Raw genomic sequence first — 143666 nt, 5'->3', positions numbered from 1 at the left:
GCTGACTGCCAGCAAAGAGAAGGGTGGGAGAGGGACTTTTGGGGAGGTTGCTAGTGGGGTCAGCCCCAGTTTGATGTTTCCCCTTCTCTTTTTCTACCCTTTTGAGACTTTTGTTCGCTTTAAAAATTTTTTTATTTATTATGGTTTTTAATTTATTTTCTTTAACTTTTAAGTTCAGGGATACATGTATAGCATTGTGCAGATTTGTTACATAGGTAAACGTGTGCCATGCTGGTTTGCTGGACAGATCATTCCATCACCTAGGTATTAAGCCCAGTATCCATTAACTATTCTTCCTGATGCTCTTTCTCCTCCATTTCCTCCTTCCTACAGGCCCCAGTGTATGTTGTTACCCTCCATGTGTCCATGTGTTCTCATTATTCAGCTCCCACTTATAAGTGAGAACATGCAGAGTTTGGTTTTCTGTTCCTGCATTAGTTTGCTGAGGATAATGGCTTCCAACTCTATCCATGTCCCTCCAAAGGACATGATCTGGTTCCTTTTTATGGCTGCATAGTATTCCATGGTGTATATGTACCACATTTTCTTTATCCAGTGTATCACTGATGGGCATTTAGGTTGATTCCATGTATTTGCTATTGTGAGTATGCTACAGTGAACATACGTGTGCATGTGTCTTTTTGATAGAACAATTTCTGTTCCTTTGGATATACACTCAGTAATGGAATTGTTGGGTCAAATAGTATTTCTGCCTCTAGGTCTTTGAGGAATCACCACACTGTCTTCCACAATGATTGGAGTAATTTACACTCCCAACAACAGTGTATAGGTGTTCCTTTTTCTCTGCAATCTTGCCAACCTCTGTTTTTTGACTTTTTAATAATCGCCATTCTGACTGGTGTGAGATGATACTTCATTGTGATTTTGATTTGCATTTCTCTAATCAGTGATGTTGAGCTTTTTTTCATGTTCTTGGCTGAATGTGTGTCTTTTGAGAAGTGTTAGTTTATGTCCTTTGCTCACTTTTTAATGGGGTTTTTTTTTCTTATAAATTTGCCTATTCATAGACTCTGGATATTAGACCTTCATCAGATGGATAGATTGCAAACCTTTTCTCCCATTCTGTAGGCTGTCTGTTCACTCTGATGATAGTTTCTTTTACTGTGCAAAAGTTCTTTAGTTTGATGAGATCCTATTTGTCAATTTTTGCTTTTGTTGCAATGGCTTTAGGCTTTTTGTTGTCATGAAATATTTGCCTGAGCCTATGTCCTGAATGCTATTGCTTGGATTTTCTTCTAGAGTTTTTATAGTTTTGGGTTTTACATTTAAGTCTTTAATCCATCTTGAATTAATTTTTGTGTATGGTGTATGGAAGGGGGTCTAGTTTCAATTTTCTGCATATAGCTAGCCAGCTCTTCCAGCATCATTTATTAAATAGGTAGCCCTTTCCCCATTGCTTCTTTTTGTCAGGTTTGTCAAAGATCAGATGATTGTAGGTGTGCAAGTCTTATTTCTGAGTTCTCTGTTCTGTTCTATTGGCCTATGTGTCTGTTCTTGTACCAGTACCATGCTGTTTTAGTTACTGTAGCCTTGTAATATAGTTTGAAGTCAGGTAGCGTGATGCCTCCAGCTTTGTTCTTTTTGTTCTTTGTTCTTTTTGTATTGGCTATTTGGGCTCTTCTTTTGTTCCATATAAATTTTAAAATAGTTTTTCTAATTCTGTGAAGAATGTCAATGGAAGTTTCATGGGAATAGCATTGAATCTATACTTTATTTGGGGCAGTATGTCCATTTTCACGATATGATTCTTCCTATCCACAAGCATGGAGTGTTTCTCCATTTTTTTGTGTCATCTCTGATTTCTGGAGCAGTGGTTTGTAGTTATCCTTGAGAAGGTCCCTCTCACTCTCTTTGTTAGCTGTACTCCTAGGTATTTTATTCTTTTTGTAGCAGTTGTGAATGTGATTTCAGGATTTAGCTCTCTGCTTGCCTGTTGTTGGTATACAGGAATGCTAGCAAATTTTGCACATTGATTTTGTATCCTGAGACTTCGCTGAGGTTACTTATCAGCTTAAGAAGTTTTTGGGCCAAGACAATGGGGTGTTCTAGATATAGGATCATGTCATCTGCAAACAGGGATAATTTGAGTTCCTCTGTTCCTATTTGAATACTCTTTATTTCTTTCTCTTGCCTGACTTCCCAGGTGAGAACTTCCAACACTGCATAGAATAGGAGTGATGAGGGAGGGATCCTTGTCTTGTGCCTGTTTTCAAAGGGAATGCTTCAAGCTTTTGCCCATTCAGTATGATATTGACTGTTGGTTTATCATATATGGCTCTGATTATTTTGAGGTATGTTCCTTCAATATCTAGTTTATTGAAAGTTTTTAATGTGAAAAGATGTTGAATTTTATTGAAAGCCTTTTCTGCATTTATTGGGATAGTCATTTTTTTTTTTTGTCTTAAGTTCTGTTTATGTGATGAATCACATTTATTGATTTGCGTATGTTTAACCAAACTTTCATTCTGGGGATGAAGCCAACTTGATTCTGGTAGATAAGCTTTTTGATGTGCTGCTGGATTCAGTTTGCCAGTATTTTGTGGGGGATTTTTGTATCGATGTTCATGGAGGATATTGGCCTGAAGTTTTCTGTTTTTGCTGTATCTCTGCCACGTTTTGGTATTGGGAGGATACTGGCCTTATACATTTAGTCAGGGAGGAGTCTCTACTTTTCAGTTGTTTGGAATAATTTCAGTCGAAATGGTTCCCACTCTTCTTTATACCTCTGGTAGAATTCAGCTGTGAATTCTTCTGGTCCTGGGAGTTTTTTGGTTGGTAAGCTATTTATTACTGCTTCAATTTCAGAACTCATTATTGGTCTGTTCAGGGATTCAGTTTCTTCCCGGTTCAGTCTTGGGAGGGTGTATGTGTCCAATAACTCATCCATTTCTTCTAGATTTTCTAGTTCATGTGCATAGAGGTGTTTATAGTATTCTCTGCTGATTGTATTTCTCTGGGGTCAGTGGTGATATCCCCCTTATAATTTCTGACTGTGTTTATTCTCTCTTTTCTTTATTAGTCTAGCTAATGGTGTATCCTTTTTATTAATTTTTTTTAAAAAAACTACCTCCTGAATTTGTTCTTTTTAGGGTTTTTCATGTCTCTGTCTCCTTCAGTTCAGCTCTGATCTTGGTTATTTCCTGTCTTCTGCTAGCTTTAGGGTTTGTTTGCTCTTGGTTCTCTAGTTCTTTCAGTTGAGATGTTAGTTCTTTTAGTTGAGATCTTTGTAGCTTTTTGATATGGGCATTTAGTGATATAAATTTTCCTTTTAACACTGCTTTAGCTACATTTCGGAGATTCTGATACATTGTCTCTTTGTTCTCATTAGTTTCAAATGAGCTTACATGGAGATGAAAATAGCGAGCACATTGAAGCTCTCGAAGAAATTGTTGGCAGCTCATTCCCGGTTTCTTTGTGAGTTTAAAGGCGCCTCAGTGAGGAGCACAGGATGCTCCTCTGAGAAAGTCTGCAGCTGGTCCTTAGAATAGACATATTGCCAGATGTGTTCCATGTTGTTCCAGTCCTCAACAATGCCATGCTCCATGAGATAGCAGATCGAGAGCAGCCCTTGGTGCTCCTTGGCTTTGGAGCCAATGAAGATGTCACCTTCAAGGGCTCCTGCCATGACACGAATGTGCATGGGTCGGCCCACATAGTTTGGAAAGCAGTATTTGGGGATCTGATCACCAGCAAAACCAGCTTTAATCACACCAGATCCATTGTGGATCATGACAGGCCAGTTGATGATCACATCGTAGGACTCCATGGCAGAGGAATCTCTCCTTCTGGGGAAGGAACTACCAGTCAGGTTTGCTGCTAGTGTCATTTGTGAATTTCTTAATCTTGAGTTATAATTTGATTGCATTTTGGTCTGTTTGTTATAATTTAAGTTCTTTTTCATTTGCTGAGGAATATTTTATTTCCGATTATGTGGTCAATTTTAGAGTAAGTGCCATGTGGTGACGAGTAGAATGCATATTTTGTTGTTTTTGGGTGGAGAGTTCTGTAGATATCTATCAGGTCCACATGATCCAGAGCTGAGTTCAGGTCCTGAATATCTTTCTCAATTTTCTGTGTTGATGACTTGCCTAATGTTGTCAGTGGGGTGTTAAAGTCTCCCACTACTATTGTATGGGAGTCCAAGTCACTTTGAAAATCTTAAGAACTTGATGTATGAATCTGGGTTGCTGAGACCAGCTCAGTCACGGAGACCCTAACCTAGCAGCGCTAGCAGAATTAAAGACACGCACACAGAAATAGTGTGGAGTGGGAAATCAGGGGTCTCACAGTCTTCAGAGCTGAGAGCCTCGAACAGAGATTTACCCACGTATTTATTGACAGCAAGCCAGTGATAAACATTGTTTCTATAGGTTATAGGTTTACTAAAAGTATTCCTTACAGGAAATAAAGGGATGGGCCGAAATAAAGGGGTGGGTCTGGCTAGTTATCTGCAGCAGGAACATGTCCGTAAGGCACAGATTGCTCATGCTATTGTTTGTGGTTCAGGACTGCCTTTAAGCAGTTTTCCGCCCTGGGTGGGCCAGGTCTTCCTTGCCCTCATTCCAGTAAACCCACAGCCTTCACTGTGGGCGTCATGGCCATCACGAACATGTCACAGTGCTGCAGAGATTCTGTTTATGGCCAGTTTTGGGGCCAGTTTATGGCCAGATTTGGGGGTCTCTTCCCAACATGGGTGATCTTTTATTGGGTGCATATATATTTAGGATAGTTAGCTCTTCTTGTTGAATTGAACACTTTACCATTGTGTAATACCCTTCTTTGTCTTTTTTTTAATCTTTGTTTGTTTAAAGTCTGTTTTGTCAGAAGCTAGAATTGCAGCTCCTGCTTTTTTCTGTTTTCCATTTGCTTGGTAAATTTTCCTCCATCCCTTTATTTTGAACCTATGTGTGTCTTTGCACATGAGATGGGTCTCTTGAAGACAGCATACCAGTGGATCTTGGCTCTTTATCCAGCTTGCCATTCTGTGTCTTTTTAATTGGGGAATTTAACCCACTTACATTTAAGGTTAGTATTGTTTTGTGTGAATTTGATCCTATCATCATTATGTTAGCTGGTTATTTTGCAGATTTGTTTATGTGGTTGCTTCATAGTATCACTGGTTTGTGTACTTCAGTGTGTTTTTATAGTGGGTGGTATCAATTTCTCCTTTCCATATTTAGCCTTTCCTTCAGGAGCTCTTGCAAGGCAGGCCTGGTGGTGACAAATTCCCTACGCACATTTGCTTGGTCTGAAAAGGATCTTATTTCTCCTTCGTGTATGAAGCCTAGTTTGGCCGGATATGAAATTCTGGGTTGGAAATTTCTTTTCTTTAAGAATGATGAATATTGGTCCCTGATCTCTGCTGGCTTGTAGGGTTTGGGTTTCCGCTGAGAGGTGTGCTGTTAGTCTGATGAGCTTCCCTTTGTAGGTGACCTGGCCTTTCTCTCTGACTGCCTTTAAATTTTTTTTTTTTTCATTTTGACCTTGGAGAATCTGATGATTATGTGTGTTGGGGTTGATCTTCTCATGGAGTGCCTTACTGGGGTTCACTGGATTTCCTGAATTTGAGTGTTGGTTTGTCTTGCTAGGTTGGGAGAGTTATGTTTTTCAACTTGGTTCCATTCTTCCTGTCATTTTTAGATACCCCAATCAGTCATAGGTTTGGTCTCTATACATAATCCCATTCATCCTTTTTTCCCTATTCTTGTCTGCCTGTCTTAATTCAGAAAGATAATCTTCAAGTTCTGAGATTCTTTCCTCTGCCTTGTCTATTCTGCTGTTGATACTTGTGATTGCATTATAAAGTTCTTGTGTTTTTCATCTCCATCAGGTCAGTTATGTTCCTCTCTTAATTGGCTGTTCTGGCTATCAGCTCCTGTATTGTTTTATCATGATTCTTAGCTTCTTTGCAGTGGGTTTCAACATGCTCCTTTAGCTCAATGGAGTTTTTTGTTATCCACTTTCTGAAGCCTCCTTCTGTAAGTTCAGCCATCGCAGCCTCAACACACTTCTGTGCCCTTGCTGGAGTGGGGTTGTGGTCATTTGGAGCAGAAGAGGCACTCTGGCTTTTTGAGTTTTCAGCATTTTGTGTTGATTCTTTCTCATCTTTATGGGCTTATTTGCCTTTGATCTTTGAGGTTGCTGACCTTTAAATAGGATTTTTGTTCAGTTTTTATTGTTGATGTTGTTGTTTTCTGTTTGTTTGTTTTTCCTTTAACAGTCAGGACACTCTACTGTAGCACTGCTGTGGTTTGCTGTAATCCAGACCCTAATTGCCTCGGTTTTTCCCATACCTGGAAGTATCACCAGTGAAGGCTGCAAAACAGCAAATCTGGCAGCCAGCTCCTTCCTCTGGAAGCTCTGTCCCAGGAGAGTACTGACTTGTTGCCAGCCCAAATACACTTTGTAGGAGGTGGCTGGAATCCCCTTTTGGGAGGTCTCACCTAGTCAGGTGGAATGGGATTACAGACCCACTTAAAGAAGCAGTCTGGCTGCTTTTTGGTAGAGCACATGTGATGCGTTAGGGGGGACTTTTTCTTGTCCAGACCATTTGTATTCTCCAAAGCCAGCAGGCTAGAATGGCTAAGTCTACTGAACCACAGAGATGGCAGCCACCCCTGCCCCCGGTAACTCGGAACTGCCTCAGACAGATTCCAGACTGCTTTGGTTGGCTGGCTGGAATTCCAAGCCAGTGGGTCTTAACTTGTGAGTTGCCATGGAAGTGGGGGCCATGGAAGTGGGGCCCATGGAACAATGCTGCTTGGCTCCCTAGATTCAGCTCCCTTTCTGGGGATATATACAGATGGATATCCTCCCTTGCTGGGGATCCTGGGGCCAGAATATGTAAAATTCCTGGGTCACTGTGTGTGCGTGAGCAGCGGCTCTGTCAAGATACCACACAGTTCTGTGTATTGGACCCAAGGCCCTGGTGGCATGAACTCAGGAGATCTCCTGATCTGTGGGTTGCAGAGATCCGTGGGAGAAGCATGGTTTTCTGGGCAGCGTTGCACAGTCACTCACTGCTTCCCTTGGTTGGGGATGGGGGTTCCTTTGGCACCATGCCACTCCCAGGTTGGCTGTTGTTCCCCTTCTTCCCTGGCTTTTCTGCATTCTCATGGGTCAAGTTGTTTGCCCTGTCAGTCCCAATGTGTGAACCTGGATATTTCAGTTGAAGGTGCTGAATTCACTTGCCTCTCTTCATTCCTCTCAGTGAGTGCCACAGACCACAGCTGCTTCTAATCGGCCATCTTGGATCAACGTTGTTATTCCCTTTTTCATGCTTATTTCATTTCACTCACATCTATAAGCAAAAAAAAAAAAAAAAAAAAAAAGACTCTAATGGCATGAAAAGATGACTTTTGTAGGTTATTGTTTGGTAAAGCATTTGATTTTAAAAAAAATATCATGAGCTATAGCTCATAGCTCATATTTGGTCATTTTTTGTACTTTTCATTTGGGTATCTAAGACTTAATGCTGAATTGAAGCATCTGTAGGATAAATAAAACTCTGGACCTGTCTGGACAAGCCAAGCTCAAAGCAGGCATGTGCTGTAGTGGCCTCACATAGGCCAACTGTGGAATCCTAAACTGCCTTCATATTGTTGCTGTACCATTGAGCAGCTATGTGGACTTGGACACTTTTTAGAACTTCACTTTCTTTAAGTGGAGTGAGGGTTGTTATGAGGCTTAAATGAGGTAATGCTTGTAAACTGCTTAACATGGTTGGCACACAATAAACTTTAGTTTTGTCTCTGAGGCTTATGGAGGGTCCTAGGTTTATGGAGTTGTAGAGTTGGAGAAGCATTTTAAAGTCCAACATTCGTCCTTATTTTAGAGAGAGGAAACTGATGCCCAGAGACACTGAAGGTTTCTGAAGCTTGGTTATCATGTCTATGTGTGTTACAGTTGGCTATGAGGATCATCTGAGTTAATAGGTGGAAAAGCGTTTATATGTCAGTTTTTTAGCATTGTTCATACAGTGGCTAATTGCCTTGCCTGCTCAATGACTGAATGATTTTATAAAGTAGCTTTCTGGTTCTGACAATAGAAAAATAAATATATTTTCTTTTTTTTTTAAATTTAGATGTATCCAGTTAAAGCAGGCAATAGATGAAAATAAAAATGCTCTTCAAAAATTAAGCAAAGTAAGTATTGAGGTTAATCATATTATTAAAACATCTCTTCTTATACAAGTATTTTTATTCAGTGGGAGTTAATTCAAGCCGGTAAGTTCCTGGGTTTACATTAGCAATGTAGTCTAACTGCAGCCAGTGCTGGCTTGCCAAACAGGGTTGCTAAGTCTGTGCTTGGGAGCAAAGCAAAATTCAAGGCTCCAACTACCAAAAAATATTCAGCTTTGATGAACTCACCTGCTATTAAGGATTCAGACAATCCTGGAAGGAGCTATTTTTATTTTTGCATTTTGTGAGTTCTTTGTTTTACAGTTTAGAATTGTTTTTATTTTAATTTCTTCATGGGGAAATAATGCATAGTCTGGCCCTGAGGGTAAGTGGTAAAGAAGCTTCTTGTATCAAATGGCAACTCTGATATCAATGTCTCTGCAAAAATAGGAGGAACAGGAATTTAACCTTGACAATCCCTTCAGGAATTTTTTTTTTTTTTTTTTTTTGCATGAGCCTTGGCTACCCCTAGATGTCCAGGTCCAGAGACTAGTGGAGCCTTTAAAGTGGAAGGCACCTGAAAGTCAGCTCTCCAGCTGTATATTACTCCCCTTTATTGCATCTGAGATATGTGGTCACTGAAGAGCTCATCCAAATTTCTCTAGTGGCACAAAACTTTTCAACTTAGGCTGTTTGAAAACCTAATTATTCCTGTTTTACAGGTGAGGAAATTGAAGCTCTCAGTGGTGAAGCAGCCATGCCTCTTCTGTCAATAAGTGGCAGAACTTGGGATTGGTGCCGTCTTATTGACCCTAAAGCCAATCTTCTGTCAGAACATATCTCTGACTGACTATGGAAGGTCTATAGTACTTAGCAAGAAAATAAAACAAAAACCTAAAACAAGTGGTATAATTTTATTTTTTCATTTGGTTTGCATTCCAACACAATCGCCTGTTTCTTTTAAATCTAATTTATTTCTCTTAAGATAGGTGTAATGTCACACTGATATTTACTTGTTTTTATAGCACTTATTGGAATTTTTTGTTGTTCTTTTGAAATTAGTAAATTGCAGTTAATTTTTCAGTGAAACTGACCTATATTCTCTCATAGGCTGATGAATCTGCACCTGTTGCAAACTATAACCAGAGAAAAGAAGAGGAGCATACTCTTTTGGACAAGCTTACCCAACAACTGCAGGGCCTTGCTGTGACAATAAGTAGAAAAAATATAACTGAGTATGCTTCCTTTCTATCTTTCTTTTTTCTTTTTTAAAGATATGTCACCAATAGCTTTAATGTTTAACTCAAAGACATATAACAGTAGAGATGTAAACATATGACACTAACAATAGAATCAGTCAGCATTTATTTATTGTCTGTAATAGAAGGTGTTAGATCCCATGAGAGACAGAAAGAAGTGTAAGTCATAGTCTCTGCCCTCAGGCAATTTATAATTTAGTTGAGGAAACAAAACAGAGATCTGAAAAACTAAATGAACAAATGTTAGAAAATAAAGATGATATATTTAATGTCAATGTTGATGTGTAAAAGGGAAATGATTTGGAAAGTCTACTTGCATCGTTCTCCCTTTCATAAACATTCTTTAAAAATTTGAAGCAAAGACTGAGTGTGGTGGCTCATACCTGTAATCCCAGCATTTTGGAAGGCTGAGGCAGGAGGATCACTTGAGGCCAGGACTTCAAGACCAGCCTGGACAATATAGTGGACCCCATCTCTACAAAAAAACCCAAATTAGTCATGCTTGGTGGCACGTACCTATAGTCCCAGCTACTTGGAAGGCTGAGGCAAGGAGGAGTGCTTGAGCCCAGAAGTTCCAGGCTACAGTGAGCTATGATCACTTCAGTGCACTCCAGCCTGGGCAATGGAGTAAGACACTGTCTCTATTTAAAAAAAAAAAAAAAAAAATTGAAGCAGGGACATGCATTGTTTTTCTGCCAGAGTGTATGTTAATAATAGCTTCTAAAAGTTGTAAAGAAGACTTACATATACAAGTTGAGTATTCCTTATCTGAAATGCTTGGTATCAGAAGTATCTTTAATTTTGGATTGTTTTGGATTTTGGAATACTTGCATGGTACTTATTGGTTGAGCATCCCTAATCTGGAAATCTACATTTTGAAAGGCTCCAATCAGCATTTCCTTTGAGTGTTATTTTGACGCTCCAAAAGTTTCAGATTTGGGAGTCTTTTGGATTTTCAGATTAGGGATACCAACCTGTATGAACAAATTCAATTTGTGGGAAGCAAAAGAAAAAAACCAGTTAATCAGACTCTTTCAGTGTTGTTCTCCAACCTTTATACTGTACCTGGGGAAAAAATGCTAAAGGTGGTAGATGCGAGGATCTAGAATTTCCAACGATTCTTAGTACTGAGAATGGCAGAGTAGTTGGTATTGGACTTACCTTCCCACCATAAATGACTATAAAGTCTGGACAAAATATACAAAGTATTCGTTTGAAGCCATTGAGCATCTACCAAGCAGGGTTGATATTCTTGATATACGGAGACACATGAAGCGAATCCTACATTCACCTAGACTTTTTCCCTGGGAATAATTTATGGGCTGTGGTGGAGGAAGGTAGATTCCAAGCAGGGAATAGTAGTCTTACTCGACTGAGGAGACAGAGATCACACTTTGGAGCTGCCCAGTTCACTGGGAGTTGTGGAGCAAGGTGCCATAGAGAGGAGGGAACTGCAGAGAAACAACTCCAGCAATCTGAAAGGTCTCCTGGGCTGTCTAGGGGCATGATGCCTGCGAGGCCTGGCAGAAAGTACCTGCTGGGAGACTGAGAGTTTAATGGATTCTGAAAATCATATGGTCCTGGAAAAACACTGGAGTTTGTACATAGCTCTAGTAAAGAGACTTGGGAAATGCTTCAGGCATTTGATAGAGATCACAGAAGACCCAGGCCTTAGGAGTAAAGAAAACACCCTGAGAGTAACAACCATGATCTAGGAATAAAGACAAAGCTGAAGTAGGTCTTCTGTAAAGGAGCCTAAAAGCAGACCTTATCAGAAACAAGATAATTTAACTGTGTAACATTAAATGAATTTAAAATTTCTTAGGGGAATCTAACATAATCCAAAGTCTGTAAGTGTGTCTTGTAATGTGTCCATCACAGTAACCAGTAATAAAAAAAATTAGAAATGCAAAAAGGCAGGGGAAAATACATGATCAATAAGTGACAAGTGATAAGATGGTCAATAAAAACAGACCCAGATATGATCCAGATACAGAGTTAGTTGACAAGGACTTCTAAATAATATGATTAATGCGGTAAAGAAAATAGAAGAAAAGATGAATGATATGGGAAATGGGTGTATTTTAAGAGAATTCAAGTATAGAAAAATCAAATGAACATTCTATAACTAAAAAATACAATTGATAAACTAATGGCTGAGAACTTCCAAAATCTGACTCAATGTATAGACTCAAAAATCTGAGAAATGTATTAAAATCAAGAGAATAAATAATCAGTAGCTCAGAGATGTGAGAATTAGCAAATAAGAACCACAAAACAACAATTTTTAATATGTTAAATAATTTATAGGAAAAGATAGATAAGATGAATAGAGTGGAATCTTAAGCAGATGAACGGAAACTAATCAAGACCAAAATGAAAATTCTGGAGCTAAAAAAATGCAATATATGAAATAAATTTGCTGGGTGGTTTAACAGAAGATTGGATACAACAGAAGAAGGAAGGGATCAGTGAACCCGAAGACAGCTTAAAACTTTTTCAAACTGATACGTAAAAATAAAAAAATGCAAAGGACAAAACAGAATGTAAGAGAGAGGTGGGACACTGTTAAAAGTTATAACAGATTTGTAATTGAAGTCTCAGAAGAAGAGAGAGAATGAAGCACAAGAAATATTTAAAGAGATAGTGACTGAAAACATTTTAAAATTATGATCTAAGAGAGATATCAATCCACTGATCCAAGAATCTCAGGGAACCCCAAACAGAATCAATATAAAGAAACCCACGCACAGGTACCTCATAGCCAGACTACTGAAAAACCAAAGATAAATAGAATATCTTAAAACCTGCCAAGGGAAAAAAGGAAACATTTAGAGACAAATGACAGAATCAGAGCTGACATCTTATGAGAAAAAATACAGGTCAGAAAACAATGCAGTAACATCTTGAAAACATTGAAAGAAGAAACTATCAACTCAGAATTCTGTATCCAGCAAAAGTATAAAAAATTAAAGTGAAATAAAGATATTTTCAGGCAAACAAAACCTGAGAAAATTTGTCAACTGATCTGAAGTATAAGAAATGTTAAAGGAAGTTCTTCCAGCTAGCAAACAATGATCCCATATGGAAATTTGGATCTTCAAAAAGGATTGAAGAAGATGGGTATATAGGTACATATAAAAGCCTGTTTTTTTCGTTTCTACATGCCTTTAAAAGACACTCGATTGTGTAAAGCAAAAGATATATTTGGGGATTTAAGATATCCAGTCGATTCTCATTATTTGCAATAGCTATGTTGTGTAAAGTTGCCATGAACACTTGATTAGTAAATACTAAACCATTACTCCTGGGGAAATACAGACTTAAGACTCCTGTGAGCCTCTGGTCACAATGTTTTTGTCAACTGAGTAACATACAACCTTGTGTTACTATTTAAAGACATCTTATTTCGTATATTTTATTGATTCATTAACATTGAATTCACACCAACGGCACTGCACTCATGCATGAACAAGTCTTACCTAACACACTTATTTTCTCCAGAAGGTACATTATAGCCTTCTTGTGCTTAGGAATACCACACGGCTCTTCAGCACTATGTGTCGGAGCCATTTTAAACAACAAAATCACACACAATAAATAAACAAACAAAACCACCACAAAAGTGCAAAACGTGTGGCACTACATAGACTGTAAAAAAGGCCACTTTCCTGTATGAGAGCTGAAAAAAAAAAAGGCAGGTGTCACCATGTTCGACTTCAGTTGGGAATGTGTATGCCAGACAACTCAGTTTTTTTGCTGCTTTGTGTATGTCCACAAATGACCACAAAAGCACTGTGAGTGTTAATTGGGAGTTTACAAATAAAGTTTAGTGAGCCAATGAATTCACAAATACAGAATCTGCATGTTGCAAGGACTGACTATATGTAGAAGGAAAATGTGACAGTAGCACAGCATAGCACAAAGGCTGGCAGGTCAGTGGAATTATATTATTTATCTTAAAGTTGTTTTATCTTTGGTGAAATGTGATATTTCAATTAGACTGATAAGTTAGGGATGCATATTGTAATACCTAAAATAATCAGTAACAAAATAATACAAAGAAGAGTGTAGTTAGTAAAACAACACAATAAAATGGAATACTAAAAGTGATTTGATTAACCCAAAAAAGGCAAGAAAGGAGAAATAAAAAAAACAGATGAGACAAATAGAAACCAAATACTAACGTGGTTTCAATGCAGCCATTTGGATAGTTACATTAAATATAAATGGAGTAACACTCCAGTTACAACAAAGATTGTCAGACTGAATTTTTTTTTTAACCTATATAACATACTAGTTAGAAGAGATACACTTTAGTATACCATTATAGAGAGATTGAAAGTAAAGAACTGGAAAGAGATATTCCATGTTCTATAACAAAGATATTCTTTGTTCTATAACCAAAACAAAGGTGATATGGTTACAGTAATACAGATATTTAAGGCTAAAAGGAATTTGCTGTTTAAGAAAGGACATTTCATGATGACAAAAGAAAGGGTCGATTCAGTAGGAAAAAAAATCTTCCTAAATGTGTGTGCGTTTAGTAACATGGGTTCAAATGTATAAAGCAAAAGTTGCCAGAACTAAACAGAGCTAGATAATTCACAATCCTTAACCACCTTGATCTTACATGTATAGTGAAGCCTTTCTTAATGATAGGGATATGTTCTGAGAAATGAGTCATTAAGTGATTTCATCATTGTACAGACACCATAGAATGTACTTGCACAAACCTAGAAGGTATAGGTTACCATTCACTTGGGTTATATAGTATAACCTGTTGCTCCTAGGCTGCAAACCTGTACAGCATGTTACTGTGCTGAATACTGGAGGCAATTAAATTGTAACACAATGCTGTAAGTATCTGTGTATCTAAACATATCCAAAAATAGGAAATGTATGGTAAAAATATGGTATTAGATTTATGGGACCATCATTGTATATGTGGCCCATTGTTGACTGAAACATTGTTGTGCAGCGCATGACTATATATATGTAGAACACAGCACCCAGGTAGGTATTATGTAAATACATACTCTTTTCAGTGCATCTGTAACATTAACCAAAATGAACCATATTGGACCATAAAGTAATTGTCAGCAAATTTCAAAAGTTTGAAATTATGTAATGTGTATATATATGTATATTTTGGTTTTTTTTTCCTTTGATGACTTGGAATGACATTAAAACCCAATGACAGAAAAATAATTCGAAATGACTGCATGTGGCCGGGCGCAGTGGCTTATGCCTGTAATCCCAGCACTTCGGGAGGCCAAGGCAGGCGGATCGTGAGGTCAACAGATTGAGACCATCTGGCCAACATGGTGAAACCCCGTCTCTTCTAAAAGTACAAAAATGAGCTGGGCGTGGTGGCGCACACCTGTAGTCCCAGCTATTCGGGAGGCTGAGGCAGCCTCGGGAGGCAGAGATTGCAGTGAGCCGAGATTGCAGCACTGCACTCCAGCCTGACGACAGAACAAGACGCTATCTCAAAAAAAAAAGAAAAATTACTACATGTTTGCAGATTGTCACATACTTCCATATAAACCGTGATTCAAAGAAAATATAAGAGTGGCAATTAGAAAATATTTGGAATGATAATAAAATCACTGTGGGTTGCAAGCAGCGTAGTGCTTAGAGGGAAAATTTCTATCTTTTGTTTGTTTGTTTTGGAGACAGGGTCTCTGTTACCCAGACTGGAGTATAGTGGTGCAATCTCGGCTCACTGCAACATCCACCTCCCAGGCTCTAGTGATCCTCTCCACCTCCGCCTCCCTGAGTAGCTGAGACTACAGGTGTGTGCCACCATGCTTGGCTAATTTTTTAAATTTTTTGTAGAGGCAAGGTCTCACTATATTGCTTAGGCTGGTCTTGAACTCATGGGCTTGTGCAATACTCCCACCTCATCCTCCCAAAGTTCTGGGATTACAGGTGTGAGCCACCGCACCTGGCCAGAAATTTATATCTTTAAATGTATAGTTTGAAAAAAAAGTTGAAAATCAATTACTAAAACATCCAACTTTAGAAGCCAGAAAAAGGACAACAAACCCAAGGAAAGCAGAAGGATGGAAATAATAAAAATAAAAGCAGAAAACAGTGAACAATAAACAGACCTACAGTAGGCAATATCAACAAAGCCAAACTGGTTCTTGGAAGATTAATTAAATAGATAAACTGCTGGCATTACTGATCAAGAAAAGAGAAAGAGAAAAAAACAGAAATTAATACAGATTCTACAAGCATTAAAAAGGTACTATGAAGGTACTATGAACAACTTATGTGAATAAGTTTTAAATTTAGATAAAATCAGTTTCTTTAAAAAGAAAATGTAATAAAATTGACACAAGATGAATAGACAATCTTAACAGTTCTACTAAAATATCTACTAAAGAAGTTGAATCTATGATTAAAAGCCTTTCCACAGATTAAACTCTCAGGTAGCTTTACTGGTGAATTTATCATAAACATTTAAGAAAGAAATAGTACCAATATTACAAAATCGTTCTAGAGAACAGACAAAGAAGAAACACTTTCAAATCATTTTATAAGCTTTCAATAGCACAGATATCAAAACCTGACAAGAACACTAGAAGAAAATTACAAGGCCCTCATGAACAGATGCACAAACTCAGTATAAAATGTTAGCAAGTAAAATCTAGAGGCATTTCAAAAGGGTAATACATCATGACCAAGTGGAACTTGTTCTAGAATGTAAGGTTGACTTAACTTTAAAAAATCAATCATTGAAATGCACTACATTAATGAAGGAGAAAAAGCGTATCAAGTTCACATTATTTTTAGCAACATTTTAGAATAATTGACCCATATAAAATATGTACAAAATAACTCCTAAAGAAGGAAAGACACACATTGAAAATCAATATGACATTTTATGGATTTTTTTATTCTTGTGGTATAAAAATGGTTGTTACATCCCTGTTTATGTTTCAGATCACTGTGGTATAAGAGTGTCCTACCATTATTTTAAACAAAGTTAAGCTAATACTCCTTTTTATTCCAGAGCAAATCTTATGTTTGACTAGTTTTATAGTTAATGATGTTCATTTGCATTAGTCTAAGTATTGTTTTCCCATTTTAAAGACAAGCTTCTCTGATGTAAGCTTCAGGAGGGCAAAGATCTTGGATTTGTTCATTGTTATAGCCCAAGCTCATAGTGTCTGTCACACAGTAGGTGCCCCCCAAAATTTAAACTTTGCTGAACGTTGAGTGAATAAATAAAAGAAAGATTTAGTGACATGCCCAAGCTAATGTTATTTTGGCATTTCTCTCTTCCTCACCCTCCTATTCACCTCCTTTCTCTTCATCCCTATGTTGTTTTCTTAGTTCATAGTGTTGTCACTTCTCACTTTCAACAACCACCCTCACCTTTAGCCCTTCTTCTAATCTGTTCCCCACATTGTAGCTTTGTCTCCTTTCTAAAGTGGGAATCATATCATGTCCTTCCCCTACTCATTTTTAGGGACGACTTTAAAGGTAAAGCTCACCTGGGCTACATTCTGCATACTTCTTTTCAGCCTCAACTCACTCATTTTCCTCAAGCCTTGCCCTGCCATTCATGAGCTACTTGACTTTTCCTAATCTCAAATCTCCTTTCTGCTCTCCCTGCCCTTCCTTTCTACTCCCATTTTACCTGATTAATTCCATATCATTTCCCAAGACCTAATTAAAGCCTTTTATGATTCCCATTCATGCAGCCTGGGTTAGGTGTCCCTCTTGTGTGACTGATTTCTTAGTATCCTGTGTATACCTCTACTCTAGTACCTATTGCACTATTTTATAATTCTCCATTTTCTAGATTGTCTCATTGCAAGCTCCTTGAGGATGGAGAATCATGTCTGGTTTACCTTTGTGTCCACTGTGTGTCTCTCTGACACGGAAATTGACCTACAGCATCAGTGTCATTGTCATAACTGACTTTTATGGAAAGCTTGCTATGGGCAAGCACTGTTCTAAACACTTTGCAAGTAGTAACTCATCTTAATCCTCATGACAACCTTAGGAGGCAGGTTCTATTATTATCTCCACTTTACCAATGAGAAATGAAGAGCTTAAAAGAAGCCTACTCAAGGTCATCCAGCAAAGAGGGAATAGAGCCAGAATTTAAATTTAGCAGAGCCTGTGCTCTAAGTACTTCATAATAATGCTTGAACAGCATTTGCTTAATGGACGAATCCAAGACTTGAATTCGAGTCTCCTGGCCTCAAGTCCAGTAATGCCCTGCCATCTCACATACCTGACTCAGCTCCCTCTCTGCCTCAGTCTCTCCAGGCACACCTTCTTAGCTAGCTGGTAGAAACTGTTCATTGTATTTTCCCTTATTTCTTTTATTTGCCAGCTTCAAATATGGGATATTCATGTACATTTAGAATTAATGCTCATAGCTGGTCTGTTCTTATATATTATTTCAAGAAGTCCTACTCAGAAACACTTTTTGTAGAGTTGGGGCACCTACTGAACAAGAGGAAGAAAGTGAAAGTGAAGAAAGTGAAGACAGTGGTGAGGAGGAAGAAGATACAGAGGAGGAAGAGGAAGAGAAAGAGGAAAATGAATATCACAAACCATCAACCGGTGAAGAATACATCGCTGTTGGAGATTTCACTGCTCAGCAAGCTGGAGATCTTACATTTAAGGTAGGTAGAATAAGACTGAAACCTAACCTAAGGATCAATGTCCATACCGAACAGAATAAGAAAACTCTGCCTGTACACCTGTATTACAGATTCTTAAAGTGAAGTTTTTTAATGTTCTATTTAAATAAGTTATAATTATGATTTACAAGCAGTAGTAATATGAGATTGTGTTACTAAAGTTACCTCCTCTAAATAGGTTTTTGAAAATGGCTTTAATGTTGAGAATTCCTAACTTAGGCGTAAAATTTTATAATTTGTTGTTGAATGTCACATGTATAAATTCATTCAAGTGAGTTAGGCAATGTCCATAGGTGGAGGTAGAAGGGAGCACTTCCTGCCGTTTTGTAGCAGTCTTTCCTGTTAGCTTAGATGTGAGAGGGGCTTGCGTCCATACTTTCTTGGCCTGGGCATAAACAAGTGGCAGGTGGGACAGAACAATAAAGTTGTGATTTTTGAAGTTGTGATTTTGAGCCTGTGTTTTTTGCTAGAGAAATGAGTCAAAGAAATTTAAGTGAATATATGAATTTTGGTTCTTATATTAAACTTCAAAGTTTAGTAACTGATTAATAATAAAATACGTAAGAATATTATGCAAATAATTATATGGTTTAATTTATTGATTTTTTTTTCAAATTCTTCTGGAAAATGGCATCAATGTTAGACAATAATGTGTATTTTAAGAAAGTGTTTGCTTTTGTAGTGTCCTCAGGGGTGGAAATGCTTTTGTCTTCAAAGATACTTTATTTTTATAAATGAGCGAGTGTTATTCAAAACATATCTGGTGAATTAAGTGGGTAATTGCATTCAGTAAAGACTATCTTTGCTCAAGTATAGGGTTTAACTTTAATGGAATTGAGTTTCTTTGGGAATGTATGTGCTGCTTCTGAAAGACACTTTTCCAGAGATATTACAACATTAAAACATATTTTACACAGTAATTGAACTTTTGGAGTAAGTTTGGGACCTTAAAAATGATTGTGAAAAATGGTTCCCATTTGCATAAATGGTTCAAGTGTATGATAGGTAACCAAAAGGAATGATCCATTAAATGATGTCACATTTATGGTTTTAGGTGAGTTAGGCAGAATACATAGGGGTTGGGTGATAGGGAAGCTTTTGATAAATATTGGATTAAAAAAAGTTGCCTTTTTTCAGCACTTATTTTGAATCATTGGTAATGATATAGACTCATGATTATTGAATTTTATTTAAAATGTTTTGTTTTGCTTTAAGAAAGGGGAAATTCTCCTTGTAATTGAAAAAAAACCTGATGGTTGGTGGATAGCTAAGGATGCCAAAGGAAATGAAGGTCTCGTTCCCAGAACCTACCTAGAGGTTAGTCTTGGTTTATGCTTTCCTTTTCTAAGACTTTTTTTTTTCACTTTTAATAAAACATTTAGCTGTGTTCTTTTGTCAGTTGACTAGTGAATGACTTGAGATATAGAATTTGCTTTAATTTTGGAGGGACAGGACCTGGGGAAAACATCGTGTGTTAATGGTCCTGGGGACCTGTGAAGTGCTCTTAGGCATTTGAGCCCTGGAGCGTGATCTCACAGTGAGGGGATGCTTTGTGGATTAATGCTGATCATAACAAATACTAGGTCTCTATTGTTTATTGTGAAACATAACCACAGTTAACTTTGTGTTAACTTCCACAAATACATGATCCCCTTACTAAAATGTGAACATACTATACATGTGTGTTCCTAGCTTATATTTTCTTGTTTCATAAAATAACATGGTCATTTTCTGTGCCAAGATATGTAGATTTCTGTCTGGATCAGCACCGTCCAATAAACCTATGATGCAAACCACACATGTAATTTAAATTTTTCAGTAGCCATATTGAGATATCTTTTTGCTGACACCACTTCTTAAACCAAGTATGTGGTTTTTCTCTGACACCATATGTGTTACTACATCAGTTCTTCTACACCAACCAGTGTCAGCAATTCAATTCCATTCTGATGCTAATGCCTGGAGCTAGCACAGACCCCCACAGGTTAAAGGCTCAGTCTCACAAGACTGCTGCCCACTTCCGTTGCCAGTCACAAGTCCCAGGAACCACCCATAGTTCTGACTGACTGGCTATACATTCACCAGTTCCAACACCCTCACCTGAGGGGTTCAGTAATTTACTAGAATAATTCACAGAACTCAGGAAAACGCTTTCCTTGCATTTACCAGTTTATTATAAAAGGATACAACTCAGGAACAGCCATAGAGTGAGGTATTGGTGGGGGGTGGCCGGCATGCCCTCTCTGGGCCTTCCACCTTCCCAGCACCTTGCTGTGTTCACCATCCTGGAAGCTCCTGGAACCCCATCATTTAGGGGTTTTTCTGGAGGTTTCATTAGTCGTATTAGCTAAATAATTAGCAATTGGTGATTAACTCAGTCTCCAGCTCCTCTCCCCTCTTCGAAGGTTGGAGGGTGGGGCTGAAAGTTCTAACCTTTAATACCTGGGTTGGTTTTACTGGTAACCTGTCCCCTTCCTGAAGCTGTTTAGGTGCCCACCTAGAGTTAACCTCATTAGCATAAACTCAGGAGTGACTGAAAGGGACTCCTGATGAATAAGAAAACATACTTCTATCATTCAGGAAATTCCAAAGATTTTGGGAGCTCTGTGCTGGGAACCAGTGACAAAGAACAAACATATATTTTTCATTACACACATTTTTAAAAAGTAAAAAGAAACAGGTAGAATTATTTTTAATAATATATTTTATATTATCCAGTATATCAAAAATACTATTTTGACATATAATCAATATTTTAAAATATGGAGTCATTTTGTTCTTTCAACATTAAGTTCAAAATCCAGTGTGTGTTTTACATTTACAGCACTTCTCAGTTTGGACTAATTTCAAGAGCTCACTAGCTACACGTGGCCAAAGGGCTATTGTATTACATAGGGCAGGTCTAGATCATCTTTTTCAACGGCAGCAAGTCTTCTAATCTCATTTAGATGGTCATTTAAGTTGTTTCCAACTTATAATCACTATCGATTACGTTGCAAAGAACATGGGATTAGCATCCGCTGCCAGTTACAGAAAGATCCCCCAAAAAAGTAGCTTAAATAAGGTAGAAGTGTATTTTTCTCAAGCGTAAAAGTGTGGAGAAAGGCAATCAAGAATTGGTTAAGATCCTATCCAGTATTTTATCCTGTTTCTGATGTGAGGCTGCTTTTCCTAGAGTTATCTCTTTAGTTTTAAGTCAGCTGCTGGATCTTTTAAGGATTCCAAGGAGCAAAAGAGGAAATAAGTCAAAAGACATAAGCTGCTGCCTTTTTAAAAAGGTTTCTTGGAAGTTACACAGAAAACTTTCAATTGTTGCTCATTGTCCAGCATTTAGTTCTCTGGCAATACTTAGCTGCAAGGAAGTCTTGGAAAATGTAGTCTTTTAACTGGATCATTGTTAAATCAGGGATTTTGTTTGAAAGAGGAGGTGGGGAATAGGTGGTAGCCAACCGGCAACTTGTGTTGTCATCAAGTCTGCGTGCATCTTTGCACACTTGCCCGATTATCCCACCTCTAACAATCAGAGAGTGCTGTTTCCTCACACATTTGCCAGTGATGGCTGTTATCAGTCTTTAAAATTTTTGCCAATATGACCAACAAAAAAAGTGTCATTAGTGGTTTTATGTGCATTTACTGTACTCCTAATGAGGTTAAGCATCATCTCATATGCTTTATGACCATTTGTATATCTTCTTTGCGAATGGCCCTTTCGGTTTTCTTTATTGATGCATAGTATTTTTGTATTTGTGTGAGTACTTTTTACTTCTATGGACTGGGTAATGATCAAGTCAGGGTATTTGAGATTTCCATCAACTTGAGTGCTTATCATTTTTATGTGTTGGTACCTTTTCAGTTCTTTTGGATATTTTTTTCTAAGGGATTTAAAAAACTCTTTCATTGATTTCTAAGAGCTTTTATAATATTTTAATAATAAGGATATTAATCCTTAGATATTTGTGTGAGCTATTTTCTTTTTTTCCCCTCAGGATATGCTTAAGTTATGTGTTACATATTTTCTTTGTTGACTTTAGCTCATGTTTATTTCTTACATAGCTAAATCTGTCAGTGTTTCCACTTACGATTCTTGATTTTGGTATCACTATTGGAAAGGGCTTCCCCATCTCTAGATTGTTTTCTTCTAATGCTTTTATATTTCTTTTATTTTTATCTTTACTTCTTTTATTTTTTATTTGAGTAAATTCCATCTGGAATTTATTTTGATTAAACTCGCTGTCTATCTCAGCTGTTATTTTTTGAAATAGCGAAGTTATTAACCGTGTGTTGAAAATTTATTTCCCACTGAGTTTTATCATATATACTAAATTCCCGTCTATGCTCGAGGTTTTCTAAAAGTACTAACGCTTTTGGTTTTTCTTTTTAAACAGAAAAGCTTGTTTTCGTTTTTACTGGAGGTTTAGGTGGCAGTACTGGTATTTTTATTGGTTGTTTTTTGCATTAGTTAAAAAGCACTTCACATTTCAATGTCTTTTTAGCCTTATAGTGAAGAAGAAGAAGAAGGCCAAGAATCAATTGAAGAGGGCAGTGAAGAAGATGTAGAGGTGGTGGATGAAACAGCAGATGGAGCAGAAGTTAAGCAAAGGTACAAAAGTGGGAAAGGATATCAAAGTAGGTTTAGGAAACATTTTATTTGTTAATTTTTACTGTTATAAATAATTCAATACTTTCTTGAAATGGAGACAACTTGTACCTGGAGAACTTTCCATACTATTGTCTGCTTAAAGATCATTACTATTTTAATTTTGTAATTATTTTTAATACATTTAGTTCTACCTTTTTTTCATCTGGAAACTGTTAGGTTTTCAAAACATACTGATGGTTATAAACTGTGATTAAAGAAGTTCCCCAATTGAGTGAATAGGCATAACCTGACCTGACTCACTTTGCTATTTTGTCTCCCCAGAACTGATTCCCACTGGAGTGCTGTTCAAAAAGCAATCTCAGAGGTGGGTATCTTCTGTCTTATTAATGATGTCTTGTTTTGTTACCTAATAGCTCTGATGCGAAACAGGATGGAGACTGTGGAAGATAGCAATGGATCTGAAACGGGGTTCAGGACATGGAATGTACAGAGCAGAGGATGTATATTTCTTTCTGGTTTCTAAGCTTGTGCTCCAAATAACATTTCTTATTAGATTTTTTTGTATAAAAAGAATAGATAATCTTACTCATAGTGTCACTTGAGGGCTTGGAAACATTCTCATTGGTCCTGCTTCCCTATCATTTGAGTGGAAACAGATGTTAAATTTTAATTACGATTTGAAAAATCCTGAAAGGCTTTAAGAAAAAGTAAGAAATTGGCCAGGCATGGTGACTCACACTGGTAATCCCAACATTTTGGGAAGCTGAAGCCGGAGGATCACTTGAGGCCAGGAATTCAAGACCAGCTTGAGCAACATAATGAGACCCTATCCTACAAAAAAATAAGAAAAATTAGCCGGGTGTGGTGGCTTGTGCCTGTAGTCTTAGCTACTCGGGAGGCTGAGGCGGGAGGATTGCATGAGCTTGGGAAGTCAAGGCTATAGTGAGCTGTGATTGTGCCACTGCACTCCAGAGCATGAGTGACAGAGCAAGACCCTGTCTAAAAAAAAAAAAAAGTAATTAATTAAATTTTTTTAAAGGAAGAAATGATCTATAATTCTGTCATTAAAAAAAAAATTACAGGCCGGGCACAGAGGCTCATGCCTGTAATCCCAGCACTTTGGGAGGCCAAGGCAGGTGGATCACCTGGGGTCAAGAGTTCAATACCAACCTGGTCAACATGGGAAACCTTGCCTCGACTAAAAATACAAAAATTAGCTGGGCGTGGTAGCGCATGCCTGTAGTCCCAGCTCCTGGAGAGGCTGAGGCAGAATTGCTTGAACCTGGGAGACAGAGGTTGCAGTGAGCCGAGAATACGCCACTATACTCCAGCCTGGGCAACAGAGTGAGACTCCATCTCAAAAAAAAAAAAAAAAAAAAATTATATAGCCAAATGAAAATTCTCCTCCTCAAACTCATAAGTAGTCACCATTAACAATTTAGTAAGTATCCTTCCTGACCTTTTTCTTTACTTGTTACGTATAAGTACATGCTTGTATGTGTGAGGGTGTGTGTCTATGAGTTGTGTGTTTTGTATATATGAAAAGAATCCATTAATTCTTCAGCTCGTATGATTTGCCAATAGACATTAACTTACCTGTGAAATGGAAGCGCAGGGTGGAGCAGGACAGGAGCAGGGACGTTTTGATAAGGGTGTACTTGAAGCAGCCGCTCCGGAACACAGAGCTCTGCATGCTGGGCACCGTATGGGGCTTAGGTCCTTAGGAGAGGCCAGGGTGCTGTGATGGCATCCTCTCAGGAATTTGGAGCCAAGTTGTATTATTCTTCCACTAAAGTCCGTATGTTTATATTTTTCTTTTTTGGGTTATAGTTACTCTAGTGATAAAGAGAAAGTATTATAGAGATGCGGAAACATGACTGAAAACAAATCCATTTTGATGTTACTATCTTCAGCAGATAAACACTGTTGATGTGTTAACCACGATGGGAGCTATTCCTGCAGGGTTCAGGCCTTCCACACTCTCGCAGCTTCTGGAGGAAGGTAACGCGTGCCTATCAGCCACTGCACTCTTTCAGCAATGCAGTCAAGATCCACGTCTAATTTTTCTATCACAGGCAAAACACATTGTTGAAGAAGATGTTGAGTCTCACAGCTCTTTGATGCTCATCTTTTCCTCATCCTTCCCATGACAGTGAGGAAAGATCCCTGATCCTATCAGAGGCCAGCGTGTTTACCAGTGCTCTGGGTTCCAGCTGCTTTCTTTTTTTTAAAAAATGTGACTCCTTTAATTTTCAGTCCTTTCCTTTGTCTTTAGCTGACCCACCTTCCCCTCACTGGTTCATTCCCTTATCTGTGATATCAGCACACCTAATTCCTCCCACCTTTAAGGATCAGCCCCTTGAATCCTATCGAATTCTAGCCAAAACCTCCTTTTCTCTGATCTTCCAAGCAAGACTTTTCCAAAGAATTATCTCCATTTGGAATTTTCATTTTGCTTACTCATTCTTGGCTTTCCCTGTACTTGGCAACTTCTGTCTATAAGCTCATTTTAAAGAGGAATCATGCTGGGGGACAAGGAGTGTCCTGTATACCCTGTGTTGTTGAGCTGTCATGGAAGGGCTGCTTTGAAGTTGCGTCTGCTGGGAAGATTCTTCGCAGCACTCCCTAAATTCCCATCTTCTCATCCTTCAGGTCTCAGGGTAAATTCTGCCTTCCCAGAGATGCCTTCCTTGAGTAATGTGGGTTTCCCCTACTCCCATTCATGTGAACACCTTTATAGCTCTAAGTCCTCTAATAATTATTTTATTTATTTGCCTGTCTACTTATTTTCTAAAAAAAAAATGTTCTCCCATTCAACTGTAAACTATGGAGGGCAGGGGACATATCTCTGGTTTATCTTTGTATATCTAGAACCTGGTGTAGTATCTGGCAAGAGTAGAAACTCAAAAATTATTTCTTGAATGGATAAATGATGTTATTATAAGTATTATTCATGACTAAAGCATGGAAGAAGAGCATAAAATGCTTTTGTGTTAAGAAGTAAAACTAATGACTATGTATTTTTTCTAAAGTCTCCAAAAAGTGCTTATAGATTTCTGCATTTTACAGAAATATTTGAATAAATCATTGTCATCATGGGGCATATTATTGGCCTAAAAGTCTTTCTTAAAGGTACTTTTAAATGATCTTTTATGTGTTTGTATCTGTAAGTTTCATGCTGTTGTTTTTATGCATAAGTCTATATTGGTGCTCCTATTTTGGAAAGCAAGTTCTTAGTAAGCAGAGTGGCATTTTGGAAGTGCCTGTACTCTAGTTCATAGCATAACATTATGGATTTTTGATTTTGAGTTTTTCTTTGTAAGAAAATTAAGAAAAAATGATTTTTTCAGGGAATCAATTTCGAGCAAGTTACTTCCTACAACCAGAGCTCATGCCTTCACAACTGGCCTTCAGAGATCTGATGTGGGATGCTACAGAAGGCACTGTAAGTATAGTTACTATCAGTAAACTGTAACTCTTCCAGATTTTGTCATAGTTGCAAGTAGACAACATGTTAATTGACTAATGCATTATGAAAAACAAAAAAAAAATTGATTCTCTGATAATTTTGAAATAGTGATATTTTTATAACTAAGGCAGAATTTGGACTTGCTACCTTGACTTTATCTTGTTTCTCTTCTCCATTGCATTCTTCTCTCATTGTTAGAAAGGAAATAATACTAGATTTCTATCTTAATCACTCTTTGCCTCAATTTCTTCATCTGTAAAAATGGAGTAATAGTAATGCTTCCAACATAGAGTTATTTTGAAAATTATGTGTGTGAAGGGTTTTGAATAATGCCTGGCATATGAAAAGAACTCAGTAGATGTTAGCCAGTATTATCATTTATAGTAGTAGCAGTAGTAGTAGTATTTTTGAGACCGGTCTCCCTCTGTCACCCAGGCTGGAGTGCAGTGGTGTGATCATGGCTCACTGTAACCTCAAACTCCTGGGCTCAAGCGACCCTCCCACTTCAGCCTCCTGAGTAGCTGGGGCCACCAGCCTACACACCATGCCCAGGTAATTTTTGTATTTTTGGTAAAGATGGGTTTTGCCTCGTTGCCAGGCTGGTCTCAAACTCCTGAGCTCAAGCAATCTGCCCTCTTCTCCCTCCCAAAGTGCTAGGATTACAGGTGTGAGCCACTAGTCCCAATCTAAGTTATGTAAATGAAAAGGCTTATGACTATAAAGCAGAATGTAAAGTTTAATTGAAGCTGTTCTTAAAAAATAAAAAATCAGAATACCAATTTATTTACTCATAATCTGAATTATACCTATGAAGTAGATCTGAATAAATATATCAAATAGTGCATTCTCTCTGTTAAAACACCTATTAAGAAACTAAGGAACAATGTAGATAATTGCTTGGAATAAAAAATAGTGGGATAATCTTAATACCAGGTGGCATTGGTTTTATGCTGTGTTAGCCTTCTGCACTTACCCACATTCTGTGGGAGTGAACCTGGGGACTGGAATACAGTGATTCTATAGTCAGATCATATACATTTTACCTGCTAATATTTATTGTTCCTTTCATCACAGTTTTTAAGTATTTAAGAAAAATGCAAATATTTCAAATGTAACTCTATGAAAAATTTACCTAAAATGACTGATTTTAGTTTTCAATGAACTTTTATTTAATTTTATTGAAACTTTTATTGTATATGTGTAAATTTTTTTCTTTTTTAAAAATTCTGTATACATTTTCGTAAGCTGAATTTACAAAAGACAGATTTGTGTTAGAAATCATAAAAATAAACTCTTTTATAACTAATTTTTCTTTTAGATTAGGTCAAGACCAAGTCGTATTTCATTGATTCTGACATTATGGAGCTGTAAAATGATTCCTCTTCCAGGAATGAGCATACAGGTTCTCAGCAGACATGTACGCCTCTGTCTATTTGATGGTAATAAGGTAAGCTTACTGAGAAGTAAATCAATTCATACTAGGATTATGGAGAAACATTTCCTTAGATTCTTTTCCATTCAACTCCTCCCCAGTTCCTAAGAGAGTATTTTTTACCTAGTACCAAAGAAAAGTTTGAATGACTCTTTAAAAAATTCATTTTTTAAATGAGATACAGGTTAAACAGTACTTAGATGGAAATTTATAGTTTTAATTGCATATATTAGAAAAAAAGATAAAAGATTTAAAGTCAGTGATCTAAACTAGCAAATCAAGAGGCTAGAAAAAGAAGAGTGAGTTAAACCTGAAGAAAGTAGAAAGTAGGAAGTAATACAGATGAGAGTAGAAATTAATGAAATAGAAAACAGATGAACCAAAGAGAAAATTTAAAAAAAGACAAAAGTTGATTCTTTGAAAACATTAATAAAACTGAAAGCTGCATAGTGAGACTATCAAGACATTTTTTAAAAAGTAAAAGAAAACAAACTATTAACATCTGATACGGAAATAGAGACATTATCACAGATCCTTCAGACGTTAAGAGGCCAGTAAGGAGATACTATAAACAGCTTTATACCAGTAAATTTGATAACATTGATGAAATAAATCAATTCCTGGAGAACCATAATTTACTGAAACTGGCATAAGAAGAAATAGAAAATGTGAAGAACCTCAGTTAAAGAAATTAAACCTATAATTTAAAAAAAATCTTCCCACAAAGAAAACTTCAGGCCTAGGTGGCTTCACTTGTGAATCTCTTCAAACATTTAAAGGAGAAATAATACCAATCTGATACAAATTCTTCCAAGGAACAGATGAAGGAGAAATGCTTCCCAACTTATTTCATAAGGCCAGAAAAAACATGACCCCAAAATATGACAAGACATTACAAGAAAGGAAAATTACCAGATAGTATCCTTCATAAATATAGAAAGTAAAATTCTAAACAAAATATTATTAAATTGAGTCTAGCAATATATAAAAAGAACATTATATCATGACCAATTGGGGTTTATTTCAGAAATTCAAATGTACTTGCCTGAGTAGTCACATTTAACATTTGAAAATCAATCATTATAATTTGCCATAAGAAAAATCATATGATCATCTTAAGAGATAAGGAAAAAGCATTTGACACATTTCAACACCCATTTATGATTTTTGAAAAATTTTCTACAAACTAGGAATAGAAGGGAGATTTCTCAAATTGATAAAATGCAACAAGAAAAAACCTAAAACTAGCATTATCATACTTAACAGTGAAATACTGAACACTTGTTTCCTAAGACCAGAAACAAGTCAAAGATATCCAAAAAATAAAAAGATAACTCAGTTTTCTAAAGGGACAAAAGACTTGAATAGCCTCTTCAAAAAAGAAGTCTCAAAAACCACTAGAAGTAAAAAAAGATACTCAACATGTAAGAAGCCATCAGGGCAATGCAAATGAAAACCACAGTGAGAGAGACTGACCTATATGTTACATATAAGAAGCCCACCTTAAATATTATGCTATAGGTGGCTTAAAAGAAAAGGATGGGAAAAGATATACCATTCAAAAGATATTAATATCAGACAAAGTAGACTCCAGGCACTACATGGCGATAAAAGAGATGGTTCACCAAGAAGACATAGTAATCCTAAGTTGGTACATACCTAACATCCGTCATTTAACGTACATGAAATAAAAATGGTTAGAACTGAAAAGAGAAATCGGCAAAGTCACAATTATAGTTGGGGCCTCCATTATAGTTGGAGAATTTAACACTTCTCTCTCGGTAATATAGGACAAGCAGACAGAAAATTAGTAAGGATGTAAGAGAACTGTATAACATATCAACAAACTGGATTAGATTGATATTCACATGACACTTTACCTCAAAATAGTAAAATACACATTATCTTAAGTACATATGGAATAATCACCAAGATAGACAGTCCTGGGTCAGAAAACAAACCTAGACAAATTTAAAATAATTAGAATCATATAATATACGGTCCTTGATCACATGGAATTAAATTTGAAATCAGTAACAGAAAAATAAATGGGAAAATACTTAAATACTTGGAAATTTAAATTCTTCTAAATAATCAAAGGGTTAAAAGCAAATTTCATGGGAAATTAGAAAACATTTTGAAATGAACAAAAAATGAAGATGCAACATATCATAATTTGTGGGATGTTAGCTAAAGCATTGCTTGGAGGGACATTTATAGCACTAGATGCTTACATTAGAAAAGAATTCTCAAATCTACAGTCAAAGCGCCTTCCTGAGAAGACAGTGCTGCTTGAGCTGATAACGGTCAATGTGAGATTGAATGAGTTAATGTAAGGGAAGTTATCAGAATGATGTAATACATAGAAAGAACATAGTAGGTGCTTTCAAAGAGTGTCTGGATAAGAGGTGGTGATGTTAACTTAGAGAGGTAGAGGTGGAGATGAGAGATGTGGATAAAGATATTTGGGTGTAAAAATCAACAAAACTTGGTGATGGATTGGATATGCAGGAAAGAGGGGGAATGAGATACAGGCATGATACCTAGTCTCTGACTTCCACATCTGGATGGGTGGTGGCAACATTCAATGAGATGGGGAACACTGGAAGAGGACCAGGTTTGGAGGAGTTGACATGAGCTTGGTTTTGCTCAGGCTGAGTATACTGCAAACCCCCAGCATGAAGAAAGTGCCTTTATTTCATCTGAACTTGGGGTAAATAAATGAACTTCTATTATGATGGTGATCTTCCCTCACTTCTATAATACTTTCTGCACAAAATCACTGCCACAAAGGAGCCAGTAGGTGTCCTCAGTGACCAAGAGCTGAAATGCTTTCTGTTTCATACATCTGGTTTGATACTTTTTCCTGTACCTCTCCATGTTCTCTTATATAAGAACATAAAAAGGAATGGAATTTTATTTTGAATAATATATCAAAATAATGAAATTTACTTCATGAAAGAAATTTATGTGAGATTTCCAAATCGAGAGTTATGGAACATATTTAATAGCTGCACAGATACTCATGCTGCTTATGTAGGAGTGCTTCTAAATCTAAACCTAGTTATAAATGAAAAGCATTGGGCTGGGCGTGGTGGCTCACGCCTATAATCCCAGCACTTTGGGAGGCTGAGGCGGGTGGAGCACAAGGTCAAGAGATTGAGACCATCCTGGCCAACATTATGGAACCCCGTCGCTACTGAAAATACAAAAATTAGCTGGACGTGGTGGTGTGTACCTGTAGTCCCGGCTACTTGGGAGGCTGAGGCAGGAGAATCACTTGCACCCAGGAGGCAGAGGTTACAGTGAGCCAAGATTGCACCACTGCACTCCAGCCTGGCGACAGTGAGACTCTGTGTCAAAAAAAAAAAAACCCAAAAACCAAAACATGCACACACACACACACACACACACACGCACACAACCAAAGGCATTATTGCTAAAACTAACTAATGAGACACAACTTCCAGTAATGTTTGAGTCAGCTTCTCTTGGACCACCCCACCCAGAGATAGCAACTGTAAACTCTGGGCAAAATAAAAAGCAACTACCTGAAGGCACTGCAGAGCATTCAGAAGCAGGCAGACACTGGAGAGGAGCCTCAAGCCTTTAGTCTACTGATTTATTTTTTTCTCTTTGTTTTCTGTCTTTTTTGTTTGTCTCTTTTCTTTTTCCTATCTTTCTGTATTAGTTTGTTCTCACACTGCTGATAAAGACGTACCCAAGACAGGGCAATTTACAAAAGAAAGGTTTATTGGACTTACAGTTCCACATGGCTGAGGAGGTCTCACAATCATGGCAGAAGGTGAAAGGCACATCTCACATGGCGGCAGACAAGAGAAGAGAGCTTGTGCAGGGAAAGCTCCCATTTTTAAAACCATCAGATCTCATGAGAGTCATTCATCATCATGAGAACAGTGCAAGAAAGACCTGCCCCCATGGTGGCATGTGCCTATAATCCCAGCTACTCAGGAGGCTGAGGCAGGAGAATTGCTTGAACTGGGACCCAGGAGGTGGAGGTTGCAGTGAGCCAAGATCACGTCACTACACTCCAGCCTGGACTACAGGGCTACAGACCAAGACTCTGTCTAAAAAAAAAAAAAAAAAAAAAAAAAGAAAAGAAAGAAAGACCTGCCCCCATAATTCAGTCACCTCCTACTGATTTCCTCCCATGACATGTGAGAATTGAGGGAGTTACAAGTCAAGATGAGATTTGAGTGGGGACACAGCCAAAGCATATCATTGCTCCCCTGGTCCCTCCCAAATCTCATGTCCTCACATTTCAAAACCTATCATGCCTTCTCAACAGTCCCCCAAAGTCTTAACTCATTTCAGTATTAACTCAAAGTTCACAGTCCCAACATCTCATCCAAGACAAGGCAAGTCCGTTCTGCTTATGAGCCTGTAAAATCAAAAGCAAGCTAGTTACTTCCCAGATACAATGGAGGTACAGGCATTGGGTAAATGCAGCCATTCCAAATGGGATAAACTGGCCAAAACAAAGGGGCAGCAGGCCCCATGCAAGTCCGAAATCCAGCCAGTCAAATCTTAAAGCTCCAAAATGATCTCCTTTGACTCTATGTCTCACATCCAGGTCACACTCATGTAAGAGGTGGGTTCACATGGTCTTAGGCAGCTCAGCCCCTGTTGTTTTGCAGGGTATAGCCCCACTCCTGGCTGCTTTCATGGACTGGCGCTGAGTGTCTATGGCTTTTGTAGCAGCACGGTGCAAGCTGTCAGTGGCGCTACTGTTCTGGGGTCTGGAGGACAGTGGCCCTCTTCTCACAGCTCCACTAGGTGGTGCCCCAGTAGGGACTCTGTGTGAGGGGGCTCCAACACTACCTTTTCCTTTTTCACTGCCCTAGCAGAGGTTCTCCATGAGAGCCCCACCCCTGAAGCAAACTTATGCCTTGACATTCAGACATATCATATATCCTCTTGAAATCAAGGCAGAGGTTCCCAAACCTCAATTCTTAACTTCTGGGCACCTGAAGGCTCAACACCATGTGGAAGCTGCCAAGGGTTGGGGCTTGCACCCTCTGAAGCCACAGCCTGAGCTGTATCTTGGCTGCTTTTAGTCACAGCTGGAGTGGCTGGGACATAGGGCACCAAGTCCCTAGACTACACACAGCATGGGGACTCTGGGCCTGGCCCATGAAACCCTTTTTGCCTCCTAGGCCTCCTGACCTGTGATGGGAGGGGCTGCCGTGAAGACCTCTGACATCCTCTGGAGACATTATTCACATTGTGTTGGGGAGTAACATTTGGCTCCTCATTACCTATGCAAATTTCTGCCAGCCGGCTTGAATTTCTCCTCAGAAAATGTGATTTTCTTTTCTATCGCATTGTCAGGCTGCAAACTTTCCAAACCTTTGTACGCTCCACCTGCCTGGTGAAACTGAATGCCTTTAACAGCACCCAAGTCATCTCTTGAGTGCTTTGCTGCTTAGAAATTTCTTCCAACAGATACCCTAAATCATCTCTCTCAAGTTCGAAGTTCTACAGATCTCTAGGGCAGGGGCAAAATGCCACCGGTCTCTTCACTAAAACATAACAAGAGTCACCTTTTCTCCAGTGCTCAACAAGTTCCTCATCTCCGTTGGAGACTACCTCAGCCTGGACCTTATTGTTCATATCACTATTAGCATTTTTGTCAAAAAGCCATTCAACAAGTCTCTAGGAGATTCCAAACTTTCCCACATTTTCCTGTCTTCTTCTGAGCCCTCCAAACTGTTCTAGCCTCTGCCTGTTACCCAGTTCCAAAGTTGCTTCCACATTTTTGAATATCTTTTCATCAACACCCTACTCCTGGTACCAATTTACTGTATTAGTTCATTCTCATACTGCTGATAAAGACATACCTGAGACTGGGCAATTTACAAAAGAAAGAGGTTTATTGGACTTACAGTTCCACGTGTCTGAGGAGGCCTCACAATCATGGTGGAAGGTGAATGGCACATCTCATATGGTGGCAGACAAGAGAAGAGAGCTTGTGCAGGGAAAACTCCCAGTTTTAAAATCATCAGATCTCGTGAGAGTCATTCACTATCACAAGAACAGTGCAGGAAAGACCCATCCCCATAATTCAGTCACCCCCCACTGAGTTCTCCCATGACATGTGAAAATTGTGGGAGTTACAATTCAAGATGAGATTTGGGTGGGGATACAGCCAAACCTATCACTTGCTGAGTGTTACTTGAGCATTTTTTTTTTTTTTGAGACGGAGTTTTGCTTTTGTCACCCAGGCTGGAGTGCAATGGCGCAATCTCAGTTCACAGCAACCTCTGCCTCCTGGGTTTAAGCACTTCTCCTGCCTCACCCTCTCTAGTCATTGAGATTACAGGCACTTGCTACCATACGCAGCTAATTTTTTGTATTGTTAGTAGAGATGGGGTTTCACCGTGTTGGCCAGGCTAGTCTTGAACTACTGACGTAAGGTAATCCACCTGCCTCGGCCTCCCAAAGTGCTGAGATTACAATTGTGAGCCACCACACCTGCCCGACTTGAACATTTTTTCGAACTCCATTCTGAATTATCTGTAGTGTTGATGAGTGTATCTTTTTGGCTAGATTCCTTAGTGGTTGCTCTAGGTATTAGTTTTATACATGCGTAACTTACTGCAGTCTACTAGTGTTAACATTCCAGTTGGAGTGATGTATAAACCTTACCTTCCTTTAGTTCTTTATCTTCCCTAGCTTTTAATATAGTTGTCTTAAATATTTCCTCTACATACATTGAGAATCTTATCACATAACACCAAACATAATTTGGAAAACCTGAAAGAAGATCTATAATATTTACCTATATTTTTACTATTTCCATTGTTTATTCTTTCTTCCTGATGTTCTAAGAGTCTTCTTTTTATCATGTCCTATTTAGAGAATCTCTTTTAACCATTCTTTTAGGGTAGGTCTGCTGGTGACAGATTTTGACTTTATCTGAGGTTGTCCCTGTTTCCTCTTCATTCCAAAAGGATATTTTAATTAGATAGAGAATTCAGAGTTGACAGTTATTTTTGTTTGACACTTGAAAACTATTGTGTCATTTCTTTCTGTTCTCCATGGCTTCTAATGAGAAATTCATTATCATTCAAATTGTTTTTTTCCTGTTGGCTAACCTAAATGTTGTTTCTTACTGTTTTCAAGGTATTTTCATTATGTTCAGTTTTCAGAAGTTTATGGTGTATCTGGCGTGAATTTCTTTGGTTTACCCTGCTTGGGGTTTGCTCAGCTTCTTCATTCTATAGGTTTATGTCTTTTAACACATTTGGGGATTTTTTTTCAGCCATTATTTTCTCAAATACCTTTGCAACTCCAATTATTTCTTCCAGTACCTTTTCCCTCTATCTAGTAGTGTTGTGGTTTTTATTAACAGTACCTCACTCTCCTCTCCCAACCCCAGTTCAGAACCAGATCTTGAAGTAGAGTTTAGAGTTCTTAATCTAAGATGATGTCAGATATGTCACTGATCCATTAAAAGGCCCACTTGTTGACATGGTTCTGATCCTGGTGTCATGGCTATGTCTTTGTCCTCCTGCTTGCTTAGGCTCACTACTTTTTATGAGAAGGAGGGGCAACTTTTTTTTTTTTTTTAAACCCTACTGGCTTCCAGCAGCAGTAAAGCAGTATCTATTTCTCTATTATGGAGTGAGTACCTTCAGCCTATATAACATACAAATCCAGCCCCTTGCTACCACCTGCTTCTTCTGGACTCAGAGCCCAGGAAACCTCTGGTTTTAGTCTCACCTTACTCTTCTATCTTCTATTTGTGGTCCATTGACATATTCATCTTACTTTTGAGTATTACTCTGTCTTTTTAACTATCACTGCTTCATTGCTTCATATATGGAGCAGAATGGCTATGTTGAAGCATAAACTGGTTGAGAAATTCTTGTACCTTCTTTAAAAAAAAAAATAGAGACAAGATTTCACTATGCTGGCCAAGCTGGTCCCAAACTCCTGAGCTCAAGCAATCTCCCTGCCGTAGCCTCCCAAGTAGTTAGACTACAGGCACGAGCCACTGCACCTAGCCCCTCTTGTGTTTTTAATGCAGTTTCCTGAACAAAATATCTCTAAATTATTTTGACTCTTCGTTTCTTCATTATTTGGGTCTGGTTTTGTACAGAAAGCAGTGTGATTCTAAGCCAGTCATTCACCCTCTGTGGCTGCAGTTTTCTGAAATGCATAATGAGATGGTTGGACTAAGTCCTTTTTAGTTCTTAGAGTCAATATGTCAAGAAAGATATAAAATTATCAAACAGAAGAAGTTACTTTTGATTCTGAACTTCAAAATTAGGATTCTCCCAACTGAGAAGATAAAAGCAGAGATAGTATAGGATTTCAATTTTGATTATAGCAAAGGACTTCTTGGCCATTAGAAGTAGAAAACATTTCTTGAAAAACAAAGAAGAACCTTAGAATAAATAATATTCTGTCTTACAGTAATCACAAGGTAGTAATTACAAGGAGTTTGTATTCCAAGAGTCTGGGTGGTAAATATACATAATTTCAGGAAAAGTTTAAACAAATATATATTAGTAATTGAAGGAAGTGGGATTTTATTAATGTGGAAGACAATCCAGCTACCCATAAAATACTCCCATATTCCTACTACTGGGGATGTGGAATACAGTGAGTTGAATTTGACCTAATTTAACACATTTGGGATTATTTTAAATTATTATTTTAAAGCTTTGTTTTGGAAGTGTTATACTAGAATATTTTCATCTAAAATAAAAATTACCTATTATCCATTCCTTTGGAAGATGTCAATTTTGGCCATAGCATTTTAGCATTTGAATTCTTCATTCCATAAAGTTTTTGCTCCCATTGTGTTTCATTGTTTTATGTAAATTTTATGGTGAACTTCTTGCATAGAGCATTTTATAAGAGATTGAATTTCAAGAAAAATATAATTTATGGGCCTAGAGATCTTGAGGAAAAAAATATAACTGTATCTGAACTCTTAGGATTGTCTGTCTTAGTGACAGAGTAAATGAACTGCCTATGAAATGCTTGTATGGGTCACATCTTTTTTTTTTTTTCTTGAGACTGAATCTCGCTGTTGCCCAGGTGGAGTGCAGTGGTGTGGTACCAGCTCACTGCAACCTCTGTCTCCCAGGTTCCAGTGATTCTCATGCCTCAGCCTCCTGAGTAGCTGGAATTACAGGCGCACACCACCACGCCCAGCTGATTTTTGTATTTTTAGTAGAGTCAGGGTTTCAGCATGTTGGCCAAGCTGGTCTCAAACTCCCAAATTCATGTAATCCACCTGCCTCAACCTCCCAAAGTGCTGGGATTACAGTTGTGAGCTACTGTGCTCAACCAGGTCACATCTTTTCTTTTAAAAGACCATTTTTTTTTGCTGGGTGTGATGGCTAATGCCTATAATCCCAGCACTTTGGGAGGCCGAGGCAGGCAAATCACCGCAGGTCAGGAGTTCGAGACCATCCTGGCCAACATGGTGAAACCCCGTCTCTACTAAAGCTACAAAAATTAGCCAGGCGTGGTGGCAGGGACCTGTAGTCTCAGCTACTTGGGAGGCTGAGGCAGGAGAATGGCTTGTACCTGGGAGGCGGAGGTTGCAGTGAGCCAAGATCATGCCACTGCATTCTAGCCTGGGTGACAGAGCGAGACTCCCTCTCTAAACAAGTAAATAAATAAGATAAAGAAAAGGCCATTTTTACCTAAAATTTCAATTACTTTTCTGGTAAACCTATCTTAGATATTAAGGAATTCACTTAATATAATTTATTACTAGCATAGGAGTCCAACTCTGAATTCATTTGTCATACTTGATATAAAAAGAAAAACATTACAGAATTGCATGAAGTAAAAAGTGAAAGTTCTCCCCTCGCCATCTTCCTCACTCAGTGTAGCCACTGTTAACTCTTTGGGACATGGAAGTGGTGATGTTTCAAAGAGCTTTTTGCATGATTTCAAATGGGAAAATCTCATTTCAGGTTCTGAGCAACATTCATACAGTCAGAGCCACATGGCAATCTAAAAAGCCCAAAACATGGACCTTTTCTCCCCAGGTAAGTAATCTGCTGAATGAGTGGAGTGAGTGCATTTCAAAGTAGAACATATTCATATTTCTATAAATAGCACAGAATATGTGGGGACAGATAAAAATCTTTATATTCTTTGGTGTTCTTTGAGGACATTGATAAAAATTACTCATGTTTCTGACTCACCGATGTTATAATTCCTATGAATCATCCCATTCAATCAGTTTCAGGGTTCATTTTTAGAAAATTCTCATTTGATGAAAAATGAAAACATAAAGATAACATTTAGGAAGTGGGGTGTTTTTCAAAGATGAAATCTTCCAACTGTGCTAATAAAAGCTGTGCTTTCTTCAGATAAAGTCAGGGATGACGCCTAAGGGACTGCTACATTACACCCACATACTGTCAAGACTGGAATGGCGTTAGGTGGGTTTAAACCACTAAGTCAGCATTGCATAGATGTAGGGAGGACAAGGATGTCTTCATGTTGTTTTTATAATATCAATTGTCTATATTTTATTTTACATACTTTCATCTACCTCCAAGGTCTCATTAATTCAGTATTTACTTCCTTCCCACAGCTAACTCCCTTGTATAACTGCATCCTAAAAACCCTTAGTTACCTTTCCTCTTATTGCATCAAAAGATCTTAAGGCAAGATGGAGGTCCAGTGAGAGGACTCAGGGTGTGGATGAGGCCAGCCACCTCAGTTGTGTGCTGTGCCTGTCTACACTTGTTGAGAGCACACCTCCTAAAATTCCATCTTGATCTTCTTAGCACCCTTCCTCCGGTGAGAAGCACAGCTTCTCTTTTGGCACAGTACTTCACAATTCTGTTATTGCATCTCTGTATATGTGAAGTATTTAGGGTAGAATTTTAAAATATTTTTCCTGGGGTAGAAAGAAGAACTGTTGGGAGTATGTGTTATTGTGTTGAATGAAATTAAATATCTATTATGTGCAAGCATTTTTTCCTAGGCATGTGGAAACGTTTTCATGCCAGTGGAGTTCTTATTCCAGCAAAATTAGTAGGGGAAAATACATACATGAAGAAAAACAATACCGTCTATTTTTGGAACCCTAACTGTGTGCTAGGCCCTGTGCCAGGCTCTTATATACTTACCTTATTTAATCAGAGTAGCCGTGTGGGGTGAGTACTGTTGGTAACTACCACTCAGGCAGATTGTAATGGTTTTGGAGCTCCAGGTGCTTTGGAAGCACACAGGAGGGTAAAGTTAATTCTAGTCCTTTGGCTCAGGGAAAGTTTTCTAGAAGAGAAACTAGATCTTGAAGGATGGATAGATTTTACAGCAAAGAAGGGAGGGATACGATTGTCTGGGGAAAGGGAATTGAATGAGCAAAAGAGAAGAGAAATGAAAATTCAGAAGGCACACATCAGGAAAGTTGAGCAAATGTGTGTATTAAGTCTTGAATTTTTGTTCTGTTTACAAAGAACAGTGGTTGATATAAATATCTTATAATGTCTATAAACTATTATTTGTAACACCTCTGGAGACCTAGGCACAGTACTATTAGCCTCTACTCTAAGCAAAGGATAAGTGAAGGTAAAGGTATTTTCCCTTTAAAAGAGAAGTTAAATTTTTAAAATTTATAATAATTGGCGCAGATGAATTCAGTCCATCTGCTTTTTGTTTTCTTAAAAGACTTTTATTATAATGCAAAGGCATAAATTATTTACTAACAAATAGGGCTGAAACCCTGTGTTAAGCCGTTCTTGCATTGCTATAAAGAAATGCCTCAGGCTGGTTAATTTACAAAGAAAAGAGGTTTAATTGGCTCATGGTTCTGCAGACTACAGGAAGCATGGCGCAGGCATCTGCTCAGCTTCTAGGGAGGCCTCAGGAAGCTTCCAATCATGGCAGAAGGTGAAGGGGGAGCAGGCATCTCGCATGACAGTGCAGGAGCAAGAAGGAGGAAGGAGGTGCCACACACTTAAAAAAAACTGATCTCCTGAGAACAAACTCACTATGGTGAGGACAGTACCAGACCATGAGGGATCTGCCCCCGTGACCCAAACACCTCCCACCAGACCTCACCTTCAACATTATGATTACAATTCAACATGAAATTTGGTGGGGACATTTATTCAAACCATGTCAAACCCCCTTCCTCCCATTTTTTATTTTTAATCAATAACTGTAATTTCTTTATCATTTCAGGTTAGTCGCATCTTGCCATGTTTGCTTGATGGTGATTGCTTTATCAGGTCCAATTCTGCATCTCCAGATGTTGGAATATTATTTGAACTTGGAATTTCTTATATTCGCAATGTATGTCTGTTGAAAGATAAAGCTTTCTAATGTATCAGTTAAAAGGGAAGGTTAAAAAATGTGCCTATTAAAAAAAAAATGTGCCTATTGACAAGGAAATCCTTGGGGTCTTTATGTATAATAGAATTTTAATCCCTTGAGGAATGAGAATGCTAGTGATTCTAATTTTATGTGTGCTGATTTGTTTTCGTAGCATTTAAAATAAAAGAGTATTTATTCACATTTATAGCTTGAGTGAACTCCAGTGCTTTTAAAGAATAAAAATTCGAAAAGGATGGGACTTTGCAGAAAGTGATAAAAGATGCTCACTGGCATCCCAGCCCCATGGTTCACCTCTGTCCTCCAGGAGCAGAGTATACTTAGCCTTGTAACTAATGTTTCTAATTAAGGGACTTGGCAGAGTAGTGACTTTTATAAAGCGAACACCAGGAATTTGGGTTAACTTATGTCATATAAACTACTGAACCAGTGGGTGCAGCTCTGTGCTAGCAATGAAATGTTTCCACATACTAATAATAGCTTGATAGGTATAGTATAGGTACTTGACCTCATGGTAACCCAGAGAGCATTATAGAGATGTTACATTAATGGTATTACACTGTCCATTCATTTGTTTAAGGCAAATTCATCCATATGTATTGTGGAGGGGGTAGGCCTGGGGAAAGGAGCAGGCCCCCCAAAGGAAGCCTTGGGGGCCTCTAGCAACTGACGGTGGGGGTAAAATTCCAAGCAGAAAAGCCCTTGAATGATTAATATCTGCATTCTGTCAGTGAAACAAAGGTTCATAATCCCATGTAGTACTGATGTGATTTGAGATCACTCCACAAAATGCTTATATCAGTCAAGAGACAGTGGCAACAGTTGCCACATCATTGGTTTAAGGGATTTTTGCGAGCAATTTTGACAAAATATGATTGTCACTTGATATACTGCCTTTAATATCTGACCCGCAGGCAAAATGGGACTCTACTGTGTTTCATTTTGTTTTCTTGTGAAGAACTTTTTAGTTCTAAAGGTGAATACTTATTTTGTTCCTTTAAAAGGACTTGGTATGTGCTTATAAATTTGATGAGTTCAGACCTTAAATTTCATATACTTGTCTTATTTTCTAGTCAACTGGAGAAAGAGGAGAGTTAAGTTGTGGCTGGGTGTTTCTTAAACTTTTTGATGCCAGTGGAGTTCCTATTCCAGCAAAGTAAGTTGGCTATATATTCCTAACGAATGAATACTTCTGTAACAATTCACTTTTTAGACTCTAGATGCCTCAGGTTTGTTCTGTGAGCATGCCAATAACTTTTGGGGAGAGGGCCTTTAATGTTGACTTGAGTGTTGTTTAGGTGGTGTATGGAAACAGCACACACAGTCTCATCCTAAGGAAGAGGAAATGACTCCTAGAGAAGAAGTATTTTAAAAGATGGTTGCACTAGCTGTCTGCTGAGAATATTCTTTCAGTAATTTCCTATGGTATTAACACATTTCACCATGCCGAAAACAGAGCCTAGTTGTCTTCAAAAAGTGGGGAAGTTAAGTCCAGAGTCCAGAGGTCCTCTGTGAGTCTCCACCCTTCCTCTGTAGGTGGGACATTGAAATCATAGTGGCAACCACGGTAAATGATTTAAACTTTAACATCAAAAGGCAGACTGGAAGCAAATACTGCAATGTGTACAGAAGAGTTAGAAGACCATTATCCCTAATATAAAAGGAACTCTCAAAAATGAATGAGAAAAAGATAATCCATATTTTAAAATGGAGGAAAAGAAAGATCTAAATCTAGGATATAAACAAGAAATTCAAGAAGGGACACAAATGGGCAGGCAGTAGGATGGTGATTAAGATCCCAAATTTGGATTATAAAATTTTGGGCTCCAGTCCCAGCTCTACCCGTGTAACTGTAGGTGGATTTCTTAACATTTCCAAGTCTGAATTTCACCCATCTTTAATCTGGAAGACTGTAATAATTCCTACTCCAAAGGCTTGTTGTGAGGATTAATTTAGATAATGCACCTTATGTGGCCTCCTTGCCATTGGGCAGAAGTAGTAGTCTTGACTCTACAAGTCCTTTGACATCATCCTGGAGGGTGCATTACCCGGGGTGCCAGGTTTCTTGTGATTGTTATTTGCTTTTTTGTTTTTGTCTTTTAATATGCTCAGGGTTTTTAGTTGTGCTTAGTGGAAGAAATAAGGAATTGTATATCTATTCCATCTTTCTGAAAGTGAAGTCACAGCTATTTTTTTAAATGAGGTAGAGCTCTGTGTATTAATATAGACACATTTTCAGTGTATCAGTATATGGAAAAAGTTGCAGAATATTTTGAATACTGCGACTCCACTTTTGGTCATTAAAAACTATTTGTGGGCCAGGTGAGGTGACTCACAATGATTACAGTCTCAGCACTTTGGGAGGCCTTGGCGGGAGGATCACCTGAGCCTAGGAGTTAGAGACCAGCCTGGGCAACATGGTGAGACCCTGTCTCTACAAAAATAAAAAAATTAGCCAAGCGTGGTGGCACACGCCTGTAATCCCAGCTACTCAGGAGGCTGAGCTGGGAGGATTACTTGAGTCGAAGAGGTCGAGACTGCAGTGAGCAGTTTTCATGCCACTGCGCTCTAGCCTGGGTGACAGAGCGAGATTCTGCCTCAAAAAAAGCAAAAACAAAACAAAGCAAAACTGTTCCCAGAATTTACTTCTGAGGAGCAGAATTGAGAAGGTGGTGCAGTACAATTAAAGGGCTCTTTTACCTTCTTCTTTCTACACTTAGTATGTGACTTCAAAAGAAAAGCATGTAGTATGTTAGTTTTGAAGCATGTGTTAGTTTTGAAGTTCACCGTGTTTATACATTTGTTTGCATTTTCATAGAAAAAGATAGGGCAGGAGATTAACCAAACTAGAGAAGAAGGCATGGGGCGGGATTTTTTCACTTTTTACTTATCATTCCTCTGCCATTCAAACTTTTTATAACAATCTACATATTACTTTTATATTTTAAAAATAATATAAGTTCATAATGGCCTCATTTCAAATAATGATTCAACACATTTGAAAAATACATTAAAAAACAATCACTTGTCATTAACATAAGTCATTAAGGTCTGAACACTTTAATGACTTGAATTAATTTTTCTCATTTTCAAGGAAAAATGTATTTTCTACAGTGCATAGTTAGGAAAGATAATTTTCTGCGCTTATAATTAGGAAGAAAGACTGTTTATTAGCCCAGATAGTACCTCATGGAGGGATCAACAATTATTCTTTTCATTTACCAGTGAGGCATAAATGAAATGTCTGTGAGTATATTAGTGCTAAAAAATGTTTAACTACTGACTCCAGTGTTTTCTAAATGTCCACAGCTTCTATCTGTCATTGTATGTTATTCTTTTATAGAACTTATGAGCTTTTCTTGAATGGTGGTACTCCTTATGAAAAAGGTGTTGACGTGGACCCTTCAGTATCCAGAAGAGGTATGGCTCTCATGTGTTGTCTTCCTTTCCTTAAAGATTGAACGAATAGAAGCATCCAAGAGGTAGCTACATTCTAATAAGCATAGCAGTTTTTACTTGGATTCACTCTTTTAAAAATATGTCATTTCATAGAAAAATTTTAATCATTTTTAAGTACTTATTGTCTTGGTAACACATATGAGACTCTAAGAAATGAAGAATGAAATCATGAAGAATGAGAATTAGTACATTAGTTCCTTTTCACTGACCACTGAACTGATACTTGTGACTAATACAGAGATTGCCTGTTGCTAGGTCAAAGGATGCAGACATTTGAAACACTAATATACATGCCAAATTGCCCTCTAGAAATATTGAGCATCTTTTACTATGTTCATTAACCAGGCACTGTGCTAGATAATGGGAGAATGAAGAGCAAGACTGATATGGTCATTGCCTCATGGGGCTCAGAGCCTGGCAGATTTGGAATTCCATTTCCACTCCTCAGCCACCCCTCTACTTGTTTGGTGATTCAGGACACGCCACCTCCGCTGCCCCCACAATGCTATTCCTGCCTTCTTGGAACAGAAAGGAGTTTGGGGTCTGGGATGCAGTTGGTTCTACCTGGAGTCAGATATGCTGTTTTCCTTTGTAATCTGGCAGCAGTAATGCTGTAACTCATCTGATTTAGCAAACAATCCTGTGCCCTTAGGGAGGTCTCTCAGCTCATTTAGGGTATATGGGTGACTCTTGCCTTTCATTCAATTCAGCACTACTGGATGGTATATTTTCATGAAATACTTGTTTTATTATACTCACTGTCTCAAGTACTTAAAGTTTCATGAGTTATTTTTGATTTTTCTTAAAAGCACATGGCAGTGTTTTCTACCAGATGATGGCAATGAGAAGGCAGCCTCAACTTCTAGTGAAACTGAGATCCTTGAACAGAAGATCGAGAAATGTACTAAGGTTAGTACCTGCTTTTACCTGTGCAGTGAATTTGGGATCATTCAGCACTTGGAGACCATCTCTGCTTTTGGCTTCTCCTCCTGTTTAGCCGTCTATTGTTATAATAGTTTTGTCTTCTTCAATTCTCCAAAGGTCAGAAGGGAAATGGGTTACAAAGCTGAAATTAGCTTACTCTTCTATTTACTAGTTAGCTCTTCTAACCAAATCTGTCATTTCAGCTCACTAGTAAATAGAAGACTTGACTAAATGGGGCTTACCAATGCATGATTCTACCCTCAGGGAACTTTTTTTAATGTCAGGTTTATTGAGATATAATTTACATGCAGCAAAATTTACTCTTTTTAGTTTATAGTTCTTTGTGTTTTGACAAATGTATACTGTCTTGTGATTACCACTATAGTCAAGATAGAGAACTTTCCCTCACTCTGAAAAGTTATCTCATGCCCCTTTGTAGTCAGCTCTGTAGCCCCAGCCTCAGGCAGTCACACCTGTTTTCTTTCCCAGCAGTTTTGCTTTGTCCAGAATGTCATGCAAATGGAATCATAACACTCGGGAGCCTTTTGAGTCTGGCTTCTTTCACTTAGCCTAGTGCATTTGAGACTTACCCATGCCATTGCATGTGCCAGTAGTTTGTTCCTTTTTGTTCTAAATAGTACAGACTGTCCCTGACTTACTCAAGATTTTTCAAATTTACCATGGTGCAAAAGCAAAACCCATTCAGTAGACACTATATTTCAGTACAGATTCAATGAATTACATGAGATATTTATACTTTATTACAAAATAGGCTTTGTATTAGATGATTTTGCCCAACTGTAGGTTAATGTGTTATGAGCATGTTTAAGGTAGGCCTATCTAAGCTCTGATGTTCAATAGGCTAGTTGTAGGCTGGGCATGGTGGCTCACACCTATAATTGCAGCATTTTGGAAGGCCGAGATGGTAGAATTGCTTGAGGCCAAGAGTTCAAGACTAGCCTGGGCAACATGGCAAGACACCATCTGTACCAACAACAACAAAAAAATTAGCTGGGTATGGTGATGCACACCTGTAGTCCCAGCTACTTGGGAAGTTTAGGTGGGAGGATTGCTTGAGCCCAAGAGGTTGAGGCTGCAGTGAGCTGTGATGGTGCCACTGCACCCCAGCCTGGGCAACAGTGTGAGACCCTGACTCAAAAAAAAAAAAAAATAGAAAAGGCTAGGTGTATTAAATGCATTTTCAACTTACGATATTATTTTCAACTTATGATATTTTCAATTTATGATGGGTATCTGGGGACATAACCCAGCATAAGTTGAGAAGCATCTGAATTCCCTTCGATAGATACACTACAATGTGTTTATTCATTCACAAGTTGATGGGCAGTTGGGTTGTTTCTAGGTTTGGGCAATTATAAATAAAGCTGCTTTAAACATTTGTATACAAATTTTCTGCATGTGGATATATGTCTTCATCTGTCATGGGTATAAATGCCTAGGAGTGAGATTACTGGGACGTATGGAGTTTAACTTTATAAGAAACTACCGAACTGTTTTCAAAATGACTGTACCACTTTGCACTCTCATTAGCAATGTATGAGAGTTCCAATTACTCCATGTTCTTGACAGCACTTGATATGATCAGTTTTTCTGTTTTGGCCATTCTAATGAATGAGAGTAGTGGTTTCTCATGGTGTTTTAAATTTACATGTTTCCTCAGGGAGTTTGTAAACTAATAAAATCTCAGATCTATCAGTTTCTCACTCAGTACCCTCCTAGACTAGTCATTTAACATCTCTGTTAGGGTCTTAATGTCTATATCTTTAAAATGGACATCATAATATCAACCCCATAAAGCTGTAGTGAGGTTTAATGGAAAGAAAACATATAAAACACTTAGCCAGTATTTACAGTGTGTGGCACATAGTAACTAACACAATAGTGTTAGCTATAATTATTTACTACTATAATTGTCTTATATATAGATACATGTAAATATAAAGCCAGGTAGATGGTGCTATATCATAAAATTTGTTCAAATGAAGATGTGTAGCTGGTAAAATCAGGACATTTGAAATCACCTTTGAAGGACTGGGAAGATGCAGAGGAAAGGAGCTCCACAGAGGAGGCACGAGGACAAGAGGGGGAAGGAAGAGCATGGCATGGGACAGAGACTGTTGCAGTTGAACTGTCCCACCATGACCTGCTCATCGCTCACAGATTATTAAGAAGTAGGGAAGTCAGTGAAGACTTGGCATGCTCCTCTGAATGGTTTTTCTCATTCCAGATCATAGTCTTAGCTTAAATATCCCTTGTTCTTACCACTACTACTGAAATTTATTTTATAATTATAGTGTTAACAGTTCAATCTTTCAATAGCCATTAATAATGTGTTTGTGGGTAGTATTTACTCTCTTAGCTTTTTTCCCCCTTGGATGTTCATAGAGCCTGTAAATCTTCTTTTTTGGCCAGTCTTTCCTTGGAAAATTGTTATTTTTCAAGATTAGAAAGAAAGCAGCACAGTAGTAGTCTTTGTGAAAGAAAAGCCAAATCTTGTTTGGCCCCATTCTTCCTGCATCTTTGGCCTCCCCACTACTCATCTTGTTAATAAGCTTCCAAGAGTCCGGAAGCACTCCCATGCATGTCTTTCAAGTATAGCTCTTAATAGCGTTTCTTTGGCCCCAAATACTGGTTTTCAGATACTTTGTATGACCTCAAGATCAAGTTGGACTGTGTTGTGCAGAAGTTAGCAAGGCAGCTCCTTCTTCTTAAGCAGTGAATGCTCTTCTGTATGCTGGGTTCTTAAAGGTCCTGTGTCCTTGTCCTCCATACCTCAGGACTGCGTCATTTGTTTCATTACAGTACAGAATAGGCACCCGAAAAATGTTTGTGAAATAATTTCAATGCAGAGCTCTCCCTGCTAGTGTAAAAGTATACTCTTCAGGACCTCTGCACAGCCTCCACCTGTCCCTGGCCTCCCTCTGCCTCATCTTGGTGTGTGCTCTTCCACAGAGAGACTTGAGTGCTAGCTTGAAATTGCCTCTCCACTTTGCATGACCCCAAAATATATACTCCTGGGAATTTCAAACGTGAGTTGGGACACACTGCTGGTGCAACTCCAGGCTGGCTTGCACAGAAACCAGCTCATGGACAGTGAAACCAGAGGCCCTGGGCCTTGGTTTCATAGTCAGGGGGTGGGGTGGAGCTGTGCTGTGGGTTCAGGGTAAGAGGCTAGGCACCAGCCTGCGCCCTTTTGGACATCACTGAGCCTGAGCACCCTGGAGGTGGAGACTGAGGCAGGACTGATTCATTTCAGCATCCTCTCTTCCCCTGACCTGAAACCTTCAGTGGATGGGAGAACAAGACAGGCAATGACACCAGTAGTCCTTCTCCTCCTCTCCTTCAAAGGCACGCCCCACCTCCATCTTCACCCTCCCTTCTTTACAAACTTCACCTTTGTTTATGCAAATTTCACTGCTCAAAGGAGAAAGGACAAGGGCTCTTTCCATGATGTCAAAGGACATAAGACAATGGAGACAAGGCCAAGGGCAAAAAGCCTAGTTAGAGTTTGCATTAGTGCCCATTTTTACCCAGTGCCCTTACTGTTTGCCTTTACACTGCCCTCTTTGACTCAGCCAACAGTCCTACACATGTGTATCTTTTGGAAGTGAAAAGATGAAAATTCACATGTGAAAATGTGAATTATTCAGTGTAGACCAATGGCACCAGAGTCCTGCTCACAGGTCTTGGCAGTCTTGTTTTGTGGAGTCAGTTGTGGTCATGGTGACCTTGTCAACATAAGAAAAAGAGAGCAAATAGATGCTTCAGTTTCACCAAGATTTGTCTTTTGGAGCTGTTTTTCGAAAGGGTTGAACTCGATGTGATTTGAACAAAGGCATGTGTATAAACCCCTGAGGAGGGAAAGCCCAGAATTTGACTTCAGATTTCCAGTACATGAGTTCTAAATATCAAGAAACCCTGATGTGTAGAAGTAGGTTGCGTGTGTGTGTGTGTAAATTTGCTATAAATTCATTATCTTTCTTTTTTGATGAATTCCATCTTTTTTTCTCTTTTACTTTCCTTATATTGTTGCTAAAAATAAATAAGGTAATAATGTTAGTTGCTTGAATACTTGAGGCCCATTCATTGTGTTCATTGAAATTTGCCACCAGAATTTGCTGGTCTACATGTGAATTCAGGAGGAAGGATATTTTTACTTACTTAATTCAGCTAACCTTTAGCAGCCCAGAACTTTCTAGTCATCTTAAGTTTGGGAAAATCGGATGCTTTTCCTAAAGAAAATTTAATAAAGGGCAAGCAGCGTTGCTTCATGTTGTGAGAAGGTGCCAGAAGGAAAGGAGTGCCCACACTGGGTGGACCAGTGCCTGCCAGGCAAAGCAGGCAGGTCTACCAGAAAAGGAGAGGGCCAAGCAGAAGGAAGGAAGTTCCCACCCCTTTCCCTGGCAAAACCATGGCTGTTCTTCATCATGAGCCCTGAGCTGGGCATGCAGCTGAAACACTGTGTAGTGGGACCGTGGACCAACGGGCAGAGCATGAACATGTTGTTCATGAACTAAGGTTGTTCTGCTCCCTGCTCATGAACATGTCCATGGTCCTAGAACAACCCAGAATCACAGCCTGATCCCTGAGAAAGCATGTGGTGACACTGAGGCAGCTGAAATGGTCCCCTGCCTCCAGTCTTTAAAATGTAGGTCAAATGTGTACAGGATCAGAATTTAGCCGGGTTGGAAAAAGACAGTTTCTGACTTTATGTATCAAATGCTGTATATCAATATAACTGTGCTAAGAGAACCTGTATTACATTTTCAGATGCTTCTAGAAATTCAGGATTTAAAGAGTGGTCAAGGATACCTCTTTAATTCCATGAAACTTAATTACTTGTGGAATCCACTGCTCTTACTTCAGAACAGTGGTCACATTCATTCTGTTCTCTTCCAGCAGGCTGGAAGACTGATTATTAGCTCTGTGATGATTTTCTCTTCTAAAAATATAATCTTAGGAATTAAGATAAAGGATTAATTTACAAAAAGATCTCTTTTTGAATCTTTGGTGGTTTTTCTCAGCCCAAAGACATCTTCCTTTTTGATAGAAGATGCATTTCATTAATAAATTTGACTTAGTCATGGTGTACAAGCTTTTTAATGTGCTGTTGAATTCACTTCGCTACTATTTTGTTGAAGGTTTTGCATCAATATTCGGGAATATTGGCCTGTAGTTTTTTGTTTTGTTTTTTCTTGTAGTATTGTTGGCTTTTTTACCAGTGTAATTCTGACCTCATAATGAGTTTGATAGTGTTTATTCCTCTTCAGTTGTTTGGAAAAGTTTGTGGAAAATTGATGTTAATTCTTCTTTAAAGGTTTGGTAGAATTTTCCAGTGAAGCCATCTGATGCTGGGCTTTTCTTTATCAGGAGATTTTTTTTAAATTACTGATTCAGTCTCCTTACTTATTATTGAGATTTTCTCTTTCTTTGTGATTCAGCCTTATTAGGTTGTGTGTTTCTAGAAATTTGCCTATTTCATTTAGGTTATCCAGCTTGTTGGCATGCAACTATTTATAGTACTCTCTTACACATTTTTTATTTCTATAAACTCAATAGTAATATCCCCTCTTTCATTTCTGATTTTAGTTGAGTCTTTCTTCCTTAGTCATTCTCACTAAAGGTTTGTCAGTTTTGTTCATCTTTTCAAAGAACAGACTCTTGCGTTCATTGATTTTCTCTATTGTTTTTCTATTCTTTATTTTGTCTATCTCTGACCTAATCTTTATTATTTCTTTCCTTCTGCTAGTTTTATTCTTCTGGTTCCTTAGGGCATAAAGTTAGGTTGGTGACTTGAGCTCTTCCTTCTTTTTTAATGTAAGTATTTATATCTATAAATTTCCCTCTTAGGACTGTTTTCACTGTATCTTATGTTTTGATATGTTGTGTTTTCATTTCATTTCTCAAGAAATTTTCTAGTTTCTCTTGAGATTTCTTCTTTGAGCCGTTGGTTGTTTGAGTGTGTTTAATTTCCACATATTTATGTGTTTTCCAGTTTTCCTTCTGCTTTTGATTTCTAGTTTCATTTCATTATGATTGAAAAAAGATACTTTGTATGATTTCAATCTTTTTAAATTTATTAAGACTTACTTTGTGACTCAACATATGGTCTTTCCTGGAGAATTATCTCATGTACACTTGAGGAAAATGTGTATTCTGCTCTTGCTGGGTAGAGGGTTTTGTAAATGTCGGCTAGATCCAATTAGTCTACAGTGTAATTGATTTTCTGTTTCATTGTTCTATACCTTATCAAAAGTAGGATATTGAAATCTTCTCTATTATTATAGATCTGTGTATTGCTCCCTTCAATTCTGTCAGTGTTTGCTTCATATATTTAGGAGCACTGATGTTTGGTGCATATATGTTTATAATTGTTGTATATTCTGAATTGACTCTTTTATGATTGTACAATATCTTTCTTTGTCTCTTGTAACTTTTTTGGGGGCTTGGAGTCTATTTTGTCTGATAGTAGTATGGCTAAACATGTTCTCTTTTGGTTGCTATTTACATGAAATATTTTTTTTCTGTTCTTTCACTTTCTAGCCATGAGTGTCCTAAGTCTAAAGTGAGTCTCTTATAGATAGCATATAATTAAATCTTGCTTTTTTAGTGCATCCTGCCAATCTATATCTTTTGATTGAGGAGTCTAATTTATTTACATTTAAAGTGATTACTAATAGAAAAGGACTTACTTTTGCCGTTTTATTACTCATTTCCTTCTTATCTTATAGCTTTTTTTGTTCTTAATTTCCTCCCTTACTGATTTCCTTTGTGTTTGATTTTTCATAGTGACAAATTTTGATTCCCTTTTACTTTCCATTGGAAAATATTCTAGTTATTTTCTTTGTGGTTACCATGGTATTACATATAACATCGTAAAGTTATAACAATCTATTTTAAACTAATACCAACTTAACTTGGTATTACATACAACATCCTAAGGTTATAGCAATCTATTTCAAACCGATACCAATTTAACTTCAATATTGAATTATTTTCTATTTTTTAGCCCTTATTATATACCAGACACTACATTAAGCACTCTGTACTTACTTCATTTGTTGTTGTTGTTGTTGTTTTGTTTTGAGACAGAGTCTTGCTGTGTCACCCAGGCTGGAGTGCAGTGGCACGATCTCGACTCACAGCAACTTCCACCTCCCAGGTTCAAGGGATTCTTCTGCCTTAGCCTCTGAGTAGCTGGGATTACAGGTGCCCACCACCACACTTGGCTAATTTTTGTATTTTCAGCAGAGATGTGGTTTCACCATGTTGGCCAGGCTGGTCTCGAACTCCTGACCTCAAGTGATTCACCCGTCTCGGCCTCCCAAAGTGTTAGGATTACAGGTGTGAGCCACCATGCCCAGCCCACACTTACTTCATTTTAATCCCTTTAGTAACCTTCTGAAATGCAAGTATTACTATTGGTATCCAATAAATGAGGAAACCAAAGCACAAGGGGATTAATTAATTAATTTAAAGTCACATAGCTAAGAAGTGACAAAGTCAGGACTTATTCCAGGTCTGTCACACCCTCCCATGTTCCACCCAGTACTGTGAACAGCCTGAATTTGTATTTCCTCTGCATTCGCCAAATCAGGCATGGCAGCCACATGCCCTTGTTTAAGCTTGTGACTGACTAGTCCCCTTCTTTCCAAAACATATAATTAGTGGCTTCCCTTTTTTATTTGACATTTAACATCGGTATATATGCTAACATGGAAGCACAAAAATGGCAACACAGAGTTAAGACTTGAAAGTGTAAACAAATAAAAAAAGTTATCTGAAATATAATGTGGCCTACTTGTAGTAGAAATTTTTCTTTAAATAGTTAAAAATGTGTTCCAGTAATGAAGCAAAATTTGGGACTGTTTATTAAAGTAATATACATCAAAACATTATAGGTTGGATTGTAGGGGATTATCTGATGAATACATTTTTTTCTTCTTTAATAGTCTACTGCCGGAAACATTAATTGGAAGTATGTGTTCTGTTCACTTGTTGATATTTTATCGACAAATTCTTGGAGATGTGCTCCTGAAAGACAGGATGAGCTTGCAAAGTACTGGTGAGTGGGCTTTGCCGTTTCCTTTTGTGCAGTGATGCTTCATGCTCTGAGTAAACGTAACCTATACCATCTTGTATCTTCTGTTTCTGATTGTGACTTTTGGAATAAAATATTTAGAACAGCATTGATGTTAATACGTTACTTATGGGACATCCTCGGATCCAAAGCATTGAGCTTTGTGAATTCAACACATATTCAGTTCTTTCAAACATATGCATTTTCACATTTCAGATTCTAGAGTTTTGAGATCCCGAGTCAGATATAGGCATATTTTCCTTTAATGTCTCTGAGTAATCTGTTTTTTCCCTTGTGTTTGGTGTGCACATCATCATTTTGAAGAGAAACCAAACTCAACCAAAATAGCTGGTCCTTAGTGCTTGAAGTGTAAGTATCAAATGGATTAGTTTAAATTGGTGAATCCAGATACGGAGTATTTGGGTGTCCTATGTACTGTCTTTATTCTTGAAACTTTTTTGTACGTTTGAAATTTTTACCAAGTAAAATGTTAAAAAATAATTTTAAAAATCAATGAGTTGCCATACATGATTGAACCTACAAAGAGAAATGCATGTGTTATAATAATTGCCTCCAAAAAGAAAAACGGTTTAATTTTATTGGCTCTTCTTTCAATTAAGTAAATCAGTAACCAGATATGTACTGAGTACCTGGTATGTGCCAGATATTATGCTAGGCCCAGTGGTGAATGAGACAGGCATAGGCGTCCCAGACCTCAAACACATAATTACATGAATAATCCATGCCACCTTTTTGAAGTAAGTGCTGTGAAGGAAAATATGCAACGAGAGCATGCACTGGGAAGACTTGATTAATGTGTAGGGCAAGGAAAGGCTTCTTTGAGTGAGTAATATTTAACAAAAGATGTGAGAGAGGAATTAGACCTATGAGGGAAGTGTGTGGGGAAGGATTCTTTCTGGGTAGAGTGGCCAGCATTTCCTTGGGTCTGAAGACCCAAGGAAAGAAGACATGCATGTGTTGGAGGGCTTGAAATTGAGGCAGGCCAGTATGGATGCAGCAGAGTGAGTGAGAGGCTTAGCACTTGTGGACAAATAACATTCATAGGTAGAAGTCCTCTCCCAGGGACTTATCACCTGGATATATAGGCAGAAGTGGAACTCAAAGGCAGAGAAGCACAGAAAGTTCCCAAGGAATCATTATAACTCTAAGGGGGAGGACAGGTAAGCCTTTTAATCACCATTGCCTTTGAATTCATTTTGATGACTCTTGAGAAACTTCATGAATGATATGACTTCTTAAAGAGGATAAGGCTTGTTAGTTTTCCCAATAGGTAAGAAGTTTACTCAGAATTGTTGACTTCGTTTGAATTTAATCATTAGAATAAAATATCCTAATAATATCTAAAGAATGAATTTTTCTCTACTGAGGACACCAGATTATAGAATACCTTGCCCTTGCCATTTCAAAAGTGTCTGCTCTGGTTTCAATGTGTCTCATCTAAGATTCATATGTTACCCATGTAATGGTATTGAAAAGTGGGGCCTTTGAGTGGTGATAGGCCATGAGGGCTGTTGCCTTATGAATGGGATTAGAGACTCTTACAGAAGAGCTTGACAAGGGAATTTGTCTCGCTTACTGTTTTGCCTTCAGCCACATGATGACACAGTGTTCCTCCCCTCTGGAGGATGTTGTAAGATGCCCCTTACCGGACACTAAATGCCATTACCTTGATCTTGGATTTCCCAGCCTCCAGAACTCTGAGAAATAATTTTCCTTTGTTTATGTTACCCAGTCTCAAGTATTCCACTACAGCAGTGCAAACAGACTAAGACATGTCTTTCCTGGTGTGCTTTTTTTCTCAGAATTTTCATGTGCCATTATCTACTGTGAAATGTCAATATTCTCCCCTGCTGTGTTTGGTCATATGGCCAGAATCCTCAATTCTTAATTCTTCCAATTTCACCTACCACTGTTTGCTGGCTCCAGACACAAGTTTGTGTCCTTCCCTGAGCTCTGTTGGACTGGAATCAGACCTGAGCAGCAGTCCCTCTGTCTCCTTTCCCGCAATACTTCCTGGTTTCTGCTCAGTCTCCCAAGAGCAGGGCTACCTCTAAGAGGAAGATTCCTTTTACCATGCCACAGCCATAAGGAAGAAAGAGAAGTTGAAGAAAAACACAGAACAAAATTTTCTAGTCTTATTCTGTTCAGAGCCTCCTTGCCGTCACTCTAAAAGCTCCATTAATTTGGTACAGGAACTCACCAGGATATGGGTATAGGGGCAAATGATGGTTGAAGGGACAGCTTTGAGCTCTCATAGAAGTCAAAGTGTGTAGGATGTGTTATCAAGAAATCATTTGGCACAATAATTTTCATCTGAATATTTTTGTGTCTATTGCAATAAAATCCATTGAGTGAAGTTTGCATAAAATTCTTTCTGTTATTTTGCATTTCAGATTTAATTAGCCATCCCATGCTGGCCACCTTCCCCATGCTCTTGGAGCAGCCTGACGTGATGGATGCCCTCAGGGTGGGTAGCATGCATTGCAATGGAAACCTGCTAGCTTATGGAAGCAGTTACACACTCTGTGTTAATGAGTTCTGTCATCTGGTCTAGGCCCTTTTTTTTGTTACTAGGATGATGTCTCCCAATCCCTGTCCATTGTCTAGTTAACTCAGTCCTCATCTTTCCCATCTTAGCATGAATTCCCAAGGGCTGCCTTCCCTGACCCAGGTAGCAGATGGAGTGCCTGCTGTGTACACTATTGTAATCTTATGCCCATTTTTTCCTTGACTGATTGTGTCCTAAGAGCAAAAATCCAAAATGGTCTGTAAGATAAATCAATTGAATTTCCGGGGGAGAATCAGGGCATGCACATCATCTTTAATTTAATTCCATGTGTGCTGTTGCTGTCTGAAATAACTGTTGGGTGTTAAATCACATGAAATCTCCAATTTTCAGCCATTTTTGGCCTCTCTAAGTGGCAGTTTCATATGGTTTAGCCTAATACATCAGGGTCAACAAGTAGAAGAGCTGTATGCATGCAAGGCAGATACACAGGTAACATCACAAGTGCCATGGGGGAGGTATAACCCAGGACCTTGAAGATTTAAAGAAGGCAGCAAAGAAGGATCCAAATTACGTTTCATTAGAGAGGTCCTGAATGAGAGAACCTAATAAAGGCCAGGGCCAAGAGGATTTTGACCTGCTGAGATGGGGGTGAAGACATTGCAGGTGGAAGGGTTAGCATGAGCAGATATTTGAGGCAGGAAGGAATAGAGCTGACAGTCCAGCTTGGTATGTCAGATGCAAGTAAGGGAGTGGTTGGTAGATGGGCAAGGTAAGCCTGAGTGTCGGTGTGGGGCTGCGGGCGGTGGTAGGTGGTGGGTAACCCTGGAAGGTTTCTTCTTTAGGCAAACTCTGCCAAGTGCAAAGAGGCAGAACATATGCAGGAGAGAAGTGAGCATATTAGGGGGTGACTCCTGCTGCTAAAAAAGAGGCCATATGGGCCTGACAGCAGAAATGGAAGGAGGGCTCAGTCATCTCCAAAGATTCTTATTAGACTTTGAAACCAATTCATATGCTAGCTTGGCTGGGTTGGGGGTTGTCAATAGTAATAATGACAATTTTCAACAGAGATGTTTAAGAAAATGTTCATGGTGCATATGATCTCCTGTAATTTTAGATAGGTTCATCTAGCACTATAGCTAGATAATGCAGAATTTCTCTTTCTTCTGTAAAGTCACTAGTTTCATAATAATTATTCATTATACAGAACATATATATACACTGATTCATTCAACAAAGATTTCACAAGAGCCCACTATGTATTAATATAAGGCACTGTGCTGGCCACAGGAATATTTCCCTAGGTATGTAACAGTCAGGAATCTGCACCTTGTTCTTAGGAAGAACCTTAGGAACCCCAATCTAGTCTAAAATCTACATTTCCCTGATGAGCAGACAGCTCAGAGACGTGCAGTGACCTGGCCAGCCATGGAGCTCAGCAGTGAACCGGTCAGTGCTGTCCCTGCAGGTCAGCTCTGGGTGCACCCGGAACGTGCCACAGGCTGCTTGAAGGCACGTGGGTAAAGTTGTGCACATGTTATTTAGTGAAAAGACCCCATTTGAGCCATAGTAAGTATAAATATATATATATTTATATACCTGCCTGTGAAAAGATTTGAAAGAATATATTCCAGAGAGGTATCAGTGAATACCTCTGGATCTTGGATTATTTTATCTACATTTTCTTAATTTTTTCACATTGAGTTATTTGTATAATGATAATTTTGAAAAAGAAAGTGGTGGTTTCTACACTCATGAGCCGCCTTCTCTCCATGGCATAGTGTGTTACTTAGGAGAAGCTCGGCTGTGCTGTGGTGGTTAGCACAGTTTTATTTCCCACCCATGGTATGTATCCAGCATGGATCAGTGGAAGACGCTGCTCCACAGTCACCCAAGGGTACAAGCTGGTGGAGCCTCCGCTGTCTCACAGCACCATCTGGAACAAGTAGCTACCTCTGTTGCCAGTTTTCCTTCAGAAGAGGAAGAATGGAGAGTTGTTCTTGGGCTTTTACTGCCTTTGCTCCAAAGGGGCCTGGGCCACTTCTGCTCAGATTGCGTTGGCCAAAACCAGTCATACAGTCCATTTAACTTCAAAGGAGGTATAGTCTTCTTTTTCCAGAAGAAAGGAAGTGGATCTTGGTGAGGTAATAGTGTCCCGTAACATGTTTACTATTCCCAGATGAGTAACTCTAAGTGAAACATCCTACTGTTTGCTGGTGGCTTCATGAAAAATAAGGTAGGACATTGACATGTAACTAACAAAAACAGACAAATTTTACCAAACACTAAGTCCAAATTTGCTAAGTGATATTCACGTTAAGCCATATTATTAGGTTGGTGCAAAAGAACTGCGGTTTTTGTCATAAAAGTAGTAGCAAAAACCACAATTACTTTTGCACCAACCTAATAAAATTTAAAATGTACAGCATGTGAGCCTCCTAGTGTTTACTTACCTAGCACAGTTCAGTTTGTGGATGACATTTTAATAATAATAAGAATGACACTTGGCCTGTTTAGTAAAACACTCCGGTTCTGTAAGGGTCCTCTTCAAACTCTTAAGGACCCATAGGCACAGCGGTTAATAGGGTGGAGGACCATAGTCCCCTCACGTGGTAATAGGTATGAACATTCCAAAATGTTCTCATGAGTGGCATAGTCTGTTATCTCCTGCCGAGAAGCGCCCTGTCAATGCATCATTTATTTTATGGAGAATCTCCTTATTGGTGCCATATGTTATATTCATCCCAGGGCCCCCCTGCCGAGAAAGGTCTGATGCTTTCAGGTTACCTATGATATCAGGTGCCAACAGGAGGATATCTACCGACATGCACAGAACCCAGACCCTGGAACAGGCAGTCGTGAGACTGGTCATGTTCCACCCACGCGTTCAGTTTGCCAGGAACTGGCACAGTGAAAGTCTTAAATTCATACTTTTGTGGGACTAATTTAACTCTGGGGTTTTTATTTATTTAAGGAAGTTTCTGTGAAGCCTTGTGGACAGATTAGAAATATTTACTTACAAAATTGTACTTCAATCTGTCTCATTCTGACCATTGTCATCATCATGACAGAGATAATTTTAGAAAAGTTTGGTATTTGGCAATGTTTTCTATTTTCATTACTGTCTTACTTGGAAAGCTTAATACTATTTTATTATTCAGGTGCTGTGTTTGTACAGTTTGCGTGAATGTGTTAGTGTTTCACTTATTCTATTCTCAAGTTAGTTTTGATTTATAATTATGGGTTTCTACATCATCTTTCACAGATACATCTTCCTAGTCATTCTGGTGCTGGGTCGTTTGCAATAGATGCCTGATTACAGATTCACTTCTTGCTTGTTTAGAATCTGTACAGCATTTTTAACCCTGTCCATAAGTTTATTTACAGAGTAAAGTTGCAGAAGTGTTGTGAGGACTTATTACTACTTGGACTAATATAATATCTCTGTTCGCTCTTTAGAGTTCATGGGCTGAAAAAGAAAGTATGTTAAAAAGATCAGAGAAGGTAATACGATTTTCCACACTGAACTTCATATTTGCAGCACCTGGTGTTTGCTTGCCCATTCGAATAATGTCTCTTTTTTAGCAAAAGTAGCCATAGTCACAGTCCCTCTTAACCAGGGAAACTGTTTCATTATGGCTGCAAAAACACATTCCAAAAGGGTTATGCATGGTCGTTAACTAATGTGAGAAGGAGCACTTGTTCAGGACAGCCATTTCGGATTACTGAGTTTTATTTAAATAAAGGGGAAGTTTCTAAGCCAAAGTCTCTCAATTGTATATGAAATTTCTTTTATTTTAAAAAACTTCTCTACCTCTCAAAGCCTGTATCAGGTAGAGAGAAGGAAAAAAAAATGGCCTGAGCTGTACCATATATTGAAAACAATGCATTGCTCCTGCTTACATTGCTATAAAATCATGGTAATTACCAATCTGAACTTGCTTTAATCCGTGAGTAGTGGTTTGACTGCTCTCATCCAGGATTTGGCAAATGGGAAGGGCCAGATGGAAAATCTTTTTGGCCTTTCAGGTCTTATAGTCTTGGTCACTCTACTCAGCTCTGGTGTTGTAACGCAAAAGCAGCCACAGACAATATGTAAATGACCAAATGTGAGTGTTTTCCTATAAAACTTTATTTATGAAAAGAGGTGGCAGGCCACATTTGGCCCATAGTCTATACTTTACCAATCCTAATCTAAAGGATTCATTATCTACAAGGAAAATGAAATAACAAATGAGCTGGAAACCCTAAAAATTGGGAAACAGTTTATACATTGTATCCTTATTTCAGCCTCCATTTGATCAGTACCATCTACATACATGTGACTTTGCCAAAACTGTCAGGCTTAGTGCTATTCTAGTACAGCAGCCTTGGGCCTGTAGACATTGCCCTCATGTGGACATGTGTGGTGGAATGGATGATATCTTTGTGTAGACTCTGCTGCCTGTGGACAGCTCTGCCCTCAGCTTGCTGTGCTCTCTGAGATTCCCACCATGGCCTGTGGGCATCAGGGGTTGACATGGGTACAGCTATTGTACCATTCTTCTCGGGGAAGGGTCTGACATCCTCATCACCAAAGGACCCCTCAACCTTCATCCCAGGCATTGCTGGTAATAAGCCAACAACTCTGGATCCCATGCAGAACGCCTGCTACAATTCTCTTAGATAACATGACAGTTATCTCTGATATGCTGTCAGTAAGTAGGTACAGCTGACTTGGCATTGTTTTAGTTATATTTACCTGTCACCACACTGGCATCACCAAAATTAGACTGCAACACCTTGACAGAATGTTGAGACACCCTCCATGGAGCTTAGGAGACACGCTGGTCTCGTGGAGCCACGTAGAGGCTCTCAGGGAGAACTGCTCCGCTGGACTCTGTGTAACTCTTGCTCGCTTCCACTTCTGAAGCACCACGTCCTGCCTGAGCAGCTGGCTCAGAGCCGATACCTGCCAGGCGCTAATGGCACCCTCCATCCTACGTCTTAGGTGGCTTTTAGTTAATAGAGTTCATAGACTTTAACACTTTAAAAATAACGATGTTATTTGTGGGGGTGGTGTTTTCCCAGAGAGACAAAGAGTTCCTGAAGTCCACGTTTCTCCTGGTTTACCATGACTGCGTGCTCCCACTTCTCCACTCCACACGCCTGCCCCCATTCAGGTGGGCAGAAGAGGAGTCTGAGACTGCACGATGGAAAGTTATCACTGACTTCCTTAAGCAAAACCAAGAAAACCAGGGTGCCCTCCAAGCTCTGCTGTCGCCAGACGGAATTCATGAACCTTTTGACCTTTCAGAGCAGACCTATGACTTCTTGGGTGAAATGAGAAAGAATGCAGTGTGATGGTGACAGCCTCTAGCCCTCAGCTTCCCACGGAATCAGATGGATCCTCCACGATTACGTGAATAAAATGATGGAACCAAAAATTACTGTCACTTTACAACTTAGGTTTTACTCTTTTCTTTCTACGGACCGTATTTTTAAAGAAATGCTTATGCAATAATTTAAATATTTTTTAAAACCATAAAATAAATTTTTATAAGGAATACTGTTATATCTAAATTTAAACAATATCTTTTTCAAAAACAGCTACTCAAGTTAATGGTATAGATTTCTATAAAAGCAAGATTTTGTCAAAAACTAAATTTATGATTATTCAAGAAAGTGAAAAAAACAACCCACAGAATGGGAAAAGATATTTGCAAATCATCTAACTGATAAGGGTCTAGTATCCAAAATATTTAAATTTATGAGTGTTAATAAAATGTATCTTGTTCAATGAAGAGGAAGTTAAAGTGATCCATTTGAGAAAGTTGTATCACTTAATTCAGTCTGATACTTGAATGTGATTTACCCTAATTAAGTACAAAAGCAGAATCGCTTTTGCCTTTTCAAGTCAAGAAAATAAGTGCTCTGTCAAAAGAACAAAAACAGACTTTCGGGCACTGGAGACTGGAGTTGATTCACCCTTTCAGAGAAGAAGGATGAGGTACTCAGGTTTTGTTGCATTTCAGATAAACTTGTGACTGCTGGTAAAATGTCCCAAGCCTTTCCTTTTAGTGATAAATAGTAACAGCCTGCGTTAATTGAGCACCTACTGTGTGCCTGAGCATTTCTCGTTAACCCGGTTAATCCTCACACCTGCTATAGGAGATGGGTACTGTTTTTTATTATTATTATTATTATTATTACTAGTCAAGGCCAAATAGGTGAAGTAACTTGCCTAAGGTCACAGCTAATAAGTGGCATAGCTAATATTCCAAGTAAAGATACCGTGTATAATTTTAAACAGCCTAAGATGTTCTGCCTCATCAGTGCAAACCTTTTAGAATTCCATATGAAAATAAAATAGGAGAAAGAGTTTAACCTAAATAATTAGAATCCCATTAGAGGTACTTTCTTTTGATGGCATGCTGCCTTAAAAGAGCCATTTATTTTTAGAGATCTGTCGTATTATGAAACTTCTGGGCTATCCTAGCTAACTTATCCTAAACCCTTAACCTAAATTTACCTTGAGCCCCAGTCTCAGAAATTAACATGGTATGAAAGTGTTTCCAGACCAGGCGCAGTGGCTCATGCCTGTAATCCCAGCACTTTGGGGGGCCGAGGTGGGTGGATCACCTGAGGTCAGGAGTTCGAGACCAGCCTGGCCAACACCATCTCTACTAAAAACACAAAATTAGCTGGGTGTGGTAGTGCGTGCCTGTAATCCCAGCTACTTGGGAGGCTGAGGCAGAAGAATTGTTTGAACCTGGGAGGCGAAGGTTGCAGTGAGCCAAGATTGCGCCATTGCACTCCAGCCTAGGCAACAAGAACGAAACTCCGTCTCAAAAAAAAAGAAAGGGTTCCCAGCCACAAATGTGACAAGTGAGGACTGAGCCTTGGAAAAGAGATTTCATTCTCCAGGAACTCATTTCAGGAGATCTCTCCCTGTGCGTGCCCTTCTGCCCTCAACCACATGATACAAGGCTGAGTGTGGCCAACACCTTCCTTTTGCCCATCAGTTGCTTGGGCACACTTACAAAGTGGTGCTCCCACTTCTCTAGCACCGTGGCCCTCCCCAGCTCCTGCTCCCAGGGAGACAGTTTTGCCTTTCAAATGGAGGTGGTAAGTGTGGACAGAGACTTTTCCCTACTCCTATTGAGTTGACTCCTCTTACTCTTAGTCCCCTGCAGTCCTGTTTTTGAAAGAACATGAGCCCATGTCACTCCTCACTGTGAAAGTCATTTCTCTGTAGAAATGACTTTTAATTTCTAAGCTCCACCTTTTTATTTTTTATTTTTATTTATTTATTTTTTGAGGAAGGTCTCACTCTGTCACCTAGGCTGTAGTGCAGTGGTGCAATCACAGTTCACTGTAGCCTTGACTTCCCCGGGCTCAGGTGATCTCCCACCTCAGCCTCCTGAGTAGCTGAGAGCACACACACATGCCACCATGCTTGGCTGATTTTTGTGTTTTTTATTGTAGAAACAGGGTCTCACTATGTTGCCCAGGCTGGTCTCGAACTCCTGGACTCAAGCAATTCTCCTGCCTCAGTCTCCCAAAGTGCTGGAATTTCAGAGCCACCATGCTTGGCCATCTTTTTATTTTTTTTAACCATTTGGCTTATTCTTAGTGTTAAGCCAGGGGTGGGGCATTTTGAGTGAAAGAATATGCTAGTGCATTTCTTTCAGTGCATGTACAACATGAAGAGAAGGCTTTTTTTAGAATGCATTTTCCAAGACTGTCTTCCATGTTCATTTGAGAATGTGTCATGAGCTGACAAATGTGGACAACTTCATAGCTTCTGACACATTAGGAAAGTATAGGGACACCAGAGAAAAAGCTTAAGTGAAGCTTAGGCCAGAAAGTGAGGTACATACGGAAGGGGGAGACCCAGGGGCGTGGGCATTTCTGCCGTTAAGAGACTCCACCTTCTCTTCAGTCAGTGGAATCTTTTTCTTTTTTTTAAACAACAAAATCTCTGTGACTTTAAATGCCACTTACTGGCTTCCAAAACAGGAAAAGGTTGTCAGGGAGCCAAAAACATCCTGGAAATGAGTCTTCATGGGTCTGTGTCAAGGAGAATGACTTCGGCAACTCACAGAATTAATAGTAAGTTGTGGGGGGCGGGCAGCAGCAGGGTCACCAGCAGACCTTTGCCGAGTGACCACACATGTGGTGCCCACCTGTGAGGCCAGGGGGACTCACCGCACCCGAACCATGGGAGGGCAGGCAGGGCGGGGTGTCTGAACTGTAAACTATGTGGCCCACTCCTCCCCACCCTCCCCACCTCTTAATTGGTTGAGTGTCATATCCGTCAGGTCTGCAGAGGTGAAAAATGTTGCAACTCGCTTGCCTGGGTGCTTGGAATGAAAGTCTAGGGTCAAAGGCAGATATTAAAGAGCAGGTAGAGTCTGTCTTCAATGTTTTTAGGATCTCATATGCAAGGCCAGAGCAACTCACATAAAACCAGTTGAAATACATAACCCTGTGTACAAATGGAGCAAGTTTGACTTGCCAACCCAGTAGCAGTTGGGAAACTATCAGTTTAACAGAGGAAGCCAGCAGTGTCCTCTGCCAGTTGAGGGCTTTTTCAATTTGCAGCATTATAGGATATCCTTTGCTGTGAACTGCCTCAGCTTCCTCTTGTGTGAAGCATTCTAAATTGGAAGCTTTCTTGGGGTGTGGAGGTGATCAAAGACAGCTGTCACCTAGCTGCTGTGATCTGTTTCCTCAAAACAAAGAGGCAGAGAAAGAACCTTACTTAGGGCACTTTGCATCTAAGTGTTACGATTGTCCATTCCTCATTTACTTAATAAGTGTTGAGCACCTGCCATGCTCCAGGCACAGCATTGGGCTTTGAAGATAGAGTGACAACAATCCTGGCAAGATCTCTGTCCTTACATGAGGTGGACAGTAATCACCCAAACACAAAAAATAATTCCAACAGTACTATGGCCAGGGCTGTTAGTGGCCCTGTGGCAGGCACGAAGTCAATGGTAAGTGTACGGGTGTTCCTTCCTATCCTCACTCTCCCTCTCCCAACGCCACTTTCTGTTGTTGGGGACCAGTTAGATTTAAATACATTTTCAGATGAATCCCTCACTATTTGAACTGCCACATTTACTACCTGAAACTCAAGGACACATGGATTTCGTAACACTGTATCCCTCAACACTCAAACTTGCTCTCTGAATTCTGATATTTGAATGCAGTAACCAAGTCAATTTGGATAAAGAGGGATGGGTATAAAGATAAGTGAATGGGCCAGGCACAGTTGCTCACACCTTTGGGAGGCCAAGGCAGGCAGGGTGCTTGAGCCCTGGCATGCAAGACTAGCCTAGGCAACATGATGAGACCCCATCTCTACAAAAATCCAAAAATTAGCCGGATATGGTGGCGCAGGTCTGTAGTTCCAGCTACTCGGGAGACAGAGTTGGAGGATTACTTGAGCTGAGGAGGTTGAGCCTGCAGTGAGCTGTGATCATCCCACTGCACTCCAGCCTGGGCGACAGGGAAACCCTGTCTCAAAAAAATAGTAAGTGAATGGCAAGTGAACGGCTATGGGCTATATTGTCTCATAGGCAGGAAAATGGAGGTTGAGGATGTTCTGCTCAGTGATGGCTGATACTGAATGAGGCGTGCAGGTCTGTGTGCAGCAATATAAAAAATCATTCATGGAGTACGGCTCACACTTGGGACTTTGATAGTGTGTCTGTCATTTAGCCCTTTTCTGATACTCTGTAAGACAGACTGGACCTTAACCTGCTCATTTGCATCTGACTTTGCCAGAAAAGATTAACTTTGCAGAACTTTGTCCTTTCGAAGAGACCATTTTGGGGAATAAAAAGGTCTCCATGCTTTCTGAGCTCTTCTCCAGGTAGGAATCTCTGGATGACCCAGACATTATCCCATTGAGTCCTTCCTTTTTCCTGGCAGCTGTTCGGTACTTGCCCAACTCCAGGGACACAAGAAACCAGACACAGTTCTGCCTCATGGCTATGAACATTAATCACAGGGTCTTCCTGAGTCTACCCCATTTGAGAGTTAAAGAGACCTTGATCTGTAGAAATAATAGTTGCAATCTAGTTGTGTCTAGCAGGCCAGAACCAGTGGACATGTGTGTTCTTGCAGCAGAAAAGGGGAGAGCTCTGCTCCTACAGGGGGAGGCTACTGTAGTGGACATCTGGTGTTTCTGCTACCCAGCCTCCATATACTTGTCTCTTGGTAACATCACCTCCACCTTGAGTGTCATTGTTCAAGTCACTGGATGAAGTCTCACCGGAAACCATTATTACCTCTCAACCTCTCATTTCCTAAGGTAATAAGTTCCTTTCATCACTAAAGCCAGTTGGAATGGGTTTTTTTTAACATTTGTTATTGAAAGAATCCCAATGGATACAACTGTCTATTCTTTCCCCCAAGTATCTCTGAATTTCTTCTGGCCTGTCTCTTCCTTTTCATGGAACTAGTAAATTGTTTCTGAAAAATGATAAAGCAATTTCTTAGTGGGAAAAGAGTTTAATAAAGAGGAGTCAAAAAAAGAGATAAGCAGTTGTCTTCAAAGTCTTTATGACTGTTTTCATGACTGTTTCAATCATTCAAAAACATTTATTCAAAACCATTTATTGAGTACCTTTTGTGTACCAGACGGTATTCAAGATGGTGGATATGGTTGTGGTTCACCACATGAGCAAAGTTTTGGCTCTCCTTAAGCCCACATCCTGGAGAGGGGCAGGGGCAGGGAGACAAACAATAGGCAAATTAGTAAATCAGGGAAATCTTGGGTAGTGAAAAGTGCTTGAAGAGTTAAGCAGGATGTTGCAAGTTGGGCTCTGGTCAAGTAGAGAAGGATACTCCTCTTCCTTTCACTAAATGCAATTAACAGCCCTGGACAGAATGCATGGAGAAGCTAACTGAGGATTCTAGAAAAAAAAAGCAGGAATATTTTGGAAGGAAACCAGAATTCAAAACACTACTAAGCTGTTGGTGAGTTTCCCATTTTCTTTCCTCTGGTACCTCTCAGCCGGGGTCAGAGACCACCTGAAACCCAGAACTGTACGCAGGATGCGGACAAAGACGTCTCCAAAAGAATCCCTGTTTCTGGTCTGAGGAATGGGAAAGGGGGCCCCAAAGAGTCAGAGGGAGTGTAGAAAATCTCTGTGTTTTGTTTGTTTGTTTATTCTTTCCTTCCTCAGCCCCTGGGCAATCAAGTGACAGTGATGGTGGCAATGGAAGTAGCAGCCAGGCAGGTACCTGGAACTCTGAGAAAGGGGAACCTTTGTCTCTCACCAGAGGAACCATGATCCTAAAAGCATGGGGGGAATAATTGTTACCTTTGTCTCTCTCTCTGTCTCTCTCTCTCTCTGTCTCTCTCTTTCTCTCTCCCCAACCCCCCGCCCCAAACCCTGACACACACATTGCTTTGGTCCCGAAGATAGACACAGTCACAAGAAGTGCACAGCAGAGGAGGAAAATGAAAACCTTGGTCTTTAGCCAGAGGACCAAGGCATATCTTCATTTCTTAATATGCTAACTGCTTCAGAAGGTGGAGGTGGCTCAGGGCCTCTCAATGTGAGACTAAGGGGTTATGGGTTGTATTATTATCTCCATTTCATAGATATGAGCCTAAGAAGGTTGTTTTTCTTCTTACTTAAGCTTTTCCTACTATGCCATGTTGTCCATGGGCAAGTCAAAGGTATCCTACAGCCTGTAAGAGTGGCACAGTGCTTATTTGCAACCTTTAAGAGAGGTGGCAAGATGTGGGATTCACGGAGAAATCCCTGCTTTGCTTGGATTAATCCTGTAAACAAGGTGGCGTAGGTGAGACTGGGGTTGGCAGGTGGGATTAGGGTCTCCCTTACTTCCTAGTTTCCATAGCCTGGAGAAAAGGGATGCTCAGTCTGGTTTGAGATCCACTGGGGGGTTCATTGCCTTTCTTTGCAATGCCTTTGCTCTTAGCTTCATTTGTCCAAACTCCTCTCTCCCTGGGCTCTCCCCAGACCAGGCAAAGGCTGAGCTGGCTGATCTCCCCACCTGTGGCCCTGAGGGCAGGACCTGGAATTCCCCATTTCTGCTAATGAGATCAGGACATGGGCTCTTCTAATTAATCCAGCCCTCACACAATCTTCCCCACATGCTCTCCATACCAGGGAGCAGCTGGGGGCAGGAAGAAGGGACCCCAATCCCCAGCATCCTGAGCACACTCTTTCAGGGCAGGTTGGGAAAATGAAGGTTCGCCAATTCAAAGGCGGAGGGGAAATGGTTCAGCCTTTGGGACTTGTATTTGGTGTGAAAGGAGTTGCTTGCTTCTGGGTCACAGCCCTGCAGTCAGCTCCCCTACTTGCCTGGGAGTCAGGAAGAAACTTCTTGGCCCCAAGCCCATTTAGGGGCAAGGCACTGGCTGGAAGGAAGGTCAGGGAAGGAAGGAGGTTGTCCGCCAGAGGCAGCAGCCAGCCAGCCCAGCCCTTCTCTAGTGCCTGCTGCTGTGGTCCTCTCCCAGAGAGTGGGGGGCCTTCCTCCATCTGCCCCATGAGGAAAAGAGCAGTGGAGGACCATGGAAAGGGATCCAGAGAAAGAAGGAAACACCAAGTCCCAGGGGCATGAGCTGGAAGGGAGGGCTGCTCCTCCCAGGGGAGGCTGGCGACCGAGAGCTGCCACCAAGAGTGGAAAAGGAGGGAGCTGGGCAAGATCCAGCATTGTTAGTAACCAGCTCTGTGGCCTTGAGTTGACCTCACTGATTCTCAGTCTCCTCACTTGGAAAAGGGCAAAACAGCCACGTGCAGGCCGTGGTGGGCACCCGGGCTGTCTGCAGATAGCATGGCTCATTGCTGGTCCTCGGTACACAGCCCTCATAGCCAAGCAGCCTGAGCCTACACTCTGGGCCCAGGGGAGTGACTGTCGCTGGCATCCCCTAGAGTAACAGGCCCTAGGAGTCAAAGATTCCTTAGTTGGAAAGGTCTAGAAAGAGACTCCCGCTCTGCTCCCTCCTGCACCAGCGCTGTGTCCCCCGCCGGCCAGGCAGGGCCGTTCGATGCCGCTGGCCCGCTCACTGAGGATCTGTTGGCTTCAGCGAGTGGAAGGACCTGCTCGGCTGGAACTTTTTTTTCCCCTCCCAGACGACGTCCGATGGGTGTGTCGCGCAGGAGGTGATATTTGACGGGCTGCGCTCGGGCGAGCTGCCGGGAGTGCCCAGCAGGGGCTGACAGCATGGCCTCGCCCGACCCGCCGGTCACCAGCTACGCCCCGTCCGATGTGCCCTCGGGGATCGCGCTGCTCCTCACCATCCCTTTCGCCTTCTTCCTGCCGGAGCTGGTGAGTGCGGCCCCCCGGCCACCTGCAGAGAGAGAGGAAGGGGGAAACCGGCCTCGGCCCCAGACCAGACCGCGCCGAGACAAGGGGGACCGAGCGCAGGGGCTGCGGTGGCCGCGAGTCTCCCACCGGGCGCACAGCGGGGTGCAGCTGTACTCAAGAGACAGATCCCACTCTGCGCCCCGTCTGATGCCGCCAGGGGGGTTCCGCCCTCCAAAACAAAACCCACTTGGGTGTGGAGGCCTGGGGGGACGTTGCTAAAATACTCAGGATTCCCAGGAAAATGTTGGAAATGAATTATAATTACATGGCTTCTTTTGTCCAACTATTTGTGCCTTTCTGATTTGAAGTGGGGAGACTGTGTTTCCCTCTGGGAGCAGGTTTTCTTAATTGTCATGTCTGCTGACTTTGAACTTTGACTTTTGTGGGGTCCCCCACACAAGGTAACTATGACAGCATCTGCCATAAAACAGTCGTGTGAGGCACCCTGGTTGCAAATGAGAACCTGTCACTGTATTACTCTCTGGGGCGCCCTACGGCTGAGTCGTGGCCCTGATCCCTGGGAAGCCTGCCTGCTCCCATCTGCAGAGCTGTGCATATGCAGTGTTCCACACTGCACAAGTCCCCTCTGAACTGGCTGGTACCACATCCTCTTCATGGAGGAGCACACTGAAGTCTGGGGTCCAATCAGGGCAAAAGAGTGTGTTTTGTTTTTCCAGCACCTTCTGAAATATCTAGCTTGTGGGTGGTATTTTCTTACCTGCCCTGAATTTGGCAGTGCTGTCTCTGAGCAGGGAGGAAAAGATAGAAAGTGGATCTACTTTTAAATCGGACGTGACCGGCCCTTCTCACTCTCGTCATCTGCCTGCAAAGTTGGGCCTGATCGAGCCACTTTTAGGCAAACTGGCTAATGGGTGACCATTGATGGCAACCAGAAAGAGAACCAGGTAGGGTGGGCCTAGCATCTGAGTGGCTCCAGTTGAAACTCCACCTAAGAGGCAGGTTTCTGCCAAGGCTACCATCCCCAGCACAGCGTGGGCATCCTGCCAGACTGATGACATAACCTTGCTCTGATGAGTCCTATGTGCCAGGCCCTGGGTGTGCCCCTCACCTTGGAGCAGCCACATGGGCGGCCGGGGTACTGGTTGACTCTGCCTCTTTTTATTGAGCCTGTGGTTTATGTCAGTCCTGCAAGCCCCTGGTGACAGGGCACTGCCTCCTGGTGATTTCCTGTCTGCTGGGGAGAGACTGTGAGCATCTCCCCCCCCACAGTTGGATGGTAGCCTCAGCAAGGAGGGACCTTCTGAACTCTCCAGGCCAGGGAGGGGTCCAGGCCTGCCACCAAGAGTTGGACCTCAAAGAACAGGCATTCATAGGCTGGGGGGAAAGAGAGGGAAAGGCCTAGAGGCCAGGGGAGAAGTCCTGGAAGCAGGCTAGATGCACGGTGTTTCCGGAATCAGGACAGCTCCCAGGGTGAGAACTGTGAGAGGTCGTGGTGGCTCCACCTGCCCTGCTCCTGCCAGTGAAACTCCTGGGAGAGCAAAGTGCATGCTCATGTTGGGCTCTGAGGCCTTACGTGTTGTGGGGGGTGAGGGGCTCAATGACAATCAAAATTGACATTGGCCCAATTGTCTTCATTTACTTGTATTGTTAAGTAATGTGAGATTTACAGTAAAGCTGCAATAATAGTACAGAAAGTTCTGTGTACTCTTCCCTCAGCTGCCCCTAATGCCTGCATCTTCCATGGTACAACTCTTGAAATCAGGAAACAGTGATACTGTGCTATCAAGTACTCTATAAACCTTACTTCAGTTTTGCTAATTTCCTCACTGATGTCCTTTTTCTGATCCAGGATCCTGGCCAGGATCCCACATGGCACTTAGTTGTCATATCTCCTTCATCTCCTTTAATCTGGGACAACCTGGGTCCTTACCTTGCCACTTCTGAAGAGTACTGATTAGTTGTTGTTGTTGTTGTTGTTGTTGTTTTTGCTTTTGAAAAATTTATTTTTCCATAAGTTATTGGGGTACAGGTGGTATTTAGTTACATGAGTAAGTTCTTTAGTGGTGATTTGTAAGATTTTGGTGCACTCATCATCCTTGTGTACACTGCACCGTATTTGTAACCATATATATATATCTCTCTCTCACAGTTTCTTTATCCACCCATTGATTGATGGGCATTTGGGTTGGTTCCACAATTTTGGAATTGTGAATTGTGCTGCTATAAACATGTGTGTGCAAGTATCTTTCTTGAATAATGACTTCTTTTCCTCTGGGTAGATACCCAGTAGTGGGGTTGCTAGATCAAATGGTATTCTACTTTTAGTTCTTTAAGGAAACTCCACACTGTTTTCCATAGTGGATGTACTAGTTTACATTCCCACCAGAAGGGTAGAAGTATTCCCTGTTCACCACATCCACACCAACATCTGTTGTTTTTTGATTTTTTTGATTATGGCCATTCTTGCAGGAGTGAGGTGGTATCACATTGTGGTTTTGATTTGCATTTCCCTGATCATTAGTGATGTTGAGCATTTTTTCATGTCTGTTCCCCATTTGTGTATCTTCTTTTGAGAATTGTCTATTCATGTCCTTGGCCCACTTTTTGATGGCATTTTTTGTTTTTTTCTTACTGATTTGTTTGACTTCATTGTAGATTCTGAATATTAGTCCTTTGTCAGATGTATAGATTGTGAAGATTTTCTCCCACTCTGTGGGTTATCTGTTTACTCTGCTGTCTGTTCCTTTTGCTGTGCAAAAGCTCTGTAGTTTAATTAGGTCCCAGCTATCTATCTTTGTTTGTATTGCATTTGCTCTTGGGTTCTTGGTCATGAAATCCTTGCCTAAGCCAGTATCTAGAAGGGTTTTTCCAGTGTTATCTTCTAGAATTTTTGTAGTTTCAGGTCTTAAGTTTAAGTCCTTAATCCATCTTGAGTTGATTTTTGTATAAGGTGAGAGATGAGGATCCAGTTTCAATCTCCTACATGTGAGTAGCCAATTATCCCAGCACCATTTGTTGAAAAGGATGTCCTTTCCCCATATTATGTTTTTGTTTGCTTTGTCCAAGATCAGTTGGCTGTTAAGTATTTGGGTTTATTTCTGGGTTCTCTATTCTGTTCCATTGATCTATGTGCCTGTTTTTATACCAGTACCATGCTGTTTTGGTAACTATGGCCTTAGAGTATAGTTTGAAATCAGGTAGTGTCATGCCTCCAGATTTTTTTTTTTTTTTTTTTTGCTTAGTCTTGCTTTGGCTATGCTGGCTCTTTTTTGGTTCTATGAATTTTAGAATTGTTTTTTCTGATTCTGTGAAGAATGATGGTGGTATTCTGATGGGGATTGCATTTAATTTGTAGATTGCTTTTGGCAGTATGGTTATTTTCACAATATTGATTCTACCCATCCATGAGCATGGGATTTGTTTCCATTTGTTTGTGTCGTCTGATTTCTTTCAGCAGTGTTTTGTAGTTTTCCTTGTAGAGGTCTTTCAACTCCTTTGTTAGTTATATTCCTAAGTATATTATTATTATTATTATTATTTGCAGCTATCATGAAAGGGGTTGAGCTCTTGATTTGATTCTCTGCTTGGTTGCTGTTGGTATATAGAAAAGCTAGTGATTTGTGTACATTAATCTTGTATCCAGAAACTTTTGCTGAATTCTTTATCAGTTCTAGGAGCTTTCTGGAAGAGTCTTTAGGGTTTTCAAGTTAAACGATCTTATCGTCAGCAAACAGTGACAGTTTGACTTCCTCTTTACTGATTTGCATGCCCTGTATTTCTTTCTCTTGTCTGATTTCTCTGGCTAGGACTTCCAGTATTATGTTGAAGAGGAGTGGTGAGAGTGGGCGTCCTTATCTTGTTCCAGTTCTCAGAGGGAATGCTTTCAACTTTTCCCCATTCGGTATTATGTTGGCTGTGGGTGTGTCATAGATGGCTTTTATTACATTAAGGTATGTCCCTTGTATGCCAATTTTGCTGAGAGTTTTGACCATAAAGCGATGCTGGATTTTGTCGAATGCTTTTTCTGCATCTATTGAAATGATCATGTGATTTTTGTTTTAAATTCTGTTTATGTGGTGTATCACATTTATTGACTTGCGTATGTTAAACCATCCTTGCATCTCTGGTATGAAACCCACTTGATCATGGTGGATTATCTTTTTGGTATGTTGTTGGATTCAGTTAGCTAGTATTTTGTTAAGGATTTTAGCATCTATGTTCATCAAAGATATCAGTCTGTAGTTTTCTTTTTTGGTTATGTCCTTTCGTGGTTTTGATATTAGGGTGATGCTGGCTTCATAGAATGAATTAGGGAGGGTTCCTTTGTTCTCTATCATGTGGAATAATGTCAAAAGGATTGATATCAATTCTTCCTTGAATGTCTGGTAGAATTCTGCTGTGAATCCATCTGTTCTTGGACTTTTTTTTGTCAGTAATTTTTAAATTACTGTTTCAATCTTGCAGCTTGTTATTGATCTGTTTAGTGTACTAATTCTTCCTGATTTAAGCTAGGAGGGTTCTATTTTTCTAGGCATTTATCCATCTCGTCTAAGTTTTCTAGTTTTTTGTGCATAAAGGTATTCCTAATAGCCTTGAATGATCTTTTGTATTTCAGTGGTGTCAGTTGTAATATCTCCTGTTTTGTTTCTTAGTGAGGTTATTTGGATTTTCTCTCTTCTTTCTTTGGTTAATCTTGCTAATGGTCTATTAATTTTATTTATCTTTTCAAATAACCAGCTTTTTATTTCATTTATCTTTTATGGGTTTTTTTTTTTGTTTGTTTGTTTCAATTTCATTTAGCTCTGCTCTGATCTTGGTTATTTCCTTTCTTCTGCTGGGTTTGGGTTTGGCTTGTTCTTGTTTCTCTAGTTCCTTGAGGTATGACCTTAGATTGTCTATCTGTGCTCTTTCAGACTTTTTGATGTAGGTGTTTAGGGCTATGAACTTTCCTCTTAACACTGCCTTTGCTATATACCAGAGGTTTTGATAAGTTGTGTCATTATTGTCATTCAGTTTGAAGAATTTTTTAATTTCCATCTTGATTTTATTTTTGACTCAATGCTTTCAGAAGCAGGTTATTTAATTTCCATGTATTTGAATGGTTTTGAAAGTTCCTTTTGGAGTTGATTTCCAGTTTTATTCTACTGTGGTCTGAGAGAGTGCTTGATATAATTTCAGTTTTCTTAAATTTATCAAGTCTCGTTTTATGACCTATCATATGGTCTATCTTGGAGAAAGTTTCGTGTGCTGTTGAATAGAATGTGTATTCTGTGGTTGTTGGATGAAATGTTCCGTCAATTGTAATATCTCCTGTTTTGTTTCTGTTAAGTCCATTTGTTCCAAGGTATAGTTTAAATCCATTGTTTCTTCATTGACTTTCTGTTACAATGGCCTGTCTAGTGCTGTCGGTGGAGTATTGAAGTCCCCCACTATTATTGTGTTGCTGTCTATCTCATTTCTTAGGTCTATTAGTAATTATTTTATAAATTTGGGAGCTCCAGTGTTAGGTACATATATGTTTAGGATTGTGATACTTTTCTGTTGGACAAGGCCTTTTACCATTATATACTGTCTCTCTTTATCTCTTTTAACTGATGTTACTTTAAAGTTTGTTTGATATAAGAATAGCTGCCCCTGCTCACTTTTGGTGTCCATTTGCATGAAGTGCCTTTTCCCACCCTTTTACTTTAAGTTTATGTGAGTCCTTATGTGTTAGGTGAGTCTCCTGAAGGCAGCAGATAGTTTGTTGGCGAGTTCTTATCCATTCTGTGGTTTTGTGTCTTTAAAGTGGAACATTTAGGCCATTTACATTCAATGTTAGTATTGAAATGTGAGGTACCATTGCATTCATCATGCTCTTTGTTGCCTGTCTACTTTGGTTTTGCTTTTGCTTTTTAACTTGTATTTTTGTTTTATAGGTCCTGTGTGATTTATGCTTTAAAGAGGTTCCATTTTGATGCGTTTCCAGGATTTGTTTCAAGAGTTAGAGCTCCTTTTAGCAGTTGTTGTAGTGGTCGTTTGGTAATGGCAAATTCTGTCAGCATTTGTTTGTCTGAAAATGACTGTATCTTTCCTTCATATACGATACTTAGTTTCACTGGATATAAAATTCTTGGCTGATAATTGTTTTGTTTGAGGAAGCTGAAGATAGGTCCCCAGTCCCTTCTAGGTTATAGGGTTTCTGCTGAGAAATCTGCTGCTAATCTGATAGCTTTTCCTTTATAGATTACCTGGTGCTTTTGTCTCACAACTCTTAAGAGCCTTTCCTTCGTCTTAGCTTTGGATAACCCGACGACAATGTGCCTAGGCAAAGATCTTTTTGTGATGAATTTCCCAGGTGTTCTTTGTGCTTCTTGTATTTGGCTGTCTAGGTCTCTCACAAATCTGGGAAAATTTCCCTTGATTATTACTCCAGATATGTTTTCCAGGCTTTTAGAATTCTCTTCTTCCTCAGGTACACCAATTATTCTTAGGCTTGGTTGTTTAACATAATCCCAGACTTCTTGGAGGCTTTGCTCATATTTTCTCTTTTTTTTTTTCTTTGTCTTCATTGGATTGGGTTAATAATTCAAAGACCTTGTCTTTGAGCTCTGAATTTCTTTCTTCCACTTGTTAAATTCTATTGCTGAGACTTCCCAGAGCATTTCACATTTCTAAAATTGTGTCCAAAGTTTCCTGAATTTTTGACTGTTTTTTCTTTAAGCTATCTATTTCCATGAATATTTCTCCCTCCACTTGTATCATTTTTTGGACTTCCTTTGCATTGGGCTTCGCCTTTTTCTGGTCCCTCCCTGTTTAGCTTAATAACTAATCTCTTGAATTCTTTTTCAGGTGAATCAGGGATTTCTTCTTGGTTTGGATCCATTATTGGTGAACTAGTGTGATTATGGGGGGTATTGAAGAGCCTTGTTTTGTCGTATTACCAGGGCTGGTTTTCTGGTTCCTTCTCGTTTGGGTAGGCTCTGTCAGAGGGAAGGTCTAGGGCTAAAGGCTGTTGTTCAGATTCTTTTGTTCTACAAGGTGTTCCCTTGATGCAGTACTCTTCCCCCTTTCCTATGGATGTGGCTTCCTGTAAGCCAAACTGCAGTGATTGTTGTCTCTCTTCTGGATCCAGCCACCCAGCGAATTTACCTGGCTCCAGGCTGGTACTCCGGATTGTCTGCACAGAGTCCTGTGATGTGGACCGTCTATGGGTCTCTCAGCCATGGATACCAGTGCCTGTTCTGGTGGAGGTGGCAGAGGGTGCAGTGGACTCTGTGAGGGTCCTTAGCTTTGGTGGTTTAATGGTCTATTTTTGTGCTGGTTGGCCCCCTGCCAGGAGGTGGCACTTTCCAGAAAGCAACAGCTGTAGTAGTATGGAGATGGACCAGTGGTGGGTGGAGCCCTAGAACTCCCAAGATTATATGCCCTTTGTCTTCCACTAGAGTGGATAGGGAAGGACCATCAGATGGGGACAGGGCTAGGCATGTCTGAGCTCAGACTCTCCTTGGATGAGTTTTGCTGTGGCTGCTGTGAGGGGTGGAGGTGAGATTCCCAAGTTACGGGAGTTGTGCACCTAGGAAGATTATGGCTGCCTCTGCTGAGTCATGCAGATTGTCAGGGAAATGGGGGAAAGTTGGCAATCACAGGCCTCACCCAGCTCCCACACAAACCAAATGGCCGGTTCCACTCCCACTGTGTCCCTCACAACAGCCCCAAGTCTGTTTCCAGGCAGAGGGCAGGATGGGTTTGAAAACTTGCCCAAGGCTATCCTCCTCCCAAAGCAAGAGTAAAGGGCTTTAGTTCTTCCCCTGCCTGTAAAGTCTGCACACTCAATTTGTGACCTCTCCTGAGTTCTGACCAGGTCTTCTGAGTTCTGGCCAGGAGGCATCTCTCCCCATTCAAATTGTTACAAAGTTCAGCTAGAGAAGTCCTTCTCCCTGTGGAGTTTTACCTCCTGCTCCTCTGGCCACCCTCCTGATGAATCCCTGTGGTGCCAGGCAGGATTGGGCTGCCTGGGGACCCAGTGAGCTCCCAGGGCCTTTCTGCTGCTTCCTCTACCCCCGTATTTTGCTCAGCTCTCCAACTTGACTCTCCAGGTGAAGTTGGAAACTTCTCCTGCAAACAGACCTTCAGCTTCTCCAGTGGAGGGATGTGTTTGGAAGAGGAGGGTCTCCCTTTCCTAATTCCTCACTTGGGGCACTCACAGTATTTGGGGTGTCTCCGGGGTCCTGCAAGAGCAGTCTGCTTCCTTCAGAGGGTCTGTGGGTCCTCTCAGGATTGCTGGTCTGTTCTTGCGGTTGATCTGTAGCTAAAATTCACAATGCAAGCCTTCGCATGCTGCTCTGTCTGGAACTGCAATCCAGTGCTGCCTTCCATCTGCCATGATCCCCTCTGCCTTCTGATTAGTTATTTTTGTACGATGTCTTTTAATTTGGTCTTGTCTGATGTTTCCTCATGGTAACTTCATTTATTTTTAATTCAGGAGTAATCCTATTCATTATTGAAAATTGAGAAAGTTCAGAAATAAATATGATCCATATGTGCGCACATACTCGTATATGTGTACACACCTATTTAATGGGGTTATTCTGTACCTGCTGTTCTGTACCTGGTTTTCCCTTAAATAAGCATTCCTAGCACGAAACTAGAATCACATGGGCCTTATATCTGGGGTGAGGAATGGCGAGGTAGATGGGAGAGAGAGACAATGTTGAGGTGGGTGGATGATTCTGATCCCATTGAACAGAAGACGTGCTGGCTGGAGAGACGAGTGCAGAAACAGCCTAGCACAGGCCCCTCTTCTGCTTTGGTCTCCTGGGGGTGCAGTTGCTGCTGCCCACTGGGGCTGATCCCAGAGCACCAGGCCTTGGGGGCCCAGCAAATTCTGTCTCAGGGCCTAAGACCTCACGAACAGGCCTGTTTTTCTAAGGGTGTTAGTACAGAGAGTGAGTTGTAAAATCAGGCCAGCAAAGGGACAAAGAACTCTAAATCAAATAATGGAATTCTGATGCTGTCCACGGTGGGGGCAGCCCAGGGAGGACCTTTTCTTCCAGCTGCTGCTGACGAGATACCCCAAGGACCTGAGAGCAGACCCGTGCTACAGACTTTCCATATGAACAAGAGGCCAGATGTGCCAGGAAAGCATAGTCAGATGCGTTCACACAAGGCCCTGGCTCCTCTCTCAACTTCCCTAGACCCTGAGCCACCCTGCTGGCCAGGCCAGGTCCCGTATTTCTTGGTGATGACAGACAGGGATGGGCCAGGCCCTGGGGAGTCTGCAGTTTCTCTTCCACCTCTCCTCTCCTGAGCTTGCTCTCATGGATAATTGCCTAAAATGTTTATTTTCAAGTCTTTGCCAGTTCACATTTTAAAACTTATTTTGTAGTAATTATAGATTCATAGGAAGTTGCAAAGATAATTCAGAGAGGCCTCCTGTCCCCGTCCGCAGCTTCCCCCAGTAGCTGCATCTTTCCTAATGGTAGTACAGTATCAGAGCCCGAAAACTGCCTTTGGTACTTTGGGGCTCCACTTTTCTCACATATGTAGATTCAGGGAATCACCACTGCATCAAGGTACAGGGCTGCCACTCACCCCAAAGAGCTCCCTCGTGCTACCCTTTCAGAGTGCACCCCCTACGCTGCCCTCCCTCAACCCCTCCTGAACAAACCCCTGAAAACCACAAATTTCATTCCTACGATGTTGTTATTTCCAGAAAGTTACATAAATAAATGGAACCACACAGTACACGGGTCTTTGAGGTTGGCGTCTTCCACTCAGCCTAATGCTCTTGAGCACCATCCAAGCTGTGGCCTATGTCAATAGCTCCTTCCTTCTTGCTCCTGAGTAGCATTCCGTGGTCTGGCTTTGCCGTCATTTGTTTAACCATCCGCCTATTGAGAAACAGTTTGCCTGTTTCCAGTTCTTGGCTGCTGTGAAAACTTGTGTGCAGGCTTTTGTGTGGGGGGAATGCTCAGTTCTCCAGGAAAATGCCCCCGTATGATTGCTGGGTGGTGTAGTTAAGTATTAAGAAACCCCGACAAACAATTTTCCAGAGTGGCTGGAGAGTAACTTCTGCGTTTTACATCCCCACTAGTGACTGCTGAAACTTCATCAGTAAAGTTCGTGTTTTATGTAGTTTACTGGTGAATTTAGATTTCTTAAAGACAATATTAATTTTGAAACATAATCTACGAGTGCAAAAAAGGTTTGAATGGATGAATTTTAAGATGAGAACTCTCCCCTTCATGCAGCAAGTGTGTGTGCCTTGGGGGAGCCTGGGGTGGGTGTGGCTCACACCCCTGCCCAGCTCTGGGGCCAGCTGTCTGTGGGTGCTGGGGACTGACCATGCCATTACCTGTTTGATGGAGGTGACTCATCGGCTTTTTTATAAGCTTAAGGGTGGAAGCTGCAAGCTCACCCAGGTGACTGTGAACAAGGACATGCTTTATGAATATGACTCCAATAAATTATTTTAACTGTCAACCTTGTCACTAGTTGACTTACGAGATTTTTGACGAGTTTAAAACAAACAGCTACGATTTCTAGAGGTTCCGAAAGTTAAAAGGGGAGACCATGCAAACTCTTTGTTTGATGTTGGATGTTTTCCTTTTAGCTGCTTCACTCACCAGCATGTCAGTCAGAGGGAAATCCTCTGAGCCCTTAGAAGTTCATCCTGAGCTCTTCCAGCTCAGCAAGTGTATTGTATGTCTCACCCAAATGGCCAGTATCACTTCCGTTCCAACCTGCTGCTGCTTCTACTCTGTTTATATGGAAGAGCCTGTTTGAAACTCACAGAAGCCAGGGGCCCCCTGGGAATCCCCTAGGGCCAACTCCGCGTGTACTGAAAGTGACTAGGTGGGGCTGGGAGAAGAAATCAGGACTCCTCTTAGGCCTGACCTTAGGGCAGGAATCTTCCTCTTCCTTCTAACTGTGCCTTAGAAGTTGAGTTTTCCAAGAGGAAAAATCATCTCCCTTGCTTTCCTCTGCTCCCCTGTCAGTTCTCTATAATTCCAGGAGCAGCAAAGTTAATTCAGTTTACCCCAGTTTATTTTATAATTCTCTTTTCACGCTTTAGCCTTTTTGTCTCTGTCCCTCCCTTCACTCCCCTCACTGCCACATGGCCTCTCCCTATCCTTGGTCCAGCTCCCACAGGGCAGCACCCTTCTCTTCTGTTTTCCTGCAGGACATGGGAGCCACCAACCACTGTGCCCACAGGACCATGGGGTCCCGTTGGAATAATGGCCAAGGATGTCCCCTGGAAGACAAGGACAGGAGGACACGAGGAAAGGGAAGGCCTTGGGCTGGGAAAGAGCAAGGCCTCCCAGGAGAGAAGATGAGAAGGCCCATGGGGCAGGAGTTGGATGTGAACCTCCCCACACTGCCTGTGGCCACCTTGGCCTTCCTGCCCCTTGGCCAGGCCCAGGCCCTACTCTGGGAGGCCACGGTGTATTCAGGTTCAGTAAAATAGAGTCAGTCAGGATGGGGCCTAAAGTCTGGCTCTGCTTCTTCATTGCTGTGAGACCCTGGGCAGGTTACTTAATCACTCTGAGCCACAGTTTCATCAACAATGGAAAGAGTAACAATAAAGAGAAACAAGGATCCTGTAAGACAGCTATGGGGTTTGAATGTGGACTTCACAGGAAGTATCAGGACATGGTGAGTGAGTGCTCCATAATGCCAGCCCATACTACTTTATCGTTGGCGGTCATCGGACCTCTTATTAGAAAGCCTACTGTAAGACAAGTAACAATTGTAAGTCAACACGTGTTTATTGAAACACTACTGCCACTCTAGCCCCATGCTCTGCTCTTAGGGACAGACAAAAATAAGACAGTCATTGAGGGGATAAGGTAAGGCATGAGCCTGTCTTAAAGGAGTGGTGCAACTATCACACTGAAGATGCAACGGGCACTCCAGGACAGGAGACAGGTGAAAAGCAAGGGCTGCACAGCCAACCACAGCTGCCCAGCGGCCCTGGGAGCCAGGTGGTGTCGGGACAAGCTGACTCAAGGAGGATCTTGACATTCTTGAAGGGCTTGGATTGATGGGTGACGCATTTTCTTGTTCAGATTAGGGCTGCCTAGGACCAGGAAGTTAACAAATACATAAAGTCAGGGTACAAGGAAGACTTAAATCCCCCACTTAAATCCCAAGTATTCATTCAAGCTGAGCACCTACTCTCTGCCAAGCACTGACGATACAAAAACAAACAAGACAGACATGGCCCCTGCCTATGGAGCCTGATGCTTAATGAGGGCAATGGAGAACAGCCAAGCAAATCTGTAAAGGTGCTGTGCCTGTCACGGTCCAGTAGGAAACAGAAACCATTATAGGTGCTTCACACGGAGGGGATTCAATACAGGGACTTGTTGACACAGTCGTTGGAAGGCTGGATGAACAGAAAGGGGCCACTGAACAATCCAGAGAATAATAATAAGTGCTCACAGTGCCTGCCGCCCACCCCCAGAATCGGGCACAGAAGGGCAACGAGGCTGATGCTCAAACCTGTAGATGAAGCTGTCCCTGCCTTGCTAGTGCTCAGACCAGTGTGTGGGTGCTGGGAGACAGCGGTCACCCTAAAGAAAGGGCACTGGGACCCTCATCTCCAGCTGCTGCTGCTGATTCTGGAAAGACAATGGCAAGACCTGGAAAAGGCAGCAGGAAGTTTTCCCCCACTTCTCTCCTAACATCCCAGCCTCCCTCCAAGTCCTCCCCTGCCAGAACCTAGCAAACACCCAGTCACGGAGGGAGCCCACACCACACAGCAGAGAGACGTGGGGAACTACCTAGCCTGGCCCCGCATCCCTGGCCACACCGGCCCCTGTCTGAACTTCCAGCCCGGGTCTTTCTCTGGCCGTCCAGCAGGACCATGAGCAGCTGTCCTGAACCAGTGGCCTCTCTCCGCTCGACCAAGACAGACAACCAAGCACACTGTCAGAAGGCCAGCCCACCCGGAGGGGTCCACAGAATTGACGGCTGCCCTGAAGGAGCCACCGGCTGCTGGCATGGAGCCTAACAGAGAGGCCCGGGTAGTCTGACCCACTGGACCCAGGGCGAGCCCCAGAGAAGGAGCCTTGCCAGTAGAAGTGCTGGCTCTCTCCGCCATTCCCAGGAGCTTTCTCCCTGGAGAACTTTCCCCTGGGCAGGGCAGATCTGTGGGAGTCAGGAGAGGCTCCTAGAGTGTTGTCCAGACTAATAACACTCAGGGCAAAGGGCCCTAGTGGGGAGGAGCTCGAGGACCCTGGCCTTTGCCCCCTCATCTCTTTCCAGCCCCTCCCCTGCCTCGCCCATCCTCTCCAGCCCCTCCCCTCCCTCTCCCATCCCAGCCCCTAGCCTCGGGCCCTCTTGCCTCCTGAAGAGACCAGCCTGTCCCTCAGTCACTCCCCCATCTCGGCCAGAATGGATGGCTGCTCAGGCCCCACACAGGGCCCACCTCATTGGACAGGGCCAACCCTTGTACCACATTCCACAGCACTAGCTCCCCATGGCACCACTTTCTGTCCCCTGGCCACAAGCTGTCTCTAGAAGATACCCGTGGGGTCCCAGAGTACAGCCTCAGTAGGTTCCCCATCCAGAGGGGCCGAATATCATGGGTCTGAGACTCCAGAGTCTTCAGACCTCTTTCAAAGAAGGCTGGATTCTTTGAGCTTTGCTTTTCTACCTCGGCACTATTCACAGATCCCCCCACCAGCCTCCCCCCAGCACGGCCCATCCGGACTCTCTCTCTGCCCCAGTGATATTGGGGGAGATGTGGAGGGGGAGGTGTATTTATTTGAGCACCGTCCTCTCTGACAGCACAATTGTTAGTGGTCTGTCCCATGTACCAGGGCGGTGGAGTATCTCAGGATGACGAGGGGTGCTGGTGGGGTGAGGGAGGAGGCAGGGTGGTGGGAAAAGCCTTCCCGGGCAATCCTGAGGGAAGGTTGCTCCCTACCCTACTGGGAGAATTTCTGGGGCCTGGGAGGTGATGGAGCAGGAAATAAGTGAGGATGAAACAAACACACGTCTGTCCCCATTTGGTTCAGGCTCCTGGCAGGAATGCCAGTCTGTGGCCGGGCCACAGTGGAAGGCCCAGAAAGCAGCAGGCAGTGCCACCTTCATGGGCATCTGTCCCAGGAAGCTGAGGCTGTGAGCAGCTGGTGAGTGGTGTGTCCAGCAGCCCCCTCCTCCTTTCTCAAGTGAGTCAGTGACATGCACCAAGCACTTGCTTTATGCCAGGCTCCGTGCTGTATCCCAGGGACAGAGACCTCAGGGCACAGTCCTGCCTCCAGGAGCTCAGAGTCCCGGCAGGAGGCAGGGAAGAGACAAAGAGAGACAATGAAAGTGGAGAGTGACCCTAGGGGAGGTATGCTGGGGTGGGGGGCTTGGTAGTCAAGGGTGGCTTCCTGGAGGAGGTGACATGGTCTGGTCCCTGCCTTTCAGGGTCTGGTCATACATAGACTGGGGGTCAGCTGGGGAGAGCCAAGCAGGCAATCAATCAACTAGGACTAAGTGACCTGGTGCCTAATGAAGGGCAGGTACATTACTCGTCACAAAATGTCTGTGGGCTCCTAAGGAGAAAGGAGAGCATGGGAACTTCCCCTGAGCCTGAGTCCGGGGATCATCAGGCAACTTCCTGGGGGGAACATGGGTAGGAACATGAAGTTACTCAATGTATGGGACCAAACAGGGAGAGTGAGAAAGAGGACACTGGGGCGGGGGGCCAGGGAGCGTGGGGAAGCCCAGCCACAGGGCCGCGGCGGGAGCAGGATGCCTTCCCCTTGCTGCTTTACAGCGTGTCTGTGCTTTCCTAAGGTGCACAGGTAGACAAAAGGGAAAATACGCCCCCCAAATGCTGTGTTTAATTTTGTCCCCTTCCTTTTCTTTAAGAGACAAGAAGGAAGAGTGCTTTACACTTTGGATGGAAAAGAATGTTCTAATTAGTCAATTTTATATGACATTGTAAATCTGTAAATCTGTACCGTTTGGTCAATAAAAAGTGAAGGCAGTCAGTCTGAATGGGCGGACGTGGTGCTGGGGGAGGAGGAAGCAGGAATGGGGATGCCTGGCCCTGACTCAGGGCCCCTCCCGGACTGCGCTTCCTGCCACTCTGGACTCATCCCAGAGAGGTCGGGCACACTGCCAGCCCCATTCTGTGAGTGCTTATGAGTACCTAGGACCCCCTTATATGACTCGCTCAGCCAGGAGCAGCTGTGGACACGAGTTCCCACCAATGCTGGATGGAAGTTCCCGCCAACACTGTTCTCCAGTGGGAGATGAGACCCGGCCCTCACTGGAGGCCTAAGGGGCCTGGGCTGGCAATTTCCTGCTAGCCTTAAAGCCAGAGAAAAAGAAATTCTCCTTCCATGAGTCAGGACGCAGTGACTCGGGGTTTGGAAGTGTGCTAGGTTGAACTGCGGAGTGTGGAACGTCCATGCAATGCTACTCGTTTTCAGGGTCCTCTTGGGGTACAGGAGACAGGCCTGCCACACCCCTGCTGGGTAACTGAGGATGCCCCTCTGCCTTTTAGAGCCAGCATCCTCCCGTATTCAAAGCACAAAGGAGATAAGGATGGCTGCTCAGAAGGCTTCATGAGGCTGCAGGGCCAGTGACACGGGGGTGGGAACTGCCTCATGAGCTGTAAGCAGCACCCAGGTGGGCTCTGGGTCTCTGAGCCACCCACAGGGAGACTTGCAGTCAGGTGAGCCCTGCCCAGGAGCACCCAGCACAGCGTGGCTGGGTCCCTGGCCTCCAGCTGTGGCACTTGAGGTAGGAGCATGCGTGTGGAAGACCCTAGCTGGGGTACAGGGCGTTGCAGCCCCACAGAGGTAGGGCACTCCAGGGCTCCTCCCACTCTTCCTGACAACGGGCCTGTCATCTCACCACATTTCCCTTCACCTTCTTCAGCGACTCCCACTCCCACCCAGGCCCCCGCATGGCCCCTCAGGCGCTGGGATGATGCTGCAGGCGCCAGGCTGGGGCCTGTCCTGGGCTGTGGCCTACCCATGGGACAGTGCTGTGAAGGGGAGGAGTGGTCCAGGGGCGGGCAGGAAGGAAGGCACGCTGGAGCAAAGGCTCCCACAAACTCATCCACAAAAAAAGAGAGATTTCCATCACACCCTGGTACACTACAGGCGTGTGTGTGTGTAAGTGAAACAAAAGATCCAGGAAACAGTATTTCCCTTTCCTGTACAAAATACACTCCTCTACTTTATATCCTAGTCTGCTTAAGTTCTTTTTTTTTTTTTTTGCGGAGGGGGCAGTGGGGGCAGAGTCTTGCTCATCACCCAGGCTGGAGTGCAGTGGTACAAGTATAGCTCACTGCAGCCTGGAACTCCTGGGCTCAAAGGGTCCTCCCCGCACTCAGCCTCCCAAGTAGCTAGGACTACAGGTGTGCTCGGTTAATTTTTTGAAATGTTTTCTAGAGACAAGATCTCAATTTGTTGCCTAGGCTGGCCTCAAATGCCTAGCCTCAAGCAATCCTCCCACCTCAGCTTCCCAAGGTGGCTGGGGTTACAGGTGTGCACCATTATGCCCGGTCGGCTCCAGTTCTTAAGGCTGGTTGATAATCCTCTAAATGGAGTCGCAGTCCGTGAATGAGTCTCACTCATAGTTTGCCAGTCCCAGGACTGGGGGATGTGGTGGAGGCTTGGGGAGCCTGGCATAAAGGCAGAGGGTGGATGTCCCGAGTCTGGCCTGGGAGTCATGGGAGTCAATGGAGTATTTGAAGAGAAGATGAGGGGTATGAGTGACATGCACACACTCGAATCCCCGGGACTCCTCAGCAGTGCTGTGAAACGGCTGCCGCTGGCTTGGACTGGCCTTAACAGAAGGGAAATGCACTATCTCGTGTCGTGGGATCTGGGTCAGCAGCTCGGTTGTTGACTGGGCTGCAGGCTCCTTTCATCTTTCTCCTCCTTCATTTCGTGGCTTCAGGTTCACCACTGCACAGTAATGGCCAGAGCAAGAAAGGGACCATTGTGCCCTGTGCCCCCTTCTTAGGCACCAGGAAGATTTTCCCTCTGTCTCGTTGGTCAGGACTAAGTCAAGTACGTGTCCCTAGTAGGGAATGTGATGAGCCTAATGGCGTGGGCAGCGACATCCCCTTACCGGTGAGAGCCTATACCTCTCACCAGTAAGGCCAGTTGGGGAACTCATTCCACAGAAACAGTTTATCATGAGAGAATATATTCTGCTCTCTGCAACAAGGTATTTGCTGCAGCATCATGTGTAACAGGAAAACGCTAAAAACCCCCATATACCCTGATTAGGGCCTAATTGAGTAAATGAGGTTTTATCAACTTGATGGAAGATAATTTTGACACTGAAAATACAGTGCACCCTCATAACTCCTGGATTCTGTATTTGCAAATTCACCCACTTTTGCTAAGATGTATTTGTAACCCCCAAATTAATACACTTGGGACTTTCACAGTCACCGACATGCTCAGAGCAGCGAAAAACTTGAGTTGCCACACACACACACACATTCCCAGCTGAGGTCAAGCCAGGTGACACTCTGCCTTCCTGTTTGAGTTCTCGTGCTGTAAGGTGTCCTTTGTGAGGTCCCCTTAGTGCTGCGTGTTCAGAACCAAACTCCCACTTATTTTGCATGAACAGAACCAAACTCCCAAGGGATGCTACAGTGGCAGGAACATGCGCACATCTGTTTGACAGAGCTGTGACTCTTGAGGCATTTTGTATGGCAACTGCCTGATGGGGTCTGAAGCACAGCCCCAGGATAGGCCTTGTCTTGTTTTTCCTTTTTTTTTTTTTTTTTTGTGAGACAGGGTCTCACTCTGTCACCCAGGCTGGAGTGCAGTGGCACAGTCAAGGCTGTCCACCTCCCGTGCTCAAGTGGTCTTCCCATCTCAGACCCCCAAGAAGCTCGGACTACAGGCATGTGCCACCATGTCTGGGTAATGTTTGTATTTTTTTAGAGACAAGGTTTTGCCATGTTGCCCAGGCTGCTTTTGAACCCTTGGGCTCAAGTGATGCCCACCTTGGCCTCCCAAAGTGCTGGGATTACGGGTGTGAGCCACTGCGCCCAGCTGTTTTTTCATTTGAAGGGTGTGCATCAAAGAGCTATTTTAACACCCATGTTCATAGCAGCATTATTCACAATAGCCAAAGGTGGAAGCAAGCCCAGTGTGTATAAGCAGATGAGTGGATAAACCAGCCGTGACACACATATGCAATGGAACAGTATTCAGCCTTGAAAAAGAAGGACATTCTGACACATGCTACAACACAGATGAACTTTGAGGACATTATGCTAAGTGAGGAAACGCAGTCACAAAAGGACAAACACGGCATGATTCCATTCATATCAGGTACCCAGAGTAGACAGAAAGCAGAATGGTGGTTGCCAGGGACTGTGGGGAGGGAAGAATCGGGAGTTATTATTTAACAGGTGCAGAGTTTCAGATCTGCAAGATGGAAAGCACTCTGGCGATGGATGGTGGTGATGGTTGCGTGACAGTGTGAATGAACATGAATGCCACTGAACTGTACACTGAAAAATGGTTAAGATGGTTGATTTTGTTATATGTGTTTAACCACAATATTTAAAAAGAGAGAGAGGCATATAGTAACAAGAGAGCCTGGACTTAAACAGCATGTACTCTGCACACCTGAATGCGAGGGGCAATCGTTTCCTTCATCCTGAAACATCACAGTGGCAGAGGGAGCCTTCGGGGTATCCAGGTTCCCACTGTGGGCAACGCCCATGTGTGTCCTTTACAGAGCCCATGCCTGCCTGGCCCGTGGTAGGATCAGGAGATCCCGGCTCACTTCTCTGCTGATGACATGAGCCACACCCATCTTGACTGGGGCCTCCTCCTCTCAGCCTGAAGTTTTTGAGGCTTTATGAAGCCTGTGATCACCTGAGTACCAGGGAAGAAAAGGAGAGGCAAAGCTGTCACGAAAGCTGGACTAACACAACCCGTTCCTGCAAAAAGCTGTAAAACTTTTGATAGCAATCTGCACTAAAATAAACATTTTTCATCATGACCCAGCAAAAAAAAAAAAAAAAAAAAAAAGAAGAGACGCAGTAAGAAAAGGAATTTGGGGTTGGCAGTACATGAAACCTGCCATGCTGAAGCAACGCCCAGCTATGCAGAAAAACCTGCCACCAGGTACCCACCCCTGGCACGCCTCCCTGCTTCTCAGCTCCTTGTCTGCCCCACCCCAAACCCACACCTCCCAGCCACAGCCCAGAGCCCTGGCCACACAGACCAGAGACCATACATCTTTTTGACATATCCTTCACCATTCCCAGGGCGTCATTACTCAGGCAGCCTCTGTCTCAGAGCCTCTGTGTGTGATCCCGGCCCCTGCAGCAGCCCCTCTCCTGCCCATGAGGGGCTTCCAGCTGCTCTGTGTGGGTGAGCAGATCCACTCTCCCCAAAGGCCGTCCTCCTTATCTCTTCCCAGTCAGAATTCTCCAGTGAGCATCCAGTGCCCACGCAGCTTTCTTTTCTTTTTAAATTTACTTATTTTTTGTTTTGGGTTATTTTAAATGTGAACATGGTCCTACATTCAAAACTGTCTGCAAGCCAAGAGGTTCTGCTCCCCCGAGACCAAGGCACTGACTGGCTGATTGGGTCTCATTCTGGGAATATTCTGTTCACCCGCAACAAATGCACATATACACAGACACTCACACACTCATGCACGCATTTTCTTCTTTTTCTGCACAAATCATAGCACACTGGGTACACTGGTCTGTGCCTTTACAAATTCTTGGAGCTTGTTCCATTTTGGGATATAGAATTTTCTCTTTTATTTTATTTTTTTTTTGAAGATTGCTGAGTGTTTCACTTTGTAGACATAATTGATTTAACTGGTTCCCTCTGAATAAAGGGGTCATTTCCTAGCTTTCCTGTAATCAACAGGCTGCAATAAACAACTTTTATCTTTGTCGTTTTGCTCATGTGCATCATTTGTAGGACAAATTCCATCAAGTGAAATTATTGAGTTGAACAGTATGTGCATTTAATGTTTTGATCAATATTGCCAAAATAATAGAGTCGTTGATGGCAAAGTTATTTAACCTGGAGGTGGCAATGGACTTCAACTGGGAAGTTGCAGGCGGACATTGGGGGTCTATGAGTTCCCAGATTTGTAGGCAAAAATTGTGTGTGTGTGTGTGTGTGTGTGTGTGTAGGTACATTTTTCTTGGTGACCAAAGCTATAATCAACTCATAAGAAGGGTCTGTGCCCTCTAAATGTTATCTCACCCACCCAGCTGATCTCTCATCCCTCCTTTCCAAAAGTGAATTTCCCATCCTTTAGAGAGGCCTCTCTTGGACATTCCCTCCTCTGTATCTTTCTCATGGAACGACGTCCCTTCCTGCCCTCTGTGCCATTCCAAATGGTTATGGCTACTACAGCCGACATTCACCATGTGCCAGACAGACCCACCAAACCATCACAAGGGCCGGATGATAGAGGGGCCAGTGAGACCCCCCACCTCCTCTATTTGATGGACAGGGACACAGAGGCACAGATAAGCTAAATGGCCTGCCCACCAGGCAAAGCTGGGACTCAAACCCAGGAGGAAAGGTACTGCACGGTGCATGGACTGGAGGTGAGAGTAGAAGCAGAGAGCTGGCCTCAGGCTTTCTCAGCCCTGGCCACCCTGCCTGGGGAACTCTCAACAACGCAGCCTCCCTTGCCTGTTCAAGCAGACTCTCTGGGGCAGGACCCAGACCCTGGGGCTTTCTTGAAGTCCCCAAAGGGTTCTAGGAGTAGTAGGACTTAAGAGTGCCACCTGGAGTGTAGTGTTCCGGTATGTGTGTATTTGAGAAGCTCTTTGCCCCCACAACACATTTTTTGCCAGCTTCTTTTTCTTTTAAAGCAGTTTTCAAAATAATAAGCATCCTCCAAAAGTGACCAAAGAAGTTTTTATTTTAAGTATCATTTTGAATTCATGGATTTTTACCTTAGTTGATGCATTCCAATCCATTGTAGCTGTAAGAAGCCCAAGCGGTCCCAGGAGGGACCCAAGTTTGACCAGCAGGAGCCTGCTGATTCCTTTTGGCCGGACCTGAGGAGGCTCTGGAAGTTTTCTCACTATCTGGTGTGGTAACATCCAGGCTCAACCTCCCTCTCCAAACCTGGCATCAGCCCTTTCTTCCTGGACTCCAGTCTAGGTGTTGTTACCCCAGTTCTCATATTCTAGTTCTTAACAAACTTTCTGAAAAATGAAGGAGCTCTTCATGTTCTAGAGAAGAACAGGTTTTAAAAACCTATTGTTAAGCTCCATCTTTCCTTAAGACATCCTTCCAAGTTTCAGTTCAGCCTTTTGGAAAATTTATATATGACTGTGTGTGTTTGCTTATAAGAAAAGGATCTGCCAAAGTTGTGCTTGAAATCTACTTGCTCTAAATGGCTCGCTGTAATCAAATATTTCTCCACGTTGAGGGCCAGCCCCAACCATTGAAAAAAAAATATCTCCTGCTCTGAGGAAATACAAAAATAAGCATTAAAATGGGAAAGCAGTTTAGGCCACCAGGAAATTTGGAAAGCCAAATGTGAGCTTTAAGAAGAAGTAAAAACAAACACTCAAAGTTTTCACAACTATAAGGAATCCAAGCTACACTACTTAAGACAGAAATGAGATCATGAACTCCACTGGGTTTAAATCCACCTGCAGCCCTTGGCTCTGGCCCCTCCTACTGTTCAGGAGGTAGAGGGGTGTGGAAATAAGAAAGTGAGTGACTTTCTTCTGCAGAACATTGATTCTGCAACACTGAAGCCATTGCAGGAAGGTTCCCGTGACATTTGAGTAGATTCCCAAATGCTCAGAGGCCCCTGGCCTGTTGTGAAAGGCAGGACAGGGATCCCTAAGCCGTAGCTGGAACCCAGAGAGAGGAGGCCGCTGATGGGCTCCCTGAGACTGCAGGTATGATATCCCCATCAAGGCCCTTAATGCCCCAGGCAGAACTTGGCTGAGGCTCTAGCAGGCCACCCTCTGGCACATTCTAGGAGCCTCCACCTGGCCCTGCCTTTGGCCTTGAAATCTGGTTTTTGGGGCAAGAACCACAAGTGTCCTACACCATGTCCTAGTCCCACCACGCACTGCCTGTGTGACCTCAGGCCCCAGTCCCCTCTGGTACAGTATTACCTCATGGACTGTGGCAAAGATTAAACATGAGAATGTAAGTAACATGCATGACTGTGTCTGGCCAAGGAAGCTTCTGATGGCAAGAGGGGGACCAGGACCCGTCTGCAGGCACTGACTGGCAAGATGCGGCTGAGGTTCCCTTGCTGTCCCCATGCCTGGCACAGACGAGCTGGCAGTAAGCAGTGGAAGGTATCAAATGGTAGTTCTCTGGTCTTTCCAAGGGAGTTAGAATTGCTGTGTGGACTAAATGAGGCAGTCTGAGTGAATGCATTTAAAAAACTGTAAAGTACCTGGTGAATCACTAATAACCAGCATTGTTCATGTGCCAGCATTTTAATGCACTTCTCATAGCTTCTTGGCAAGTGCCTTAAAACTGAGCCCTGGTACCTTTCTGAAGCATCAGCAGCCCTTATCACTGGGATTGACACGCAACAGCACAGTTGAGCGGGAGCCAGAGGACAGCGGCTCCCATCCCTCCCGCCCCCTCCCTAGGACAAGCAGGCCTTGACTCATTCTCCGGCAATCTCAGACCAGCCTAGGACTTCCAAAATTCACTTGGATTTTGATTGTTAAGGGGGAATTTGCTCCCAGAACTGGTGCTTTAAGAGGCAAATTCTAGCTTCAGTTCTAGCTTCTCATCTCCTTTTCCCCTTTTCTCCTTAAGAGCCCAAGAATGCTCCATAAATTCAAAGACAACAGCTGACAACAGCAAGGGGAAGCCTCAGAAAGTAAAGGGTGACATATCTATGTCTATGTATTGGCCAGTTGTAATATAAGAATTGCTGGTCCCAGAAAGCTAGGGATATAGTTTGGAAAGCAGAACTCAAGTTGTATATCTTTTGGCTGAGCTATAGACAAGGGCTTGAAGACAGGGCACAGTGGCTCATGCCTGTAATCTCAGCACTTTGGGAGGCCAAGGCAAGAGGATTGCTTGAGGCCAGGGGTTTATGACCAGCCTGGGCAACAAAGCAAGCCCCTGTCTCTACAAAAATTAAAATAAAAATTGGCCAGGTGTGGTAGTATGTACCTGTAGTCCTAGCTACTTAGGAGGCTGAGGTAGGAGGATCATTTGATCTCAGGAGTTGGAGGCTGCAGTGAGCCATGATTGCACCTCTGCACTCCAGCCTGAGTGACAGAGAGAGACTCCCTCAAGAAAAAAAAGTGAGTGAAGTTGTTTGGTCTAGAAAGTTTCTGATACATCTTTCAGAACTGAGCTACCTCCACAGACATGAGCTCCCAGTCAAAATTCACTAAACATGAGAGGAAACAAGTGAACAAGAATAGAAGTTAATGGAAGCCATAAACTGCAGAATCAAGCTGTTAAGGCCAAGTGAATGGAATTTTCAGATATTAAATGTAGAATGAACACTAAGCAGGAGTAATAAAAAGATATCCACCTCTCAACACATGGTATCACTGTTTCACAAACTGCAGAATGCTAAAGACAGAGTGAAGACTAAATACAGCCGAATAAGGAAGACAGATTCCTACAAAGCAAGAGTTCAACTGACAGCTGACCTTTCAGCAGCAACCGTGGAAGCCAAAACACAACAGAAGCATACGGGAAATATACAACATGGCGGAAATACATCTCGGAAGTGCGGAGAGAAAATAATTGTCAGGGGAAATTTAAGGACGTTTTCTAATAAATCAAACTGACTACTACCCACTGACCTTCACTAAAGAGATTACTAAAGGGTGCACTCCAGGAAGAAGGAAAATTATCTCAGGAGGAAAATCTTGGATGCAAGAATATCTTCATGACTCAAAATAGAGAAGAATTTCTTAAACTTGATAAAAACATAGTCAATAAAGGAAAAGACTGACATATTCAACTGCCTTAAAATTACGGGCTTAGTTAATCAAAGGAAACCATAAAGTATGTGAATGCTAGCAGAATATATTTGCAATGTTTATGACAGTCCATGAAATCCACACCATTAGCAAGAATTCCTATGAATCAATAAGAAAAAGAAAAATCTATTTTAAAATATTTAACTGATTAAAAAAATAAAAAACTTTACAGAGGAAGAAATATTAGTGGCTAACAAATACACAAAAATAAGCTCTATCTCATTAGTAATTCCACAGTGTCAGTGAGCAACAGGGAATGTCCCACAGCATGGTGTGAGGTTAATTGGGTGAGGGGATGTGGTCCACTGAGGACTCCAGGTCCTTTTAAAGAGACAGTCACAACTCATTTCAGCCTACTCTGGCCTGAGAAATGGGTACCCTGTGGCCAGAACCACAGATTTCTAAAGAAATGTCCCAAATCTGGATTTTCCATGTGAAATATCCTGTTTTAAACATTGGGAACTTATTCAGAATTGTTTAAAAGTGTGTATGCCAGTACTGCTTGAGCCAAAAGACACATTCACAGGCCAGACTTGGCTGAGTCCCTCTGTTTGTGACCTCTGCATTAACCCCTTGAATTTTCTAACAATCAGACCTGACTTTACCGTGACTCAGAGGGGCCAGGCTTCCTTCTCCATTTCCCTCTTGGTTCCCTCCTAATTTCACCTGAACTTGTAGCTAGACACAGAAAAGAGATGCCCTGCAAAGAGAAACATGCTCCATACTAGCTAATGAAGCCCCTTCTTTTATGCTTTTATCTTCCAGATATTTGGGTTCCTGGTCTGGACCCTGGTAGCCGCCACCCACGTAGTATTCCCATTGCTGCAAGGATGGGTGATGTATGTCTCAATCACCTCGTTTCTCATCTCCTTGATGTTCCTGTTGTCTTACTTGTTTGGATTTTACAAAATATTTGAATCCTGGAGAGTTCTGGTAAGAACCAGCAGCATGGCTCCTCCTGGGTGGACGTCCTGGGTTGGGTGAGGACAATTGGCCTTTCTGGGCAGGGAGGTATCTTGGGCTAGGCTTCTATGGAGCCAAGACATTTTATCTTAGTATGTTACTACCAGGCCAAAATGAAGACATTTCTCTGCAAGAGTAAATCATTCCTTGTATTCCCCTTCACTGCCTTCCCTGTTAGGAGAACACACAATGCCCTGTGATCAAGCATATTCTGATGTGTTTCCCTTAAATTTTCTTCCTGGTAAAATCCTTGGAGCAACGCTGAAGAAAATGCTAGTAGGAAAAAATCAGTCCCATCTCAAGGCTCTATCACAATCCCTGTGACAGGTTATTTCTTCCATATCCCACATGAATTATATGTAAAGTATACACACACACACACACACATATATATACACACATATTTATATAAATTATACTCTACAAATAATTTTGGATGTAGATGCTTTCATTTAATATTACGTCACTATTTTTATGTTATCGCATAATCTCAAAAAACCATTTAAAAGTGTTTCATACCGAACAATTGAAGACATATTTAAAAGTGCAGAATATTGTATTATAGGCCCTCATGTAGCCATAACCCATATTGCAGCATTATCAAGACCTTACCACATTTGTTTCATCTAGCCTTTTTCCCCACTAAGGAATTTTAAAGCAAACCCCAAACATCATGCCATTCTATTCAACACACTTCAGTATGTTTCCCAGAAAACCCGCCAACTTTCTCACATTATCACATGTATACAAAGTAAACAATTCCTCAGCATACCTAAGACAGTATACAGTGGTCCCCCTATCTCTGGAGGACAAGTCCCAAGACCCCTAAGGGAAGCCTGAATCCTCAGATAGTACTGAACCCCAATTATGCTATGCATGCACTTCTTTTTTCTTCTTCACAATTTCACAGATAGACAATTCATTCTTACTGTAGATCTTACTTGGGTAACTGTTACTTGGGTAACTGAAATATACTGATCTTTATTAATCTGCCATTGCTTATGACATAGATATTACATTTAAAACACTGTGTATTAGTCTATTCTCACATTGCTATAAACAACTACTTGAGACTGGGTAAATTATAAAGAAAAGAGGTTTAATTGACTCATAGTTCCTAATGGTTAGGGAGGTCTCAGGAAACTTCCAATCATAGTGGAAGGTGAAGGGTAAGCAAGGCATGCCTTGCATGGCAGCAGGAGAGAGAGGGGAGGGAGAGGTGCCATACTTTTAAACCATCAGACTCCACGAGAACTCATTCAGTATCATGAGAACAGCACAGGGGAAACTGCCCCCATGATCCAATTGCCTCCCACCAGGTCCCTCCCTTGATACATGTGGATTACAATTGGAGATGAGATTTGGGTGGGGACAAAGAGCCAAACCATATCATTATACCCCTGCCTCTCCCAAATCTCATGTCCTTCTCACATTTAAAAATACAATCATGCCTTCCCAAAGTCCCCCAAAGTTTCAACTTATTCCAGCATTAACCCAAAAGTCTAAGTCCAAAGTCTCATCTAAGACAAGGGAAGTCTTGTCTGCCTATGAGCCCGTAAAATCAAAAAGCAAGTTAGTTACTTCCAAGACACAATAAGGGTACAAGCATTGCATAAATGCTCCCATTACAAATGAGAGAAATTGGTCAAAACAAAGGGGCTACAGGACCTATGCAAATCCTAAACCCAGCAGGGCAGCCATTAAATGCCAACACTCCAAAATCTCCTTTGACTTCATGTCTCACTTTCAAGTCACACTGTTGCAAAGAGTGGGCACCCAAGGCCTTGGGCAGTTCCATCCCTGTGGCTCTTCACAGTACAGCCCCTGCAGTTGCTTTCACAAACTGGCATTGAGTGTCTGTGGCTTTTCAAGGTGCCTGATGCAAACTGTCAGTGGACCTACCATTCTGGGGTCTGAAGGATGATGACCCTCTTCTCACAGCTCTACTAGCCAGTGCCGCAGTGGGGACTCTGTGTAGGGGCTCCGACCCCACATTTCCCTTCTGCACTGCCCTAGTAGAGGTTCTTCATAAGGGCTCCACCCCTGCAGCAGATTCTGCCTGGACATCCATGCATTTCCATACATCCTCTGAAATCATGGCAGAGATTCCTAAACCTCAATTCTTGCCTTCTGCATGCCTGTAGGCCCAACACCATGTGTAAGCTGCCAAGGCTTTGGGCTTATCCCTCTGAAACAATGGCCCGAGCTGTAACTTGGCTCCCACTGCTGGAGCTGGGGCAGCTGGGTTGCAGGGTGTTGTGTTCCAGGACTGCACAGAGCAACAGGGCCCTGAGCCTGGCCCACAAAACCATTTTTCCCTCCTAGGTCTCTGAGCCTGTGATGGGAGGGGCTGCTGTGAAAATCTCTGAAATGCCCTGGAGATATTTTCCCCATTGTCTTGGGGCCCCTCATTATTTATGAAAATTTCTGCAGCTGACAGCTTGAAATTTTCCCCAGAAAATATGTTTTTCTTTTCTACCATATGGTCAGGCTGCAAATTTTCCAAACTTTTATGTCCTGCTTCCTTTTTAAACTTAAGTTCCAGTTTTGGACCATCTCTTTGTGAATGCATATGATTGTACATTTTCAGGAAAAGTCAGGTCACATCTTGAATGCTTTACTGCTTAGAAATTTCTTCTGCCAGATACCCCAAATCATCTCTTTTAAGTTCAAAGTGCCACAGATCTCTAGGACGGGGTAAAATGCCACTAGTCTCTTTGCTAAAGTATAGCAAGAGTGACTTTTATTCTAGTTCCCAATAAGTTCCTCATCTCCATCTGAGACCACCTCAGCCTGGATTTCATTGTCTGTATCACTATCAGCATTTTGGTCAAAATCATTCAACAAGTCCCTAGGAAGTCCCAAACTTTCACACATCTTCCTGTCTTCTTCTGAGTACTCCTAACTGTTGCAACCTCTGTCCATTATCCAGTTCCAAAGTTGCTTCCACATTTTCAGGTATCTTTATAGCAGTGCCTGACTCCCAGTACCAATTTTCTGTATGAGTCCATTCTCACACTGCTATAAAGAACTACCTGAGACTGGGTAATTTGTAAGGAAAAGAGGTTTAATTGGCTCACAGTTCTGCATGGCTAGGGAGATCTTACAAAACTTACAATCATGGTGGAAGGCGAAGAGGAAGCAAGGCATGCCTTACATGGCAGCAGTAGAGAGTAGGAGAGGGAAAGTGTCACACTTTTACACCATCAGATCTTATGAGAACTCCCTCACTATCATGAGAACAGCATGGGGAAACTGCTCCCATGATCCAGTCATCTCCCAGCAGGTCCCTCCCTCAACACGTGGGGATTACAATTCGAGACAAGATTTGGGTGGGGACACAGAGCCAAACCAAATCACACTGCAAAAAAAAAAAAAAAAAAAAAAAAAGCAGGAGTCTGGGGGAGCTGGCCTGCCTCGTTTGCTCATTCTTTACAGCTATGTAGTCAGAGAGGAAAATGCTCACCTGATTGACATGGCCATGCGTGGCTCTGCTCTGCATTTCCAGGACAGCCTGTACCACGGGACCACTGGCATCCTGTACATGAGTGCTGCCGTCCTACAAGCACATGCCACGATTGTTTCTGAGATCATGGACCCGAGAATTTACTACATTAACACGGCAGCCTCGGTGAGTGGGCTGGCCACGGATAGCAGTCTTGGCTAGAAGATGTTTAGTGCAGGAGGTCTAACTCTGCCTTGTGCTGCATAGACCCTGAGCCCTCAAGTGAAGGAGCCACGCGAGCAGGGGAGAGGGATGTGTGTCCCTGTAAACCTGTGCACCCACATTCAGGGGTCCTCTTTTACCTTCTATCGTTCCCACTCCAGCTTTCCTCTCTCTTAGACCCCCAACACTGTCTGCAGAATTTTTTTTTTTTCCAAAACACAAATTGGAACAGGTGTCTCTCTCCTACTGAAAATCCTTCAGTGGCACCCACTGTCTTTGGAATGGAGCCCACATCCCTCGGCATGGCTGAACTATTGGGAGAAGAAGAAGCAGGGAAGGGGAAAGCGGAATGCCAAGGTCTCAGGGGAGGGGGCATCAAGGAAGTCCCTGTCAAGAGGACAGAAGGAGGCAGGGGCCACCAGGCAGTTACCCCTGCTAAGATCCCAGCAGGCAGTTACCCCTGCCAAGGTCCCTCTGTATGCTCAAGGGCAGCCAGGAGGGTGGTGTGGCTGGGACAGCTGACCATGGGTGAATAGCAGGGTGCCATGCTGCGGACAGGCTGGGCCATGGAGGGCTGCAGGGGCCATTGCTGGACTTGCAGGTTTAGGAAGTTAAACTCCCCTGATGAGGAGGGAAGGGAGGCAGACAGGCTGGAAGGCAGCTGAAATATCTAGTGGCCACCCCAGAGGGTCACAGTGCACCCCACAGTGGGTGGCGTTTACCTCCATCTAACCCATGTATGTGTTACTCGTCTGTCTTGCTGCTGTCTGCTTCTTATCTCTCAAATGTAAGCTCCCTAAGGGCAGGAGTGTTTGAATATTTTCTTCACTGTTATACCCACAGTTGTTCTTGAAGGAAAGCAGGTGCTTAAAAGATATTTGTTGACTGACTGACTGAATGAGGAGCGTGTGAGTGGACAGTGGGGCAGAGTGGGGCTGGGATGTTTGGAAGGGCCCGAAAGGTGAAGGTGACAGGCCCTACCCTGAGAAAAGAGCAGAGCCATCACACAGCTTCAATGTGGGGCAACACGGTCGTGTTCTCCCCATGAGTGAGAAGTGTCCTCACTTGTCCACTTCTGCCTGCCCTGCCTGAATGGTGCAGCAGATTCAAGGGTCAGGGCAGGCAGAAAAGGACAAGTGAGGCTATGAGGAGTCCTGCTGAGGGATGCTGGTGGCTGAGACAAGGGAGAAATGCATGTCCCATGAGCTAGGCAGGGAAATCAGTAGCCTTTGGGGTGGCTTTGCACATGGCTGGCAAGGGAGGCAGGAGGAGTCAGGGGTCACAGGCGTCAGGCTCAGGAAGTGGGGCGAGAGGAGGACCCTGGGGCCCACTGGGCTTGTGAGGCTTGTGAGGAAATGTCAGGGGCTCAGTGTGAGCCAGGAAATGCGGGAGGAGGTCTGAACAGTCACAAGGAGCTGATAAGCAGCCACTCAGAGCAGAGTTCTGGACCAGCGAGGGGAGCTGTAGGAGTGCTCAGAACACAGGTTTGCTGGAGGTGGGTAGAGGAGAGTGGGCCTCGGGCAGGAGGTCAGTGTGGGATATGGGCCCAGGGCTAGAGTGGAGGTGAACCTGCTTCACAGCCAGGTGCAGGTGAGACAGAGACTGCAGTCAGGGCAGGACACCAGGATGGCCCCAGGGATGCCATGATGGAGAGTTTCCAGGAGAGGGAGTCATTGGCCAGGGGTTGCTGCCCTCAGGCCAGGCAGGAGGCGAGGAGGCAGCGTCATGAGGAGGCAGGGTCATGGGTGGCCTCCTGGGCAGTGGGGCTGAGGGTCCCTGGCGGGTGGGCAAGAGCTTTCGCTGCTGTCTCTAACAGTCGCTCTCCACCTCCATCCAGTTCTTCGCCTTCATCACCACGCTGCTCTACATCCTCCATGCCTTCAGCATCTATTACCATTGATGCACAGGTGCCAGGCCAAGGGGGAAATGCTCCTTGGGCCCCAATTATTGGTCCCCAAAAGCAGCTTCCAACATTTGCCATCTGGATGATAAACAGAAGATCCACCAAAAAACATCCACAGGATTAACAGAGCATCCTTGCAGACTGAGCGATGACACCACACTTTGTTTGGACATTTAAATTCACTCTGCTGAATAGGACGACGCTTTTCTTTCTCCTGGGAAAACAACTGTCTCTTGGAATTATCTGACCATGAACTTGCTCTTCTAGACAACTCACATCAAAGCCCTCACTCCACTGATGGAGAATCCCAGTTCCACTAATGTCAAGTCTGTTTGGGGATTTTGCCTCAGCTGTGGGTTTCCGTAGAGTAGGTCCAGGGGAATACTCAGTCTGATTCTGATGATTCTCTCTCTCTTTTTTTTTTTAGACGGAGTCTCGCTCTGTCACCCAGGCTGGAGTGCAGTGGCGTGATCTCCACTCACTGCAAGCCCCGCCTCCCGGGTTCACGCCATTCTCTGGCCTCAGCCTCCCGAGTAGCTGGGACTAGAGGCGCCCGCCACCACGCCCAGCTAATTTTATTGTATTTTTAGTAGAGACGGGGTTTCACCGTATTAGCCAGGATGGTCTCAATCTCCTGACCTCGTGATTCACCCACCTCGGCCTCCAAAGGGCTGGGATTACAGGCTTGAGCCACCACGCCCCGTCTGATTCTCTTAAAATTGAAGAGGTGCTGCCAAGGCCTTCAGATCTAATGCAGATGCACAGACCTTGTTCCTGGTGCCTTGTTGAGCCTGCGCTAGGGAGCTGTGGTCCTGAGTTCCCCGGGAGGCTGACAGGATCAAGCCACCCGGCCCACCAGCCTCCCACTTCCCTTCCCCTTTCCTCTCCAGCATTGGGATCCAAGGAAAATCTGCATGAAGCCAATTTTGAGGAAGATTTGTGGGGAAAATAAATCATTATATAGTTAGACCTGGGTATTGAGGGGTGGGGAGTGGGGAGGGAAGGGCATAGCCTGCTCCTCCATGAGTCTGACATCTCAGAAACTGTGCAGCTGCTGGCGCCTGGGTCAGGATTCCAGGACTCCACCTCTTAAGAACTAGACGGTGCCTGGTTCCTCAGAAAAGACCCCCAGGGAAGAAGGCAAAAACATTACATCCATGCATTCTTCTGCCGCAGCCACATTGGAAGAAAAGGCTGCCGCATCATCTCAGCGAGGAGTGAAGGACTCGTGTCCCAGGGAGCGTGCTCCTCCACCTGCACTCACCCCCCTCGCATTCTCTTAAGCACCCGGTGGCCCTCTGAGGCCTGGCAGAATGGTGGTGCCCACGAGGTTGGGCCAGGGCTCACCAGGACCTAGATGGGCAAAGTTGTGCACACTGAAATATCAAATCAAGGTGCTTGGTTTTAAAGTAAATATTTTTCCAAAGAAAGCTGTACTCTTCTGCTGACCCAGACGAGTGGGGCACAGCCCTTTAACTGCACATGCCTTCTGTCATTGGGAATGAAATAAATTATTATGAGAAAGGGACTTGTCCTAACTGGTTTGAGACCTTACAGTTTTGTATCAACCTGTTTCCCCTCCTGGGGTTTGCGGGGGCAGGGACAGAACTACAGGAGTCATGGCAAAGAAAATTCTGGCATCACTACTGCTTGCTGCTCACTTTCTGATCACTTTGATACTTTTTTTTTTTTTTGCAACCTGATACCTTGAAAAGCCTCTATGTGTCTCTCTTTTTGTTACCTGGCAGCTGTCTAGGATGATCACTGTTTAATATTTACTAAGTAGCCACATGCAAATAAAAGTTGTTTGTATGGTAAAAAGGAGCAGTTGGTCGACTTCATCTTGTTGGCATCTGGAACTGGCTATCAGGTCCTAGGTGCTGTCAGTAATTTCACTGAAAGCACCCCTAGGAGCATTTCACAACCTAAGTTCTCCTAGGCTGGGACCGCAGCTCCCCAGCCACCCAGCCTTGCTTCTAGAGCAAGAGCAAAGGGAGGTCACATTTGTCCCCAGGCCTTTGGGTTTATAATGTCATTTGTTCTTCAGTAAGGACAGTTTGGGTGCAAGTTCCAGAAACCAAACTCACACAGCTTAGGCAAAACTGGGAGCGCACCAGTAGGGGCTGGGAGAGGTGAAGAGGGCTCAGTAGGAGGAGAGCTGGCCCCCGCATGGCTCTCTGCTGCACGTTGGCCATCGTCTCCTGCCACCCTGCAAGGCTTGTCCAAGTCTCAACAAACACCGGCCTCCCATCCCCTGTGCAGACACTAGAGGCTCATCCTGGGCCCCCAGAGTCCACCTGGCGCTGTTGCAGTGCTGCTGCCTTTCTGTTTGAAGGGCAGCCCTCCTCTCAGTGCAGGGGTCTCCCCAGGCTCTTGTCTTCTGGAAGGAACACCCCGAGGCTCTCCACAGGCTCCTCAGGGGCCCCAGCAGGAGTGGGCTCTGGTGTGAGCCTCACAGGCTTTCTCCTTTCCAGGCTCTGCACCCATCTTTTCCCCTGGGCTTCCCAGGATCCTGCACCCGTCCTGTCTCAGGGTTAGCTATGGGGAAACTTAGACCCGGACATCCCACAACCATCTCCTGAGGCCCCAGCACGTGCTGGGCACTGGGGGTGCAGTGCTTTGAGACACAGGGTCCCACTAGCCACACCAGATGCCCCACACTGAGCGAGCAGCTCTGACTTGCAGCTTTGTCCAAAATAGCCAGAGGCTCTGCTTTGGCCAATGACTGGGCTATGATCTTTAAAATACGGAAAAGCACAATAAAGTGTTAAAATTTGGAAAACAAACACCATCCTCATCTCTGGGGTTGGCTGCAGAGAAACTAACGGCCCTACTTCCCACCCTAGAAGGAATCTGCAGGGAAGCACATCTCAGTAATAATAGAGGCTGGACTTGAGAGTAAAAGGCGAGCTCCTGTTCAAAGGGAGGGATTGTGAAGGAGGATTACCAATTCCTCCCCAAAATCTGCAGAGTTCAGATCCCAATATGTGCTGTTAGTTTCACTCAGGTGGATCTGGTCCTCCATGGGACACCAGCAGGTGATGAGCTCCCTTGCTCCACAGCCTCTCTTGCCCTCCATCAGTCATCTCCAGTGTTGCACGTGCCTCTGTCCAAGCCTGATTCCTGGCACTGTGGCTACCCATCACCCTCCATCACTTCCTGGGCTGGGAGAAGGGTGTGAGGTTTCCATGGTGATGCTGGACCACCCCTGTGCAGAAGGTTAATCATCATAAATTTTACTGATTCAGTGGCCCAGGGCTCTGTGTATAGGTGTGAAATGGGATTGATAGATAAACCCCTCTATCTCCATGTATGTTTGTGTTCTCAGAGAAGGAATGTTGGAATTAGTGGCAAAATACCTGGGGTGAGTCAAGGCCCCACGCAGATGCCTCTTCTGTTGTAACTTACTTGCCAGCAGGGTCCAGGAAACACACTGGTTTCTGAGTCCACGTCTAGGATCTCTATCCCCTGAAGGGCCACACATCCAGCTCACTGGTTACAACCCACTTTACTGCGTCCCACTGACCAGAGTCCACCCTCATTCCACCCCAGTTTCTGTGCCTTGGGTCACACCTGTGGGAGATTCTAGCCAGATGGAGTATCTCTGGCTTGTCTCCTCCCTGCCCTGCCTCTCCTGACACAGCCCCTGAGGAACTCCACCCTGCTCCCCAGTCCTCTCCTCCCAGCCTCATTCCTGCCTGGCCATCCTCAGCCCTGCTCAGTACAATGACAATATCGCCTCCCTTGCTGGGTCACAGCCACTCCTCAGAGGCATCATGTCCTCATCTGACAGATGAGCAAACAGCCCAGATTTCACATCCAGAATACATTGCAGTCAACACTTAGATCAAGACTTCTTAAATGCCAGCCTCTGTATTTCTCCACCTTTTCTTCCTCATCTCAGCCCATAGCCATAAGAAGTTTTCAAAGGACAGACCCAGCTTATCAGAACATGCAAAACATCATCCCAGGAACATTAACTGTCTCGGGGCATTCTGTCTTCTCACTTTCTCATTCTCTGGGATTTGATAAATTAAATGTGTGGTTTTAAGTGTCTGAAACTTCTGTGACAGTCAGTGCCCCTCACACTCGTTCCTGCCTTCTCCTTTGTTAGCACACTCCTGAGATTGTACTGTGCCTGGCCTCCCTTGCAACCAGGGCTCAATTCTGGCCACTGAGAGAGAAGCCAAGGTCTGCTCCACGGCTGGGGTTGCTTTTCTGAGACGGTGGTCAGATACAACTGGCTGTCTTAGACTGACTTTCCGGGGACAGACTCTGAGACAGAGAGCCCTGTGCATGCAGGTTTACTGTGGGGGCTTTTGGGAGATGCAACTGGGACAGATGAGGGAGGCAGGATGGGGCAGGGGGAAAAGCTGGCTGGAAACGAGGTTGCAGCTGAGGCTGTGGCTGATACTGCAGGGAGCTCTGGAGCTGGATGGCCCTGCAGCTGCCCTGCCTTGAGTCAAGTGGGCTCAGACTTCGTCTGTCATGTCAGCCAGTAGTTCCCAGGCAGGGGTGAAGGCATCTGTAGCAGCTGCTCTCCCCAGCACCTGTAGGGAATGCCTTGGCTTGAACAGGTGACCTGGGCAGGGTGCCACCACATCCACTACACTGCCACCTCCTCTTCCTGCCTTGGATAAGGACTTCATGGCCAAAGAGATGGCAAAAATAGAAGCCCAGATGCTGGTAGCTGTTCGACCAACACCAGCCACCTCTTTGCCTGAACTTCGTAAGAAGTCCAAGATGACAAAATCCGTTCCCCACTAGGCTGAGCTCACGATACATGCAGCCGAACGCACTGCAGCCCGGTAGAAATGCGCTTTCACACCTTCCACTCCCTCCGAAGGTTCACCAGGGACTTCGCTCCAAAGCCTGGTCCTCCCTCAGGCCTGATCCAGAGACTCTACGTCCAGAATGGACCTGGAATTGGTCTTCTTCCTCCTACCTCCCAGGCCCTGGGTACTGCAGAACCTGCATTCCAGAGTCAGGCAGCATCTCCAAGGACTTGGGCCAGTCTCTCAGCCATGGTCAGATTCAGCCCATCTCTGGCCCCAAATCCTTCCCTGCCCTCACAATAAAGTTCAAACCTTCATGAAAGTGACCTCCCAGGCCTTAATTACAGGTATGACCTTGCCTTATGTCCAGCTGCAGCTCCTGCTACCCCCGTCGTCCAGCCCTGATGGTCCAGTGTCAGCACAGCAGCTGTGGCCAGCTCAGCCCTGCTGCTGCATCCATGCATGCAGTGGACATTCCATTCCCTATTCCCTCTCCCTGGGAACAGGAAGCCCTCTTCTTGTCTACATGAAAAACTCTTGTTATCTTTTTATCTCAAAGTCTTTCTCAAACCCCTGGCCCTTCTGTGAAGTTAATCATTGCCTCCTTGGGTGCCTCTGCACCTGGGGTGCGTGCTGTGCCGTGCCGTGCCATGCCATGCTGTGCCGTGCTGTGCTGCGCTGCGTTACCCGCTCATGCAGTGCTGGTCTCCCCCACAAGACTATGAGGTTCCATGAGCAGGGGTTTTGGTTCTTGGATGTTTTTATCATCTTTGCCCTTCCCTATGCCCAGCACCCTCCCTGTCCCCACCAACCTCAGCTCTGAGTGCTCTGCTCACACTGTTGAAAAGAATGGGGACTTGCAAAAGCCACAGCCAGGCTACAGGGATGGATGACATGGCTGGCTCTTAAGCCCTCCCAGTCCTCACCCCCAACCCACCTTCTACATCTCAGGGGAAAAGGGGTGTTCTCTGCTTCTTTCTTTTCTCCTTGGCCTGCGCTGTAGTGGATTAGTTCCTTTCACTCTAGCTTCCCACCTGTGCAAAGAGGAAGACACTGGCCTGCCACTGCCAGGACCCGGTCCAGCTTTGGTGGCCCTACAGGGCCATGCACCATGCACAGCCAAGGCTGCCCTGGCTATAGGGAAGCCTGGCCAGCTGAGGAAGGGCCCAGCTTGATTCCAGGCCACCTCTGGCTCTGCACTCAGCACTAGTAGGTGTTGACTTAAAAGAAAGAGGTTGAGGCATAAAATATAAAGAGTTTACTTGAGCCAAAGTGAGGACAGCTGCCTGGAAGCTTAGAAATGAGCTTCACTGGGTCTTTGTTACAATCAGTTTTTTAAAGGCAAAAAGGGGGGACAACAAGTGGGCTGATATAAATCCATCAGGAATTCTCATTGGTTTATAGAAATAACATTGAGACCGGGTGCGGCGGCTCACACCTGTAATCCCAGCACTTTGGGAGGCTGAGGCGGGCAGATCACTTGAGGTCAGGAGTTTGAGACCAGCCTGGCCAACATGCCTAAACCCTGTCTCTACTAAAAATACAAAAAAATTAGCCAGGTGTGGTGGTGGGTGCCTTTACCTAGCTACTCAGGAGGCCGAGGCAGGAGAATCATTTGAACCAGGGAGGCAGAGGTTGCAGTGAACCAAGATCATGCCACTGCACTCCAGGCTGTGTGAAAGAGTGAAACTCCATCGCCAAAAAAAAAAAAAAAAAAAAAAAAAAAGAAAAGAAAAAAAAAAGAAATAACGTTGATTTGTGATTGGCTTTACATTGTGAGGCTGCACTGCGTGGTTTAGTGCCTGGTGTGGCTTTATTAGGTTAATTTATAGCTCCTTGTGATTAGCAAGCAGTTTCAAGAGCTGAATTCGTAGCTCAAGGTTGATTACTGTCTCATTTTATTGTCTCTCTGGACCTGATAATTTAAAAGGACCCTCAGACCTCAGGTAAAAGTTCTTTTCTTTCTTCATAGTGCTGATAAAAATGCACTGAGTGCCTCCAGAGCCCTGAGGACCTGTGTATGAGGACCTCTTCTGAGGGAACTGCTAAAACAATGGCTTTAAAAATGCCAGAGCTGCACTGGAGAAGCAGGTGGATTTGGGGGCCAGGAGTAGCAATTGTGGCCTTTGAGTGAGACGGAGCAGGAGTCTTCAGTCCCCGTGAAGGAAGCCGGAGCTGGCTGGAGCAGCTCTGCTCAGGGCACCTCCTTCCTCTGCCTTTGCTTCTTAGGTGAAGACCAACATTGTGACTTATAATAAGAAATGGAGCTCCTAAAACCCTTGGGATCTCCAAAGTGATATATGACTTTTTGTAACTAATGAGATGACTAGGGGGATAGGGGCTCCTGAGTGGCCTCAGGAAGGCACTGGTTGTGAGGGAAACCAACCGTGTGATTAGACGGTTGAAATATTCAGCCTGACTGACTGCTGACTTCTGGTTTGGGAGAGAAGCTGGGGATGGAGTTAATCACCAGTGGCCAAAGATTTAATCAATCATGCCTACAAAATGAAGCCTCCATTGAAAAATGCCAACATAATGAACACTTTCAAAAGGATGGTGTTGGGGGAGCTTCTGGGTTGGTGAACACGTGGAAGTGATGGGGACGTGATGGGAAGGTGGTGTGTCTGGAGAGGGCATGTAAGCTCCATGCCCCTTCCCCATACCTGGTTCCGTGCCTCTTTTCCACTGGCTGTCGCTGAGTTTTATCCTTTTTATTATTATTATGTCAATAGTTTGGGGGGAACAGATGGTGCTTGGACACAGGGATAAGTGCTATAGCGGTGATTTCGGCGATTTCTGAGATTTTGGTGCACCCACCACCTGAGCAGTGTACACTGTACCCATTGTGTAGTCTTTCATCCCTCCGCCCCTCCCATCCTGCCCCCCAACTCCCCAGAGTCCATTATATCATTCTTATGCCTTTGCATCCCTGAGTTCTATCGTTTATAACTAAACGGTTCCCCTGAGTTCTCTGAGCCATTCTAGCAAACTATCAAGTATGAGGAGGGGGTTGTGGAAACCTCCAGTTTATAGCTGGTCAGAAGCACAGGTGCCAACCTGGACTAGCAGTTGGCAGCTGAAATGGGGGTGGTTTTGTGGGACTTACCCCATAATGGGTGGGATCTGATACTACTTCCAGGTAGACGGTATTAGAATTGAGTTAAATTATAGGACACCCAATTGGTGTTCCAAGAATTGGAGAAGTGATTGGTGTGGGGAAAATGCCCACACTTCTGGTATCAGAAGTAAAGCATTGAGAGCAGCAGTAGGAAGGAAATGGGATTTACATCTCAGAAACACACTGTCACTTTTAGGAAGAAGGGAGCATGGGGGGGAATGATTCTCTTAGAGTCAACGCCCACAAGCTACCTGACCCAGGCTCCAAATTTGGAGATCAGGGAAGCAGGAAGGAGAACGTGAAGGAGGTCACTTCTGCTTCTTTCTGGCCTTGCCAGCTCATAAAAGTCATGCCACTGCTGAAAGACTCAAATTTTTGTTCATAAATTGGGATGCATAGGGGTTCCCACACCGTATGTCAAGGTAAGTTACATCAAGGTGGCTCATTCCATCTTGCCAAGGAGTTATTCCAAGGTTAGGTTAAGTCAAGGTGCAGTTAGGTATAATTACAACAAGGTGTAGCAACGTCAAGGTGCATTTACTTCAAGGTTTAGATATGGTAAGAGGTAGTTATGTCAAGGCGCCATCATGTTAAGTTGTAGCTACGTCAAGGTGAGTGCTATGGACTGAATTGTGTCCTCCCCGCCAGCTCCCAAATTCACAGGTTGAAGCCCTAACCCCCAATGTAACTGTATTTGGAGGCAGAGTTTTTAGGAGATAATTAAGGTTAAATGAGGTTATAATGATGGGACCCTCATTCAATAGGGCCAGTGTCCTTATAAGAAAAGGAAGAGAGCTCACACTCTCTGCCATGTGAGGACACAGTGAGAAGGCTGCCACCTGCAAGCCAGGAAGAGAGCCCTCACCAGGAATGGAATCACCTGGCACTTTGATCCTGGACTTCTAGCCTCCAGAACTGTGAGAAATAAAATGTCGTTATTTAAGTCATCTGGTGTTCTGTTACAATGGCTCCAGCTGACCAAGCTGGTAAGGTTATGCCAAGGTGCAGGTGAGAGGTACATGTGCAAGTACGCCTGAAATAGGTTTGAAAGCCTATGAAGAATCATTACTGATTTGCATCATCACACCTGGCAGGAACCTACCCGGCGACATGCCCTCAACCATGAGAGGAAACAATCCCGCCGCTTTTACATTAAGATCATGGAGCTATGTCTCGCTGCAGAGTTAAGGCCCTTTTTAAGAGAAAATAACTGGGGAGTCCGCTGGACGCGGGGATCTGGTTGAGAGCTGGGTTCGGTTACCCGAATGCCCCACTGGGTGGCGCCTGGGCTCCGCGCGAAGGCTAGGAGGGGCCGTTCTCGGGTGACATCAGGTGGGCAGAGCCAGGAGCTGGGGCCGGCCCATGCACGGTCTCAGAATCTTACCGGGAAGGCACCCCATGCAGGCGCAGGAGTGACACGGAGGTGACTGAAAGAGGGACTTCCACTTGAAGCCCCTTTTTGCTCAGTCAGGTCACTGAGCACCCGCAGTGTCTCAAGGCACGCCTACACTAAAACGGGACACCAGCTCATGCTAGCAGCTCCTGGGGCAGCTGAGGGACTGTGGCTAAGGACGCTGGGGTCTCAGGGCTACAGGGGAAGAATCATGACTGTCCACACATTGTTAAAAGCCGAACTGTTTCCTTCATCAGCCGCTGCTGTCTGGTGTGTATCCAGGTCTCTAGAAGCTTCCAGGGGCACCTTGACCTGCCCCAGCTCCCACCCTCCCTCTCCAGGGCCCTATAAGATGAATTTAGGCAGGTGTTTCTCGTACCCTGGACCATATTATTTGGCCCCACCTGCTGCTGAAATTCTGCCCCTGGGTCCGAGGAGGGGCTGCCCCAGCGAGCATTGACTCCCACCATCTGGGACACATGCCCTTCTCTCTGTGCCTCAGTTTACTTCTCCATGTACTGATGGACATGCGAAGATACCCTCCAAGGCCCTCCTAGGTCACTGCCACCTCCTAGAGAGGGGCAGACTGTGCCCCTGGGCCACTTTCGTGCAGTGAGAGGGCATGTCGTGAGGCCCGAGTCAAACCCAGTGCCCCTTCCTTTTATTTTTCATTTATTTATTTATTTTAGACAGGGTCTCACTCTGTTGCAGAGGCTGGAGTGCAGTGGCTAGATCACAGCTCACCGCAGCCTTGGCCTGTGAGGCTCAATCGATCCTCTCGCCTCAGCCTCCCAAGTAGCTGGGACTACAGGTGTGCACCACCCACCTTGCTCATTTTTGTATTTTTTTGTGGAGACAGATTTGGCCATGTGGCCCAGGCTAGTCTCAAACTCCTGGGCTCAACCATCTTCCTGCCTCGGCCACTCAAAGTGCTGGGATTACAGGTGTCTGTGCCCTGTCCTGGGGTCCCTTCTGAACGAGGCTCCTTTGGTGTGGATTCAGGAGACACAGATGTGAGAGAAGCTGAGATCTTCCAGGAAGGGTGTAACCCCGGGAGCACGTGCCTGCTGGGACAGCCATGATGTTTGCTTTCAGCCAAAGCTCGAAGATTTGAGTTCTGTTGCACGCATGGGTGCTGAGCATCGCTGGGTGCCTGACCCTGGGCCAGGGTCTCCTGCTCACCAGAACCTGGAAGGCTGGGAGCGCAATGAGACAGACCTAGAGGCCTCATGTCTTAGGGTGAGGGGTCGCCAGCCCCAGCTGGAAGTGGAGGGGAGGGACTTACTAGGGACCTCCTAGAAAGTGTGACCTCCCAAAAGTTACTAGAATGATCTCAGGTCACGCGCATGGACCCTTCTGGTCTAGGATCACCCTGCTGGAGTTCTGGAGGATGAAGGGCAGTCTGTGGGGAGAGTCCGCTGGGAACAGCATGAGGAAAGGCACCGGCACAGCGGCAGCCAGGTAGCTGGTGACCAGCGACAGGGCCTGGGCCAAGGTCCGGCTCACAGGGATTGGGTGTTCCTGTGACTTCCCACAGGGAATGGGGAGCTCTGGGTGGGCGTGGGGGTTTAAACAGGGAGTGGCAGATCCTTGTGCCTGCACTGGCCACTGGGGAGGGTGGCCACCGCAGGGAGGTGACCTGAGTCTCTTTGGCAGCTGTGTCCTTCTCAAGAATCTGTGTACTTTGAATTCGCTAAGAACTAAACATTGCCTTTTTGGGTCCACATCATGACACATATGGGCATCATTACACTTTTTACTAGGCTCAGTAACTATTATAATAGCAGTGTTCTCATGGAGCCTCGGAGGATCAAAGCCCTTGCACAGACGTTTTCTCCATAGCCACTAGGATGTCTACTTGTCAGCAGATGTGGCAGATATTCGATGACACCCTCACAGTCCCCCAGGGAGTGATGACTTCTGGATGAGGTTGGCCCTAGGGCTGCCATCTCAGAACCCAGTAGGCCCAGGGGTGGTATCTCTGAAGGATCCAAGGATTCTCTGTGATGACTTGTGAACTCTAAGCAGGCTCCAGCTCGGCGGCACTGGGGGAAGGTTCCAGACCCCAGCCTCTGTCATCCCTGCATGGAGCCCACACCTCCAAAGAAGCTGGGAGGTCCTATTTGGGGGTCCATTTAAATGTGAAGGAGCAGAAAATGGAGAGTTTGGGAAACCAAGGAGGGGCAAAAGACAGAATCAGGACCCAGTCTTAAATACTCTTTGTCAGATTGCTAGGCACCTACTCATGGCTGGCTGGACCCTGGGTACTGGGTGCTAGGATGAATGAGAAATGGCCTTGAGGGGCTCACAGACACAGGAAAAGACAAACCAGGGGAGCTAGAAAGAGGAAGAGCAAGGTGCTGGGGAACTGAGCCCTGAACCCCATTTCTCACTCTTACTGCCTATGCCCCCTGCATGTGATCCTGGCCAGAATTTGTCCCTGCCTTGTGCCTTTAGCTGTGGGGAATCCTGGAATTTTTTAGAAATCCAGTTTCACAGACTAAAAGTTTTTCTTTTTCAGAGATGATCCACTAAAACTCTAACTTAATTAATTTCATTTTGTGCTTCTTTAAAATTCTTTGATGTAAATAACTTACAAATCACAAAAAGCCAAATTTAGTTTTGGAAACTACAGCCTGCCTAGTTCACACATATGCGTGCACACATGCACAGGCACACACACAGGGTGCTGCCCACCGTGGGAGCTCAGCCTGAACTCGCACATATGGATACGTGTGCTCGGGCTCAGACCCCAAGCAAAGGCCAGAAGAACAGCTGTCGCTGTGTGAGAATTGGCTGGAAGCTGCAGGGGAAACCTGTAGGAGCTTTTGGGGAGCCCTCCTGCCTCTGGCCACCTGTGTTGGAGTGGGTCAGGTAAGGAGTGATGGCGAAAGGTGGAGGGATGGTGGACAGGACGGGCGCTTCCCCAAGCATAGCCTGCTGCTTTCTTACTGCTTCCCATGGGCTCATTTCAAAGGTGCCTGCGGTAGCACAGGCCAGTTGGTCACTGGGTCCCGTTTCCCTGGGGTGAAGGTTTGGGCCCAGCTCAGCTGAGGGAACACGGAGGTTGAGGGAAAGGACATGAGGTGGGACTCAGGATGTGCCAGGCACGTGACATCTGGTCCTTCCACCCCACTATGGCCCTGGGCAGGGTTCCTCACCCACCTGGGCTCGGACAGGTCAGGCTACCAGCCCACAGCTCACAGCCTGGGTGACTGAGGAGGCTGCATTCTGGCTTAGGTCTGACCTGCCGAAGCGCCATGGCCTGTGGAAGGTTACCAAGGGGAAGGTTCAGAGGAGCCAGGGCTCTTCCCCTGGCCTCACAGGCTACTGCGTCCTCAGACAGCTTGTGTGATAAATGGGTAATATTTCCCATGCGTTCGGGAAGATGGTAACATCAGCAAGGCTCCCCCAAACAGCCTCCACCTTGGGGAAACACTCTCAGCAAAAAAAAAAAAAAAAAAAAAAAAAAATGTATTGTATTCTATGCATGCCATGTCATGTAAAAGGTTGGGAAGTAAATAAAATATAAGAAGGTTCTACTATGTGCCAGGCTTCTTCTGCTTTTATTTCTTGACTCCCCTCCTGCCCAAGTGCAGTCACAACAACCAAGGCAGGTGGACTCCTGGCCCCACGGCGTCTGTGTTTTCAGCTCTGAATGAGGCCAGAGGATTCTGCAACCCCTGGTCGAACCACTTGCACGGCAAAAACCAGCCAGCCTCGTAGCCATCTCTTACTGGTGCAGCTTACATGAAACACTTGTCTTTCATTTCAGATGCAGAGTAGAAATAATACTGTAGAAATAAATTCATACCTCAGTGTGAATGGTAGGCATAGGCCATTTCTTCCTTTGGCAAGTGTCTCTTGAGAGCCAGCTGGTTAGGAGTCAGAGACTTGTCCTGGGCAATTCACTCACCTTTTTGCCTTCTGTTGTGAGAATTAAATAAGGAAATGTGGATCAAGATCCTGGCACAGTAGAACCTTCTTATATTTTACTTCCCAATCTTTTTACACATCATGGAATGCATAGAAAATAATACTTTTTTTTTTTTTTTTGCACAATGGAATAAAGTAGGGAAAAAAATCATTACATTACCTTTCTGTATACATTTAATTACAATAAAAATAATTTTAAAGGTATTGGAAGGCATTAAAGGTGGAATTGATACAAAACATCAAAATAAAGACTTTTTAAAAAAACTTAATGAGAAACTTGGGCTTGCATTTATGTACATACTTTTTTGTGTAAGTCCATTTGCTTGAACCAGCTACAATTACTGATTAAGACTTTTAGATTATTCCTTAGGTGAGTGAAATTGCCAACAAGTTCTGCAGGCAACTGGGATAGCAACTGCCCTTCCCAGTAGGCACACACATGCCAGTCTCAAAAGTATTTGCATGAGTTCAGGAAAGTTTAGGTGTTAGTGTCTCAGTGTTAAGAAGTCTGCACATTGGGAATTTTCTGCAGATAATATATTAGAGATTTGGGACCTAGACTCTGGTGTGTAATTGCATAGTTACTTTAGACTTGTGGTTTTAGGTTGAAATCTAAGTTAACAAACTGTTGGAACATTTAAGAGAATATAAAGTTCATCATATTTCAAATTTAACTTACTCGATATAACGGCTCATTTAAGAGACTGAAAACCAATTTATTGTCAGATGACTGACATAACTAAAAGGGAAAATTAGTATATTAAACTTATAAAGGCAGTTTAGAATGTTGGAAGATATTTCCTTAATTCAATTTGCAATTGCACCAAGTGTTGGCAAGGTGTAGTGGTTCAAGCCTGTAATCCCAGAACTTTGAGAGGCCGAGGCAGGAGGATTGCCTGAGCCCAGGAGTTTGAGACCAGCTTGGGCAATATAGTGAGACCCCCATCTCTATAAAAAAATTAAAAAATTAGCCAAGCATCATGGCACGTGCCTATATTCCATCTATTCTGGAAGCTGAGGTGGGAGGACTGCTTGAACCCAGGAAGTCAAGGCTGCAGTAAGCTGTGACCACAACACTGTGCTCCAGCCTGGGTGACAGTGAGACCCTGTCAGAAAAAAAAAAAAAAAAAAGCAAATGATTTTCATCAAAGGTCTACTAAAAGTGATTGCTTGCTAAACATTAGTAGTAAACAATCCAAAAGTATAATTAAGAAAACAATTTTATGTAAATAGTATCAACAAGAAAAACATGGGAATAAATTCAATTAAAAAGTACAGGATTTGTACACTGAAAACTACAAAACTCTGTTGAAAGAAATTTAAAAACTCCTAAATAGATAGAAAGGAATCCATGTTTATGGATTGGAAGACCTAATATTAAGAAGGCTATATTTCTCAAATTTATCTACAGAGGAATGCAATCACTAGCAAACCCCAATGGGAAATGGCAATTTTGGAGAAATTGACGAGCTGACCCTAAAATTCAAGCGGAAATGCAAAGGACCCAGAATAGCCCAAATGATTTTGATCTTGAAAAAGGAGGACAAAAGTAGAGAGCTCACATTTCCTGCTTTCAAAACTTAGTACAAAGCTACAGTAATCAATACAGTAAAAGTGGTATTAGCAAAAGTGTAGACATCACCGCCACAGAATATAATTAAGGGTCCAGAAGCAACTCGCCACATTCACAGTCAATTGATTTTTGACAAGGATGCTGTATTAATCTGTTTTCTCACTGCTGATAAAGACATACCCAAGACTGGGTAAATTATAAAGAAAAAGAGGTTTAATTGACTCACAGTTCCACGTGGCTGGGGAGGCCTCACAATCATGGTGGAAGGTGAAAGGCACATCCTACATTGGTGGCAGGCAAGAGCATGAGAGCCAGGAAGAGGGGCTTCGCTTTATAAAACCATCAACTCTCACGAGACTTAATCACTACCACGAGAATAGTATGGGGGAAACCACCCATGATTCAATGATCTCCCACGGGTCCCTCCCACAACACTGGGGGATTATGGGAGCTACAATTCAAGATGTGATTTGGGTGTGGACACAGCCAGACCATATGAGATGCAAGAACAATCCAATGGAGAAAGAATAGTGGTAGGCTGGGTGCAGTGGCTTGCGCCTGTAATCCCAGCACTTTGGGAGGCAGGCGCATCACGACGTCAGGAGATCGAGACCACCCTGGCTAACACGGTGAAACCCCGCCTCTACTAAAAATACAAAAAATTAGCCGGGCGTGGTGGCAGGCGCCTGTAGTCCCAGCTACTCGGGAGGTTGAGGCAGGAGAATGGCGTGAACCCGGGAGGCGGAGCTTGCAGTGAGCCGAGATCGCGCCACTGCACTCCAGCCTGGGTGACAGAGGGAGACTCCGTCTCAAACAGACAAACCAAAAAAGGATAGTCTTTTCGGCAAATGGTGCTGGAACAACTGGATATCCACAAGCAAAAGAATGAAGGTAGACCCCTATTTCACACCACATACAAAAACTAACTCAAAATGTATAACAGACATAAAACGTAAGAGTTAAAACCACTAAAGTCTTAGGAGAAAACGCAGGAGTGAATGTCCATGATCTTGGATTAGGCAGAGGTTTCTTAGGTGTGATGCCAAAAGTATCAGCAACAGAAGAAAAAAATAAACTGGACCTTGCCTTAAAAGACAGATGGCAGAGAAGAAAAAATATACTTCATCAAAATTAAAAACTTTTTTGCTTCAGGGAGACCATCAAGAAAAGTGAAATGATAACCCATAAAATGGAGAAAAGCATATATCTGATGAGGGACTTGTATCTAGAATACAGAAAGAACTCTTACAACTCAATAATAAAAAGACAAAAATTCCATTACAAAGTAGATGAAGGATCTGAATGGTGAAAAATATATATATATACACAAATAGCCAAGAGCCACATTCAAAAATATTGAACTTTGTTTGCCAGCAGGGAAATCCCACACACCTATTAGAATGACTAAAATAAAAAAGGCGGATAACTAGCAATCATTCTCCTGGGTGCTTATTTATTTCAGAGAAATGAAAACTTACATTCACACAAAAATCTGTACACAGATGTTCATAGCAGCTTTATTTGTAAAAGCTCCAATCTAGAAACAACCCAAACGTCCTTTGACTGGTGTCTGGTTAAACACTGTAGCGCATCCATCCCATAGAAGAGTACTCAATAACAGAGGAATGAACTCCTGATGTATACAACTTGGACAAATTTCCAGAGAGTTATACGGAGTTTAAAAATCTAATCTTAGGCTGGCCACAGTGGCTCACGCCTGTAACCCCAGCACTTTGGGAGGCCAAGGCAGGTGGATCACGAGGTCAGGAGATCGAGACCATCCTGGCTAAGACTGTGAAACCCCGTCTCTACTAAAAAAAAACACACACACACACACACACACAAATTAGATGGGCATGGTGGCATGCACCTGTAATCCCAACTACTCGGGAGGCTGAGGCAAGAGAATTGCTTGAACCCGGGAGGAGGTGGAGGTTGCAGCGAGCTGAGATTGCACCACTGCACTCCAGCCTGGGTGACAGAGCGAGACTCCGTCTCAAAAAAAACAAAAAACAAACAAAAAAACCCTAGTGCTGAAATGTTATACATGGTGTGATTCAATTTAAATAATACTCTTGAAATGACAAAATTTTAGAAATAAAAAACAGATGAGTTAAGGAGAGGAGGAACAAGAGAGAAATGAGTTTGGCCAAAAAGGGCAGCATGAGGGATCCCTGTGGGGAAGGAGATGTTCTGCATCTTTTCTTTTTCTTACCTTTTTGTTTTTTTCTTTTTTAAGAAACAGGGGTCTCTCTGTGTTACCCAGGCTGGAGTGCAGTGACTCTTCTAGCATTTAGAGTACCTGGTGATAGAGGTATTTGGTATCTGCATCCACATTGCTCCGATCATCTAGGTGGGGCTCTTTGATACACCTTGTCACCAAAGATAAAAAGACCAGAATTGTTTACAAACAAGGTCAGAGTGGGACTTGTGATTCCCACGTTGGGGTTTGTTGCTGTGCCTTGTCTTCTGTCATAGCGACATCTGTGCATCTTCATCCTCCACACGTCTCTGTCAGTCCGTAGGAACAGAACGGGTTGCTAAATCTGATAGAGAAGGCCTTTAGTTTTGTTTTGGCAGCTATAGGACTTAATTTTGTCACCTGGCCAAGTTAGTCCAGATTCTGATCTATCCACATGTGACCTTTGGCATCTGCTGGCCTCATAAAGGAAAGAAGGAAGCTTCTTCTAACTTGAGAGCCCTTTGTAAGATCTGGTGATTTGGCAAATGTTTATATCATGAGAGTCAGATCAGGACTGTTTTTGACCTTTGTGAGATTTGTGACATTTGTGAATGTCAATGATGGAATCAAAGCACAGGGTTTGATTGCAATACCCCATTGGTATGTTACCTAAGAAAAAGTCCAGCATCATTTCTGCTCTAATGTAGAAGGAAAAATATTTTAATGACTTTATCAGAGCTGAGACAGTCCTTGAGCTCTCATAAAGATTTCTCTGTGTCTAACTGATTTACCTAAAGGACAATAGCACGACACTGTTTCCTCTTGTTGTACGTCTATTTTCTGGACTTTATCTACTAGACACTTATAATGGCAAAAACAAAAATAAGTTCGCATTCTTTTGAATAACCTAGATGTTGCTTAACCAGTAATCAGATTGATTAATTATCATAGTGAGGGTTTGAAAGACTAACGTAAAATGGTGCCAGGTCTGTGTCCAACCTGTTGGAAAACTAGTAAGTGTTAATTAGAGCAAGGTACAATTTGAGGCGGGGCGCGGTGGCTCAAGCCTGTAATCCCAGCACTTTGGGAGGCTGAGACGGGTGGATCACGAGGTCAGGAGATCGAGACCATCCTGGCTAACCCGGTGAAACCCCGTCTCTACCAAAAAATACAAAAAACTAGCTGGGCGAGGTGGCGGGCGCCTGTAGTCCCAGCTACTTGGGTGGCTGCGGCAGGAGAATGGTGTAAACCCGGGAGGCGGAGCTTGCAGTGAGCTGAGATCCGGCCACTGCACTCCAGCCTGGGCGACAAAGCGAGACTCCGTCTCAAAAAAAAAAAAAAAAAAAAAGATACAATTTGAAAAAAACATTTATAGTGGAGGGTTAGAGAGAGAGTAGGATAGACTGAGAAAGTCCCTAGCCAGCTTTTTAACAGGCCATCAACAGACAGGAAAAAAAAAAAAAAATTGCCAACCAGAAAAAGAGTAGTTTAAAAAAAAAAAAGTTTTTAAAGGTAGGGTAATACAGAGTCCTAAAACGGAGAGAACTTAGGTGGAAGTAAACTTTCTTGATCTGTGGTCTTGGGAAAGCTGTCTACTTTGAAGAAATACCATCTGCTTCTAGGGCCTGGAAATTGACCCTGAAAATTTTCATGTAAAGGTGACCTGTAGGGGAGATTTTCCAATTCTCTTGAGAGTGCTAAGCAGGATCTGGCTTGGTGTGACTTGCATGAACGAGGAGTTGTTTTATTTTACTTTGATGGTAGTGTAAGTAGTCAGCAGTACTTCACATGGACCTTCCAGTGAGGTGACAGTGCTTGCCTTCTTCTAAAAACCTTTATGTACACATCATCTCCTGGTCAAAAAGCATGGCCAGTCTTGTCAGTTGGTGGAGACCATGCCCTTTGTACCTGTGGATGATGAGCTCCAAATATATTAGTGCCTGTACATAGCTAGTCATAGCATCAAATTGTTCATATGGCCCCATGGTACTCATTCAACCTAAGAATGGAAGATTTAGAGATGCCGGCCAAACACTATTTCAAAAGGGGTAATTCATGTCTTTTATTCTGAGTATTCTAAATTTCTATAGGGGCTAGAGGTAATGCTTCCGGCCCTTTAATTCTGGTGTCTAGACAGACTTTTCTCAAATTTCATTTAATGTTTAGATTTGTATGCCTCACTTGCCCTGGGGATTGGGGATGGTATGGGCTATAACATTTGGAGTACCCTAGAGTGGTTGCAGGCAAGTAGTTTATGCTGTAAAATGAGTTCCTGGCTGGGTATGGTGGCTCACACCTGTAATCCCAGCACTTTGGGAGGCCAACACAGGCAGATCACCTGAGGCCAGGAGTTCAAGACCAGCCTGGCCAACAGGGCAAAACTCCGTCTCTACTAAAAATACAAAAATTAGTCAGGAGTGGTGGCAGGCACCTGTAACTCCTTCTACTTGGGAGGCTGAGGCAGTAGAATCACTTGAACCTAGGAGGCAGAGATTGCAGTGAGCCGAGATGGCACAGCTACACTCCAGCCTGGGCGACACAGGGCTCTGTCTCAAAAACAAAACAAAATAGTTCTTTGGTCTGACAATCCATAAAATGATGCCAAAGCAATGAAGAATCTGTTATGAATGTTTGCACCACGTTGTGGCATCAGAACAGCAAGTGGGACAGCATTCAGTCCGTTCACTAAACATAGACAATAACCAAACTGAGAATAGCCTAAAGCTGAAGGTCAACCTATGAAATCCACTTGGACAGCTGCAAGGGAAAGTGTGGGCCTTCCTGAAGAAGATGCTTTTCTCCAGAGCTTTGGTGAGATTTGCAAGTAATGCAATGGGAAATAATTTGGTCAGAAATCTTGTAAATCTTAGGGAAAAACAATTATTGTTTAGTTTCTTAACTGAGCCCCCTCTGCAAGCCAAAAGGTGAAAAGAAATGGGCCATGGAAAGTCTATCTTTGGAGCATATGCTTATTAATAATATTAGTCAGGGATAAAGGCAGCTTGATAAATTGTGTGGAAAATGGATACAGGGGTTCCTTTTGGGCTGTGTGCTTGGCAGCCTTGTGTTCCCTGTCATTCCCTAAAGATATAGTATTAGTCTCCTTAGTGTGGGCCGGAAAATGAGCAATAGCAATTTTAGTAGGAGATGAATAGCGTGTTCATTACAGGCAGCAATCACACGTCCATTGGCAATAGGAGTGCCAGCGGAGGTTAGGAATCTACAGGCTTCCTAGATTGTGCTGGCAGCATGACAGACTCTGAAAGCATATCTGGAGTCAGTATAAATAATGGCAATTTTTCCTTTTGTCAGTGTGCAAGCTCTAGCAAAAGCTTTAAATTCAGCAGATTGGCCAGATTCAAGGCAAAGGGCTCTCAAGGGCTTCATGCAGGGAAATTATGGCATAACCAGTTATGCTGTTCCCCTTAAAATGTCATTTATGAGAGCCATCATAAAATAGAAATCTGGATTTGTTACAGTTAGTTAGATAAGGCAACGGGGGGCAGGAGAGGGCTCTCCCCCCACCCACTAGAAATGTCAGGTGATGGTTCAATGATTATCACACTTCCTCTCTAAAAATGATAATTTGGCAGCCAGGGAGAGGCCATTTCCTGATAATCTACATCTGTTAAAATCAAAATATTAATTGAATGCAGACCCCAGTGAGAAGAAACTTCCTGGGCTTGCACATTCAGAGACGAAAATGGCAAAGCATCTTCTGGGCACACTCCAAGAGAAAAAGGAAGAAGGCTCAGATGGGCTCAGATGTGTACAACCCCCTAAACACACTGAGCTGTCCGATTCCAAAGGGTTCAGAAAGCACTGAGCATGCAGGAAACCCGCCCTACGGGAAGAATCATGGGAAGGATGCGAGCCTATGAAGTCCAAAGATCAATGTTAAATGCCCTTTTTTGCTCTCCTTTTCTCTCTCTGACCTTCAGGCGCCCGCTAGGATCTCTTCCAAGGGTTCTTTCCTTTCTTTCCTGTTCTAAAGCCTGTTTGATACACTTCCATTCCTGCTCTGAAACTTGCCTCGGTCTCTTTTTTCTGCTTTATACCCCTCAGTCAAATTCTTTCTTCTGAGGAGGCAGGGACTGAAGTTGCTATGGACCCATACAGATATGCCACTGGTAACTCGGGGTAATTCGGATCTCTGCCACCGCTAACATGTTGTCTAAAGGAGTGTCTGAGAGACCCTCTTGTGGCTCTGAAGCCATTTCTATAGCTGCTAGGCAATCCTGTGGAATGGGAGGAAGATGTGGGAGCACAGCAGGATTTAAGGTGCTATGAAGATGTAAGATGATAGAGGGATTGATTAACAGGACTATTCATATGTAGCGTGTCTTCGTGTAGAGAGGTGATGTGCCTTAGGAACTTGTAAGAGCAGAGAGAGTATGGGGAACACAGAGGCAAATGGGGGAGCCTAATGTAAACGTGCTGGCTTTACCAATTAGGGGCAGCTGCTGACACTGCCTGTGGGCATGGGAGCATGCCTGCTGCCACAGAATCCACTTGGCATGAGAAATATGCTACAGGGCATATCTGAGAGGCAAAGGGCTGGCCTAGAAAACTTGCGGTAATCCCATTATTTTCATGACTGTGTAGGTGAAAAGGTTTATCAAAATTAGGTAAGCCTGGGGTGGGGCGGGCAGGGGGGTAGACAATGCTAACTTTCAGGCTTCAAAGGAAGTTAATGCCTGTAAGGACCAGAGGATGGGCTCTTGACTGGCATGTGGAGAGAGAGCATACAGTGGTTTGGCAATAGCAGCAGAATTAGGAATTCATTGCCGGCAATAGCCAGCTACCCTTAAAATTTACCTAGCTGCTTTACCAAGTTGGCTTTAAGGATTTGAGATAATATCACAATATCCCTGATGCATGTATGTCCATGTTAATTGTCTCCCTCTAAATGTAATACAAAGAGAAACTGTGAGTGAGGTTGAAAGGAATAGAAAAGAAAGCTGAACAGTGGTCAGTTACTGCAGCCAGAGGCAGTTTCCGCCCATTGTGGAAGCTCAGGCCTATCACAGAAATACAGATGTCCGGGAGGGATAGGGAGAGCCAGAGATTTGAGAGCAAGAGAGAAGGGGCAGATGCCCCAGGACTGAGGCTGGGGAGAGAGGCAGGGAGCACTGTGGTCATGATGGCTCCCTCCAATCTTTCTGAGTGTTTCCCAGGAGTTGAAAAGAAGTCCAGCCCCTCAGCACCAGTGAGACACAGGACTAGCTGGATTTCCCAGGCCAACTAAGAATTCCTAAGCCCAGCTGGGGATGGTGACCACACTCACCTTTAAACACGGGGCTTGTAACTCAGCTCACGTCTGACCAATAAGGTAGTAAAGAGAGCTCACTAAAATACCAATTAGGCTAAAAGCAGGGGGTAAAGAAATAATCAAGTCATTTATCGCCTGAGAGCACAGGCGGAAGGACAATGATTGGGATATAAACCCAGGCATTTGAACCGGTGGCAGCAACCCCCTTTGGGTCCCCTCCCATTGGATGGTAACTCTGTTTTCACTTTATTAAATCTTGCAACTGCACACTCGTCTGTTCCGTGTTTGTTCCTGCTCGAGCTGAGCTGAGCTTGCCGTCTGCCACTGCTGATCGCGCCGTTGCAGACCCGCCATTGACTTCCACCCTTCCGGATCTGGCAGGGTGTCCACTGCGCTTCTGATGCAGTGAGGCGGCCATTGCCACTCCCAATGGGGCTAGAGGCTCGCCATCGTTCCTGTGCAGCTAAGTGCCTGGGTTCGACCTAATGGAGCTGAACACTAGTTGCTGGGTTCCACGGTTCTCTTCCATGACCTATGGCTTCTAATAGAGCTGTAACACTCACCGCATGGCCCAAGGTTCCATTCCTTGGAATCCCTGAGGCCAAGAATCCCAAGTCAGAGAACGAGAGGCTTGCCGCCATGTTGGGAGCAGCCTGCCACCATCTTGGGAGCTCTAAGAACAAAGACCCGCCTGTAACACCAGCATTCCCAGCCTGACAAAGACCCCAGGTCCAGACTGGACACCCACCCTCAGAGCCTCCAGACCAGAGGAGTGTGTTTAAGATGGCTGACGTACCTGCAGAGAGAAGAAGGGCCTCCCCGGGGCTTTGATGCAACAGAAGAACTGAGAAAAGAACTTTTATCTGAAGAATGTGAGTTTTTTTTAAATTATCAGGCCAAAAGGGACATTAAAATGAGACAGCAATCACCACTGGCTTTCCCCTTGAGCTAAGTGCTCGCCCCTTGAAACTGCTTGCTGTTGCCACGAGTAGTTGTAGATTAGCCTAATAATACCGCATCAGACACTGCAACCACATGCTATAGCTTCACAACGTATAGCCAATCACTAATCAATGTTATTTCTATAATCCAGTGAGAATTCCTAACAAACAGCTTTGTATCAGCCACTTCCTGTCCCTCATTTTTCCTTTAAAAACCCACTTGTAACTGCTGCTTATTGAAGTGCATATTCAGGGCAGCTTGAATCTGTACTCCAGTGTAGCAGTTCTCAAGCTTGGTCCAAATAAACTCTCTTCTTGTGTGGGTTTTGCCTTTTAGGTTGATCCAACTATGGGGACTTGGCCATAAAAATGACTTGAACCACAAAAATGTCTGAGGTTAGGTGTTTTTTTTTGGTTTTTTTTTTTTTTTTTTTTTTAAACCAATGCAGCAGGATGGAGTTGAATGGCAAAATTAGGGTGATTTCATAAAGCAAAATAGGTTAGATTATTTTGCTCTCCTGAGTACATGGTTCACACCCTATTGTCAGGAATAACGCTCAAAATCCTAAAGAAATTGGACACTCGAACAAAGGATTCTTAGCCAAGCAATTTTACCATTGCGCAGAGGGTGCCTCCTTGGCCAGTCGCCATGAGAGCACACCTGAACAAAGGGCACGAGAGCCTTTATTCCTGACGCAAGTCCTGCCCCTGTGTCCTTTCCCCATTGGCCGGGGTCGGGTCGTACAATCTAAACTAATCCTGGTTGGCTAAACATTTGATTTTTTTAGATAAGGTGGGCATGTAAAAGAAAGTGGAGAGGAAGGGGAAGAGGTGTCTGTAATGAGCTAGAAAGTTAGTCCTCTTTCCAAATAAGGAAAGGAATGTGCGCTGCTACTGATAACGCCTGGTACTGTGGCCTGCCTGGGCATCTAACAAAGGCAAAAAGGAAAAAAGGAGAAAAAGGAAAAAAGGTGGAGGGGTACTATGAATTAAACAATAAAAGATTGATCAGATTATTTGAAGAGAACCTCATCATGAGGCACTATCTTGCCGGCAGCAGCTTACGTGTGCCAGTCCAGCATCACGCTGTGGCCTGGAAAAAGCCGAGGCAGGGCTTATACAATGAATAATTCATTTGAGCCAAATTTAAATGACTATCGCCTGGGAAATACTTCCAAGTTACCTTGGGAAGTGTTCCAGAGAACAAAAGAGAAGCTGAAGCTTTGAAAAAATATATATATATGACAAATTAGGAGAGGGCTCAATTACCAAAGTTGTTTTTCAACCATTACAATTGGTGTGATCATCTTTAGAGCAGTCTCAGAAGTTAGGGTATTGCTTTCCAGTCAAAAAAGGTGATCTGTAGTGAGGGGCCTCCTAGCTCAGCAGGAGGAAGGCAGCAGAAGTTCTGGAAGTCATGCATTCTCCCCTTAAGGCGTGCCTGAGGCTCAGCTGAAATGGCCTTCCTGGTCCATTTTAGGTGTCTTGACTAAATCATTGTCGTTTTCCTTCCTCAACACTTTTGTTCACAGAGCACCTCGAGATATCTCCGCTGATCCTCCATTATTGATCTCAAAGATTAAGGGGCCTGTTGAAACTCATTTGAGATTCACACAGTGATGTGCTGGAGTATGTTTAACAACCACCTCTCCAAAAACGTGTATATATATGCATACATTTATTATAAAACATTTTTGATGTGAGGAATATATGCCACACTACTTACAAATAATAATAAAGTATACAATCCTCTTAGTTGCAAATTCCATATTTCCATTTGATTCTCAAAGAATGCTTTTGTTAATTTTTGACAAATTATTGTCTCGGTAGCCAACATATGGGTACAATTGACAAATAAGAATAGTTCCAATATAAATGATAGTTGATATTTTCCTTTAAATTAAAGAGGTGGACAAAAAAACAATGCGTACATATGTCACAACTTTACTCATCCATCAATAACATGAGCAACTTTTTTGCTGAATCAGATAATGATTTCTAAATTTTGAAAGAATATTCAAAACAGCAGAATCTGAAAGCATCCCAGACCACAAATTTGCCTTCTTTTATTTTCAACACTTAGAATGCAGATACAGATCATGCTTTATATAAACTACAACAATTTATCTGGTTTGTCAGTGTGTAGATGAGAACCACAATTATTGTTTTCCAAAGAAGAGGTCTTCCAGACATTCATAATGAGGGCTGCTAGTTCACCGTAGTGTGTTAACCTATGCAAGACCTCAGAAAGGGTGAGACAGTTCTGAACCGGTGAAATGTCACCTCTCCTGACCAGAATTCTGGCTCTGTGCAGAAATCAAGCTGGTGGGCAGGTTTACCTTCAAATCCACTCATTTCCTGGCAGGAGTTAGTGAGGGGAAGGACACAGAAGAAGCATGGGTTTAATGGGTATACCAATTTCAGATTGATTTCTGCTGATTTTGCAAAGCTATGTTTTGTTATTTTTTTTTTTATTTTTTGAGCTAACCTTTCCTCTGTGGGAAGAGAAGTTTCGCATTCTGTGTGGCACAGCAGCAACTGCCCCAGGATACTGCAAATTCCTGAAACCAAAGCGGAACCAGCTCAGAAGGAACAGCGACCTTTGAGGTATGGGTAAGGTGTTGGGGCATATCGCTGAGGTGCTTAACTAGTGGGGATTCGTGAGGTTGGATATTTGGATTTTTAATCTTGTCAGTGTGTTTAAAATCATAGGCTTTAGAGCCAGACAGGCCTGAATTTGGTTACATCTTGGCATCACAATAGAAAAGTGATGTAGGGAAATGATGCAATCTCTTCATCCATAACATGGAGTTAATAATAATAGATACTTCACAGAATGATTGACGGAGCAGATGAAGTAATGTTCATATGAAGTCTGGAAGAAAGCAAGTCCCCAAGAAATGATTGTCATTGAGACAGCCAGGTGGGAAGGGGTCCCCAGAGAAACTCCAACCTGCCTGCACCCTGGGGTGGAGTTATAGAAGTTCACACTATTTGCAGCAGGGAGGAGCCTGGCCCCTCCTCTTCCTGGGTGGAACCTGGGATTCAATCTGCAAGGCAGGAAGCGCACCAGCAGGGACTCTGGCTTTGTGGAGGGTCCCTGTTTCCCATTTTTTCCCTTTTTTGTCCAATAAGCTCCATTTTTTCTCACTCTTCAAGGTGTCTGCAAGCCTAATCTCCCATGACCTTGTGACAAGAACCTGGCTCTTAGCTGAACTAAGGAAAAAGTCCTATAACATCGTCATGACCATCACCGTTATCATCATTGCTGTTATCACCTTCATCACCATCACCATCGTATCAGCAACATGATCATCAACATGATCATCATTACCACCACCATCACCATTATCTTCATCATCACTGTCATATCATCATCACCAATCACCATCACCAGTATCATCACATTCATCCAACGTCATCACCACCACAATGACCATATGACTTGAAATGGCCAGGGTCCTTCCCTGATTCTCACTGTCCTCTTCTGAAGTGAGGGCTCTCACATCAAAAGCTAAAACAAAAACAAAAACATAAAACAGTTCCTGCTTCCCAAGCCTATTGGATTCAGGCATCCTTAATTTGTTGGAGCAGTTGCCTTAACAAAAAGCCATCCCTCCACTGGACATCTGCCATAAGCTCACCAGTTTTTGCTTTATGTGTGGAGTGGGAACCAGATTTTATCAGTGCTAACGCGGAAGCCGCACCTAGGAGCGATTAAAAGGGAAGTGGGAAATGCGGCCAGACAGCCGCCTGCAGCCCTAGCTGCCCTCCCTTGGAATCTGGGAGAGGTCTGAGTATCAGGCCAGGTCCGAGTTTCAGAAACAGCGTCCTGAAACCACCCCTGGCTTTGAGGTTCTGACAGGTAACTTGGCCGGGTCTTCTTGTTCTCCTGAGGCCTTGTGTTGGTGAGCGCCTTGCTCCACAGACCTGCCTTAGCCAGGCAGACTTGGCTCCCAGCCTCCCTTTCCACACTACAAATTGAGTTGTAACTGGCAATTCTCATCTATAATTAAGAACAATGACACGAATTCCCAGGAATTTTTTACCAAGTTTGTAAAAAAATAGATACACCTGGGTTCTTTTTGGGATGGTTAACTTACTTGATGCAGTGCAGCAGGCAGAGGCCAGGCCTTTATGGGACGCACAGCACACACCTGCCCCTTCATTCTTTACCAGGATGCCTTTTGGAGTGCATCCCATTAGGGAGGCTAGGTCTAGGGCTCACTTCCGGCCTCCATCTGAGAGCCCGGAAACCGGGGCAGGTGTCGGGATGGCCAGTCCAAAGAGGGTCCTGGGCCTGACAACTGATTAAACACCCACGTGGGTGACAGCAAGGACAGGGGACCCTGTACTGTTCTCAGCTTGTCTCTCACTGCGTGACCTGAAGCACATGACCCTACCTCTCTGCCTCTATTTATCCACTGGAAAATGAGGAGCTTGTCCCAGACCAGTGGTTCTTCAAACTGTGTTCTTTGAGCCCTGGGGGCTGTGAATGGGACTCTCAGGGGCTGCTTGTGGAGGAAGTTCAGCACAGCAGGGGCCCCTGGGCCCCCACATGCCTTCAAGTCAACCAGAGCTGCTTCACTCTGATCTGCTTTGCTTACTGGGAGTCTATATCAACCTGAAAAGTAAACTTCTGCGGCTAACAGAGATGTTGTGCTGGGGCATCTCTCATCCCTTCCCTGAGAATTCACTAGGTTCCTACCATGTGCCAGGCACCGTGCTAGACACTGAGGCCACAGAGGACAGACCAACCCAGTCCCTGCCCTCATGAACTTGGAGTCTGGTGGAGAAAGACGGACAATCTGTAAACAAACAAATAAGATGAATAATGATGGGACTGAGTGCAAGTGGAGAATTAAAACAATGTGGTAGACACTTAAGAAGAACTCTGAGATGGTCCTTAGTGAGTGAGGAGCAGAGGGGCAGTGTTGTGGCTGACTGTGGGATGAGGGAGAGTCCCACAGCTGAGGTCCAGCCACCAGGGTCGCTGTGTCTCAGAGAGGCCATCACTGGGCAAATGCAGGGGCCTCTACATTAGAGTCCAGAAGGTCCTTGGCGAGCGGGCCACAGTGAGCATTGCACCACAGTCTTCACCTCACCACTGGAAGTGTGTTGAGTCAGCATGGGCTCAACTCAACCCCATGCAGACCGGCTTCCGCCTCTGGCTCGCAGGGGCACCTCATGCAGGTCACTGTTCTCCCTGCTTTCACAAAGACGACACCCCTAGGCAGGGTTGCCCGTGGGAAAAAGTCAAGCACAGGGCCTGGCCCACACTGAGGCCACATAACCGCTCGCTGGCTCATGACGCAGATGCTCATGATTGCTTCCTGGGGGCTAGTCTGGTACCTTTAAGTCAGACCCTTAGGGACATGAATCAGACTTTGGCATCTCTGCCTCCCCCTCACAGCCCCTCTATTCTGCAGGCAAACAGCAGGTGCCCAATAAATGCTCAAGGCATTGAAAGATGAATTAGTAATGATGCCAAGTGTGCCTGTGCGGGCCGGCCCCGCTCAGGGGATTCCTCCTTTAGCCCTCCCACAGTCTAGCAGATGGGCTGTCCCAGCACCTCTGCTTGTCAGACAAGGAAATTGAGACAGAAAAACAGTAAGTTATTTCCCAGACCCCACAGCCGGCAAGTTCCCAGGGGGCCGAAGCCTGGCAGTCTGGCTCTTCTGGAAGGACAGGGCAGGAGAGCAGAACATAGAACACATCCCCCCCCAACCCCCCCACCACCCCCCTTACCCCCCCACGCCTGCTCTCTTCTCATGCTCTCAGGGAGGTCACATTTCCCTGGGGCCCTGGGACAATCCTGGGTCAGATTACAGCAGTACAGGTCACCTGCTCCAACCCAGACAGACCCAGCATCTGGCCCATCCACTGGCCCGGTCCTTCCTGGCCACCACTGCAGCATGTCGCAGCCTGGGCTCTGAGTGGGCCTGGTCCCTCTCCTGGTCGCCGCCACTACAGGTGAGTCAATAGCGGGGCAACACAGTAACACCCTGCACAGGGCTTAGAGCCTTCACCTGCGTTCTCTGTCAGCCTCACAACTCTGTGCAGTGAGGACGCAAGGCTGAGAGAGGTAAATCGCTTGGCTGAGGGCATGCCTCCAGTAAGGTAAGGATCAGGTCCAGGTAGGAAATGAAGACACAGCCTTCACTGCTGCTGGGGAGGTGCTGTGGGGCGGGAGGGGGCACGTGCTCACCAGCCTCCCCCTTCTGGGTTTTTCTGACCCACCCTCTGTTCCTCATCTTCAGGCTTCAGCTCTCACCCCCGACCCAAGCGAGGTGACTCCCACACAGCTTTCCTCCCTTCCGGGGCTCTCGGGGATGGCTCCCCCTCTTCCGCCCACTCTGCACCTTTTCTGGGGCCCCTGAATCCCATGCAGCCTCAGGAGGTTCCTGATGCCCTAATGGATGTTAGCTTTTCTCTGTGATTTGTCTGTCTCCTTTCCTTGCGAAGCAGCAGTTCTGGGCTTCATATGACACAAGTACTAGGAGTTTGCTTTGTCAAAGGAATGCATATGATTCTAGATATAATCTTTTCCGTTTAGTGCCTGTAATCCAGAGGTAGGTACTGTGTCCCGATTTTGCGTGTGATAAATGAGAGTCTGAAGGAAGTTGCTAACTTGCCGAAGGTCACACTGCAGGTGCGTGGTAGAGCTGGGATTTTAACCAGATCTGTCTGTCTGTCCCCAAAGCCTGCGGCTTCCACGCTGGAACCCGGAGCCTCTCAAGGCCTCCAAAAGGATTTGCTGAGCAGTTTCAAAATAAAGCTCAGTCAGCCCCTTGCTTGGTCTTCAGTCCTGAAGGAGGCCACAAGCTGCCTTCGTGCCCAGCACAGGCTTGGTTTGGATGAGTGGCTGAGGATGAGACAGGAGCCCACACCAAGCTTCCTGACCTGCCAGGGGCACAGATAGGGGCTCAGATGCACTGCACCCCCACCCAGGCCAGCCCTCCCTCCAGGGCTTCAGGGTAGCTTTGTGAGGTCACTCAACTTCCATGGGCCTCAGCCTCCCCAGGTGTAAATAAGAGGGCTTCTGTGCCAGGAGATGAAATGTCAGCTCCACTATTCTACTTCTATGATGCTGATTGCAGGGCGCCCTGAGCTCCTGGAAACTCTAGGAGGTGAGGATAATAACTGAGCCCCTGTGGCTTCCTCCCAGCTCAGGTTCCCAGGCTGCTGGGCCTCGCAGCCAGCCCGTGGCCTATGTTACATGACCTCTGTGCTTTTCTCTCCCTGCAATTCATGCCAGCTGTGTCCTGAGCAGCCGACGTCGGCACCAGCCACCACGCCTCGTGTCCTCAGTGGAGGCTTGCTGTTACAGCCGTCAGGAATTACAGTGTTGGGCTGAAGTCACACCGATGGAGATGGCCAGCTCAGAGGGACCATCTGCAGAGATGGAGGGGAAGCAGGGCTCTCATGCAGGCTCTTCACTCTTTGCAGGAATGGCTGTCCTCTTCCCCCAAGGTGGAGTTAACAGTCACTGCCTGTGCCTTGTCTGCCCGGCAGGCCAGCACTCCATGGCTGGGAGCAACCTGCAATGCCCCATGGGCTTTCAGTAAGGAGCAGACATCCCGGTGTTCCAGGAAGACAGGAGGGGAGGCAGGGAGGGGCAATCCTCCTAGGCAGGTTCCTTCCACAATGACCCTGAGTGTAAGGAGCTCCCAGGGGGGTGAACGCTGCCTGGAGATGCGTGCCAGGAATCTCATGCCCGGAGCCGCCGGGGCCCACCCCAGGATATAGCCCCTGCGACTTCTGACCTTGATGGAGGGTGGGTGCTACACCAGAAGTGAGCTCTGGCCTGGCTCTGCCTCTCACCTGTCCTGTGGCCTGGACGAGTCCTCACCTGGGAAATGGGGCTGGTGGTTAGAGGTGCTGCTTCCAAAGGACACCCTCTCCACGCTCACCATCAGCAGTTCCTGCTGCTGTGGCCTCCACCCTGGGACCAGATGAAGGAGATCATCTCTCTGCCCATGATCCCACTGCTCCAGTCCCTCCTCCTGGGCCCCCACGGAGAGCCCAGAGTGATCAGACTGGTCTGGAGCCTACACTGACACCCCAAGGTCTGTGTGGAAAGACCCTGTCCTCGGGCCTCCTGGCATTGACACCAGCTCTGAGTCATCCTGTTGAGGACACCCTCCCTTCTCCATCTCGGCCCATCCAGCTGGGACGGGCAAACATTCCGCCAGGCAGTGGGGCAGGCAACTGTACATGCTGGATGGTGTGAGGGGCTTCCATGCCATCTCTGCTGCCGTGGAGGCCCAGCAGTCCCCTGGCTGGGCACCTCCTCGGCCGGCACCCAGGGCTTCTCCTCAGCCACATTGTTTCCTCTGGTCTCTGCAGCTGCCAGGATGGAGTAATGACTCCGTGGCCAGGCCCCACCAGCACCTGCCGTGGGCTCCCAGAACTCACAGACAGCGAGGACTGCCAGGTAACCCCGAGGGGAGGGCAGCTCCTTGTCTCAACCTTTCTTTGCTGGGGAGAGAAGCAAGGAGGTTATAGGGAAGTCCCCAGAAAAGGCTAAATCTCTGGGGATCAGAACTAAGCCTCATTCTCCCTGCCTCACGTGTGGGGTACGCATGAGGTGCCCATGCTGTCCTTGGGGAGCAGCCTTGGAGATTAGCCAACACCTCCCGCGCAGTTTGACGGTGCACCCCGGGACTTGCCTCACCGGCTTAACCTGGAAATGAGCTTAACCCACCTCCAGGGCTGCTGTGGGGATGGAATGGGAGATGCACAGGGAAGTGTGAGGAGGCTCAGAGCCACCATGCCCATGCAGCACTCAGGAGAGAAGCCATGGAGATGTGGGGTTCAGAGTGATGTGCACACTCGTGGCAGCCGCCTCGTGACCCGGCCATTCCCATGCGTGCCACGTGTTGCCAGGTGCCCCATGTGTGCAGTACAGGTGCAGAGGAGGACCAGGCAGGCCTCCTGGGAGCAGGCTATGCCCCTGCAGTGTCCTAGAACAGTTGCAACTGCTGGGACTGCAGAGCCACAGAGAGTTGGAGGAGAAGGCGAGAGCCTTTCCTTAGCCCCACAGCTCCACAGACCACATGGGCTAATTCCTGCTTACTACCACGTGCAGGGAATTTTCTTTTTCAGAGGCAGTTGGAGGGACAGAGAGCTTGGGGGATCCCCAAAGAGTCTCAGGAGAGTGAACACCTGAGCTGAGGCCCCGACTCAGCCACGTGCAGGTTTGGGTATCAGTCACCATCTCACTGCCTTCTCACCCTGGGCCCTGTTGTCCCTCAGCAGTGCCCACCTGGACAGGAGCCGGGCCCACAGTGCTCCAGCTGCATTTTCTGCTCTCTGCACTACTTTGGAGGCAGAAGCCCCAGCTGCCAGCCCTGCCCCTCAGGTAGGTGTGTCTGGGCTTCCCCAATGATATTCGGGAGGCACTAGACCCTGGAGTGAGCTGGGAAGGTCCTTGGGTCTCCTGTGTTTGGACTACACTGTCCATACCAGGAGCCCAGGTGGCCTCTGAGGGGTAAAGCCCAGCCAGCCCTGGGCTCAAATACTCAAAGAACTGTCAACACAGGAAGTGGCACAAATGACAAGAGATGATGCAGAAGAAAGAAGTATGCAAAGTGTTGGGGAACGGGACGTTGGAGGATGGCTGGAGTCCTGTTTTGCTCCTGGCTAGGGTGTAATCTTGGCAGACTGTTGCAGTACTCAGTGTACAGGTCCTGTTAAATTTATCCCCAAGTAGTTCATGTTTTTGGATGATGATGTAAGTGGAATGGTATTTTTTATTTCCATTTCCATTTGTTCATTGATGGTAGTGATTTGTGTATATTGACCTTGTATCCTTCAATCTTGCTTACTTCATTTATTTGTTATGGTAGTCTTTGTGTAGATTTTTTAGGGTCTTCTGTGCTGGTAATCATGTTATCTGTGAACGAAGATGGTTTAAATTCTACTTTTCTCTTTTTTTTTTTTTTGAAACGGAGTCTCACTCTTGTCACCCAGGCTGGAGTGCAATGGCACAATCTCAGCTCACCACAACCTCCGCCTTATGAGTTCAAGCGATTCTCCTGTCTCAGCCTCCTGAGTAGCTGGGATTACAGGCATGCACCACTATGTTTGGCTAATTTTGTATTTTTAGTAGAGATGGGGTTTCTCTATGTTAGTCAGGCTGGTCCCGAACTCCTGACCTCAGGTGATTCGCCCACCTCGGCCTCCCAAAGTCTTGGGATTACAGGCGTGAGCCACCGCGCCCGACCAGCTTCTACTTTTTCAATCCATTCACCTTTTGTTACTTTTCCTTGCCTTATTATACTGTCTAGGGACTCCACTACTATTTTGAATAGAATTGAACATCCTTGGCTTGTTCTTGATCTTAGGGAAAAAGCACTCAGTCTCTAATCACAATGTATGCTGTTAGTTGTAGTTTATGGATGCCCTTAATCAGGTTGAGGACATTCTCTTCTATTTCTTGCTAAGAGTTTTATCAGGGATGGATATTTAATTTTGTCCTGTGTTTTCCTGAACCTATCAGGGTAAGCATATGGATTTTCTCTCCTTTGTTCTGATACAGTGGTGAGTATCATTGTTTTTTGGACGTTAAACCAATCTTGCATTCCTGGAATAGACTTCCTGTGGTCATGATGCTATTTTTACATATCTTTGAATTTGATTTGCTAATATTTTTGTAAGATTTTTTTAATCTTATGTGTATGAGGGATATTGTTCTTAGTTTTCTTTTCTGGTCTCTTTGGTATCAAAGTAACGCTGGCTCAACTAATTTTCCAAGAAATTAGTTGCAAAGTAGTCCCTGCTCCTCTCTTTTCTGGAGGAGTTCGTGTCTATCTGGTATGCGTTCTCCCTTGAATATTGTATAGAGCTCAGTAAAGCTATAGGGCTTAGAGATTTCTTGGTGGAAGGATCTTTACGAATTCAATGTCTTTGATACATTTAAGGCTATTCAGATTTTCTGTTTCTTCGTGTGACAGTTTGGGAATTTGTCTTTCAAGGAATCTGTTCATTTTCTTGTTAGGTATAAGGTTGATTGTCAGAGAGTGGTTCAGACCACACCTTTACTACCCTTTCAGTGTGTCATCTGCAGTGACAGCTTTTTCATACCTGATATTGGCACTTTTGTTCTCTTTTTCTCTTTATCAGTCTAGTTAGGGCTTTATCAATGTTATTTATCTTTTCAAAGAACTAGCTTTTGGTTTTATTGATTTTCCTTATTGATTTTTCTATTTTATTAATCCTTGATTTAAATTTGCTCATCTCTTTTTAGCTTCCCAAGGTGAAAGTAGTTAGTTGATTTTACGTCTTCCTTGTTTTCTGATTAGGCATTGAATCCTGTAAATTTGAACCTAATTACATCCTACACACTTTATGACGGTGTGTTTTTATTATTACCCTTTGAGTCAGAATGCTATCTAATTTCCTGTGTGATTTTTTTGTCTAATGGATTGTTTCAGTATGTTTTGTTTAATTTCTAAGTGTTTGGGGGCTTTTCTGAGTGCCTTTGATTTCCAGTTGAACTCTATTGTGATCAGAAAACATAGTCTTTCATATTTCAATCTTTTGAAATGTATCGAGACTTTCCTTATGGCCACCTGTGTGAGTCTGGAAGGTTATTTAACTCTCCTCAGGCCTCACTTTCCTTTATCTCTAAAGTGGGGTTGATATAACACTGCCTGAGCATTTCTATTAGGTGAAGTGCTACATAGAAACCTCAAAGTCAACACTCAGTGAATGGTAGCTACTGCAGTTAGAGCCAGACTGGCTCTACATTGATGGTTTGTAGCCACCAATTTAAATGCAGAGCTCCCAATGGGGGCTGGACCTCTGCATCTAAATAAAATAACAGGCATGGAGTGCCTTACCTCGGAGACAAGAGCTTTGTCACTTCTCATAAGTAAGGAGCCCCTCGGTCAACCCTGCAGCCCCCAACACACGCAGCCCCTGTTCTTCCCAACTCCCCGGCTCCTGAGTGTTCCACAGCCCCACCGTTGCCCGTGTTCTTAGAAGTGGGAGCAGGTAACCCAGACGGCAGCAAGTTGGCAAGAGGCCAGGCCAGGTGGGGTCCATCTTCATTCCCAACCCGCAGATGACAGACATGAAAAATGAGTGGTCCCCTCACCAGCCACCGTGGGTGTGAAGTAAGCACCTTCTCAGGGAAGATGTTGGGCATCCCAGCCCACCCAGAGGTGCACAGACGACTCCATTGCCATGCAGAGCTCGGTGCGCAGTGACAGGGAGCAAAGGGGACACTGAAGCCTGTGGGAGGCGATGTTATGGAGAAAATGGGGACACCAGAGAGTGCCAGGTTCCTAATAACCAGGGCTCCCCAGGCTCAGAGGGGTGGCTGGAAGAGAGGAGCCCAGGAACTAGGCTTCCAGGCACCACTGCTGACCATCAGCAGTGCTGCTGAATGCCAGGAAAGCCACACTCAGGGGTGCAGCCAGGGCCCAGCAGGCCCCAGCCTTGGGAACTCCGTGTTCTCTGGGCTCAGCTAGGAAAATCAGGACCCGTACAAGTTTAAAGGCAGCCTGGATTATTCAACTTAGAGCTTTAGTCAAGACAGAGGAACGATGTGGCTGGAAATCACTAGAGCTGAGGATGTGAGCCATGGAGAAAATCCTTCCAGATCCTGAGGATTAGGAAGAGGGGGAGGGGAAGGGGCATCTCAAAACATTGGTTATTTTCATTGTTGTTAACTTTAAGACTGTGAAGATTCCCCCCAAACCCCCACAATGGCAAAAGATTTACCTCCTCAGTTTTGTTCAGGGTGAAAATGAGATGCGTCACTCATTCCCAGTGCTCTGGCCACAGGGCAGCAGGGGCGAGGGCGTGGAGGGGAGCCCAGCACAGGAGGGCAGGAAGGAAGCGGCTCAGACACCACGTGAGCAAGGTTCTCTCGTCAACTCACCTCCACTTCTGCAAGGCATTACCACCCCCACCTTGAGGCCCTCAGCTTTCCCTTTGCCCACCCACTCTGGTGTGTGTTGGGGGCAGGCCAGGTGCCAGGGCCGGGAGGGGGCCCGTGCAGAGGAGGGGGCATGGTCTACAGAACCGCTCTGTGGGAAAGAACAGTCCCTGGTGCCCGCTTTGCCTGTCAGTAAGAAGTGAGGGCCTCAGCTAAGTGTCTGGTGGTCTTGGAGAGGACCACAGTTTACACTGCAGTGACAAGAAGGGGCTGAAGGGGCAGAAGCGGAAGAGGAGCAGAGCTGACAGGGGTCCCAGCATCCTTCCAGCCCTCTGTGGACTCCTACTTCTGTCTCATGTGCCAGGTCCTGGGGCAGCACTGAGGGTCCAGATACTCCCCATCCAGGGGAGAGGCAGATGCCAGAGCTTCCCTAAAGCTGCGACCTGGGAAGTGTTGAATCAGGGTGGAGACGGGGCCCTTGAGGCTCAGACGAGGCACCCCTGAGAGTCTGTCTGCTCAGGGAGGAGCCCAGGAAGCTTCTTGGAGGAAGGGGCGTGCGAGTTGGGCTGGGTGCCTTCCAGGCTGCGAGAGCTCCCCACAGAGGAAGCAGCTCTGTGTAGGAGCAGCGAGTAGCCCGTGCCGCCCTACCCTGCTCCCTGGCAGTGATGGCACATGGGCCTGGGGTGGGACCCAGCCCCACCCTGCATGGTGCAGACCCCCTCAGAAGCCACTCCCAGATGCCAGGCTTCCAGCTCACCCTCTACAGCCGGCAGACTCCCCAGGGGATGAGGACCCCAAGCCCCGGTGGGACCCACCCCATGAGGCCCCCCTCACAGGTTACTTCCAGTCATGTGGAGCTGCCTTTGTGCCGCGCCGTGCCGGGAGCTGCAAGGACAAGAGGGAGGCGCCCCACCAGGACGCCAGCTTCTGCTCAGCAGGTCAGTGCTGAGTTCTGCCTTCTGCCTGCAAGACAGGAAGAGTGGCCTGGACTCTACCTTGCTCATTGGGTACTTATCAAACGCTAACGGAGGCTCATGTCAGGGGACTAACAGCAGCCCGGGCAGCAAGTCCGGGCACCAGTCAAGACCCCCCAGGAAAGCCACACCCGGGATGCAGCCAGGCCTCAACAGGCCCCAGCTCTGGGAACTCCATGTTCTCTGGGTTCAGCTGGGGAAATCAGAGCCTGTCTAGAAAGGTCAAAGGCAGCCTGGATTGTTCAACCCAGAGCTGCCAGTAAAGACAGAGGGTTGACAGGGCTGGGAATCCCCAGTGCCGAGGACAGGAGAAAAAGAAATGAGAAGTTTTAAAGTGAAGAGCGAGAATGTCAGTAGGTACATGGGAGGCCTTTCCTGGGAGCGGTCAGGAGCCTGGACCTAAAAAACGCCGGGCCAGGGACGGCCCAGATCTGCTATGCACAGGCTGTGTGATATCAGCAAGGTCCTTTGCCTCTCTGAGTCTCATCTTTACGCTAGAGGCAGTGATACCCCTTTCCTGGTAACCAGGGATGGCGGAAGCTCCTGCACTCCCAGGCCCATGGGAGGGTCAGGTGTGGCCAAGGCCTACGAAGCTTTTGCTGCTTTTCTTGTCACTGCTTCCCTTGAGAGAGAAAACTGCTCTCCCCAGTTCTCAGCCTGTGTCTTCGGTGCCCTGCGGGACACTTCTGCCCCAAGAGAGCCACCCGCCCCATCCCATGCCAGCCGGGTACATTTGGCCCCCGCTCAGGCCAGGATGAAGCCACAGACTGCACCCCTTGCCCAGCAGGCAGGGCCTGTACCCAGGCTGGGCTGACACAGCCCGATGCAGCGTGCTCACCGGGGTAAGTGCCCGCCATTTCTCAGTGATGAGTGTCCCGATGGGGGCCAGAGCTGTCCTCCTAACACCTTTAGAGAGTCAGTCCCTGGTCAAGGCCAGACTTCTCCAGCCTCTGACTCTCTCAGGGTTCAGAGAGGGCTGTGCCTTCAGATCAAGGCTCTGTCTCAGCCAGCCCAGGGCTCCTGGACTTGCCCCCGAGCACTGAGGCTCAGCACTCTCGGGTCCATCCCTGCTCAGGAGGCATCTAGGGAGCCGTCTTCCTGGCTTTGTCCATGGGGAAAGTAGCTCAGAGAGGCCAGGTTACCATGCAGACTCACACAGCAGGCCGGGGGCACAGCAGGATCTGGCCATGACTCTCCAAGATGCTGGGCTCTGCGTGGTAGGCACCAGGTGCCAACTCCCCTGCTGCTGTAGGTACGCGTGCCCTTCAGGCTCCTCCAGTCCCCACGCTCCCTCCCATGCCTGCCCTCCCGGGACCTTCAGCAACCGCAGTGACCTCTCCGACCCGTCGCAGTGTGAGATCTGCCCCGAGGGACTAGCCTGTCCTGGGGGTAAGTGAGGAGGGGGACAGTGGCCTTACCACCTCAGGACCCTACCTTTGGGTGAAAAACTGGTCCCACCCCAGGGCAGGGAGGCCAGGACAACAGACCCTGACCCATAGCCCCTTCGTTCCTCACAAAGAGCATTGCCGACCCCTCCATGGGGAGCCCAAAGGATGGGGCCATTAAAAGCACCCTGAGTCCCGACCCTGCTATCTCGAGTAAGGCGGTCTCAGGGGCTGTTAATCCAGATACCCCCTGCCCTGAGACAAGGCCCTAGCCCATGTCCCTGCCGCCTGACAGGGGTTGTGGCTGGAGAGGGGCAGCAGCCCTTCAGGCCTAGTTCAAGGCTGTGTTTGCAGGAACCGGGGGTCCAGACTAGCCCCCCATCCCCTGCTCAGCTGGCCATTATTGCCCTCCCGGCACCAAAAAGCCCACCCAGTTCCAGTGTCCTCCCGGCACCTGGAGTAACCGGACTGGATTGACCATGAGCAAGGAGTGTGTGCCCTGCCCCAGGGGCTGGTTCTGTGTCAGTGGAGCTCGGGTGCCCTCGGGGACATGCAGGGCCGGGCATTACTGCCCACGAGGTGAGTGGGGCCAGACTCTGCCCTGGCAAAGTTGCAGGCAAGTGCCAGGAGAGGGTGCCATGGGCTGGCCTGTGCACCTCCTCTGGAGCAGATGCAGCAGGGGAGGCCTGGTGTGCAAAGGGAGAGATGAAGGTTCTATTTCAGGACCACCTTCCTGAGAGGAGGGCTGGGAGGAGCAGGAAGGTCGGGGAGGCTGTGTGGACAGAGGCCACCAGCTGGTTGGGGGCTAGAAGGGATTGGTCAGCCTCGGGCCTCCTAACTGGGGGTTCCCAGGTGTCTCAGCCCAAAGCACAGCTTTCTAAAGACGGTGTCCTGGAGAGTGACACCCCCTCTCCCTGCACCATCCCCAGTGGCCTCCCCTGGGAACTGTCTCCAGGCAGCAGGTGAGGAGCTGGTGTGCCAGTGTGCCAGTGATGACACAGGTCTGACTCCTTTTTCTTCCTCTGAACCCCTCTTCTCTCTGAAACAGGGACGAAGTGGGGGACACAGTTCCCTTGCCCGGCAGGCACGTACAGCTCCCAGACAGGCAACAGCCAGCTCGAGGACTGCCTGCCCTGCCCCCCAGGAGCCTTCTGCCCCAGTGGGGTCCCTGAGCCGGAGCTCTGCCCACGGTAAGGAGGCCGCATGTGTGGTTGTTATTGAGGCCAAATCACCACCTTTATTGTGTGCCTCCTGGAGCCCAGCACTGGACACTGGTACCAAGGGAGAGGAGGGCCTGGCCTGCCCTCAGGACCTGGCCACCTTGTTGAAACAGGACACACAGAAACAGGATGAGCTGGACCCAGGGCTCCAGGTGTCCCAGGTGAAGGGCACCCTTACAGTCAGTATGTTGAACAAGGGGGAATCACTCTGGGTTACAGTTAGTGGAGAAGCCATCAGCTTGAGGTCACTCGATTCAGTCTTAAAAGATGGGCAGGGTGCCAGGCACAGTGGTTCACATGTGTAATCCCAGTGACTGGAGTAACCGGCCTGGATTGACCGTGAGCGAGGATTGTGTGCTGAGGCAGGAAGATTACTTGGGGCCAGGAGTTTGAGACCATCCTGGGCAACATAGCAAAACCCCATCTCTAAAAAAATATAGAATTAGCCAGGCATGGTGGCCTGTAGTCCCAGCTACTCAGAAGGCTGAGATGGGAAGATCACTTGAGCTCAAAAGTTCCAGGCTGCAGTGAGCTATGGTCGTGCCATTCTACCCCAGCCTGGGCAACAGAGCAAGACCTCATCTCTAAAATTATAAAAAAGTAATTTAAAAGATGAGCAGAATCCAAGGAGGGGTGTGAAGGTATCCCTGTTGAAGCAGCCCCTGTCCAGCCCACTACCCTGAAAGAAGCTGCCGCAGAGCTGCCCACTCTAAAGGCCAAACCCCTCCTGAAGCTAATTGCAGCAGAGATCTCAGGAGAGATCATTTAGCCCAAGCTGTGGGATTATCTGTGGATTTTACTGTTCCGTTAAAATGTGCCTTTTATTCCACTGGTCAAAAAGAAAACTTAGGGTTGGTCTTACTAAAACAAAGCAAGACACATTCTTCATGTAAAAAGTGGAAATGACATCGATCAAAAGAAATTTCAGATCAAATGCAGATTTCAATTTTAAAAAGCCAAAATCATAAACATCACAAAGCATAAATAGGTGTTTATAAAATTTGACAGAATGTGGAAAATCTAAGCCCGGGCAACAAAAGTGAAACTCTGTCCCAAAAAAAAAAAAAAAAAAAAAAAAAGTGACCCAACCTTCCTGGCAGCTTGCAAGCAAGGGTTTATAAAGGCAGGGGTAAATTTCAGGAAAGAAATTTACCCTCATACAGGCAAAATTGTAAACCAAGACATGGAGGTTACACATCGGTTTGGCCTAACACGGCAATCCATCTTGAAGCAGGGCCTTCCGGGTCAGAGGTGGAGTCAAAGATTCTCTGATTGGTTAAGGCATTGAAGCTCTGTCTAATCGCTTAGGGTCAGCAGAAAGGGATGTTAAGGTCTGGCCTGTGGGCGTGCCAGGAGCCCCCAGGCAGAAATTTAGAACAAAGCACTGCAGCAGTCAGAGCTCAGTCCTCACTGCCTCCTTATCTGAGGACTGCCTGCCAGGGGCCCATTTGCTGGGGGTCCTGGTTTCTGAAAAGCAATCAGGGGCATATGCTAAGATGGCATCTTTAGCTTCCGGAGAAAAGCAAACCTCTTGTGTCTCTGACTTCCTTGGCCACTGTTCAAAGCTACAATTACCTTCTCACTTACCGGGCTGCTCATTCACTCCTCAGGGCTAGTGAGGTGCTGGCCTTTCCCTTGAAGGAACTCAAGATTTGTCTTTATTTCCATGCTGGGAGGGTGGTGGGTAGCAGGATCCTAAGAGGGGTCCCTGCTGCATCTCAAAGACAACTTTAGAAAGAAGCACAATGAGCCTGGTTTTTAAATCTCCTGCCCTGCAATCTCCAGCTGAGGCCACGCCCTCAACCTCCCCGACAGGGTCTCCTAAGGCTCAGGCGGGCTGGGAGTTCTGCCCTTACACTCTGAGGGGAAGCTGGGGGACAGCGGAGGGCTCCAGCCTTGGAGAAATGGTGACTTCATGGGTGGGGACTCTTCCCCAGGAAGGCTGTGGGCATCCACCCTCAGCGCTCTCACCCCCTCTAGGGGAACCTACCATCAAGGTCCAGCTGCCAAGCTGGCTGTGGCCTGTGTGCCTTGCCCTGCTGGTCACCACTGCCCCGAGAGGGGCACCACCACGCCACAGCCGTGCAGCACTGGCAGCTTCTCTGTAAGTGTTCCCAGAACAGACTCCATACTCAGAGGGCTCTGAAGAGTGGGGGATCCTAAAGTCGGGAGATGCCTGCCCCAGCCTGCCCCAATGGTGACTCCCCAGAGCTCTGCTCAGGCAGGGCGAACGCACAACTGCAGGGAGAATCCTCTGCTCCAGTGTGGAGTCGGGAGCTGGGCAGGCCTCCAGATGCTTCTTCTAGGGCAGAGGGGCAGGCCTGGGCCCTTGCTCCCTGGGCCAGCCTGGTGCCTGCTGGGGAAGGGGAAGGGGAAGGGGAAGAAGCAGAGGGAGGGAGATGGGGGGACAGAGTCATTGCCCTGAGCCCACTGGGGTAGGTGTTTGCATTTAGTTCCCTCTACAGGGAGCTATGGGTGATGAAGGCAGCAAACTTCCATTTTACACCCCACGTTCCCCCACTACCCAGGTAAGCAATAATCAGGAGCCTGGGACATTGCTTGACATTGGCCTTCCAGACCCAGAGGAGCTATCGGCACCCTGCTCCCCACTGCCTGCCATGTGCACTCAGGTGTTGGGAAGAGGATGGCATTGCACGAGTCCCTCACTGCTCTGCTAATGCCATCTCTGCAGGCTTCTTCAGTGAAGCTTGGTGATCATTCCAAGAAACAACATCAAGCTTAGGGAAGCCACAGGTGGCCCTGCGGAGTTGTGCAGAGTCAAAGAATGTGCAGTTTATTCAGTATCTCGCAGCTTTCCACACAGGGCAACTGTGGCCAATCGCTGCAGCCCAAGGAGCCCAAATGGTGTTTCAGACACAATCTTTCCTTCCTTCTCAGGAAGCACCGTCATCGCCCCTTACAGTTACCTGGAGCTCTGCCATCTACAGAGCACTCACTGTGTCAGCTCAGGGATGCCCGCACCCCCAGCATAGCTTTCCCCTTCAAGATGAGGAAGGGTCTGCAGATGGCACAGCTGGGAGGCAAACCCCGCAGGGCTCCAGCACCAATACTCACCTGGCACAGCAGCCCCCAACCTTCTGCCCTGAGTCCTCCCAGAGAGCCCAGGCCTCTATGTGGACACCTCGAGAGTGCTTGCAGGCAGGGGGAGGTGGCAGGGTGGGTGACCCAGAGCCCACAGTATGGCCCACTGTGCAGCCCTCGTGACTGCCCTGCCCAGACCACTCATGAACACGGCCCTGCAGGGCCACATCAGCCTCTCCTAACTCACGCAGAGGCCTCCCCAAGAATCAGTGGAGCCCCCAGCCTGGGCCCTCCTCCTCCGGGCATTGCCAATCCTGCAGCCATGTGCTTGGAGAGCTCCCTGGTTCTGTGGCATCCGCCCTCCTCATAGGGGAGGTGCACACCGAGCCTCTGGCCAGCAGCAGTCTCACATACCTTTCCTCAGTCCCTGTCATGCACCAGGCCCCCCTGCACATTCCAGATGTGGAAGGAACCTCGACCTTATTGTCCACACCTGTTTCCAGGGTCCAGGTCGTCTCTGGTGCCAGGAGTGCTCAGGAGGAAAACTCTGCAACCAGACAAAGCTACCTGGCCCTATGACGTGTCCCCCTGGGCACTACTGTCCAGCCCAGGGCCTGCTGTCCATCCCCTGCCCCACGGTGAGCCTCTCCCCTGGGACTCCCGACGCGTGTTTCTGCTTCTGCATGGGAAAGCTCTGGAGCCATTGGCCCCATACTGGTGGTTGAGAGAGACAATGTCCTTTCAGCATGACATGGCCACACCCAGCCCCTGCCTCCCCCACCCCTCAGATAAGGGCTGGGCTGCTCATATTCCCACTACTAGTTTCCCTGTGGTGCCAGACCAGAAGGTCACAAGGGACAGAGTAACCCAGGCCCAGGAGAGCAGGAGGTGGGGAAGAGGAGGGAGGGGGGCAGGTAGCTGCGGAGTTAGGTGCAGGTGGCACTCCCCATGGGGGCAGCCTCCCCTCTGTTTTGCAACCAGATTTCAATCTATGGAAACCTCAGTCCCATGCACTGGTGGATGGGTCCTGAGGGCTGTGTCCTCGGTGAGAACAGGTTGTCTCCTCCTCCCTGGTTCTGGGTGCCCAAGGAGAGAGGGTGGCGGGCCCTGCTCTGCTTCCTCCCTGACCCCACTGTGGCTTCCAGAACCTTGACCCTTGTGGCGTCCCTCTATCTGCCCAGGGCACTTTCCGAAAGGCCCCCGGGGCCGCCCGCGTGGAAGACTGCCAGCCATGCCACCCGGGGACATTCTGTGGCAAAGCTGGCCTGGCCAAGCCCCAGGGCCTGTGCCACCCTGGGCATCACTGTGGGCCTGGCTCCAACACCTCATCCCCGGTGAGTGCAGGCCCCATCAGGCCTTCCCAGGGCCGGGGTCAGGGACACCACAGGGCAAAGGCCCAGCACCTGCCCCATGGGGCTTACTGCCCTGTGAGGGGCAGAGTAGCCCTGAGAAGATAGAATGACATGACTGCAGAGCAGGTAGAACTGCAGCCATTATACGCGGCCCGTGAAAACATGTAACCAGTGAGGAAGGGCCCAAGAGGCTAGCATCCGGCACCCACTGGAAACGGCGCCAAATACAAATATGTCTTCAGCCAGGAAAAGGCTCAGTGGGCTGACATTAAGGGCACATGAAGCAATGCCGTTTCAGTACCCGATGCATCTACCAACCGCTGATAGTAAAGCAAGTGCTGAAGGCCCCACGAAGATTCCTTGTGGGAGAGTCCATGCTCTCCGCTGCAGCCTGGGCCTGGAGCCGCTGCAGTCTTGCGATACCTAACAAGAGCCTAGGGCAGCTCGCAAACTTTGATCCAGTAATTCCAATGTGGGAAAGAATCTGAAAGGGGAAAAAAGTCATTTGTGAAAAAACATTCAAAGCAACAACAAACCAACACAAAGGCCCAATAATAAGAAAATATCTAGACAGAGATATGGCTTATCAACTTAGAGGGATACTAGGTAAGCATTAATAATGACAAATAAGTACATCATTTGATGCACCGATGATTGATAGATGATAATTGATTGATTATTTGAGAGATGATAAATATAGATGAATTGATAGATGGTAGTTGTACCTCATCACAATTAAAGCTGTGTGTTGGTGATGTTAGCAGAGAGTTGGAATTGTTGAGGTTATTTAACAACTTAACAATCAAAATTTGCTTTCTTTTCCTGAAGTTAAATTCCTGAGTGTTTCCCAGAGGGTTCCTGGGGCTGCAGAACAGCTGTGGCTGGGCTGAGCGAGGCAGGCTTCCCTAGAGAGAGGCT

The 143666-nt window shown here is 44.4% G+C and overlaps 2 protein-coding genes and 1 long non-coding RNA gene across 8 annotated transcripts in view; all 3 read left to right on the top strand.

The window, feature by feature from the left end:
* NPHP1 (nephrocystin 1) overlaps window positions 1-60349 on the top strand; it is a 67755-nt gene extending 7406 nt beyond the window's left edge. The window contains exons 3-20 of one of the 6 annotated variants that reach the window (XM_015113117.3): window positions 8105-8165; window positions 9252-9376; window positions 17862-18054; window positions 19288-19389; window positions 22566-22672; window positions 22994-23036; window positions 24589-24673; window positions 26023-26117; window positions 27460-27588; window positions 37536-37610; window positions 39763-39873; window positions 40986-41068; window positions 43256-43332; window positions 44181-44280; window positions 52269-52381; window positions 54811-54884; window positions 58383-58427; window positions 59994-60349. In XM_015113117.3, coding sequence (XP_014968603.1) covers window positions 8105-8165; window positions 9252-9376; window positions 17862-18054; window positions 19288-19389; window positions 22566-22672; window positions 22994-23036; window positions 24589-24673; window positions 26023-26117; window positions 27460-27588; window positions 37536-37610; window positions 39763-39873; window positions 40986-41068; window positions 43256-43332; window positions 44181-44280; window positions 52269-52381; window positions 54811-54884; window positions 58383-58427; window positions 59994-60266 — 1891 coding nt within the window. In that variant the 3' untranslated portion in view covers window positions 60267-60349. Of the gene's footprint in view, window positions 1-8104; window positions 8166-9251; window positions 9377-17861; window positions 18055-19287; window positions 19390-22565; window positions 22673-22993; window positions 23037-24585; window positions 24674-26022; window positions 26118-27459; window positions 27589-37535; window positions 37611-39762; window positions 39874-40985; window positions 41069-43255; window positions 43333-44180; window positions 44281-52268; window positions 52382-54810; window positions 54885-58382; window positions 58428-59993 lie in introns of all 6 variants that reach the window. The other 5 variants (XM_002799380.3, XM_077958989.1, XM_015113118.2 and 2 more) reach the window with 5 other exon arrangements.
* Window positions 60350-65775: 5426 nt separating this feature from the next.
* Window positions 65776-100517, top strand: MALL (mal, T cell differentiation protein like). Its single transcript, XM_001085442.5, has 5 exons — window positions 65776-65894; window positions 68024-68219; window positions 92929-93096; window positions 96635-96757; window positions 98631-100517. Exons 2-5 carry the CDS (start codon window positions 68115-68117, stop codon window positions 98691-98693), a joined length of 459 nt encoding a protein of 152 aa, XP_001085442.2. The 5' UTR covers window positions 65776-65894; window positions 68024-68114; the 3' UTR covers window positions 98694-100517.
* A 23838-nt stretch (window positions 100518-124355) lies between these two features.
* Window positions 124356-126769, top strand: LOC144333697 (uncharacterized). Its single transcript, XR_013402629.1, has 2 exons — window positions 124356-124493; window positions 125046-126769. It is a non-coding gene; the product is annotated as an uncharacterized LOC144333697 (long non-coding RNA).
* The last annotated feature ends 16897 nt before the right edge of the window (window positions 126770-143666 follow it).

The sequence above is a fragment of the Macaca mulatta genome, chromosome 13 (assembly GCF_049350105.2).
Source record: "Macaca mulatta isolate MMU2019108-1 chromosome 13, T2T-MMU8v2.0, whole genome shotgun sequence".
Lineage (NCBI taxonomy): Eukaryota > Metazoa > Chordata > Mammalia > Primates > Cercopithecidae > Macaca > Macaca mulatta.
This window is presented reverse-complemented; position numbering and strand designations above follow the sequence as displayed.

Bases quoted from the DNA above. Each gene is read 5' to 3' on its own strand.
- MALL (XM_001085442.5), top strand. From the start codon at position 68,115: ATGGCCTCGCCCGACCCGCCGGTCACCAGCTACGCCCCGTCCGATGTG. The intron at 93,097-96,634 runs GTAAGAACCAGC...CTGCATTTCCAG, and splicing joins TTGAATCCTGGAGAGTTCTG to GACAGCCTGTACCACGGGAC. The intron at 96,758-98,630 runs GTGAGTGGGCTG...ACCTCCATCCAG, and splicing joins ACATTAACACGGCAGCCTCG to TTCTTCGCCTTCATCACCAC.